We start from the raw sequence: 120,048 nt of genomic DNA on the forward strand, positions 1-120,048 counted from the left end.
ATTGTCATTGGATTGTGATCTGTCCAAGTACTTGTTTCAATATTTATTTCTTGAATATTAGTTAACAATTCTGTTGACATCCATATCATATCTATTCTGGACCATGATAAATGTCTATTTGAGTAGAAGGTGTATTGTTTAGTTTTAGCATTTCTTTCTCTCCATGTATCTTTTAAGTTTATTTCATCTACCATTTAAAAAAAAGATTTAGGGAGAGTCTTTCTGTTTTGCTTTATTGTTTTCTGTGCTGTGTAGTCCAGTTTATTGTCTACAATTCCATTAAAATCTCCCATCATAACTATATTAGCATAGTCAAGTTCAATTATTTTCATATGTAATTTTTTATAAAATTCTTGATTGTCATTCGGGGCATAAATTGCAATCAGGAGTGTTTTCACATTATTGTCCATTATTTCCACCATTAGTATTCTTCCATCGTCATCAGTATAAATCAATTTCGCTGGGATAATATCTTTAATATATAGAACAACTCCTCTTTTCTTGCATTGTGTCAAAGAAGTAAATATTTTCCCTAATTTTGGCTGTATCAACAATTGTTCATATTGCTTTTTGATATGTACTTCTTGTAGGCAGATTATGTCAAATTTTAATTTCTCTAATTTATGGAAGGTTTTCCTTCTTTTAACAGCTGAGTTAAGTCCATTTATATTAATTGTAATCAGTTTTTTCTCTTCCATGGTTATATTTTGTAGTTAGGTTTAGCAGCTCTCGTAGATCTTGGTTCATGTTATTCTTTGGCTTCCACCTTTCCACCTACTGCTCCTTCTTTTTCAGTCGTCATTTGGCAGTCCTCTTGGAATTCAATTAGTGAAATTTCTTTTTCTGCCTCTTCCTCTTTCCCTCCAAAAATTCTGTGTAAAATGATTCAGCTTTCTCAATTGAGTCAATTCTATGTCTCTGTTCTTGCCATGTGAACATTAAACCTTCTGGAATCAGCCATCTATAATTCACCTCTTTTTAAAGTAGCATTTTGGTCAGGAATCGGTATTCTCTTCTCATCTCTCTCACTCTTCTGGGTACTTGTTTCAAGACCACAATCTCCTTGTCTTTGTATTTCAATGTTTTCTCTCTTGCCACTTGCGATATTTGCGTTTTAATGGCTTTCTTTGTAAATCTGATGTGAACATCTCTTGGTAAGCTATTTCTCATCGCATATCTTGTGAAGACTCAATAAATCTCATCTATTCCATCCATCATCTTCTCTTCAGTTATTTCCAAAGCTTCAGCCAATATTTCTATCGTTATCCCAGCTAGGTTTTGTCCCTTCCTCTATGTTTTGAAATCTAAGATAAAATTCTGATCTGTCCATCTCCCATCTCAACATACCACTTTTATCTTGCTCAACCACAGTTAATCTGTTATCAATATCTCCAATCTTCTTATTCAAGCAATAGAAGCTATATATCATAAGCAAACGGCAAAGGTAATGATAGAGAGAGAACTGACAGACTCTATTGATATAAGAAAAGGAACAAGACAAGGGTGCCCACTATCACCTCTGTTGTTTGTGTTAACCTTGGAAGTGCTAAACAGAAATATTAGAGATGAAAAGAATATAAAAGGGATGAAAATTAAAAAGGAAGAATTTAAGTTGCAAGCATTTGCAGATGATCTGGTTTTCATTCTAGAAGACCCACTAGAAACAACATCAAAATTGATAGAAAAGATAGAGACATATGGAAAGGTGGCTGCTTTGAAAATAAATAAAGATAAGACAAAAATCTTGACAAAGAATATGCTATCAAGACAAAAGGAAGAACTGGCAGATTTATTGAAAATCCAGGTCATGAAGAAGATCAAGTAATTGGGGATACACTTGACAGCAAGATGCAGTACACTAAAAGAGAATAATTATATCAAACTTAAGCAGCAGATAGCGCTAGATTTGGCGAAATGGGAAAATTTACAACTGTCATTAATAGGGAGTATATCAACAATCAAGATGAATATATTACCCAGAATTTTATATTTGTTCCAAACAATTCCAATTAGGCTTGGAAAAGATTACTTTGAAGATTTAAATAAAATTGTGTTGAAATATATATGGCAAGGTAAGAAAGCAAGAATAAGGTTAAAACTTTTGCAAGATGCCAGAATAAGAGGAGGATTTGGTTTGCCTAATTGGGAGTTGTATTACCAAGCTACAAATTTGATGTGGGTTAAGGAATGGATAACATTAAGAAATACTAGATTGTTGACATTAGAAGGACATGATCTGTTGTTGGGGTTGCATGCTTTTCTATGGTATAAAGGAACTGAAACACAGGGGTATTTTAGAAGACATTATATACGGGCGTCTCTGTGGTTAAACTGGGAGAAGACTAAAAGGCAATGTTATTTGAAAATTCCAGTCTGGCTATCGACTATTGAAGCATTTTCTTGTCCTATAATATATAAAAAGGAACAAACAGTTAGATATGGTGAAATATTGAATGAAAAGGGTGAACTTAAATCTATACAAAAAATTAGAGGAACAAGGTATAAAGATGAATTGGTTTTCATATGCACAAATACATTCAAGGTATGATAAAGACTCTAAAACAGAAGGTTTTTATGATAAACTGACTGACTTAGATAAGATTTTGACAGGTACTGATGAAAAGGTGATTAAAAAATTGTATGGATATTTGTTAGAAATTAAACTAGAAGAAGAACAAGTTAAAGAAACTATGATTGCTTGGGGGAAGAATTTTGGATATGGGATTGATCTAGAGAAATGGCAAAAATTGTGGTCTCAAAATTATAAAATGACAATGTCAACAGCATATAAAGAAAATTTGTATAAAATGTTTTACAGGTGGCATTTTCCCCCAACAAGAATAGCAAGAATGTTCAAGAATAAATCTGAAAAATGTTGGAAATGTCATCAGACACCTGGCTCATATTACCATATGTGGTGGACATGTACGGATGCTAAAAAATATTGGACTAAAATCCACACATGGTTGGAAAAAAATGACAAAAAAGCATATAGATTTGAAACCAGAGATATTTCTATTGGGAATTTTACCTGAAATATGTAGTAAAGAACTGAAATACCTGATTGTAAATGTATTAACAGCGGCTAGGATTGTATTTGCTAAAAATTGGAAAAAATGAGAAAATACCATCACAGGAGGAAATCATTAAGAAAATATTGGAATGTGCTGAAATGAGTAGATTGACATTTGAAATCAGAGAACAAGATGATAAACAATTTTATAAAATTTGGGATCTAAAAACCATTCTATCAATGGTTAGACAATAAAACATAGTAATGAAATATGTAGATTCTTAGAAAATAATAAATATATAAAGATGTATTCTTTTCTTATTCTATCTACAAAATGATTCTAGGATAGATTTGAGATGATAATATGAACTGTCATAAAACAAATTAAGTAAAATATGATTATTTTGTAAAACATGAATGAATAAAAATATGGTCAAATGATTGATTAATAATGATATTAATCTATTTAATACTTGATTGAAAATACAAGAATATATACAATGTAATTGTAATTGAAGACTACAAAATGGAAGCACAATTTGTAAACCAACCAGCACACTGTATGTATATATATGGAAGATGGCTTGATGTTTTTATGTTTTGTTTGTTTATGTTTGTTTTAAAAACCAATAAAAATTAAAAAAAATAAAAGAAATAAAAGAAAAAAGATTAAAAAAATAAAAAGATAAAAAAATTTTTTAAAAAAGAGTCTCAGCCAGAGGCTTTGTTGAATTGCACAACATTTTTCCTGACAAAGTTGTCCAGATTGACTCATACCATGATACCATGTGGGAAAGTTCATAGCCGATGGCTGTGGTATTGTCTTTATTAATTATCTCTAGATTTCCTTTTGGCTTGTGACCTCCAATATGGTAAGATGAGATGAAAAAGAATTAAAATTGTAGCTGGGCAGAGTTATTGTTTGTCTATTGGGTTTTCTTTCCAGCTTGACTCAGGGTCCTTCTCGAACAACATGTAGAAGCTGTGGCCAGAAAGCCTTTGCTCAGTTAGCTAGTGTGCCAGTTGCAGCCCTACCTGTTGAGAGAACTTGCTATAGTGACTCCCGCCCTCATCACCACTTGCTTAGACTATTGCAATGCACTCTACATGGGCTGCCTTTAAAGTCCATCGACATAGCTGATTGAATGCAACCATCTATGTACCAATTGTGGTTCACTCAAGAAAGCCTGGTCCAAAATTCTTTAGGCCTTATACTATTTAATAATAGGCCACCATCTGCAATTTAAAGTACTGATGCTAACCTATCAAGGCCCACATGCCTTGGTCCCTAACACACAATTGTTAGCAATATTCCTTTTTGGCAGGTAATAGCAAATGGGTTTCTATTGGACATCCAGTAAACTTCCACCCTGATTGTCTTCTGGAACCTGCAAAACAGAATGCTTCTGGAGGCCATTTGGCCCTCGTTACAACCTTGGTTGGCTTATAGTTTGGTTTGTTAATTTTAATTTCATTCTGTTTTCATCCATTGTCTTTTATAGGTTTTCTGTGGTGAGGCTTCCTCATCCACCCAATTTTGCCTTTACAACAGCCATGACATGCCTGCTTAAGAACTACAAAATGGTTAGTGTATCTGGGGGATTCATTAGAAGCCACTGAAGGAGCAAAAATCAAGGCTAATGGTCAGCAACCACTAGTTAATGGGTGTCAAGAGTGATTCCATCTTTCACCTAGTTGCTTTTTCGCTCCAGCTTGACAACAATCAGGAGTGGGGGGTGATTGGAATGTCTGGGGTGGGAATGGAATGCCAAGATTCCATCTGCAGATTGTGAGACCCTGCTGCCACCCTCCAAGGCTATGCCATGCAGGTATTTGAACAATTCAGGCTGTTCTCATAACAAAAGGAGCATATTCAATTGGACAACACAATGAACTGAGGGGGATGGCCAAAGGGGAAACTCAAGGTTAACTATATGGGCCTTTGTGCAGGAAAATCAGAACTGGTTTCACTTTTTCTGTGCCAATATAGTGTATCTAATAAAGTTTTACTTTTGGGGGAAAACTAATGTTCCAGATTATTAGATTTAGATTCACTAGCTGAACAGCTGACATTAAACCAACTCTGCATCTACTGCAACCTATCTGGATTCCTCCAGGAGAGCTGCAATATCAAGATGTCGGCAGCTGACAAGAAGACAGATGGCAGGGTGAAGCTGGGAAAAGTCCCCCTCGGAGAGGCACTGACAGTGGCCCAAGCAGGGCCTGGGACCAGCTGATCGGCATGCACCCTAAGCAGCAGGTTGAGAAGTTGGAGCAGCCACCTGTGTATGGTGGAGGGGTGGCACCGGGAGCCCCTTGCCCTGGGCCAAGGAGGCAGTGGGCAAGTGGCGCGGGGAAGGCAGCAGACGCAGAGTACCCACTGGTTCATCCTGGAGTTATAGTGATCCAATTAAGCAAGTGGAAAGCCAGGAGAGCAGCTGAGCATTGACGGGAGCTGGAATGGGATCTGCCAAGCTGCTGGTTGCCCCTTTTCCCCCCTCTGCTACAGCCAATGGTGTCGAGCCTGGCTGGAGTTACAGGACGTGTGCCGCAAGGAACAGGGGCAGCCTCCATCCAGTGGGTCTGAGGCAAACCCCTCTGCCCCCCACCATGGCTACACTGTGGTCGGGCTGCCACCAGGCTATGTTCTGGTACAGCAGGACCAAAAGCCTTCCCTGCTGAAGGCAAAATTTGACAGCCAGCCTGAAAAGCTAGCCTGTTTCCTGACTCAAGTTGGAATTATTTCGAGTGGTATGAAGCAATGCACCCTGATGAGCCCTCCCATGTGAACACTGTCACATCAAGCCTGGAAACAGATGCTCTGGAGTGAGTTCTATCACTCCATGATCAGCCCCTCCCTCTGAGCTGATGAATTTGGGTACCCTGATGCAATAGATGTGGTACAGATTTGAGGACCCATGGAGATCCACCAAGCAGAGGCCAGGATCTACTCCATTCAGCAGGGGAAGTGGCCAGTTGTGGAGTACATTCAAAAGTTTTGCAGCTTGGTAGCCCACATGAGAGGATGGTCTGAGCCCCTACTGGTCAATCAGTTCCAGGATGGCCTGAACCAGGAGCTGCCTACCTTGAGGGATGCCTAACAACCTCCTGTGTGGTACCAGCTGGCCACTAATGTGGAATTAGACCTGATGGACTACCGGCAGCATGCTGCACATTGGAGTCACCACTGCTGGGTAATCAAGAAATACCCTGCAACCCTTGGGGGCAAGGGAGATGTTCTCCTGGTCCCAAAGTAGAAGCCCTGCTGAATCCTGGGAGTATGGTTACGATGTGGGAAGGGAGGCCACCAAGACTGCCCTGCTATGCATCGGCATCACGAACCCTGACCTGGCCGAAGCAAAGAAACCACCGGTAAAGCCAAAGGAAAAGATGCAGGTTGCATAGCAGGTCGTGGAAGTCTGTCCCCAATCCAGTAAGGGGGAGGAACTCCCCACTGGCTTGGCCTTCTGTGAGAGCGATAGTGAGGGGGAAGACAACCCAATGATAAGTGGCACCATCACCCCAATGACTCTCCGAGTGGACATCTGGTGCCCTTTTTGGAAGGAAAGGGCACCCTCGTGGCCCTATTAGACCTGGGGTGCACCCAGTGCCTGATCAGTTTGCCGATGCTGGAAAAGTTGGGGTTAAGACTCAGGAAACTAAGGCAGCCCATGGGATTTGAACAGCTAGATGGCTCCCTTACGGGGCGGGGTTTGTGCCAGCATCGTGATAAACAAGGTCTTACATAACACTTGTACAAAGGGGTGCTGGTGTAACTTGATGATATTTTTATTTCAATATTTTAATGGGTTTTGCTCCTATTCATGCCTCTTTTTAAAAATCAGCATAGCAACATGGCTGCACTACACTCACTGAGGAAAACTAGCCAGCAATTCTTGTCCTGATTTTATTTTAATTGGCTAATTTATAGGTAAACTGATTATATCATTTTAAATACTGTGAAATTTCCTTGAATCGGATCTTAATGTATCCCAGATTTTTTTAAAAGAACTTAATGTGGAAGAATTTTTCTATGTAAGCATTAGGTACTGTGATGATTATGTAAACAGATAGACACTTCTGCTTTGCCAAGTTGCATTTATGCTAGAAATAGCTCCATTCTTCTTACCATCCAATATCATATAGAAAACATCTGAAAAAGCCTCGCTTTCCTCCCTACATAGAACGTGTGGTCTATCTTCATCTACCACATTCCATTATCTGGTTGGGGTCAGGTTGCTTTGGCAAGCTGCAGACCAGCAAGTATAGAGGGCTAAAACTAGCTTGCTCAAGGAACCATAGAGGAATTCAAGCTCCCAGGTACTCACTCACTGGGTGGTGATATCCTTAGCAGACAACAAAAATGGAAAGTTCACTAAGATCCTGGTGGATTGCTGTACATGACAAGAATGCTTGGATCAGAAGTCTTGGTCTGTTCTGCTCACTCCCCACTCCCTCTTATGCTTCTGTGAAACTCCTCTAGGATTTTGCTGTAAGTGTGCAATAAGGCAAAATAGTTTCTGTAGCAAACAAGGCAAACGGATGATGCAATGCGGCCCATCTGCTATGCCTGGAAATAGCCATTTGCTAAACTAAATTTGAAAGCAAAGAGTTGAAACCGAAGACTCCAAGTTGGACAGTGAGCTAAATTTCTGCTACTTTTTTTCAATAATTCATTTAATATTCATTATTCTTTATCCATTGCACAATTGGGTCTTTTTTGTATGTAATGATTAATTTCAGTACTGGAGTTGTTTTCTGAAGTCCCCAATTCAGATTCCCCACCCCCACCTCAGTACATAAATACTCTGTTTTGAGAGAATCTCAAAAACATTTTTTGCAGATCAGGGTTGGGGAGGGACTAAGTATCTTGACTAAATATAAGCTAGGAAGCAACAGAAATCAGAATAAATATTGTGGAAATAAGATGGAAAAAATATATTCTCAAAAGACAATTATTTCTTTGTTTTTTGTGCCAATCTAATGCTACTTCTGTCTACAGAGCCTAAATATTAAAAAAGGATACATTTGTAAAGCCAACTTTACATCAAGGAAAAATGTTTTCTAACTTTGATTCCAATCTGTTTTCATACGATCAGTAATTGCAAGCAGAAAGGGCCTTTTCATTTGGAAGTAGACAGCATGGGACCATATATTTACAGTTAGTTGTGAGAATACACACACATATTCACAAACACACACATGCACATCGACATGCACAAATTAAAAAGATATGTGGCAGCTTCATCCAATAATGTTTTCAATTAGTGCAATTGACATAACATAAGGATAAATATTTTAAACAAGACCACTGCAAAAATAGATTTTGTTTGGAATTAGGTCTGAAATAAACTTTCGGCAAAAGGATTGCAATTTCCATAAGCTGAGTTTAGTTTGATTGGCTGGGGAAAGAATGTGATTTGCCTTGGTAGTATAGTTCTCAGCAAATCTTTCTATATAAGGATTCTTTCTTGAGACTTTACTTTCCAAGTCTTTTTGTTCAGTGGGAATTAAATTAAGGATGTCTGATATCAACCCTGACTAATCCATTTGGTTTACTCTTAATCTAATAAAGCTAGATGGCTAGGACACCCTTCCTTCTATCTTTAAGCAAGGGGAAACGGCTCCTCAGGCAGTAAATTTTGGTTGCCATTGGAGGATGATAAAATGAGGCATAGGAAATCTCATTTATAAAGTCTGTATCTGTATCCCTACCTATCATATGCATCTGAATGCTGAAAATAACCTGATATTGAATAAAAGCATTCAATTTTCCATCTCTGTCTTGAACCTGACTTTCAATTAAAAACCCCATGTTCAATTGTGTAGACTAGTTTTTTTCATACTTGGCAACATGAAGAGGTGCAGAGAAGAGCAACCAGGATGATTAGGGGACTGGAGACTAAAACCTATGAAGAACAGTTGCAGGAATTGGGCACGACTAGTCTAGTGAAGAGAAGAACCTGGGGAAACATGACAGAAATCTTCCAATATTTGAGGGGTTGCCACAGAGAGGAGGGGGTCAAGCTATTTTCCAAGGCACCTGAAAGCAAGACAAAGAATAATGGTTGGAAACTGATCAAGGAGAGATTCAACATAGAATTAAGGAGAAATTTTCTGACAGTGAGAACAATCAACCGATGGAACAGCTTGCCTTTGGAAGTTATGGGAGCTTCATCACTGGAGGCTTTCAAGAAGAGATTGGACTGCCATTTATCAGAAGTGGTGTAGGGTCTCCTGCTTGGGTGGCGGATTGGACTAGATGACCTACAAGATCCCTTCCAACTCTGTTAATCTGAACACAAAAGGTGTTCAGCTCTTAGAATTCACCATCCAGCAAAAAGGTTGAAATCCATAGCCAATTCTGGGAACTGAAGCGCACACATCTTCAAATTGCTAAGTTTGAAAACCACTGATCTAGATTAATATTTTCTTATTAACTTACTTCTTCAACATGCATTTGTGTTTGTGTATGGGCAAAACTTTGCATGATGAAGAGAAGTAGGAAGCTTGCAATTCCCATTTCATGATTGATTTTAATAAAGGTGCCTTATGCTAAATAAATAAAGAACTTTGGTAAAGGTAAAATAGAAAAGTATCCACTATTTTTTTTTGTGTGTGTAAATCAATATATTATTTTCTATGGGACCTCATTTGAAGATTCAGATATTGGTTGATTGATATTGCAGTTTTTTCTTTCTCATTCTTTCTCCACATAGTGGTGCTGCAGTCTGTAATTACAGTCCTACGGAAAGTGGGATATTGAAGGCAGTCCGGTGATCTGATGTTCTTCAGATTTTAATAAAAGCGAATCTTTAAACATTGCTGGTCTATTTGACCAATGATCATGGTATTTGGGAATTCTGGGAATCATAATTCATCAGATCTGGTGGATACTAGGCTTTGGAGGGCTTTTTCTGAAATTCTGTGAAAACGATAGAATTAGACCACTTTTGCAATGTTATTTTTTTTCAAACAATCATACAAAAAGAATTCTGCTGGATTATGTCCAAAGTGATCTTTTCAATTTGCAAGCCCTAGATTAGCATTTGGACTTCTGCTTCTCACCAACACTTGATGGGGAAAGGTAAGAAAAATATTTATGCTAGAAGCAGAATAGCAGAAGACACATTTTCCCAATAACAACAATTAATTCCTGACTGAGGACTGTAGAATTTGTAGGCAGAAATCATGTAGATTGTCACTCTGAATAACTGTAAATTTAACTTGGGAAAAAATGATTAAGCAGTTGTGGCTTAATTCTTTCTGAAAGGGCTCTGCTTTGCTGGATCTACAAACAAATATCTTGTCCTTAATATTCAAGTCCTGTCTGAGTTTGAGTCAAGTTTGAGCTTGCTATGCTGGTAGAAGAGAATCAGGGCTACCCTTATTGACTTTGGACTACCCGGGGTGCCGCATTTCCAAGGATGGGGTGGAGGTGAACCTGAGCAAGGTGGGAGAAATCCTGTAATGGGAAGCCTTAAACCAGAGCTTCCTGGGATTTGCAAATTTTTACTGACAGTTCATCCCCAGATAGCCCTGCCCATCACCAACTTGCTCAAGACAGGAGAGGGGGTGAAACCCAAAGCAAGCTGGCAACTAAATTGGTCCATCAAATGCCAAGCGGCTTTTGAAAAGCTGAAGCGGCTTTTTGCTGCTGAGCCCGTGTTGAGGCACCCAGACCAGATGAGCCTTTCATGACCCAGGCGGATGCCAGCAATGTGGCAGTAGGGGGGTGGTTTTACTCCAGAGGAACAAAAATGGAAAGTTGTAAAAAAATGGAAATGAAAGTTGTAATCATGTACCTACACATCACACAAGTTGTCTGATATTGAGAGGCAATGGGCCATTTGGGAGAAGGAGGCTTACGTGGTCCGATGGGCTCTTCTCACCTAGAGGCAGTTCTGTTCTGATCCAAACCTTGTTCCAAGTAAACAAACACCATACAGAGATAAAAGCAAAACCTTTTAATGCCTCTCTGCGAATTCCATTAATTCACGGTTAAAAGGCTATTAAAACTAATTGTCTCTGATAAGAATGAGGTTGTGCAAGGCTGCCAAAAGCACTAGATTAAGTTGCCAAGAAATATTCCAAACAAAAAGTCTTCAAACACAAACCAAGATAGTCCGAACTTCCACAAGGCTTGAAGTGCAAGAACTTCTTTGCTTCCTGCAGAGAATACCGGTCTCTCAGGCTGGCTTTTATCTCTTAAGGGAGGGGTCATTACCTTGCAGCCTTACTCTTGAGTCGTCTGTGCTGCTGCAGCTGCTCTTTCCTTCGAGCAGCCCTGCGTCCACACGCAGTGGGCACAGGCTCCTCGGCGTCCTCTGCATCACTGCTGCCAGACTCCACAATCTCCAAAGGCAGCACTCCACTCCCTGATGGTCCTGGCCCCATCCCTTCATCACACGCAGGCCCCTCGTCTGGCCCCATCCCTGCATCACGCGCAGTCCCCTCGCTCTCCGAGACCTCAGCCGTCCGCACCTGCTGCCGGCGAACCACAACAAATTCTTATCAGCAAACTTTTTATTGAGTTATAAGATAAAATAAGATACAAAATACAAAAGTAAATAGGAAAACAATGGGGGGAAGGGGGGGAAGAGAAGTGAGGAAGGGTTGGGAAAAAGAAAAAGAAGCGTTCTGATTCCCTCTGTTGCAGTAGAGCAGGGGTGTCAAACTCAATTTCATTGAGGGCCGCATCAGGGTTGCATTTGACCTCAGGGGGCCAGGGTAGGTGTGGCCAGGCTGAGCGTGGCCAGCTCAATGTCACTTGTGTTGGGAGTGCCTGTGGCAGCCCAAGTGCTCTGCCAGTGAAAACAGGCTCCCAAGCTGAGTTTTTGGCTGTGATGGTCTCCTGCAACCCTCTTCCAGTGAAAATGGAATCCGGGAAGGCCACCCATGGCCCTCCTGAGCTCCGTTTTTACTGACAGAGGCACTGCGGGCCAGTCCTTCGCTGTTTTCAGGGTAGCCCCACGGGCCAGATCTAAGCACCCCATGGGCCGGCCTTGAGTTTGACACTCCTGCAGTAGAATAAAGCATTAACATCAAACCACAACTTTTTGTTTTTTGTCTTTCATAATAATATAAACTAGCCATTTCTATAAGCATCTATCAATCGAATTGGTACAACCCAAAATCAAAGTGGAAAAGACCACTTCAAACATAAAATTCAGAAGCAGTCTCCATGTGGAAACAAAAGCACTAATATTTTTTTCTTTAATCAAAATAGTCAATTTTGCCATTTCAGCAAACTTGATCAACTTCTGCAGCCATTTATCCATAGTGGGAACTGAAGTGTCCTTCCACTTTTGTGCATATAAATAATCTTGCTGCTACCAATATATATAAAGTTCCAATTTTTTTCTCCAAGTCTTTTTTCATTAGACTTTCCAAAAGGCAAGTTTCTGGTTTCATCTTTATCTTCATTTTCAGAATTTTCTGTATTAAAATATGAATTCATGCTGCAAAAATGTTTTGCTTCATCACATGTCCACCATAGATGACAGAAAGTCCCTTCTTTACTTTTACACTCCCAACATTCATTTGACATACCTTTATACATCTTAGATAGCTTATGCTGGTATTAAATATCAGCAATGCATCATCGTATAAAATTTTTCTTCTAAATTATAATTTAGTGTATATTTTAAACCCTTTGTCCACATATTTTCCCATTGTTCAAGCATCACATTGTATCCAAAATTCCTTGCCACTGAATCATACAATGTTTACTTGTTCATTTTCCAAATTCAATTTCAATAACATTTTATGAATCTTAGCAATAATATTTTCATCATTTCCACACAATAAAATTTCCAATTCATTTTTAACAAAATCAAACCCATAACTGTTTTTATCCAATTTAAATCTTTCTTTCAGTTGCTGTAAGTAAACCACTTCTGAATCAAGTTCTTCTCTTGACTTTAGTATTGGGTCAATGGAGTTGAAAGATAAAATTTTGCCGTATGTCAACCAGTCTGGCTTTGCCACCTTTTCTTTTCTTAAAAAAAGTTTCCTGGGGAGATTAAAACCTATGAAGAACGGTTACAGGAACTGGGCTTGGCTAGTCTAGTGAAGAGAAGGACCAGGGAGACATGATAACAGTCTTCCAATATTTGAGGGGCTGCCACAGAGAGGAAGGGGTCAAGCTATTTTCCAAGGCACCCGAAAACAAGACAAGGAATAATGGAAGCTGATCAAGGAGACTCAACATAGAAATGTTGGGCGGGGGGTTGGACTAGATCAGTGGTCGCCAACCAGTGGGCCGTGGCCCACTGGTGGTCTGTGGCAAAATTTTGGTGGTCCGCAGAGAAATGGCAGAGAAATAGCCCCTGAAAGCAATTAATCTGGGCCACGTGGGAAAACAAGGCTGCTCCGCCCACATGGCCCACCTACCCAGTGACCCCCACCCTTCGGCCGAGCACAAACCTTACCTTGAGACTGAGTAGAGAGTCATGTGAGCTGGAACTGGAAGGTAAGGCCAACCGCGGGGAGGAAAATCCGTCCTGGGGTAGCCTGCTAATGTTGGTGGGAAAGTTGGTCCCATATTCCAGAGCTGTAGTAGTCATAGGACTGGCCCTTTGGTCACCCCGGAGCAGTTCCTCCATCAGGATGACTACAGCTTTGAAATTTGGGACTGGCCCATGGTGGCTGGAATGAGTTAATGGTTCTGTTGTGTGGGGGAGTGTGGCACAAGCGGGCTGAAGCGGCAGTGGCTGGAAGAAGCAGTACTCACATTTGCTCTCCCTTTGCCGTAGTATATTTGCAGCAGCTGGGGCACCAAGGCAGCCCCCTCGTGTCCTGCCGCGTCTGTAGTGCAGCAGAGAAAAGCAGCCAGAGTCAACCCTAGCTCCGCATATGCTAAATCAGCCTCCTGAAAACTGTTGTCTCAAAATTTCTCAAACTGTTGTCTCAAAATTTCCAGTGGAAAGAGCACATAAAAGAGGCATGGTTGACTTTCCTACCTTTCTGTAGTTGACTAGATTGTGCCAGTTTGATGAAAAGTGGATGTCTCAGTTCTCTTCTCCTTGAGATCCTCTGCTTTTTGCACCCTGGTGCCTCCACGTTTCGGTCTTAATGTAGCTGCCTAATGATTTCTGCTGCCATTGCCTGTAAGTCACATGGATGAGTTTACCTCCATTCTGGAGAACTGGTAGTGGAAATTTTGAGTAGTTCAGAGAACCGGCAAATACCACCTCTGACTGGAGATTTTACAGTATCCTTCCCCTGCCAGGCCCACCAAGCCACATCCACAGAACCGGTAGTAAAAAAAAATTGAATACCACCACTGCACATAACCCTGACATGTGAAACAGGTAAGAATTTCACAGGCTTTGCCATCATTTAAAATAAACCAAAAAGTAGAAAAAATAAAGTGGATAAAAATGAAATAAATGCAATAGTGTAAGGCATGGGACAAGGCAGTCAGTGCCCCTTCTCCTTTAGAAGGACATCATTCGCACAAATGATTTATTTATTTTGTTAGATCCTGCCTTTATTTATTTATTTATTTTATTTATTTATTTATTTGATTTGCCAATTGTTTACAAGATAATAAGTATAAATGTATACATAGTTGTGAATACATGAAATGGGTACATATAAGAAAAATAAAAGAATAAGAGAAACAATAGGACAGGGACGGTAGGCACGTTGGTGCGCTTATGCACGCCCCCTACTTTATAAGGAACTCAAAGTGGAGAACCTACCTAATATTCCTTCCTCCTCTTAGTTTCCCCACAACCAGGGGTGGGATTCTACTGGTTCGGACCAGTTCTATAGAACCAGTTGTTATGATTCTGCACAGTTTGCAGAACTGGCAAATCATGCCCCTAGCTGGCCCTGCCGCTCTCTGCCCGCCCCTCCCCTCCACGCCTAGTTAGTCCTTATCGCACATGCGTGACATTGCATATATGCCCGACATTGCTGACTGCATTCTCCCCTGCCCAGTCAAGGTATTTCTTTTTTTCCCCTCCTGACGATCAGCTGTTCCAATGATCAGCTGTGGCGGGACCCCCCTTGCTGTCTTACTGCTTCACCCAGGAGGCTTCCCCTGAGGCTCAGGAGACAAAAAGGGGCACGGGGGGAGCAGGGAGGTGTTGCATGGCCCCCCCAGGCTCCATTTTTTGCCTTCCTGGGCCCCAGGGAAGCCTTATGGGAGCTTCCCTGAGGCCCAGGAGGCAAAAAACAACAACGGGGGGGGGGGCACTGCAAAAAAAGAAGAAGCCACACCCAGCCAGTCACATGGCCATGCCCACCTAGCCACACCCACAGAACCAGTTGTTAAAAAAAATGAATCCCACCCCTGCCCACAACCACAATCTAAGGAGTGGTTTGGGCTGAGAGAGTGACTGGTCACTCAGCCATTTTTTCAAGCCTAAAATGAGACTAGAACTCAGAGTCTCTTGGTTTCTAGGCCAGCACCTTAATCACTACTTTGTTTAAAAAGGAGGAAGGAATGTCAAAATAACTTGTAAGAATTGCATGAAAAAACAGGGTTGGCGGAAACCAACTACAAACATCACAGGAAAAAAATTCAGAATAATCTCCCATAGAATGATGCAGAAAATGAGAGGTTTTGGCAAATTACAATCTGAGATGGACCTGTTAGTAGGAAAGGAGACCAGAATGAGCAGTAATACTTTGCAAGATGCATCAAACCTAAAGTCAAGATCTTTATTATTTATTTGCACAAGGTGAGAATTCTTTTTATTTGAAAACTACTTGCTCCGGTGAGGTAAGCAGACGGACGTGACAAGGAATGGCTGGGAGGGGAGCGGTAGGGGCTGGGCGTGATGAGTAGAAGTCAGGTGAGGCGAGGCGTCCTTCGACGTGAGTGTCGTCAAATTGGCCATATCCACCCAGTCACATCACTATCCAGCCAGTCATTAGGGCAGAGAACCAGTTGTTAAATTATTTGAATCCCACTACTGGTTTCATCCCACCAGTTTCTGTTATTCCAACTGTATCATATCTACCTTCATGTATTAACAGTTCAGGTTCACACTGTTTGTTCCCCAGACTTTGTGCATTTGTACATAGGCACTTGGGATCTTTATGTCTGACTCTGGGGGTGCTTCCTACATCTCCTATTTGATATTTGAATTTGTCTTCCTTCCCATCCCTCCCTATACTGTATTTGTGTTAAGCTTTCAATGGACTTTAAAAACTTCCAAGTCAAAAATGTCATGTTCTAGTCTTGACTCATCATCAAGCTCTCAGAGACCAAATAGTCCATTACCCAATAGGTTCAAGAAATCCTCACTTAACAACCACAATTAAGCTTAAATCCGACTCAGTGAGACTTAAGACCATTTTGTAATAGTTTTCACAGATATGACTATATTTATTTCTTTTAAATATATATTTATATTTGACTATTTTTACTTCTTTGTGATACTTTGAAAAATTATCAAACTATTATAAATTTTTGTGGCAGAGGCAAATTTGGAACTTGACCACTATACTCTAAAAACCCTATGAATAACTGAGATACATTAAAAAAAGCCAGTATTAGGAGAAATCTTGAAAAACTCAGCTAAAACACAAATTGAGCCAGTGCCCCTGGAGGCTACACGTTCTACAGATGCCATTTTTATAGTGTTTTTCCCCCCAGGCAGCCCCTTTTTGATGGTCATATCTCTGATGGTCCATAGAAGTGTTTCTCAGATTGCTATGGTATGTCAATCTTTTCAGGAATCACCCCCACACTTTATGAACATGATTGTATTATTAAGGCATAAATCCCGTGTCATTGCATGGAGAGGTCTGTGATGCTATAGTTAAATGAATCAAGATAGACCCTTACCTACCACCAAACATGATTGGAGTCAAGTTGAATGAAAAGCCAAGAGTGAGAGATTCTGAACTGCCATTTATTCTGTTTCCTCTCACTATAAATTGATCTGCTGGACAGAGTAGAGTATTGGAGAGTATTGGAGGTGTCTGCAAGCTTCATTGAGTCCAAACCCAACCTCACTGTATGTGACACAACTCTTTAGACCAAAGGTTTTAAAGTTGTGGTCTATGAATGTGGGTGGAGGGAGACATTGATAATTTTCCTGAAATGCAGCTTCTTAGCTTTCCTCTGTCACATACAATTGCAATTCAGTGGTATATACTTCAGCTCCATCACAAGATGGATGGATGGATGGGTGGATTCCAGAGGACCGGTAATGCTATACACAATTGCATTGTGCTCCTTCAAATCTGTTCTGGAATTCTTGAGACTCCTTTAGAGGTTCTGTAGCACCTCAGCACTCACAAAGGGATGGCTTCATGACAGACTTTGTGATGGGACCATGCATCCCCTCCAAATGGTTAAGTGATGAACAATAAAAACAAATACTAAATAGAAATATAGAAATAATAAACAGGGTACTGAAGTAGTTCCCCTGTCTGGGTGTTGGAGTCATGGAACATAAATTGATAATTGTTCTGCCTGTCAAGTAAGGAAGATGTGTACCTCTCAAACGTTGTCCATATATCCCTTTTTGTGGAAGGTTTGACAATCAGTTCCATTATAAATAATAAATTTCAGGTATACTGTATAACACACAATGGCCCAAGACTTCAATTCCTGGTAGAAGGGTTTAAACAATAGATCTATAGTAATGGCCTATGTACTTGATGAATCTCAATAAAGATGAAACTGGTCATACACAGCCTCCTGGTGGTCTCTTGGTGTGCAACCCGATGCATCCTCCCTGTCCTCTGTATTGTATCTTGTGCTCTCCCTCACACCCCATGCAACCTCCCTGATCTGCATGGCACCACTCATGCATTCCCTTACACCACTGCTCAACTTCCTTGGCTCTCGTCATGCCTCCTTCACACCCTTGCACATCCCTGTGAATTCTCCTTGAGCAACACACACTTCTGTGCATCGTTCCCAACCCACGAGGGGCTTCTCCCACATTCCCTTGCACCCTGTGCACTGCTCCTCATGATGGATTTTGGACAGATTTGGTAAATTAGCCCATTTGAGGTATACTGATTCAAAAAATTTGCCCTATGATGCATTTCACCTACTTGAAGACTAGTAATAATCAAGCTGACATGAAAGTTCTAGTATTAGATAGACTGAGTTGAGTGTAACTTTACTTGCATGTAGGTATCTATTGGTTTGCAATGCTTAACAGTTTATTTGGTGTTTTCTTTCTTTTTGATAATGCTTGAAAGCTTTCTTCTTTCAGAAGCTTTAAGATAGCCTTATCTCAGCTTTCATACCAGGAGGAGAAAGATTGTGTTAGGTAATAAGCCAGACTTCAAAAAAGCAAACAGTCCTCAATTTTGCTTATATGATATCATAGGGACTTCTGAAACCATAAGATGGATATGGATATCAACACTTAGCCTTTTTACCTAAGAATGATGCTCTGTTAAACTTAAAGATCATGCCTCAGCGTAAGGGGCTAAGCTGCATGCAGCATTACCCTGCAGCCTGTGCATTAAAGTCTCTGTGGAAGAGCATTCTTGGGAAGCAATATTTACCCCAGCAAAGTAGAGTGGGCGGGTGAAGATCAACTGGGCCTCCATACTCTTCCTCCCAGCCCAGCTGCCTTTCATTTCCTGAGAATGTTTTGCTTCCTTGTGTTCTCCCTCTGCCAATCGACTCCTGCCAATCACTCTTTCCTGTGGGCTGAACCCTCTGCATTCCAGGTGAGGGGCGTAATGAGGAGCAAATGGATAACCTTCTTGTCTTGTGGGATGTTCTCCCCTGGTATTTTAAACAAAGTACACCAGCCATAGTTTTGATGAAGGATGTAGAAATTGCAGCCTCGCCTATTCCCTCTTTCTTGTCAAACAATTGCCTTTCACACTCAGACTTTTCTCTTGGCAAAAGAATTCAAGCCGGCTGCAAATTCCTGCTGGAGAGAGAGTGTGAGTTGAAAACTTCTGTGCTCGCAGCAATTGGGGGGGGAGGCGGTATGAAGAAATATCTCATGCTTTGATATGTGAAATGTCTGGGGACAGAATAGATGGATGTAAAGTATTTCTTCCAACAATAAACAGTAAAAAAAAAAAAAACTTGCCTAGAGGGGAAGTACATTCTTTAGACCCTGTTACAGATTTTGCCCATGTAATTTTAAATATGGCAGCAATACTTAGCCAAGGTTGGAAAATTTCAAAATGCCAAGCCGAGTCAGGCCTGATTAATACATGGGTGAAAAACTACCAGGAAATCCTGCAGTTCAATACGAATCTGAGAAATAAAACTTTAAAAAGACCCAGAAAAAAGCAATAGACATGGACATATGATTATCAAAGAGATTGGGTTTTTTTTTAAGTTAAACGTTAAAAACTAGACATATAACAAATACGCATCCTTTCCAATAAACTATTTGTAAATTAAGTTTATAAATAAGTGTCCTGTGAGAAGTTTTATATTCAGATATGTTTTATTCTTTATGTTTCCACCTTCCCTTAAAATATAACCTGAATCCATAATGGTCTGAGAATCAGTGTCGCCAAGTTAATCAAATAAACAAACTTCTTCAAACCCCGAAATAAGTTACCCAGACCTAATCCACATATCAAAGGATAAGGTCTGCAAACACAAACAGAATTAATTTACATCTCCCAGTGGAACTGCATGTTCACCCTAGAATCCACGTGTAGACACTTTTCACACCCTGGACAAGCTCCCCCTATAAGAGTTTGCCACTGTATCTCATGTCTCTGCAGCCTATCTTGCTTTTAGAAATAAATATTTCTTCTTTCCTCACAGCTGTCTGGATCTTATTTTTATTTATTCTTGTGCAACCCTGGCTGGAGTTGAAACCCCAAATTATTCTTCTGAAAACTCTAAACTAACTTCTAGATCAGGGGTGTCCAACCTTGGCAACTTTAAGACTTGTGGACTTCAACTCCAGCTTTGCTGGCTGAGGAATTCTGGGAGTTGAAGTCCACAAGTCTTAAAGTTGCCAAGGTTGGACACCCCTGTTCTAGATAATTTTTACAGATTTCCATACTGGGAGAACTACTTGGTGAACAATGTAGGAGAACTAAAGTTGGTCTATAGTGGCAAATCTGAACCCCTGAAATCTAGGTAGCATGATTTCAGACTAAGAAATCTTTTTCAAAGCATTGTTTGTGCGCTCTCTCCTACTTCAGAAGTGTAGTGATATAGATTATACATAAGAACTGAGATTTAAGCCATGTATGTCTCCCATCTTTAAGAACCAAATCAGACATGAAATTGTTGCTTTTGGGAAACTAGACATTCCATTGTTTATTATTATACCTTAAAGACCAATATTTTGGATTTCATTTCTAAAAACAGCAGGCTGCTGCTTTCCCCAAAATCACTAGCTAAATTTAAAAGTGGGAACAACAACAAAGTAAATGAAACAAAATTACATTTGAAGATTAAGGAGTTTAAACCATAATCTCAGAAATTTTTGAGAAGAGATTTGAAGAAATAGAGGTAACATCCCATGTTTGTGCATAGAAGGAGATGTGGGAATAAGCGGCAGGGAAGGAGACTTGCAAGACTGGAGAAAACTTCCTGCTCAGGATAGCAGCACTGAAGAAGGCAAAGTCACGGACAGAGATAAAACATAAGCAGAGAAATGTGGTAGATTAATCCATTAAAATAAATGGGAAAGAGCAATCCATCTCTATTGGAAATACTTTCCCTAAAGAAGCCAAACATATTTCTTTAATGGTTCATCATATTTTGAAAGTGATCTTTTTAAATTTGTTATGATTCAAGTACCATAAAGGTTCTTAAGTTTCTTTGGTGCATGGCCATTAGATGTTCCTTTGATATTGTGGCATAGAACTCTCGCCTCGGTTCCAGGAGCAGAGAGACTTTGCAGAGAATCAAGAAGACTGTAGCCGCCAGGATCAACATCTTGAGAACACGGGGAAGACTGCTTGTGCCACATGGCATTGCTTAATCTACTGTGTTGTATAACCATGCTATCCTATTCTTGCTCCCAAGTCAGTTCTAAAGCAGAGGTGGATATATTGGCCAGAAGCTCAGACTTGGTAAAAGTACATTCTCCCTGGCGCACCAGGTTACTGCCAAAGTTTGACTTCTGGAATGTTTTCAAGCCTTGTTGTCGCTCCACACTTTCCAAATCTTTGTCTCTGGGCTCATCAACTGTAGAAGCCACCAATCAAATTCATTCCTGCTCCTATTGGATGCCATCTTGCCTTTGAATACCATAACAATCTCCCTGCCCAAAAATATAACTATGAATAAAAATCCTGATTGATTTTTTTCCCCAATAATCTTGTTCTTCTAGACAACCAGATTGTCTAGAATTATGTCCTAGTGTGACTTTCTAGTTATATACAACAGATACATGTTTTCTAGCCATCCCTAATGTGACCCTTTGGGTCATTGTTTCAGTTATTTGCTTACCTAACATGCACCTCTGCACTCCAACCACGCCGCACTCCTATGCAACATCCCCAACCTTTTTGAGATCTCTTGTGCATACCCTTGTAACACCCCCCCCACCCAGACTACTTGATGCCATTTGCACACGTCCATGTACCCCGTTGGAGATTCAGCAAGAGTCAGGAAAGGCTCATGAGTGTAAATGAGTGTGTGTGGGAGTTGCTGTACAAATCAGGACAGGCAAACGTGTATACAGTATGGGTTGGGAAGGGTACACAAGAGTGTGCAAAAAATGTACCAGAAAGGCCCTACAGGTCAGGGAAAGCACACAAGAGTGAGGCATGGGTTGGGAAGGATGTGCAGAGGTGTGTGAGAGGTGCTGCAGGGGTTGGGGAAAATGTGCAAGGGTGCACTGTGGGTCAGGAAGGGTGCACCGATGTTCACAAGAGGTGCCACGCTGGTTCAGGTGCTGTGCATTTTGAGAAGGGTGTATGGGAATGTGAAAGAAGTTTCACAGAGGTTGGGGAGAATGCACAAGAGTGTGGTGCCGGTCAGAAACTATGTACAGGAATTCAGCATGGATCAGGAAGGGTGCATAGGTTTCATGGGACTAAGTGAGAGGTGCTGCATGGGTCAAGGAGGACAAGCAGAGGTTTGATGCAGATCAGGAAGGTGACGTGTGTGGGTATGCAAAAAGGTGTTCTGCGGTTTGGGAAAGGTATGTGGGAGTGCACAAACAACCAGCGTGACATGAGCAGGGAAAGTTGCAGGGTGGGGAAGACTTGCTGAAGCAACTTCCAACATTCCCAGCTGGCTTCTCCATATTATAAGTCTACAGCATTCAAATACGCTTGTTCATGAAGGGAGGAAAGATGGGGAGTAGTAAAAAAAAGGCCCTTTTAACACAAGCTGCATGTAAAAAAGGGCCACAACTTCACAGTCACCATCTTGTCTTTGGACATCCCCTCTCCAGGACATGTTCCAGTACTGAAACCATTGATAGAAATTTGTACTTTTCTTATTCAAAATAAACAGTAGAACCTGTTCTAGAATGAAGGACAGAATGCACTCTAAGAAACATTGATCAAGTTTTGGGGGTTGAGTAGTGTTCCACCACCAAATCTCTCATGATTGAACATCAGGAATTAGCCAGAAGGCGGGGGGATGGGACAATTAGGAAAATCAGTTCATAAAATGAAGAACAGGAATAGTTTAGAAAGAGAAAATCAGATGAATTAAAAGGAGAGAGGGCTATGCTAATCTTCTCTGTATCATTCCGATTTTAATATATGTGCTGCCGGAGAGAGGGCTGAGAATTGCAAATGGTGGAAGGACATACAGTAACACTTTACTCCCATTTAATTTTATTATTTATTTTCTTTGATCATACAATTATTAGTAAGAAATATGTTTTGTTGTCAATGTTTTATTGTTAGTCATCCATATATTAAATATTTAGGAATTATAACCTGAAAGATTATAGCATAGAACATTTTGCAACTTTTGTACCAGAAGCAACTTTGGCATCAGTATGGAAGGCATTGCGTAGGCTTGTATTCCTGTCTCAAAAAATGATCCAGAATCTCTGTTGCCTCCTCATATTCAAAAGTGGCAATAAATGGTTGACATTTGATATGATTGTAGTATAAATTGAAGTATAAAAATAATTATTTATGCTTCGATTATTTATAATTAGTACATATACACAATACAGTATAATGTATAATTAGCAATACAAATTATAATTAAAGCTGTGTTTTTTTGTGGAACCAGAAAACTGCTTAATTTTGTGAAAGCATCTTTGCTTAGATCAAAAAAGGTAATGTCAACTTCTAACTTGTTTTGTAAAATCACTTTGTTTGGTTGGAGGATGTGGAACAAATATCTTAACCCCTATCCCTGGTTTATTTCCCATATTTTACTGCAGTCCTTGTTTTTAAACAAAGATCAAATAATTAAATTTGAAGGAATGAAATAAAAAAGATATAAATGAAGTTGGAGATTTATTCCATACCATATTGCTAAATGTATTCCATACTGCATTCCAATACTATATTGGAATAGATCTTTTGATCACCATTCAACATTTCATTGGTTCCAATTGAAATAAATTTAATGTTTGTGTAGTTGTTATTTAAGCAAAAGGAAATGAAAAATCAAAGAAAATTAAATAAAAGAAAATGAAAATGTTTTATACCTTCAGGTATATATACACACTGTATATATAGTGTACATTCAAGTCTATTGTCAAATCCATTATCCTTGGATCCTCAAAAAGATTGCAGTAGGAGATATGTGTAAAATATATTTATATTAATGGCTTGAAACTTACCTGGGGTACAGATCCGTGAATGTTTATTGATAATATTTATTAATACTCAGTGGATTTCTGTATGGTTTAATTTCCCTGACCAAATTGCTAGAAACCAAGGTAAAGGAAAACATTTTGAAATCAGTAGTTTGGTGTCAGTCCTCTTCCCTTAAATATAATAAAATAAAATCTAATCTTTCTAAAAATGTTTAAGTGATTGGGTGAAAATAACAGGTGTGGGGTTTTTTTGCAGGATAAAGAAAGTTTTAATATTCTTATTGTAGATGGATGAAGATGATGAACAATTGGAAATCAGCCAACTTCCCAGCACTCCAATGTGCAGCTTTGTTGTGTTAATAAAGAATTTGCCAGACTTTGTCCATAGAAGAAATCAATGGAAGCCTAATTGAGATATGTGATTTCTTTTTAATACATTGAATATAAAGAAAAAAAAATATTCTGAACTCTTTCCCACATTAAAGTTGAAAGGAGAGATTCCAAAGACTAATATTGTTTGCAATGGATACAGGCTTGTAAATTATAACTATTGAGAACTATTTAATTACAAATTTTTCTTTTCCCATGTTGTTTTTATTCAAACGTAATTGGATAAAAATGGTAACTGATCAAGTTAGTTTAAAAAACAGGATAATGAATTGATGTGATGTAAGGTTATGTTTCTCTATAATTGTTGTCAAATAATTAGCATTCTAGATATTGTGTTCTATAAACAAACAGTTAATTTCTAAACTATGAGCATCCAAGGGAAAGCATGTACTGATCAATTTAAATGATCAAATTTATAAAATATAGTACCTGGGAATTTCTAGGGGAAGAAATTGTATGGGACCATTAACTATGTCAATTCTGTTTCCCCATTCTAAATTTATATATCAAAAAGATGTCTCACTTGTCATTTTACTCTGAGGAATTTTCAAATACTCACAGTTTTGAGGTGATTGTTATAGCACCAAGTTTGAGGCCTGTTTCAGTCTAGATTGCTATTGATCATGCCCTTAACTTTACAAGGATTCAGCTGTGACAGAATTTGGCTGAAGTGGATTTAGTTCTACCAAGTTTCTGGAGGCACCTAGGAGGCTCTTCTCCTGATTGGCCAGCTCATTATATACTAAAAATTAAAAATACAAGCTTGTGATTATTAGTATTTTTCATATTGTAATGTAGAATAGCTGACTATCTATTGGGAGAGGTTTTCAGTAGTAGGACAATTCTGTTCTCAGTCAGTTCCCATGTAGCTGGGCCTACTCAGTGGAGCAGAGACAGGTTCCGCGTTGACCTTTCAATCATCAGGCTGTAATTATCTCTGCACCATTCCAAGTGAAAACAAGCCCAATTCTTCTTTGGATCTAAAGAATGCCCTGATTAAGTGGAGTATGGTCCAAAAATTCTCATGTCATAATATATCTATAAAATGTCACAAAACTGTAGGATATTAATTCCAGAGAACTAAGAATTGTTGTATGCTCAGTCAGCATTTTTTCTATTTCTCAAGTTTCATGTTCTCATTCCAAGCTTGGATTTTTAGAACAGTTCATGGAGACTGATCTCCCGCGGTGATGGGAAAGTAAAAAGCCTTTTTCTTTTCAGTTATTTTGGAGATTGACTGTACACACACCGCGCAGCTGATTTTCACATTTCATCCCACAAGAAATACAAATCAGACAAAATGATACATCTGCAAAGTTGTTGCTTCATCATCTTCCGACTCCACCTTCTTGAGCTGTATTGGCCAAGATGTCATATTCCATCAGGCCGAACATGTGATACGTGGGAGAGTAAAAGTGGAACCTGGCCAATCAAGAGAAGAGCCTGCTAGGTGCCTCCAGAAACCTGGCAGAGCTAAATCCGCTTCAGCCAAATTCCGTCACAGCTGAATCCTTGTAAAGTTAAGGGCATGATCAATAGCAATCTAGACTGAACCAGGCCTCAAGCCTCAAAACTGTAAGTATTGGAACTGCTGCCATTAACACGGGGAAGGGGAATGCAAAAGACAGAGAACTATTAGACAGAGCAGCCAATAGATGATAGTATGAGTAATGACAGTGGTAACATTTTCTTTAGTTCAATGTCTTGTGTTGCTGCTCCTGCACATTTCAAGTTGAAATAACAGCATGTGTCCATTACATCATGCAAACTGTTGCAGGTTTTTTTTTTTTTGGGGGGGGGATTAATCAAATGTAAACATGAGCAATCTAGCTGGAGAATTTTGCGATACAGTTGTGGTGGCACAGTGGTTAGAATGCAATACTGTAGACTAATTATGCTGACTGCCAGAGTTCAATTCACACTGGCTCAGGGTTGACTCAGCCTTCCATTTTTCCAAAGTTGGTAAAATGAGGATCCAGACTGTTGGGGGCAATATGCTGACTCTGTGAACTACTTAGAGAGGGCTGTAAAGCACTGTGAAGCAGTATACAAGTTTAAGTGCTAGTGCGAAGTGCTATTGCTATAACAAAAAGTAACCCTTTCTCCTTTCAGTTTTGATCCCTTCCCAATAATTAGCAATAATAACATACAATATTCTACTGGTATCTGAGAAAGTTCAATTATAGTTGCTATTAGTTCAATTTGTTTCTGTCTTTCAGTGTGAGTTTTAGATGATTAAATTCCCCCTTCTGCAAATGGTACAGTATGCTGTGAATTCAAATCTAAATGATCTCTACACTATTTTTTTTAGTAAAATAATGAAATTCAGAGTTTCATTTTAATATAGAGTTTCATTTTCATTTTACTATATCATGTAGCATGTTAAGTTATTGAGTAAAAAGTACCAGATTGCTGGTTTAGACTGGGGACAAAGTGGCACCAACTGAACAATGAACAAAGCAATTATCCTTGGCAGCTAAAATCTCTACTAGAATGGGTGACTAAATGACATAAGAAGCATCCCCTGCAAGGAGTAAGTGACTCATTCAGACACTCCAGCAGTCTTTCCTCAAGGTTCAGACCCAGCTGTGGAAAGGCCCCCCACTTCCCATTTAGGGTGATCAACATTCTTCATTACACATATAGAAAAAAAATCTGTTCCATGAAGCCCCATCATCTGGAAAGACAAGGAGGACCAATTCAGGTTTTCCACTTGGGCACTAAGTGTATTTCATCTGCTGCTGCAAGGAAGGGACCTCTATATAACACCATGCAGTAAAAGTGCAATGATCAAAATATTCTAGGTCTGTTTGATTGATTGATTGATTTCTATAGTCACCCGTCTCAGGAAATAATTCTGGGTGGTTCTTTTCTGAATTCTTTCACTATTGTGGAGCTTCTTCAATACTTCTTAAGCAAAAGACATCTAGATCAGCAGCTCATGGAAAGGAAGAAAAGCATTATCTGTATACTGATTTTCTTTATTTTTCAATTAGGCAGAAATAATATTGCAGACCAGTGCATTGTTTCCAGCTCCATTAGGCTGTCATATTCCATAATGTATCTGAGGGAATCTTTATACTTTACTCCTGAAAGTTGTCTTCCACAGCACAACACAGCAGAAATGATTATTTTAGAAATTCTACAGGATCCACTTACAACCAGAACGCTTTCAGTTCATTTTATTTAATAAAAAAAGAAAAACTCACAAAGCTTGTATGTATATCTTATATATATAAATATATACAGTATATATAAATCAAATGATTTCAGGCACTACTGTTGAGTGTGGCATGAAACAAAACAAGTAGCAAAGAAAGTATGTGGAGACTTAGTCCAATACAATAGGCTTAAGCATGCCTATCTTTGTATTAGATTAAGGCCTCTGATTTTTGCATTGGAAATTAACTTTCATTTATAGTACCTGCACATCTGGATTCTGCTCTTTGTTTTCTCCAAAATTTGTAGGTTTGTACCAGCTTTTCAATTCCACAGAGTAATATCTCAAATACATTCTCATCAGGATGAAGTGTTCTATGTGATTTGAAAATTTGTACATTCCTGCATTGGCAGAAATTGGTTCAAAATAACGTATTTTTATATTTAGTGATTCTTTGGAAACCAGCATAACAATATCAAAGAGGTTGTGGCAGAATAAACAGTAAGACACATTTATCTATAATCAAAATTGACTTCAAACAGCTAAGAGAAGGTGAGATTGTAGCCAACAGACGTAACAGTTTAGATGCTAAGGCATCTGGCATATGCTGGTGGTCACAACATCAGTTGGGATCCATTGTGCTTTGAATGGATCAGAGGATCAACAGCCATGAGGATCTTTGGCATAAGATTTCAGAGTATTTTAGAAGGTTTCAAATAAAAGGGATGAGGGGCAAACACAAAAGTCCAATGGGGGACACAGAAGAGTCAAGTGCAGGATCTTTGGCTTTGCAGTCATTCCTAGGATTAATTCAAGCCTTGTGTCCTTCACCGAAGAAGCTCCTAGAAGAGATTTCTTGGCACTTTGGCAATATTGTGGGGTTATTGGTATTTGTAACGTCATGTTGGAAACTGTTTTCCATTTATTTGGAACCTGCTTTTATCCTCAATGCAAAACTTTAGCTCAGGTTGGTGGACTTTCTAGGTCTGAACAAATGGCAAAGCAGGACAGTTGCCCCAGGCAGGGACTTTTCTTTGTAGATTTGGGCTGTTCTTACATGTTGCTGCCCTCTAATTTACAGTTGGCACCTGATTCCTCTGTAAACTATATTCCTTTGCCTTCAGTCTCAGATTGGCAATGCTGTTAGCCATATTCATGCCCTGAGCTGGGCTGGCATTGGTACAGGAAGCAGAATAAGAAGCCATGGCAGTACTGGGAAACAGAGGAAAAAAGAGGGGAAAAACAACAATACCACATCATATTTTGATTCTACAATTCATGTACATTCAGGTGACCTGCATAATGTCAAGTATCTAGAAAAACAGCTAGCTAGCCTGCCTAAGTCTTGCAATGCAGTTTGATTTTTAGCAGTTAAAGCTTTACATGGCCTCTGCAAATGAAGTGGCTAAGAAAAGTGGAAGGATAGAAGCTTGGAGTCAAACATTTACAGCCATATTATGCAACTGTATTCCACTAATCTTAATTTCCAAGGAGTACTCCTGAGCTTGGAGTGATGTGCCAGGACTATGGCTCAAAAAAAGGTGGGGCAATAAGAAAACCAAACTGATTTAAATTGAATGCATTAAAAACAAGTTAGCATTCTCTGTGTACATAATAATTGTGTCATGATCCTAAAATAATTACAACTTAGGAACAACATTTGTAACTGAACAAAATATCCTCTCATATATCAGACCTTCATATTATGTTTACTACTTGAACAACTGGAATAGGAACCATCCAAGATCTAAATCTAGATTGTGGAAGAGACTGGTAATTTGGTGCAGACATCCCTAATCTGGTGCCCTGCAGATAAATTGGAACTGTGCAGTTACACCAGTTGGGAATTCTGGGAATTGTAAATCTAGGCTGTCTGTACAGCACCAGATTGGAGAGATACTACTACTTTTAGGAAGAGGCTTTATTCATATTGTACACATACAAGATATTAATAGCCATATAATCCTTAAACAAGTAAATTCAGTTTATCAAGGTACTCTTGCCTAGCAAGTAAACACACATTTAGTTTGGAAGAACTGCTTCTACATCCCAGATCAGAGTATCAAAGAAACTGCCATTCTTATTATCACGATGCATATTCCAATGTGCAACGAGGGTATTAATATATATTTTAATTTACAGAGAATTCATTTTTATGGGCATACTTCCTAAGCATCTCAATGTTTACTACTTCTCTAAAAGCAGCTTTATGTATACTTCAGTGCATATGTCAGAATTTTTGATAAGCAGCATTACAAAGGAATATAAATGAATTATGCAAAGAATAAATGAAATTGCACATGTTTAGCCAGGGCACAAAATAAATGGGACTACCAACTAATAGCACTTTGATCTTTCTAGTCATGGGTCTTTTTCATATCTGTAGCTCTTATAATTTCATTCGGGCTTCGAAGTCTTATACATTTTTATCTACAGATTAGATTTATCACTGGAGGAAGAACCTGGGAATCAATCCTACAAAGTATAAATCCAAACTTTTATGGGGCTGCTAATCCTGTTACAATCAGGAATGCAGAACTCCCTTGGATCCCTCCATTCCAGAGTCTGGATCCACAACCAGGCAAAAGTATCTGAAGAAAAGGTCCTTCTGATTCATCAAAGTCTTGCTGACATGAGTACAGTAAAAGTAATGGTCAGTGTTTTAAAAACCTACAGAACTAAATTAAAAGTAGCCAAAAGAATATTCTGATTTTTTCTTCTGGGACATATTTGGGAGGTTTATTTTGGAAAATATTTCCAACTATCTTCAGTAGGCTACAATTTGCTTTCTGTCTCTACTCGGGTTGTGTGTTGTTGATGCACTGTAGGCTTGTCTATTTGTGAGTTCCCTGGAAATCTGTTTTGAGTTTGACAGCTTAATTTTAATCAGGCATCGACCAGTGGCATCTGTAATGAACACTTCTGAGAACTGGTGCACCAAGTTTGTTCCAGTGGTTCAGTACCCAATTCTTTGAAGAGAAGTGAACTAATCTCCCTTAGGTTTACCAAGTTCCTAAATAAACCCATTCATTTCCAAGAGTCTGATGCTGGAAATAATCCCAGTGGTTTAAACCCCATTACTGTTTGTTTGCCAGATCAGTCAGTCTTTGGGTTCTGCCTTGCCTTTCTCAGGCTTACTGGCAATCAAAATAAAATTAAAACTTTAAAAAAAAATGGCATACCAAGCAAAAACATGATCCACATTTATTTTTGTTTGTTTTACTTTGTTATACAGAGTTTGGCCAAGAGCATTTCCCATGAGTTTTGCGAAATACTGTTTGCTTTTGTTTTTTGTTTGTTTTTTCTTGTTTTCCCCCCCTTTGGAAAAAAAGACTTTCAAAGGATAATCCTTGAGGGTGGCAGGCAAAAGAGCTGCCAATGGTATAAGAGAAGAAAACAACAGTGATTAGGCCTGGGAACAATTCTTCCTTTGGGCACAGGAGCCAATTACTGTGAAAACATGACATTTTTTCATAATTTGTCAGTAATGAAAAGGGCAGCTTGCCAGGTGAGATGCAATGAATCAGTGTTGAGTCAAAATGACGAAGATGCACCAAAACATTTTTCAGAGATTAATGAAAAAGTGAAGAATAAGTGTCTGTGGTTTTGTTGTGGTTCGCCGGCAGCAGGTGTGCATGGCTGAGGTCTCTGAGAGCGAGGATTTGGATGAGGGGCCTACGTGTGATGCAGGGATGGGGCCAGGACTATCGGAGAGTGGGGTGCTGTCTTCAGAGCTTGTGGAGTCTGGCAGCAGTGATGCAGAGGACCCTGAGGAGCTTGTGCCCAGTGCGTGCGCGTGCAGGGCTGCTCGAAGGAAAGAGCAGCTGCAGCAGCATGGGCGAATCGGGAGTAAGGCTGCAAGGTGATGGCCCCTCCCATAAAGGGTAAAAGCCAGCTCTTAGGGGTTGGGTTCTTTGCAGGAGACAAAGGAGTTCTTTCAACTCCAAGTTCTTGTGGAAGTCCTGTCTATTCTGGTTTGTTTTCGGAGACTTTGGGTTTTGGATATTTCCCTGCAATTAATCTTGTGTTCTTGGCAGACTTTCACAACCTTGAAAGGGCTTGCTCTTATCTGCAACAATTCGTTTTAATGACTCTTTGCTGTGATTGAACAGAATTCACAGAGATGCATTAAAAAGATGAACAGAATTCACAGAGATGCATTTAAAAAGTTTATATATACTTTGGTGGCTTCTGGTTTGAGCTTCTTCAGCAACAGACCAAAATCTGCAATCGTGCGCAGTTCCGATCTGTGCTCGCCACTGGAGCGCCCCGAGCCGGCTGGTTTCAGGGCTAAGCCACCCCGTAGAGGTGGTGAAGAGGGGGGAGACTGCCAGCAGGGTTGGGGAGAGCCACATCTCTCCTCCCCAGCTGGCCATTACTCCCTTTCCCAAAGGTGGTTGCAACGGTGGTCAGAAATGGCCACCTCAAAGAAGAACTTGACCGGAAAAGAATGTGCAGGAGGAAGATAAGAAGAGAAAGTTTTGGCTGACCGGGTCGAACTGAAAAAGCAACAATATAAGGTACCCTGGAATTTGAATTATAAAGAACAACATTGTTCCCAAAGAAGACTTTGAAGCAGCGAATGAGAGAGGGAAGGGAAAGGATTTGGTTTTTTTTTTTCTTTTCTTCCCTATATTGACAACTAAGAGATTTAAGCAAGAAACCGGCAAAAATCCACTTTGACATTAACAGGTATTTAAGCTGAAAATAAAATGTCAAAGGGATAATAAAGATTTCTGGATTCTCAAAAACTTTTAAAAGAAGGAAAAAAACAAAAGGGTGGGATCTGGAAAAATGGAGGAGACCACCTGGAAGTGAAAGGAATTAACAGTGAAACTTTAAAAAGATTCCTAAAATATACATTTTAACTGAAACTTTGTAACAAGATAAGAGAACCCCGGGAAGAGCAAGTGGAAAAAAGAAGCAAGAAGAAACAGCTTTGGATTATTTGGATTACTTGGTGATTTTTGGATTTTTGGCTATCGGATCTAAGGGACTAAAATTAATTGGGTGGTTGTTTAAAAGTTTTTAAAATGATATCACTCTTGGAAGAACTGAGAATGGAACTTAAAAAATAGAAAGAAGATGCACAAGAAGGAAGGGGTTCTTTTGGCTTCATATTTCAATTTTTAGAAATGGAGATCCTGAACTATGAGAAACAACAAGAAATGCCTGTAGAACAAGAAGGGCGGGACAAAGAAGAAGCCATCTTCAATGACCAAGTATTTCTATGTGGGGAAAAGAAAGGAAAGGGGGGGAAGAGAGTGAAAAATTTAAGATTTGAAAAAACAACCCAAAAAAGAATAGTTTGAAAAGTAATTACAACATTAGGAAGAAACAGAAGAGAGGATTACAGAAGAGAGAATCAGAATTAGAGAGAGAAGGGATCAAAAAGGGAAGGGAGAAGAAGGGGGGGGAAGAGGGAAAGGAAAAGAAAGGACAGAAACAGGACATAGAGAAACAGGGAAAATGTACAAGGATTAAGGGTATAAGCCTATTTAGAAGACACAGAGATAATGGGTGAAAACTTAATTGAAAGGGGGATTCTGCAAGGATACATAAGATAGTATTGTTATATTAGAAATAGAAATGAACTTTGAAAATATGAAACAAGTGTGATTAAAATGATAGATAAAATACTCATTGTAATGTAATGGAATGTTTAATAAATAAATGAAATAAAGAGAATGAGAGAATGAAATTAGGAAAGGAGGGGAACATTTTAATCATTATAAATGTGTTATAAAAATTTAAGTGAAGAGGAATATGAAAGAAACATGAAAAAATTATGGAAATATTATTAGTGTTCCTAGAAGTATGATACCCTATTGAAAAGAAATGTTAAAGACGTCAAAGATTATAACTAACATTAATGATAGAGCTGAATTGGAATTGAATAAGTATTTTATTTATTATTGTGTGTGTGTGTGTGTGTGTGTGTATGTATGTATGTATGTATGTATATATATATATATATATATATATATATATATATATATATATATATATATATATATATATATATATATATATAATACAATGCGTGGGAAAATACCGAACAAAGCTGAATACCATATTAAGAAAACAAATATATACATATATACATATATACATATATACATATATACATACATACATATACATACATATATATATATATATATATATATATATATATATATATATATATATATATATATATATATATATATATATTCTTTAAGAACTTAGTGAGTATTTTAAGAATGTACCAAGCAGAATTCGACTGGAAGTTATGTGTTATATTGAATGTTATAATTGTAAAAGCATAAATTGAAGTTTAAATAAGAATTGAATGGATAAAAATTAAAAGATACAAAGGTGTCATACTCCAATTAGTAACTACAGGGAAACATTTTGCTTAATGAGAAAAGAAAATATGAAATTGAAACAGGACAGACAAAAGTATAAATATAATGACTAGAAAGATATTGAAACTTAGAAAAAGATATATATAATTGAATTTAGGAAGGAATGAGATAATTAAAAGTAAGATTGAGAAAACTAAGGAAAGGGAAAAATTATTGAGAAAATGTTAAAATAGTAATAAGATATGGAATAGAACACAAAGATGAATATGGAATTGAATTTGTGTCTGTATGGAGAAGTGATAACCCGGGAGCATGCTATTCTCAAAAAAAGAAATTTTACTTGTATTATGTTTTGTGAAAACCCAAATAAAAATTTTATATATATATAAAAGGTTTATATATACTTTGTGTTTATTTGATTTGAACAAGGCTTGTGTCAGAACAGGTTTTGAATATACTCTGCTGTCTCAGATTGGACAACAGTCAGCACATGAAGCATTGCTGTCAAATGGAACTGAGCAGTTCCAGCACCATTTGGCCATATTGGCTGAATAGCACTGCAGTATCATCATGTCCAGGGTTTGATCCTTAATTGCCAAATTAAATCATCATCTATGTACCATTTGGGAAAGGGGTGTTGCTACAATATTTTGCTTTATAAAGAGAATCTTAGTTCTGAATGTATTCTGTTGGTTATTTAAACCAAGTAAACAAGAGAATTCAAGTGAGTCTGGTGTGTGTCCCATTACTCAATCACTTTCTTTTCTTATCTTCCTTGTTTTTCCAAAAGAGGCTGCCAAACTCCATTAAATCCTCTTTGTTTTATTTTTCTCAGCACTACCCTATTTCTACTTTTCAATAGCTCCTCCCACTTATGCATGGTGTCCTGGCCAGAAAGAGTGTAAATTCTCAAAGTAGCCTATTTCAGATTATAATCTACAAGTTTTTGCTTCGAAACTATCTTCACAAACCAGCTTTTCCCAAAGAATCTTGCAAATGTTAGTTTGCTGAGGGTACTGCAAATTGCTCTCATTCAGCTCATAACTGACATAGGCTTCTACAGTCCTTATCTAGATTTCTCCTTATATGAACATTATCCTTATTTGGATATACATGCCTCAGGATACATATAATTTATTAGGCTTTGTCACCCACCTGGAAGGAATGACAGGTGGCTGCAGTGAACCAGAGGCAACCAACAGGGGTACAAGATATATAGTCACCTGTAAGGAGAGGCAGTTCCCCAGGAGAGATAGTCGCTGGCTCTTGGTGCTGGGCGAGGTACAATTGGTTGCTCCACTGCAGTAACATCACCTGAGTAAGACTTAAGGAGGGATGCATTTTTGTTGGCCAGCATTGCTCGCTCATTCCTGCGAAACTTTGCCCGTCTGTTCTGAAACCACACCTAGGAAGAGAAGCACACCAGAACCAGGTATCAGATACTGTGGCATGAAAATAGGCATCGCAATGTTCTTCACCAAAATCAAAAATAGATCCTTTACTGCTCCAGCCAGCACAGCATAAGAAGTTTCAATTCACATAGTAATTATTGTGGGTTTTTTTTGCCAGAAGGGGATGCTTTTGATTCAGTGAGGGTGTTAAAGTAGGATCTAAGGAACATAAGTTCAATACTCCACTTACTAAAAAGGAGATGGGCTAGCTAACCACATTTTCAGGTAAAGGAATGAATACACTCTATCATCATAAAAAGAGAACACTGCTAAGATATTGGGTCAAAAAACAACTATCATTTCAGTTTATTTAACCAGAGATTATGATCTTTAAGAAATATGTAACATATTTTTTTCATACACTCACAGGGCTTAATGTAATCATTACAATTTAATAAATATGCAATAAATATTAAATATTTATTTAATAAAATAAATAAGCTACTAAGCTATATAAACTATTCAATACATATGGCCCATTTATCTATAAAGCAGAGATAAGAATACTTTCACTCTCAAGTTAAGCAAGTGTGAAAGAAGGAAAGTGCTATCACGAAAATTTTCAATGACCTACTTAGAAAAAATCAAAGGGATCTAGTGAGGGGTTTTTTTTTTAGCTCCAAAATTATTATCCTCCTCCTTCTTCTCATTTTTGTGATCAGTTGTGATCAGGGTGCTGCTCTCTAGTGTAGAGTGCTTCACAACTGGATTCTGGCTGGAATGCCTTTTTCAAGAAAAACAACTTCTGTTTATTAGGGAAGTTAATAACTCCCATAAATTTTGGAAACTCTTCCACCCATTCAAGCAAGAAGCCAGACCTAAAACTTTGACTAGATGCTATTGGAAAGGGAGAGATGAAAGAAAAGGACTAGGTGAGCCACTGAGGAAAATCTTTCATATGAGGAAAATCTTTTGGATAAATAATAAAATCTAATTGATTCATATTCATATCAGTTTTTCAGGTTTTGGAAATGTTTTCATACTTAGTCACCACCTCTCCTACTGCATTTAAGAAGCTATTAAGCTACTGTATATAAGGTATTAAGAAGTTATTGTTTCTACTTCTTACAAAGTAAAATCTTTGAATAGTGAGATTGGCAACATATACATTTAATTAATAAATAAATCTGTGAGATAATAGGCAAGCTAGGAGCTGGTTTAGTCAATGGCAGCATTTAGTCAAAGGTAGATATTATACTTGGCAAGCAGGAATTACTGTAATGAGGAGAAAAGACTTGCCCTGCTGAGGAGATGCTCCCTAACTATCTTATCTATTAGATTGGTATAATTAACAGCAAAATGCTAGAAGTGGGTCAGGATGAATGCCATATCTGCTATTGTTCACAATCCATATCCCTTGCTCTTCAAAATAATGTTGAGGCTTCTAGCAATCACCTTAGTGAATGCAATGAGCATATGTTTCTAAACTTAAAAATAGATTGGGTATCCCTCTGAAAACTTCAGTAAGTCCACTGCTTTGAAATATTTTTTTTGGCAGTCTTTCTTGGCTTAGAACATGCCTATGCTGTAAATTTATTAGAAACATAAACATAAAATATTGACATCTCATTCCCACTAAATTTCTTCAGATTGTTAGAATATAGAAAGTTTGTAACTCCTTCTAGAATCTAATAGTTTTTCCCCTGTTGTAGTACTTTATAGATTAAAGTCAAATGCAGAAAGATATTCTACAAAAATATGAATAGTGCTAGTTCCTTGGGACAAACACTTTGGGCACATTCCAACCCAAACAAAACACAAAACTCTTTAGGTTTTACAGGAATTATTTACCATGGCTTGTTGAAATCACAGGAAACCTACAGTGATTATGTCCAGAACATTTATTCATAGACTCCCATACTGAACTGCTTTAATTGTTTTTGTTGAACATATATTTAATATTATAATAGGAAGCATCATCCAAGTACGGTATATGCTGGACGAGATTCATTGTTATCTGAATTTCTACCCACTTCCAACTAATATAAATTCACTACTCAGACAAATTACATTATAAACATCATAGCAATTTAAAAGTTTGTCATTTATTTCCCAGTGGTAATTATTAGTCTGATTTATCTCCAAAGCCATTGGTTAAACTTGATGTCTAATTTAATAACCAAAAGATGTTGCAATTTTATTTGATTAGATGAATGGCTCTAATGGAGCACCTTCTGTTCAAGGAGCAAATAATGTCTTGTTCAGCCAATAGTTAATTCCTAGTTAATCTTCCCAAATTTTGCAGTTTCTTTCATGTACAATTGTGAGATTAAGGAGACACTGGAGAAAATATTGGTCATTATATTTGCTAACTACCTAGGAACAAGATGCTTGTTTTTATCTTGTATCATTAATGTTTTCATTCCAGAATTGAGGTTGCAGTTATCTGTAGCTTTTCTTTTCTTTACTAAAGTGCCTGTTATTTACTTTTGTATGAATTTATTACCTTTGTTAATGTTGCCTAAAGTAGTGTAAGCCTGAGGCTCACATAAGCTTTTGGGAAGTTGGAAAGGCTGCATCTCAGGAACATCAGTATTATATTATACTGTACTGTCATGGCATCTCTGTAAGAGGTCTTCCTACCTTAGAAAAGAAAGGGTGTATTGCAGTAGCTGCAGAATTTTGCAGGGCACCTTTAGAATTAGCATTGATTGAGTCTGTACTAAAAGAGCGTATTGTGATTGAACCTTTATGGAGGAACAGTTAATGATACTCTCTCCCATAATCATTTCTAGTTTTTGAAGAAAATGTTAAGACAGAGGTCCCCAACCACTGGTCCATGGACCGGCACCGGTCTGTGGCACACCAGCAACTGGTCCGTGCAAACAAGCAAAGCTCTACCTGTGGGATGCAGGCAGCACATGAAACCATGCCCCCGTCAGTCCATGGAAAAACCTCTCACCATGGAACCGGTCCCTGGTGCCCAAAAGGTTGGGAACTGCTGTGTTAAGACAATGTTTTCCAGTACTTTTGCTCATATAATGATGAGGCTACAGAGTTGTGTGCATAACCTAGACCGGGGGAGGGGTGTCAAACTCACAGGCCAGATGCGTCACGCACTAGCCATTCACCCACCCCATTTTAGCGAAGGAGAAAACAGTTGCGACACATCACATGACAACAATGTGATGACATTTGATACCCCTGATCTAGACTGTTTTAGAAATTTTAAAATGGGAGATCTTAAGGTTGTAAGTTTATGACAGAAAAATAAATAGAAAGATCTGTAGTGAGGGAATAGTTTTAATTTGTCTAGAGCTGGTGCCCTAATCAAATACTTACCCACTTACAGGTAGTCCTCGACTTACAATCACAATTGAGCCCAAAATTTATGTTGCCAAGTTCACTTGGTTGTGAATTTTGTTAAGTGAATTTTATCCCATTTTACAACTTTTCTTGTCACAGCTGTTAAGTGAATTGCTTCAATTGTTAAGCAAGTGACACTGTTCTTAAGTGAATCTAGTTTCCCCATTGACTTTACTTCTCAGAAGGTCACAAAAGATGATCACATTACCTTGGGATACACATTACCTTGTCAAGCATCACAATTTTGATCATGTGACCATGGGAATACTGCAAAATGGTCATAAAGCACGGTTTTCAGTATTATTGTAACTTTGAGCGGTCGCTAAATGAACAGTTGTAAGTCAAAGACTACTTGTATTTCATCCTTGCTCCTTGAAAATTGCCAAAATGTGGAGCTCAGAGTAAGACATTTAAGTCAATAACTTGGTATACAATAAGACAAGCTACAGAAACATTGGTCTTCATCATTAAAGAACACAATTATTTAAACAAAACATTTTAGCTTAAAAATAATTAGTGAAATTATTTTTATATGTGAAACTGCCATAAATGTTCAAGTATTCATATTGTAACAACCTGCTAAAATAGTTAATACTTTTGGTGAATTTGAATGGATTTAATTTATTGGAGTGCCAAAAATGTGATCCAAATGCTACTCTTGTCCTTTATCAGACTAAACCAAATTTTGGAACAGTTGTTCCACTGGGGATGCAGGTATAAAGGACAGCTTCTTTCTCCCATCTTATGGCAGATAACTCCTGCAACTATTTATATCCACAATACAGTAGTTGATTATTATACACATTGTTATTTTTTGTTTGTTTGTTTCCATATACATTCTGATGCCCAATATCTGAAATAAAATACAGAGATGTGGAAATCAAAATACACTTTAAAAGAGCACAAATAGAAAGATGGATCCATTTTTTAAACAAAAACTTCTAAAGTGGGCTGGAAGAAAGGATAATGCGTCTACCTCTTTGTTTTTGTTTTTCTTTTTTTAAACAAATAATAATATGGAATGAGAAGAGTAAGTCATCTGGTCAGTTCTTTGGGGTACTGGATTCATTACCTGGACCCGAGCCTCGGTGAGGTTGACCCTGCGTGCAAGGTCTTCTCGTACAAAAGCATCTGGGTAATGTGTCCGCTCAAAGACTCTCTCCAGGGCCTGAAGCTGGCTGCTGTTGAAGGTAGTCCTGTTTCGCCTCTGCTTTCGTTTCTTCTTCTCTTCAGAATTCAGCTGATCACCTGACAAAGGAGACAGCCGAAATCTGTCATACAATATAGTGTTTCAAATTCATCTCCCTCTATTGACTGAGTGAAAAGGCAGTATTGTCTTCTTAAAGACTTTAAGGCTCAGACTATTCTTATCAAAATAACTCGGACAATTGAAATATCATACACCAGGACACAAAGAGAGTGCCATGCACTAGTAATATTAGTTATTCATTACATATATGGATGCATAGCCTAGAATCAGACTGTTTTGTGAGGTAAAGGAATATTAAGGATTAATATAGACATCTCCACAAATCTTTTCATAAAAGAAAATGAATAACCTGCTCTGCAAACGAGATCAAGACCAATAATATTTTAATAATTTTAAGCTTCTTTGTAACACTGGATATGATAAATACATGGTTTTTAAAATCTTTTTATAATCTACTCAACTAAAAAAATAAATTTTATCATAGTTATTTGTGAATCACATACATTTTTCCCAAACTATAAAATTTCCCTATTATTATCAAATTGCCCTCCATTTTTTACTCTTTTGATGTTAACTATTTCTTGCTTAGTTACAAAGAATATTATCACTTTTCCTCTCTTTCCTCTCATAAAATTCCTCTCGTATGATATCTTTTTCTTCCTTTTATAGAATCATTTTATTATATAGTATTTAATTATATAACAGTGCTCCAATAATTGAGGGGCTGACACAAAGATAAGGGGGTCAACCTATTTCCCAAAACACTAGAAGGCAAGAAAAGGAAAATGGATGGAAACTAATAAAGGAGAGAACTAACCAGGGGTGGGATTCTACCAGTTCGGGCCGGTTTGCAAGAACTGGATGTTAATCTTACATCCAGTTAGGCAAACCGGTAATTCTGAATACCAGCTGGCCCCACCCACCCCTCCCCTCCCAGGAGTCCCCATGAGGAAGCCCGTCTGGCAACCAGGTAAGTGTATGGTAGCCTCCTGGGAGCAAAAATGGGGCATGGGGGGAGGGGTTCCAGCACCACCCCCATCTCATTTTTGCTCTCAGGAGGCTCCAGGTAGGCTTGCTAGGCCAAAAACACCACACACACTCCAGACCCTGTTTTTGCTCCTAGGAGGCTCCAGGGAGGCTCCTTCTAAAACATAACAAAGGATGCATTTGTTCCCCCTGTGGAACAGAAAATGAGAAATGAAATTATAGATAAAAATAGTAGTAGATATTAAATTCAGCATTCAACCTATATGCTATTATGTCTTAAGGGATCCTGAATTGGAAGATCAGTATGATTTTAAGACTGGAGAAAGAAGCATCAGTGACCTACATTATGTTGATGACGTTACTCAGACAACCGAAAATGCAAAGGATCCGCAAGCTCCAGTGATAAAACGGAAGGTGCACAGTGAAATAGTGGGACTACACCAACTTAGAATTGACAGTGAAAACATTGAAGTGGTAGGTGCTTCTGCCATTTAGAAGTAGCCATCAGCCATAAAGGAACAAGTAGTCAAGGAAAATGCTGAAGACTAGCACTTAGTGGAGTAGCCATGAAGATCTTGGAAAAGATATTCAGATGCCATAACATGTCAGAATAGTGCCTGCAGTGATATGCCCTTTGACACTCCGTGAAAGCAAAAGTTGGACTTTGAAGAAGTAGGATTGAAAAAGTACTGACGCTTTTGAAAACTCCCAAGAATACAAGGACAGCCAAGATACAAATAAATGGATCATTGAACAAATTTACCCAGAGTTCTGTTTCAATCACTATTGAGCAGGCTAAAGTGATCATACTTGGGATACACTGACACTGGTTTGATGACATCTAATCAAGCACTTTTGGGACAAGCATGACCTGGATGACTGAGAAACTCCATAGACAGTTACTAGCTAAAATCTAGATTTATACATTTAGATTCTGATAATTAGTCACACCCAAATCTGAGCTTCTTTAGCAAAGAAGGAAAAAAAGGGTTATCTTGTTATCAGGAGAGGCTCAAGTATGTGCCTGTAGAGCCTTTCTGCAGAGCTTGTTTATCCAAGGCCACTGTCCTCCATAGAACAGACAGTTATGTGTTTGAGCTGTGTGGAACCTGAAAAACCAGAAAGTCCAGTTGCCTCTTGAAAAAGCACTTTTGGGACAAGCATGACCTGGATGACTGAGAAACTCCATAGACAGTTACTAGCTAAGGGAAAACAGCAATGACAGCATTACAATAATAACAGGGAAATGGAGGAAATCTTTAAAAAAAATGGGCCACAGCAGATGTCCAGATGGATGATGTGCTTGATAAGATTCATGGCATAATAAAACTTACATTTCTTCCACTAAGTGAATTTCCTTTTTAACTGCCCTTTTTATTGTGTTATTATCCAGCCCAGCTTTATCATTGCTCTGTCTAATAAAGCCATTGTAAAAAATTCTAATTATTAAACATGCATGCATAATTTTGCAATATGTTCGCTCCACAGCAAGAAAATACAATATGCTGGGAACACAGCGACCTCATAACCCTGAAGGCAATCTCTATAGTAAAGTAAGACATAAAATGGTCCCTTAAGTATCATTACAGGGTGGAAGCAAAGCACAGGAACACACAACATTAAACCTTCAGCTGGGAAAAAGAAAAAGAAAAAGAAAAAACCAACACCCATTTCAACAGCAATGTGAACCACTTCAGGTCAACCAAGATCTTAATTGTGCAGGCCACAATGAATAAAATGATTAATAGCAGAACAAAATAATCCAGTTGAGCTGCCAACTTTTTTTTCTGGCAAAAGCTACTGAGCTTTTGATAGCTACATGATGGCTAGAAAGTCAATGCCTAAACTCTTCTGTTTATTAAGAAATTGCAAGATATTGTATGAAAATTAGAACTAATACAAGTTTTTGTCTCCGATTAATGTGCTAGGGAGGGTATCCCTGTTTCAAAGAATCAATAATGGAGTCCTAAGAACCATTACATGTTTTTCTCTAGGAGCCTGCAGTGATTCCCACCACTTGATCTGCAACCTTTGTAATATCACATTTAATCTGGAATTTTGTATGTCATGTATGTATGTAACCATTCTATCCTTAGGGATTCATTGAAGTAATCATTGGGAGTATTTGCCAGAACTTAAAACTTAACACTGCTTTTGTACAGTATTTTTATGCTTGGGTTGTGGGGGGCATTGTTTACAGACATTTTGAATGCTCAAGTGAAAAGAAATATAAATTGAATAAAAAATAAATGTACATAAGAAAACTCTTTTCCCAATCCATGAAGGAAGAATGAAGTGGGCCTTATTATTGCCTACAGATTCTGGAAAGACTGATCCCAGGTGTAATCATAAATTAGCACAGGAAAAGGTTTACCTCAGCTGTAGATATTCATCGTATTTATGGAGATGCCTTCCCTTGCATCTATTTCATGTAGTTTTGAGAAATGTTAAATCCAATGAAGAATGAAGAAGCTTCAGTACTGGGAGAATGAGCCTTCTCTGGACAACAGTGAGCACTTTTTCATTTTACTTCCTTACTGAATAATCTGCACATAGGATAACAGATATAGAGTCTAGGAACAAAAACTAATAGCACAGAGCTTAATATAACTATGGCTGGATATAAGAATAAAAGAATCCAAGCTTTTTCTAAATCCAGTAGTCACAAGCCCAGAATCGCCTTATAAGGGAGATGGGTGGCGTAAAAAAAAACCCAATCAATAATTAAAACAATCTTGGAGGGCAGAGCTGGCGTCGCGACAATACGGCATGTGATCTTGGAGGTCTGAGATCACTGCCGATATCTTTGCTCCTGGACAGTCCAATCGGATCTAAACCATCCCGCAGAGACGGTGAAAGTGAAGAGTGCATCCTGTCGATCCCAGAGATACCGCAAAGTCCCTGGTAGATCCAGGAGAAGCTCTTTTTGCCAGCGGCAAAGAGGCAGCCATTAAAGCTGCTGAAGTTGGGACAGCTCCGAAACGAAAGAGAACAGAAAGAGAGAGTGTGCCGGTTTGGTGAGAACTTTTTCTTTATTCTAAGATTTGAAAGGACACCCTTAAGGAAAAGAAAGAATCTGTAGAAGTTTTGACAGAAGTGATTAAGTGGTGATTTTAAACAGGAATGTCACAGTAATATATTTTTTTTTCTCATTGCTGGATTTTTTACACACGATCTTATACTTTAAAACTGGACTGGTTTTTTCTCTTCTTTTATCTCTTCTTTTTCTCCTTTTTTATTTTATAATATTTTAGGCTAAAGACTCCCTTTTAGTTATTTTTTTTTAAATATCTTTTTCATTTTTTAATTAATTCTTATTATATTTTGCTTGGAAAAGGAGGGGGAAAGTGAAAGCAAAAGAAACTTTGTAACACTGCCAACTAGAGGCTTGGAAATATTCTATTTCTCTCAGACAAAGCTGAGAAAGAACTGAGACTTCTTTTCAAGGACATTGCTATTTGATAAGATAAATGGAAGAGCATGGGGGAGTATTATTGCAGGTGCTCTTCTGGGTTTCTATCAACAGCTGGAGTCTGGTGTTGAAGCTTATAGGAAAAGAAAGGGTGATAAGTCTCTGGAGAAGAGAGTTATAAGAAGAGCCTTGGATAATTAAACAAAGTGCAGTGTGCTCTTTTGATTTTTTCTAAGCTGCGCTACCCCTCCTCATTAGTTTACTTTTTGTAATAGCTATTTGGATTTTTAGCTCTTTGGAACTTGTCTTTGTTTTTTGTCTTGTCTTTGGAAGTTAAATTTTTACACTTGCTTTTTATTTTAAAGGAAAAGCTTTAGTATTAATGATTCCCTTCCTTTTCCCTTCCTTTTCTTTTTAAGGGAGTAGCCTTTTCTCTCTCTCTCCCTTCCTGGTATTTTTGTCTTTCCATCTACCTTCCATATTGGTTTTTTGTTGTTGTTTATCTTTCTGGCCTTTTTTTTTTCTTATTCATCCTTCTATATTTGAGACCTCTTAATTGGATTGAGGTGTTGAAGAACCTGAAGAATTTTTCCTTTCTTTTTTTAGCTTTTTATTCTTCACTTTTCTGCCTTTTTTAGGATTTTACAACTTTTTCTTTTTTGTGTGTGTTTATGGTCTTTTCCTTCATTTTTGAATTTTTACTGTTATCTAACCAATCGATTGGATTAAGGTATACAAGAACCTGAAGAATTTTTCTTCTTTTTTTATTACTATTACTATTTGGCTTATTTTTTCCTACTATTTTTATTTGGAACTGCAATTGGTTATTTCACAATTGGATTAAGGTCTGGAAGAACCTGAAGATTTTGAATTGCTCGAAATGAGTAGGAAATTAACAGCTCCTGGTCCCTCAACTTCTACTTCTTCCTCTCCACCATTGGGAGGACAACGTTCAATAAAGACAATGTTAAGGCAAGAAAAGAACAAGAAAAAGTGACCCTGCAGATGATTATGCAAGGAATTCAAAATATTCAAACAAGATCAGAGAATATTGAAAAGAGAATAGAGAACATCAAACAAAGAACAGGGAAAACCGATGAAAAAGTGGAGAACATCCAACAAATGATGATGAAGTATGATGAGAGACTCCAAAAAATTGAGGAAGAAGATAAACAAAGAGACAAGAAGATTGGAGACATTGATAACAGATTAACTGTGGTTGAACAAGATAAAAGTGGTATGATAAGATGGGAGATGGACAGATCAGAATTTTATCTTAGATTCCAAAACATAGAAGAAGAAAAAAGGACAAAATCTAGCTGAGATAATGATAGAAATATTGGCTGAAGCTTTGGAAATAACTGAAGAGAAGATGATGGATGGAATAGATGAGGTTAATCGAGTCTTCACAAGATATGCAATGAGAAATAGCTTACCAAGAGATGTTCACATCAGATTTACAAAGAAAGCCATTAAAACGCAAATATTGCAAGTGGCAAGAGAGAAAACAAGAGAGAAGAATTTTATAAAAAATTACATATGAAAATAATTGAACTTGACTATGCTAATATAGTTATGATGGGAGATTTTAATGGAATTGTAGACAATAAACTGGACTACACAACACAGAAAACAATAAAGCAAAACAGAAAGACTCTCCCTAAATCTTTTTTTAAATTGGTAGATGAAATAAACTTAAAAGATACATGGAGAGAAAGAAATGCTAAAACTAAACAATACACCTTCTACTCAAATAGACATTTATCATGGTCCAGAATAGATATGATATGGATGTCAACAGAATTGTTAACTAATATTCAAGAAATAAATATTGAAACAAGTACTTGGGCAGATCACAATCCAATGACAATTAAATGGAAAGGACAAAGAAGAAGATCCAGATGGACGTTAAATAATACTATTTTAAAGGAAAAAGACTTCACACAGTGGATGGAGAAAGAACTGGCTTTCTTCTTTAGAGAAAACAAAAAAGAAGACACATCAATCCAGAACGTATGGGATACAATGAAGGCATGTGCCAGAGGCTTGATAATAGACTATACAAGGAAAAGAAATACTATGAAAAGATTAGCCTCTAAGGCATTAGAGGATGAGTATAAAGGGCTTGAAAAGGAGCTACAGAAAATGCCACAGAAAAAGGACATTAAGTTAAAAATGCATATAACCAAACATAAAATGGGTCTAATAGAAAAAGAATTAGCACAGAAAATTAGAGGTGCTAAACAGAACTACTTTGAAGATGCAAATAAACCAGGTAGATGGTTAGCATATAAATTGAGAAAGGAGAAAGAATCAAGGAAAATATTGCAATTAATAGATGATCAAGGCCAAGTTTGCTATGGTAGTAAAGAGAAGAAGGAAATCATTTGAGACTTCTATGGGAAACTATACACACAAGAGAATATTGATGAGGAAAGAGTCAAACAGTACCTACAGAATGCTAAGTTACCCCAGATATCTAAAGAGATTGAAACAATGTTAGAAAGCAATATAACGATGATGGAGTTAACTGAAGCACTCAAGAAGCAAAATAATGGAAAGGCACCAGGCCCAGATGGACTTCCGGCAAAATTTTACAAAACATTACAAGAATCGTTGAATCTTCCATTGCTAGAAGTTATGAATGAAGTTATGTTAAAGAAGAGGATACCTAAATCATGGTCAGAAGCTTATATTACACTTGTTCCAAAAGAGGAGGCCGATCCATTACAAATCAAGAACTATAGACCTTTTTCCCTACTAAACGCAGATTATAAATTTTTTGCTTCAATATTGGCAGAAAGACTTAAAAAATACTTATATAATTTTATCCATCCTGATCAAAATGGATTTCTGCCAAAGAGACAAATTAAAGACAATATGAGAGTAATCTTGGACACTTTGGAATACTACGAGGCACATCCTGAAAAACAAATGGCTCTGATATTTCTAGATGCACAGAAGGCATTTGATAATGTGAATTGGCGGTTCATGTTATTACTGCTGGAACAGATGAGCTTTGCTAGAAAATTTATTCAAGCAATAGAAGCTATATATCATAAGCAAACGGCAATGGTAATGATAGAGGGAGATCTGACAGACTCTATTGATATAAGAAAAGGAACAAGACAAGGGTGCCCACTATCACCTCTGTTGTTTGTGTTAACTTTGGAAGTGCTAAATATAAATATTAGAGATGAAAAGAATGTAAAAGTGATGAAAATTAAAAAGGAAGAATTCAAGTTGCAAGCATTTGCAGATGATCTGGTTTTTATCTTAGAAGACCCTTTAGAAACAGCATCAAAATTGATAGAAAAGATAGAGACATATGGAAAGGTGGCTGGTTTGAAAATAAATAAAGATAAGACAAAGATCTTGACAAAGAATATGCTATCAAGACAAAAGGAAGAACTGGAAGACCTATTGAAAATTCAGGTCATGAATAAGATCAAGTACTTGGGGATATACTTGACAGCAAGATGCAGTACACTAAAAGAGAATAATTATATCAAACTTAAACAGCAGATAGCGCTAGATTTGGCGAAATGGGAAAATTTACAACTGTCATCAATAGGGAGAATATCAACAATCAAGATGAATATATTACCCAGAATTTTATATTTGTTTCAAACAATTCCAATTAGGCTTGGAAAAGACTACTTTGAAGATTTGAATAAAATTGTGTTGAAATATGTATGGCAAGGTAAGAAAGCGAGAATAAAGTTAAAACTTTTGCAAGATGCTAGAATAAGAGGAGGGTTTGGTTTGCCTAATTGGGAGTTGTATTACCAAGCTACAAATTTGATGTGGGTTACATTAGAAATACTTGACATTAGAAGGACATGTCTGTTGTTGGGGTGGCATGCTTTTTATGGTATAAAGGAACTGGGAGAAGACTAAAAGACAATGTTTAAACTGAAGAAGATTAAAAGACAATGTTTTGAAAATTCCAGTCTGGCTATCGACTATTGAAGCTTTTTCTTATCCTATAATATACAAAAAGGAACAAACAGTTAGATATGGTGAAATATTGAATGAAAAGGGTGAACTTAAATCTATACAAAAACTAGAGGAACAAGGTATAAAGATGAATTGGTTTTCATATGCGCAAATACATTCAAGGTATGATAAAGATTCTAAAACAAGGTTTCTACGATAAACTGACTGACTTAGATAAGATTTTGACAGGTACTGATGAAAAGGTGATTAAAAAATTGTATGGATATTTATTAGAAATTAAACTAGAAGAAGAACAAGTTAAAGAAACTATGATTGCTTGGGGGAAGAATTTTGGATATGGGATTGATCTAGAGAAATGGCAAAAATTGTGGTCTCAAAATTATAAAATGACAATGTCAACAGCATATAAAGAAAATTTGTATAAGATGTTTTACAGGTGGCATTTTCCCCCGACAAGAATAGCAAGAATGTTCAAGAATAAATCTGAAAAATGTTGGAAATATCATCAGACATCTGGCTCATATTACCATATGTGGTGGACTTGTGCTGACGCTAGAAAATACTGGACTAAAATCCACACGTGGTTGGAAAAAATGACAAAAAAACATATAGATTTGAAACCAGAGATATTTTTATTGGGAATTTTACCTGAAATATATAGTAAAGACTTGAAATACCTGATTGTAAATGTATTAACAGCAGCTAGGATTGTATTTGCTAAAAACTGGAAAAATGAGAAAACACCATCACAGGAGGAAATCATTAAGAAAATATTGGAATGTGCTGAAATGAGCAGATTGACATTTAAAATTAGAGAACAAGATAATAAACAATTTTATAAAATTGGGGGTCTATTCTATCAATGCTTAGACAATAAAATATAGTAAAGAAATATGTAGACTTTTAGAAAATACTAAATATATAAAGATCTATTCTTTTCTTATTATATCTACAAAATGATTCTAGGATAGATTTGGGATGATAATATGAACTGTCATAAAATAAATTAAGTAAAATATGATTATTTCGTAAAGCATGAATGAATAAAAGTATAGTCAAATGATTGATTAATAATGATATTAATGTATTTAATATTTGATTGAAAATATGACATTATATACAATGTAATTGTAATTGAAGACTACGAAATGGAAGCACAAAACAATTTGTAAACCAACCGGCACACTGTATGTATATATATGGAAGATGGCTTGATGTTTTTATGTTTTGTTTGTTTATGTTTGTTTTAAAAACCAATAAAAATAAAAAAATAAAAAATAAAAAAAATAATTAAAACAATCTTGCTTATTGAAATACTAGTCTTGAACCAATGTAGATTTAACTCTTCTCAGCAAACACAACATTGTATACAATATTTTAGGTAGATCGTATTCACATCAAATATTAAGGCATAGATTGCTTAACTATGTGATTTATCACAACCAGCTGGTTTTACACCTCTTGGAAAACATTGAACAATACTTTACAAATCACAATAGTTATTGTTACACATAAAACAGAGAAAGTCACTGAGATTTCATCCAGTTGCTATTTCCCAGGAAGAAGCCCTTTCAAACACAAGGTATTTCTTGACTTTCAGCTCCCCAGTCCGTAAGAACTAAGTACAATGATGTTCAAGAAAAAGAATTTTAAAATGTAAACAACCTACCAAAAGCAGTGATACATGAGGAGACCTTGGTGCTCTCTGAGCTTGGTTGTTTTCTTGCAGACATTTCATTACCAAACTAAGTAACATCATCAGTGTTAGTCGGGAGTGGTGTTTATTCTCATTTTATATTTTAGTCGCTAGCCCTGTCAGTGTTGGTGGGAGTGGCCTTGGTGGTTCTTGGTTGGACTGTTTGGCAGTTCCTTGATTGCAGTATTGTTTACTTCTTGATTGTAGGTCAAATAAACCAACAGAAAACAGCCCAACCAAAGAACCACCAAGACCACTCCCACCAATACTAATAGAGCAAGCCACTAGAATACAAATTGAGAGCAAATCCCACTCCCTACCAATACTGATATTACCGAGAGCTGTGATGGCGCAGTAATTAGAATACAGTATTGCAGACTAACTCTGCCCACAGCCAGAAGTTTGATCCTGACCAGCTCAAGGTTGACTCAGTCTTCCATCCTTTTGAGGTCAGTAAAATGTGGACCCAGATTGTTGGAGGTAATATGCTGATGTTGTAAACACTTAAAAGAGTTCTATAAAGCACTATGAAGTGGTATATAAGTCTAAATGCTAATGCATTGTAAATCGTCATCAGTATGCTGCGTGCAGAGAAGCAGCTTTTCAAAAAGCCCTCTTTTCCTGCTTTTTTAACTGCAGCTGTGCCTCGCATGGCAGCTGAAGTTGAAAAAAATCAGGAAATAAAGGTCAGGTAACAGCCCAGGTGGGCAGGTGGGCAAAAACATCAGCAGACATAGAACCGGTTGGTGGACAGAACTGGTAGAAACCCACGCCTGCTAGCACATACAGTATGTTGCTACAGCCAAACTAAATCATAGATTGCATCTTAAATGGATTTTCAAAAGAACCAAATCTTAAAATAATCAACAGTTTAAATTAAGGACAAACATATCTGGTGTTCTGTTAAAAATAAACAGCATTTATATGGAAGAAAAAACAATTAGTTGGCTGGGCAAACTATTGAAGGAGATGTTTCACAAAGCCTGTTGGCAAAGGCAAAGCATCCTTCCTTCAGTGTTTCTCACTTTGGCAGCTTTAAGCTTTGTGGACTTCAACTCCCAGAATTCGCCAACCAGCATCCTGCTTTGAAAATTCTGGGATAGAAGTGTGAACGTTATAAGTTGCCAAGGTTGAAAAACACTGTCCAAGTGTTAAAGCAGCTGCATCCTCCAGAAAATTTAGCAGTTTTTTCTAGTTTCTCCCAGATTGCAGGCATATCAGGTATGTGCATTAACACTTCCACTAGAACTGCTGGTGAATTGAAGCAGATGTGCATGCACACACATGTAGAGACCAATGCTGGAACAAGGAGTAGAGTAGAGTAGAGTAGAGTAGAGTAGAGTAGAGTAGAATAGAATAGAATAGAATAGAATAGAATAGAATAGAATAGAATAGAATAGAATAGAATAGAATAGAATAGTTTATTGGTCAAGTGTGATTGGACACACAAGGAATTTGTTTCCGGTGCGTAAACTCTCAGTTTTCATAAAAGATATAAGTGATGAATCATGATCATATCATCATAAATACATGAATCATGCATGAATCATAAGATACAACACTTAGTGATAGTCATAGGATACTAAATAAGCAATCAAAATCATACAAAATCAGAATCATATAAGATAGATCCTATTATCACAATCTACTGAAATAACTTGTAAATTCAGTTATTCACAATAAATTATATATTCTGGAATCCTGCAAAAATATACAAAAGAAGCTACAAAAGGTTTTCAAATTATTCTATCATTAAGCAACATATCAGAAAGCCTGTTTCTTTGCCATAATAGAAACAGTCCCAAAAAACCTGGTCAATTGTTTCTTCCATTCCATAAACATCACACCTTGGACTTCTTCATATTCTGAGGAGAATTTACCATAACAAGTATTAGGAAAAAAACTAATCTGTTTCACCCACCCAAGTCAGTCAAAGCCCTAAAATCAGTTTACTATATTCTAACTCTGATTGCCTCTGCCATTCTTCTCTTATCTTCTATGCATTTGATCTCCGAAGGAATATCACATCAGCCTGACATAAACACTCCTTAGCTACATAATATAATTTCCCATTCTCTGAAGTATCTACATAGGCTGCAACCCAACTGAGATGATTTGAAAAATCCAGTATTCATAGTTCCACCCTGACAATCAGATCACATTACTGCTCTTCCAATTCCTAATTTGCTCCATAGCTAACCACACTATCATTAGCTAACTTGATGTCATTAAAAGATAGCTGAATAAACATTCTTATAAAGCTGCCACTTTCTCAAGTAATATTTCCCTTGTACCATCAGTTTAAACTGAGTAGTAATAATGACTCTGGTTGGATATATCTTCAGTGCTCTCAGTTTTAAATTATTTAGGCCAAAGACATGTTTTCCTATCCTTCATATAATCATATCTACCATCATTTAGAGGTTTCTAGATTTGTGCAGGAAAGAAAACTCCTTCCTATAAGAAGCCTGCATATCAAACTTAAGTGCACCATGAATATTTTTTCCTTCCATGGAAATTATTCACAGTAGCACCTATTCCAGAGACATTAAATTCCCAGCAGTCTGTGCATACATTTTCTGACTATGCCTCAATCTATGCTTTAAGTAAAATTAGCCTCAAAAATAGAAGCCATTTCCTTCTTATTCTCTCCACAACATTGCAAGGGATGGTCACACACCTGCCTTAGAGCCTTTGATTCAGTAACATGCTCCATTATAGGTTAAAAATGTTCAACAGAAGAAGCAATGAAATGTCTTTATCAGTCTCCTAAGGTTCAGAGGAGGATTATGCCTCATCTGTATATAATCCTGATAGGATATGATTATATCCTATCCTGTATATAATCATATACAGGATAGGAAGCTTCCAAGTCAGTTTTGAATCCAAATGCACACTCAGAAATTTAAAACTCAATGCGGACAACAGTTTTAATTTTTTGTTCTTTTAATGAAGAGTCAGTTTTAATCCTCTGCGCATTGATAAATTGGTCTTCGGTGCTCATTTTTCCAGTAGTGAGTTATGACTAGAGTTCAAACTATGCTCTACAGACTTGAATTTACAATGTTTTCTCAATTAAGAAATTGTAACAGCATCATATTATTTTATTCCAAAAACTCTGATAGATTTAATTTATAAACTAAAACCAATTTTCTATCTGTCTTTTTAATATCAAATGGCACAGGCATCAGAAAATCTTTACCAATCAAACATTTTCCAAATTTCAGTTTTAGTTTTAGTTCAAATGATGTGATAGTCTCTCTACTCCAAGCAATGAGCTTTTCTTTTGCCCTGGAGAGGGGATGAAGGCATGTCCTGAAGGCATGAAAACTTTGTCTCCACTGCATTTTCTTGCCATGAACTGAGCCCGTAAACCTCTTGTGTGGCGTAAGAGCTGGGCATGAAAAACCCCAAGTTCTCTCTAAAACCCATTTAACTTCCTGGAGATACCAATTGAATGGGCTCTTCCTATAGTGGGTGGGCAGTAACCATAAATCAAAAAACAATCAAAGAGTGATCAGACCATAACAACATCAGAGCACCTTTAGATCAAGTCATAAAATGGCCTAAGACAAAAGCCAGGTGAACCATGTGACTCCCAATGTGTGCTGGTTTGTGAGTGATGTGGATCAGGCCCATGGTTACCATGGTGACCATGAACTCCTAGATCACACTGTACTTTATACCACACAATGACAGGCTAAAATCTCTCAGACTTGGAAATTTTGGAGAGTCAATAGAGGTAGTCCTCGACTTACAACCACAATTGAGCCCAAAATTTCTGTTGCTAAGTGAGACATTTGTTAAGTGAGTTTTGCCTCATTTTATGACTTTTCTTGTCAATGTTGCTAAATGAATCAATGCACTTGTTAAATTAGTAACACGGTTGTTATATGAATCTTCCTTCACCATTAACTTTGCTTGTCAAAAGGTCAAAAAAGGGGATTGCTGACATTGCAACCCTAGGACCCTGCAACCATCATAAATATGAACCACTTGCCAAGGATCCGGATGTAAAAAGTGTAAAAAATGGTTATAGGTAATTTTTTTCAGTGATGTTATAACTTCAAACGGTCACTAAGCAAACTGTTGTAAGCCAAGGACTCCCTGTATAGAGGGTAAAGTAAATGACCACAATGGAGACTATGCAAAATCTGTTGCCAGAAAAATAAGGAATCAAACATATTTTAAGACTGCAGCATACAGATATTATTATTCAGAAGTGTTCAAGCAGACACCTTCCTAATTATATCAACTATTAAGAAGGAGGTGGGATAAAACACAGTCATATTTGTAAGATCAGTTATCATAGCCAATCTTAATAAGTCTTAGTCTTCCTGCATATGACCAGATCAAGAAATATTATTTCTTGATCTGGACATTTTATTTATTTTATTTGGTTTGTCAATTGCTTACAAGATAATAGGTATAAGTAAAAACATAGTTATGAATACATGGATACATATAAGAAAAATAAAAGAAACAATAGGACAGGGATGGTAGGCACGATTGGTGTGCTTATGCACGCCCCCTACAGACCTCTTAGGAAAGGGGTGAGGTCAATAGTAGACAGTCTAAGATTAAAGTTTTTGGGGTTTGGGGAAAAAACCACAGTCAGGTAGAGTATTCCAGACATTGACCACTCTGTTGCTGAAGTCATATTTCCTGCAATCAAGTTTGGTGCAATTAACCTTGAGTTTGTATCTATTGTTTGCTCTTGTATTGTTATGGTTGAAGCTGAAGTATTCATTGACAGGAAGGACATTGCAATGTATGATTTTATATACTATACTTAAATCGGACCGAAGGCGGCATAGTTCTAGGTTTTCTAGGCCTAGAATTTCGAGTCTCGTGGCATAAGGTATTCTGCAATGAGTAGAGGAATGGAGAACTCTTCTTGTGAAATATTTCTGGATTTTCTCAACTGTGTTAATATCAGATACGTGATGTGGGTTCCAGACTGATGAGCTGTATTCGAGTATTGGTCTAGCAAATGTTTTGTATGGTCTAGTTAGTAGTGTGATATTACCAGAGAAAAAGCTATGTAAGATTAGGTTAACAACTCTTAATGCCTTTTTGGCTATGTAGTTACAGTGGGCTCTAGCACTTAGATCATTAGAGATGAGTACTCCAAGATCCTTGACAGAGTTTAGATCATCAACAAGGTCTTGACTATTCAGCCTGTATTTTATTTTCTGATATATGTATATGTATATGTATATGTATGTGTATGTGTGTGTGTGTGTGTGTGTGTGTGTGTGTGTGTGTGTGTATATATATATATATATATATATATATATATATATATATATATATATATATATATATATATATATATATATATATATATATATATATATATATATTATATACCGTGTTTCATATAATAAGGCTGGTCTTAATTTTTGAGCCCAAAAATGGCTAGGCCATCTTTTTGACTTAATTCCCCCTTGCATCTTTGGGTGGGTGGCACATTGATGTTGACGTCTTTTTGAAGGGTAGCAGTATTGTCTGTGGTGTTGAATAGCTTTACATCGTCAGTGAAGAGAACACAGTTGCTCTTAATATGATCACAGAGGTCATTTATGTAGAGTATGAAGAGAGTTGGTCCTAGAACACTGCCTTGGGGGACACCACTGTTGACACGTACAGAATTTGATAGGACGCTCCCAATTTTGAGCATTTGTTGTCTGTTTGACAGAAATGCTTCTATCTAGTTATGCAGGTGTCCAGAGATACCATAAGATTTTAGTTTTAGGAGTAGTTTGTCGTGTACCACTGAATCAAAGGCTTTACAGAAGTCTATGTAGATTGCGTCTATTGCTTTGCCCTGATCGAGTTGTGTAGTCCACATGTTTTTGCAGAATGAGAGTTGCAGATTACAAGATAGTTTTTTTCTGAAACCAAATTGTTTATTAGAGAGTAGGTTGTTTGTCTCTAAGTGGAGGATAATGGATTGGTTAATAATTGATTCCATGACTTTACAGGTGACGCAGGATAAAGAGATTGGCCTGTAATTTTCAACTAGGCTGGGGTCTCCCTTTTTGAAGATGGGGATGACCGTGGCTTGTGACCATAGTTTTGGCAAGGAGCTGGTCCTGAAAGATTTTTCAAAGATTATGCTTAGAGGTTCGGCTACGGCAGTGGATAGCTTTTTATGAAGTAGGTACATATTCCATCCGGTCCAAAAGATAGTGATGGTTTTAGATTGCGTAGTGCTTTTTCAACAATGTCTTCTGTAAAATCGATATGTATTAGATCATTGTAGTTGTCTGTGGTTCGACTAGGAAATACTGGGCATGATCCATTGCTGTTTACAAATACTGAGCCAAATAATTTGTTAAAGAGGTTGGCTTTAATGGTGTCATCATTGCAATCTTTACCATTAGGTCCTTTCAGGGGTGGGATGGACCTTGAGTCTTTTAGTTTGTTGTTTGCAAAATTGTAGAAAACGCGGGTGGAATTGGTGCGTAGAAGGTTTTCCTCTTGTTTAATGTGATAATTGGTGCATTCAGTCTTTATTTGGTGGCATAAATTTTTGTATTGGCTTTTGAAGTTGGCAACGTGACCAGATTTGTTTTTCCGCCAAAGTGATCTTTTTTTGGATTGAAGTTTCCTTATTGTTATGGGTAATCTGTTTTTTCTGTTTTTTGGAATTGTTATTGGTACATATAGTTTGATGACTCTTTTGACCAGTAAAAATATGTTGTAATGGTCTTCAACAGTATTGCATCCAGTGAATAGAAATTGCCAATCAAGAGATGAGAGATTGTTGTCTATAAGATCATAGTTGCCTTTTTTGAAGTTATAATTGGGGATCACATCGTTGCGTTGATTTTTGTGTGGATGTATGTTGAGACAAAAATCAATCATGCTGTGGTCACTGTTGGAAAAGGGTTCTTTAATTTGTATTCCGTAAATTGAATTCAAACTATTGCAGAAGATGAGATCGAGGCAGTTAAGTTTAGTATTGTTGGTTACTAGTTGTTCCAGTCCCAGGTTTGTTACAGCATTGTAGAAGGTTACATGTATGGGTTCAGTTTTACATTCGTTTAGGGTCCAGTTAATGTGAGGTAGATTGAAGTCACCAAGAAAGATAAAAGTGTGTGGGCAGGATGTTGCCCATGTTAGTAGTGAATTTAGCTTGTTTACATGTTCAATGTCATAATCAGGGGCTCTGTAACATAGTAAGATTTGAAATGTGATATTTAAGGACAGTTCACAGATGATGGTCTCTTCTAGGAAAACAGCCCCACCCTTTGTCAAGTAGGGCTATTAAAATAGCTGGAGCCAGCTTATTTTTCACAACAAAGGAAGGAGAAAATTACAGGCATGAGATACAGAGAAAAAACCCTACAGACTAGCTAGGATCCTTTCCCATAGAAATCAAATAGATGGCAAGCTATAAAAAACTTGTGAAAAGCAAACCAAAAGGCATAGCAGGAAGGAACCATGATAGCAAACAAGCAACTACAAAGGATCAGGACCATAAAACCAAGATCCCAATCTCAAAGAGACAGGAATTCAACACACACAAATCAAAGATTTCACTTCCAAATCAAAGGACCTGAAAAAGTATAAGAAAGGGGTTTTCTTACCCACTTATTAGATTAATCCTAGGAACACTGTGAGATTTCTTATCTGCCTTCCTGTTAATAAACTGATTCTGACTTCCAAGCAGCTGAACAAATCATTTTGCATTTCTTCCAGCCGGGAAACTTGAATCCAAAAAAGGAAAGAACTTTGCCTATTCCTTAAAGGGCAAGGCTTCTTTTTTCCTTTCCTCACAGTGCACAATGGCACATCAGGCTGGAAAGTTGCTGTGCAGCAAGAAGGCTGGTAAAGCAACAACACACCTAAATGTTCCATATAGTCCAACTTTAGCCATCGGGTCTTTCTGGCAGTGCACAGAAGCTCTGAAAAGCATTAGGTTTTCCCAGGTGACAACTACCACCTGGCTCCCTGCTCTGAGACTACAGCTACCTGAAACCCAGAAAGGTGTATCTCAGAGAGCAAAACACAAACCCCCTTAGTGATCCATATGATGATAAGTGCATGCAAGAGGGATAAGTTCACAAGTCTTTGTCTACTTGGTCCCAGATCTCTGCTGAAGAGAGTTCTTATTATTTAGTTCTAGGATGGTCATTGTACCTGAAATTTTATTTCTCTGTGTTATAAAAGAAACATTATCAGAAAAATGCCCATTAAGTATACTTCCCAATCAGCTTTATAAGTTAGCAAACATTCCCTCTTTAATGAAGATTCCATCTGTCTATTTTTCCAAACCACAAGCAAGAATGGCTGGCCACAGATCAGATTCTTTGCCTGCTCTCACTATTTAAGTGCTCAGGAGGAACAATGATGCTATAATTCACTGGCATGGATTGGGTGTTACAGGCTAATGAAAGAAACAAATACAAGCTATAGTCAAAAGGTCAAGCCACCAAAGGCAAAACTCTGATTACTCTAAGGTAGAGAAACAAATCTTATTTGCTGAAATGAAACAGATTCCCAAGATAATACCTTGATGTGATAGGAACTTTAAGCACATTTTTATTTAAAAGGCCAAGCCCTGAACCACTAATGTGCTTTATGGGTCCCCCTGGCAAAATCTGTCTTGACATGGACTCAAAAAATGAAGCATGAGATCCAACAACAACAGAACCTGAGACTGCTTATTGCGTTCCAGGCTCCATTGGTCTTTCAGTGCAGACAAGCAAGTCAAGGCATTCCTTGAATAAAGACTCTTTCATCTTGTATAATGTGGTGAATCTCTTTTGATTCTCTGAAATTAGCAGTTCTGAGGGTGTGTGTGTGTGTGTGTGGTTACATTCTTTGAAACTTGTAAAATAGTTGTGATGGCTCCCTGTGTCTCACATGAGCTGTTGAGGATTTGTTTTGTTTTGTGGTCACCAGGAAAGAGGAAAGAGATTTGAGGATACTTTGGCTGGTCTCAAAATGATTTCCTAAAATATGCAAAGTAAAATTATGAACCTAGTGATGCTAGTTACTGACTTCAACAACGTTAAGAACTTACTTTAAATTTGTTTTGGAAAAACAACCACCACAGGCTCATTCTACTTCGTTAATTGCAGAATGGTATCACATTTAAAGGAATAGTAATTTATGAATTTCACATCACATAAATGAAAGAAGAGGTGAGTTCAAAGACAAGTGACTATGAATGTTCAATTAGTCAAATAGTTTGGGAAAGAAAAATTACATGATGAAAAAATGGGAGAAATTATAGGTAGCCCTTGTTTTGTTTTATAGATCTATGAAGATTGTAAGTATAAGTGTAATTAATAAAGTAATTTTTTGATTGCCATCATAACTGAAAATGCTTGCTAAATGTGATAGTTACTAAATCTGCACTAGTTGTACTACAGAAGTCTTAACCATCAACTAATAGTTAAAGCTAAGCCAAAACTGAACAAAAAGGGCCTCCACGGATGCTGCCACAAACCAGGAATTGATGAAAGGAGACATACAGGTAATCTTTGATTGCCAAATCAATGTTTATACTTCACCCTACAAACACACCTGGTCTTTCTGGTAGTACTGGAGGTGGCTGACAAGGAAAATTATCAATATGTAATACAGTCAAAGTTTATTTATTATATTTATATCCTGACACAATCAAACAACTCTTGGTGGCTTTCCACGATTGAAATAAACTATTGCTGATAATTTCTTAAAACAAAGCGCATGACCTCATATTATCATCTCTGAAAACCAGTGGAATTCCTTGGAAGTAAGCAAGTGGAAGCTTTCTAAAACACTTGCTCTGTGTAGTCCCACAGGAATGGCAGTTTTAACCCACCATGAAACAGTGAATGGATTTCATATTTAATTCCTACACTATTGAGTCTCACATCTCTTAACCTTTTAATCCAATGAATAGCCATAGCGTATTGTTCCTGGTTGCTTGCCAAAATCTAATGACTATCTTGAGATTCTAAATCTCAAGGATGAGTAATATAACCCCATGTATATTTCCCAAAAATTAACTGCTGTTTAAAACAAAGTTTCCAACAAAAAGACAGATGAGATCATTGTTGTTTAAAAAAATAACTTCATTTCTTTTATTAGACATATGAATGCATTATATTAAATAAGGCTCTCTGTAGAGCCATTCATATTAGTAGTGCTGAGAATATTTTGGGCTTGGTTTATGCAGTTCTGCATGTCATTTTTATCATGGATACAATCCAGCTAAAGAGAAGCATATGTTTGAACTGCAGTAATTTAATGATGGACAATAAATTTGTTTGAAATCAGTGATACTCAGTCTTTGATTAATTATGTCTAGTATTATTGGATATGATTGTGTATTGCTACTTTGCCGCACCATTATAGAAGACAGAGATTTTAGAAACCAGAATTGATCTATAACATGACAAATATGTGGTGGATAAATTAATTTATATAAATGATAGTCTTCTAATGTATCCATGGGATATTTTTCCATCACACTGCATATTAACTGTTCTAGGTTCTTTCAGAAGGAAGATGACTAAATGATTTCTTCCATCCTGAGCTTTGTCACAATGCCTATATGATTGAAAAGTCATCTTATAAGTAATGATATTGGCACAAGTTATTGTATGCAGATACTGTATTAGGAGATCAGAAGATTAATTGGTTACTCTTTGCTTAAAAGTAAACAATTCCTGAACAATTCCTATCCATGAAGCTGAGGCTGATGGGAAAATGTGTCCAAAAGGGCTGAGTGGTATAGTACTAGATTTTTAACCTTCCTTCTGTTCAAGGCAGTGGGAGAGGAGCATTTCTGAATTTGTGAGACATTGTAGAGAGAGGGCATAGACGTTTATACTCATGAAGATCCTGCACCTCACTTATAAAATCCAAGGATATTTTTAAAATGTTTCCAGACATGGAGGACTTCTGCATGTGATTTTTCCACTGTCTTCTGGGTGGCAAGCATTCTTATAAATCACACATTTTGGAAAAGACTAAATGTAATTTTGCTGCCAAGTTACACTCACAGGATTTATTGGGTTGCTACACTGTGAAGTTCCATTTTCATTTTGCAGCACACAACTGGCAACTTGTTATATAGAAATCAGGCTATGTGAGCTTTGCTTGTCAATAACAATACATACATTCTGGACACAAAGCTCCCATGACACTTGGCAAGCCATTGCTAATACATTTGCTGGACCTTTTCTTTAATCTATGGTAGTTAGTAATTTCTTATTTGACCCTTGGTTCAAGCACTTTTGTACAGTACTCTACAAATTTCCTTAGTTACCAGATTTGGGCTGCAATGATCTCTATGACCACAAGAGGGCACAAAAAAGCTAGTTTTCTGTATCTCTTTGCTGCCATCTAAGTTTTGGAGCCTTAATCTGATACTGAACTTTTCATATTCTTTAATACTTTTGAATGCACACCCTGAATTATGTAACTTATATATCTCCCAGGATACATTTGGACTTACAAGCATTAGACAAAGAGTGAGCAACTAAAGAGTGATGCCTGTAGGCCAAGGAATATAACCTGACAAGCTAAAAGCAGAAATGACTGGAATGGAAGCTATAGTTGAAAAGTTGCTTGTGTTTTTGGAGGCACTTTTCCCTACTTTTCATGTCAATAGACTCTTGGGTTTGTCCCCTTATCTTAATATTTTCTTCCTTTCCCTAAAAACTAAAACTTGAACTACTGATTAGATCCAGTGATCTGACATCCTTAGTCCTCTTTAGAAAAGATATTCTAAAGTAGCCCAGGGTTGAACTGTGGGATCTTTGATACTCTCTGAGCTTGGTTGTTTTCTTGCAGATATTTCATTCCCAAACTAGGTAACATCATCAATGCTAGCTAGTAGGGTTTGCTCTTATTTTATTTTCTGACAGCTTGCCTTGTCAGTGTTGGTGGGAGTGGTCTTGATTGTTCCTTGATTGGACTGTTTACTATTAGCTTTTTTGGCAGTTCCTTGATTGGGGTATTGTTTGCTCTGTGACTGTTGGTCTAATGTTAATCTTGGTGTTAACCTTTGTTCATCTCTAGGCTCCTTTACCCACACAACATGAAGTTACCCCAGTCTCTTTTGCTTTCCTGTCTCTAGGATAAGAACCATCTCTGTCCTTTTCATTTTCTCATCTGCTCCAAATCATAGGCAGCAAATGACAATGTCAGTGGGAACACAGCTGGACTGTGAAATTCACAGCAAGATATTTGGAACATTCCTCACCTGGGCAGTGAAAAAGTAATTAAAACCTAACTTCTGTTCTCCACCTTGTGCTCTGGTGAAAGAGAAGAAACATGGTGTCCTTGGATCCCAAGTACCTGAGAAGACTCATAAAGTATTTCCGACATGCTTAAGGAAGCATTTGCAATAAATCCTGACTGGCTGAGACCAGATATTCCAAAAACACAGATATTCCTTATTTGAAAGGGAAAAATATCTAGCCTTCTATCCACTTTTACAGAAGAATTAAGAATGATCAAGTCTGAGGAAAGAGTAGATTCTCCACTGTTAAAAGAACAAGATTATGAAATATTTATGGGACTAATATGGTAGCAAATACTGTGGCAGTAAGCCAAAATAGCCATGGCACTTAAATGTTAAAAGTAAATTAATTTTCCAGTCTGCAGCAAAATATTGCTTAATGGCGAAGGATAACAAAAAAGAAAAACTGTTTTATATTTTGTATCAAGTAAGGCCAGGAAGGGGTATTTCTTGGAGGGATGATCAAAGAATAGCAGAAGTGTACATGAAAAGTCGATATTCCCAACAGGGTCACCCAAGGTATGAAGATCATCTGACCTGGGTGAATAAAGCAAGCAGGTTTTTATTTTGGGTGGTAGCAATATAGATATATGCTGGAGGCAGAAGATCACTTCATTGATCGTTTCATATCGCATAGCAGAAGGCAATGGTAACCCCATCCTATATTTTACTAAGAAATCCAAATGGATAAACAATGTAAAGTTATGGATGATATTGTGCTAAATATCCCTCAATATGCTCTATTGAGGAAGAGAAGAGAAGCTAGAAGGGACCTTGGAGGTCTTCTAGTCCAGCCCCCTGCTCAAGCAGGAGAACCTATACTATTTCAGATAAGTGACTGTCTCTTCTTAAAAACCTCCAGTGATGGAGTGCCCACGATTTCTACAGGCAAGCTGTTCCACTGGTTAATTGTCCACACTATTAGAAAGTTCCTCCTTAATTCCAGGTTGCTTCTCTCTTTGATTAGTTTCCAATCATTGTTCCCCCCCCCCCTGCCCTCTGGTGTTTTGGACAATAATTTGATCCCCTCTTTCTTTGTGGCAGCCCCTCAAATACTGGAATACTGTCCCTAATTTTTCTTTTAGACTAGCCAAACCCAAATCCTGCAGTTGTTCTAATATGTTTTAGTCTCTAGGCCTTTGAACATTTTAGCTGTTCTTCTCTGAACTTTTTCCAAAGTCTCAACATTTTTTTGTAGTATGGTGACCAAAATTGGTTGCAGTATTGCAGGTGTGGTCTTACTAGGGTTTTATAAAGCGGTGTTAGTACTTCATGTGATCTTGCCTCCATTTATACAACCCAGAATTGTTTAGATTAGTTTCCTTTATTGTCATTGCACCTTGTATAACGAAATTAAATACATCTTCAGTGTACATTATGATTATGAAGATAAACACAAACACATACATCCTTCACATTCTATACATTGAATTGAAAACCCCTGATATTGCATTAATATTGCAGTATACAGTAGAATTCAACAGAGTTACTGCCCTGGGATAGAAGCTGTTTTTCAGCCTATTTGTCCTTGTACTGTCTGCCAGAGGGTAATAAAAGGGGTGCCCAGGATGAGATAGATCCCTGAGAATGTTTTGAACTTTCTTAAGGCAACGGGAGCTATAAAGCTCTTCCAAAGAGGGGAGAAGGCAACCAATGATCTATTAGCTTTTTTGGCAGTGGCTGCACATTGCTGACTCATATTCAAATGATCATCCACTTGGACTTCGAAGTCCAAGTTACTGTTTTTGAGCCAGGTCTCACCTAATCTGTACTTATACACAGGGGTGGGATTCAAATTTTTTAACAACTGGTTCTGTGAGCGTGGCTTAGTTGGTGGGCATGGCTTGGTGGTCATGTGACTGGGTGGATGTGGCTTGGTGGCCATGTTGTTGGCTGGGTGTGGCCAATTCAATATCACTCATATAGAGGCACACATCTCCTCGCCTGGCCTCTTATGACTGTGGGGATTGACAGAGAGGCAGTTTCTGTAAGTAACATCAGAATGTTTCCTTCCTGCCTTCCTTACAGGATTAGGTCAGTAATTTCTTCTAACAACCGGTTCTCCGAAGGTGCAAACTGGTAGAATCCCACCCTGCTTATATAGTACCTTTGATTTTTCCTGCCTAAATATAAAACTTTGCTTTTCTCCACATTAAAATTCATTTTGTTGGATAGGGCCCATTGTTCAAGTTTGTCAAGTCTTTTTGGATCCTGAGCTTGTCTTCTGGGGTGTTGGCTATTCCTGCCAGTTTAGTGTCATCTGCAAATTTGATGAGTTCCCCTTCTATTCCCTCATCTAAGTCATTTATGAAGATATTGAAGAGTACTGGGCCTAAGACAGAGCCTTGTGGTATGCCACTGCTTACTTCTGTCCCTGTGGATGTAGTACCATTAAGGACTACTCATTGAGTACGCTTTGTTGCCAACTACAACTCCATCTGGTGATGATGCTGTCTATTCCACATTTTTCTAGTTTTCCAAAAAGTAGGCCATGGTCTACTTTGTCAAATGTTTTACTGAAATCAAAGTATACCTCGGTATGTCCACAGCATTTCGTTTGTCTACTAATTTAGTGACTTTATTAAAGAATGAAATAAGATTGTTTTGGCATGATCTGTTTTTAACAAACCCGGGCTAGCTGCTAGTTATAACTTTATTTGCTTCTAATTGTTTGCAGATCTGTTTTTTATTATCTTTTCCAGGATCTTCCCAGGTATAGATGTTAGACTGATTGGTCTGTAGTTTCCTGGATCTGTTTTATTTTTCTTTCTTGAAGATGGGTGTTCCAATCCTCAGGTACTTCCACAGAGCTCCAGGATTATTGAAAGATACGGTACAATGGTTCTGAGATAACATCTGCCAGCTCATTCAAAACTCTGGGATGTAATCTGTCAAGTCCTGGTGATTTATATTCATCAAGGTCAGATAGGTGTTATCTTACCATTTTTCTTGCTTATTTTAATTTTTATTTCTAGTTTGTTTTTACAGTAATTTTTTGATACATTGGGCTATAATTTCTTATAAAGACTGATATAAAGAATGAGTTAAGCAGCTCTGCTTTCTCCCACTGCCTGTTACTTGCCGTCTTCTCTCTTTAGTGGACCTACTGTTTCCTTGACTTTTTCTTGTTATTAATATGTTGAAACTTTTTTATTATCTTTGAGTTTTGTTGCAAGTTTTTGTTCATTCTGAGTCTTTGCTTTCCTTACTTCATCTTTGCATATTCTGATTATCTGCTGATAATCAGCCTTAGTTAAGTGGCCCTCTTTCCATTTTTTGTACTTGTCCTTTTTGTCTTTCAATTTGTTAGAGAGATCTTTGTGCAGCAATGCTGGTTTCTGCTTGAATTTCTTGTTTTTCTTTTTCAGTGGTATTGTGCTGGACGGGGCTTTTATGATAGTATTTTTCAGAGTTTCTCATGCTTCTTCAATTGTTTTCCCCTTTAGGGTTTTCATCCATGGAATCTTTCCTAGGCTCTCTCTGAGTTTGTTAAAATCAGCTCTTTTAAAGTTTAAGACACTGGTTGGATTATTTTCTATTACTTGTGTTTGAATTCCAGTATGACACGGTCACTTTCACCCAAGGTTCTGGCAACTTCAACTCCCTCTATCCCTTCTTCTCTATTAGTAAGAATTGGGTCCAGTGCGGCTTTACTTCTAGTTCCCTCTTCTACCTTTCTTTTCGAGGTGTCTCCATGTTTTCTTGAAGGGAGAGGTTGTGGATCTGCATATTTTTCATCTAGGGGAGAAATCAATTGTTGAGTTTTAATGGGGCTGCTTCTGGTTGGGTTAGATTGGGCAGTAGGAATTTGTTAGATTTATGCTGCTTCTTTCTTTGATTATTGTGTTTCCTTCTATGTGTGACATATTTCCACTTGTCTTCCTCCAAGGGTTTATCAGCAAGGTCAAATCCTCTGGGAGTTATTTGTTCATTATTTGGTTCAATTTGAGTATAGTTTTCTTGTGTAGTTTGGAGTTTGGCTCAGAGCTGCCACTAGATCCCTTACTTTTTTCTCTAGTAGTTCATATAGCTTACATTTAATCCATGTGTAACTTGTGTGTTCTTTGGGCATAAATACATGCATGGAGCATATATTGCAGTCGCCTGTTCCATGGGTTTGTTTCTTTTTGCTGGTTCTTTTAAGGGTAAAAAAATGTTTCTTTTTTTCTGTCCTTTTTTCTGCCTTTTTGTACTCATTTTTCTACCTTGGTATTTATTTAACTTGCTTACTGTTTTGTTAGTTAGTTTTATTTATCCTTTTCTTCCCTACATTTTTTTAAGTTTTTGAGCTCCAGCTCCTACCTTATTATGTAAGATTTTCCTTATTTATTTGATTGATCTTTATTAACCCTGTTCTTCCTTGATTTCTAATGTTCCACTGTTGTCCGTATTATTTGCCTATTTATTTATCTTTTTTTGTCCTGTATTTATTTTTATTCTCTACTGGAGTCTTCCCTCCCTGCCTATTTGGACCTCTGGCTTAATTTTTTGCTTTTACTTCCATCGTTCACTGCTCCGGCCTCTTGTCATTTCCTTTACCAGCTCCATTCTGTCCTTCCGTGCTTGGGTCTCTACTCCGGTCAGCTCAGCTCTGCCATCTGGTCTGCTCTGCTCAGCTCACCACTCGGCTTTAGAGATCAGAGCTCTCTAACTTGATGCTGCTATGCTGCCCATCTCTGCTACTATGATCTCCCCTCCACCGATTCTGCTGCTGTGTTTCTTCCACCCCCCACGCCCCACACTGATTATGCCACCACTAATTGAAATACCAAGACTGGAAAGAGTAAGGGAAAAAATGTATGTTCTAGGAAATTATATGTACTAGAAAAGAGAAATGAAGCAGGAGAGCAAGTTTTGTCTAGTGATTAAGGTACCAGGTAAAAGATGGGAAGTCCTGAGTTGAAGCCCCACTTTAGCATGAAAGCCATGCTGGGTGACTTTGGGTCAATTACTCTCTCTCTCTCTTTCTCTCTCTCTCTGCCCAATCTACTTCACAGGATTTTGGTGGGGTAAATAGGAAAAAGTGTGTTAGAAATGTTCACCATCTTGGGTTATTTGTCAAAATAAGAATAGTGGGATGCAAATAAATAAATCACTTTGAAGTCCTGAACTTAATTGAAAGGAAACTAGAGAAACCCTGGAATGAAATCAAAGAAATGGTTAAGGATTAATGTGAAAAGAGACTGCTAAAAACTAAGGGACAGAAGGATCTAGTTTAGAGGTCAAAACAATGGAAATTGCCAAGAAGAGAAATGAAGACAATGCCAAGAAAGACAAAGGATTAGATGACACAAGAAGCAGCATTACAAGATCTGTAAAGACAACGAAGATGAAAGCAGACATGGAAAAATAAGGAAAACCTTCCAAGATTTTCAAACTCATAAAGAAATTCCAACCTCCAATTGTTATGTTAAAGGGTGCCAGTGGACTGCCTATAACTGATTCAAAGAAAATCAAACAAAGATGGAAGGAGTACACTGAAATTTTGTACAATAGAGATGTCAACATCCAAGTTTCCTTAAAATATAATTTCTTTATTATAGGAACCTTTAATTTTAGAAGACAAAATTAGACCTGCAACCTAGTTGTTATTAAGTGGAAGGCTATAGAATAAGAATTCCTATATATGTCAGATTACACTTTCTGAACTGGAATCTGTGGTGCTGCTTATTTAAATTATTATTGCTGTAATAATTTATAATTGCTAAATTATTCATCACAAGTCATCCAGATGTTCCGACTGGATTTAGCATTTTTATTCACCTATCGCAGTGGTGGCAAACCTATGGCACACACACAGCCATTTCTGTCGGTGGTGGGATTCTACCAGTTTCCCTACCGGTTCAGTGATTGCACACTTCGCGCATGCACACACGCAACTTTCCAAACACCAGCTGAGACTCTGCCATGCCAATCAGCTGAGAGGATAAAGAACAAAAAAGCACGGGGGCAGATGGGAGGGCCGATCCTGCATTTTTCTCTTCTTTCTCCTCTTTCTCCTCTCAGCTGATTGTTGGAGCTCTTTTTACTACCGGTTCAGCTGAACCGGTAGCATTTCACCACTGCTCTCTGTGGGCACGCACCCCAGCTCAGCTCCACCATGCATGCGTGCACCCCTTCCACTGGCCAGCTGGCCTTTGGGTCTCTGTCATGCATGTGCGGGAGGCACCTGGAATGACAGGGACATGCATGTGGGGCACCTTGTATTTGGGGCATATGTGCATGCGTGCCCACTTTGGGCACTCAGTCCCCAAAAGATTCACCATCATTGACCTATTGAGTCTTCCCCAAGAGCCTAGGCTAGGCAGAGGTGGATGTTTGATGGTGTTACAGATATCATTGCACAACATAGTGCAATTCCACCTAAAATAAAGATGGGAAACCCCTGGATTCACTCAGTCTCAAGAAAGTTAGATCTGATTTTGTTCTCCCCTATCCAGACCCTTCAGCTTCTAGACACCAAGACAGAACTTCAACAGCATCAGCTGGTAGGTTCACAGTGGAGATGCGGAGATCCTGTGAAGAGAGAAAAAGCAAACCCTGAAAAATCCGATATAGAAATAGCATTGGATCAGATCTCTCTTATCCACTTCCCCCATCAATGCTGATTGCAACACCACTATCTTGATCCTGCCATAGATCAACAACAGCCCAGCCAATGTCATCTACATATTGTATTCAAGTCTGAAACTTGACTGAAAAGGATCCAAATAATTAACTTCATCCAGAACCCTTTGGAGCTGCAGTTGACCATCCTCTCAGCAAGGGAAGATTGGAGACAGGTAAGAAATTAGAAAAGCTACTGCTTCTTTCAGCACAGGTGAGACTACTCCATCTATCAAAGAAGAATTGACCACTGCTTGGAACTAGCCACCTCCCTCTTCTTAGAAAGCCTTAACCAACCAGAAGAGCATGGACTCACTCACAGCTTCAAGGACCTTGCCTATTTTTTCAGGGCCAACAAGATCAAATTGTGCCCAATCTATTGGATGCGCACAAAGGAACTCCAAGTATTATTTGATGGATGCCATGAAAAATATTTACTGTGGCTTTACTGATTTTCCAAACCCAGTTCTCCGCAACAATAGCACTGCCAGACAGCAATCTGCAGACACAGTAACAGTTATTCCACTTTGCCTGTTCTTATTACCATGATGTAATCCTTAACAAAAAGTTTTTACCGTCTCCAGTCACATTTACTCTTTGTTTTCCTCTAGCATTGCACTAAATGGTTCTTCTGCCATTTCACCTCAAAGAACACTTCTGCAAATCCAATGGCCCTCCAAAATCCATGAACAGAAAGAAACCACGCAGGAACAATCTAGTCTAAGGATTTTGTCACCCCCTCATTTCAACTAAGGCCTCAACCAAATTCAGCACTAGATCCTCAGGAATTTTATCAGGTACCTCTGAAATCCAATCCCATTGCCTAATAAAGACCAGATAAATATGGTAGGTCCTGCTTCCCAGAAGTAGAGAATGCATAAGGAAAACTCCAAAGCCATCAAAGAGTGAATGTTCTATGACAAGGCAGAAACAGAAACATCCCCAAACTTTAAATCATATCACACCTGCTCTAACAAAAGCCAAATCCACTGGGTGTCATGTTCTCAATGACTTGGGATAGGTCCATAGTGCCTATGATAGCTTGAACTCCCAAGCTAGTCCCCCAAGACCATAAGTCTAGGAAACTCCAAATAGATTTATGAATCAAGTAGCTTAGACAGAGATAATGCCCTGCAACCCAGAGATCACTACAGAATCAACTATCTAATTTGTTCCCTAGAGCTCAATTTCACAAATACGGTCTCACATCTGGTCATCTGCAGGGGTAGCAAGTCTGACAGCCACAATAATCTCCTGAATAACAATATTCTCTTCTACTGAGATCAGAGCTGACGCCACACTTAAAAAAGGGAGGGGCAAACATGTCTGAAAAAATAAAATATTATTCCTATGTCCTCCAATTTGCAATGACTCAAACCAGATTGGCCTTCTCTTCCAAGCTAAATTCTTGAATGAAGGGGAACTTTATTACAAAATATTATGCAGCATGAACCTAAGACTAGGACTTAGGATACCAAGAATCCAATGGCAAGGCTTGAAGTAGTGCTAGTACAGGATTACTGAAAATACATTCCCCGGGGCAGCACACCCTCTGATATGCAGGATGTGGAGGTACCCAAAAATGGGCACAAAAATACAATAAGTTTGTTATTTCTATGTCTCTCATTATGCCAAGATCTCACTTGGTAAAGTCTTTGAGTGACTTACAGTAACTAAGCTTAAGGCAGTACAAAACAACAATCATAAATTTTCAATAAGATTAGAAAAGTGTGGGGCAGCGTCCCATTAAAGAAATCCTCGGGTCACTGGGAAATCAGAAGGGTTGGAAACTTCTCAAAATAAGGTATTGGAAGTACAATCGCATATCCCTTCAATGGAGGGGGGAAAAATGAGACAGCTTAGGGAACTATTTTGAATGTTAAGGAGTTTTTGACTACTCTAAGGACGTAAGAAATGGAAAACAAATATAATCACCAAGAGGCATATCAGCTAGTAGCCACAATCTGCGTGAAGAAAGTCACGTTGGCTAAAACATGGAAATGCTTGCTGAAGAAGTTAAAAGCACCGAAAGAGGTTTGGGGGGGGGATTGCTTCCCTCTATTTAGAGTAGCTGGTGAATTGTAATGAAATCAACTCCTCATCTCTTATTTTTTGTTTTCTTGCTAAAGCAGAGTTTTTTTTCATATATTCCTATCCTTCAAAAGTGGGGGAGAGAGTACTGTGGTAATACACTGGTCAATTTGATATTAATAGTGGATATATAGATTGTCCCAAAGGTGCTTTTTCAAGAGGCAACTGGACTTTCTGGTGTTTTTTTTTAAGATATTTCACTTCTCATCCAAGCAGCTTCTTCAGCTCCGTTGCATATTGAAAAAGTCCAGTCGCCTCTTGAAAAATCACCTTTGGGACAACCATGACCTGGATGATGGAGAATCTCCATATGCATCTATGCAATAGGTTGTCCAGGATTTGAAGCGTTTAAAAAGAGCGCATTGGCATGAGTTGGCATGGGCTTATTAAGAACTAATCATGCCAAACCAATCTGATCTTTTTCTTTTTTTAAAACAAAAATATTAATTTTATTGATCATGGGAATTCAGTGGTCATAGTATTTTTATTTTAGCAAAGAGTTTTATGAACTTTTACAGGGAATTCTAAATGTGAAGATTGCAAAAGATAGAGTCAAATGTGTTATCTTAGAAATAATTGAACTTAATTAATATATGTCAGTAGCTCAGGGTCAAGCTGAAAGGTGGGTTCATGTATCATATGGTTAGAAAATAGGATTTTTAAATTGTGAGAGAAATTATAGCAAATACTTAGAGAACAGTGTCAATATTCAAGAGACTTGGGACAAGCTGAAACAATAGGCTAATGTAACTAACAAGGTACATTTTGAAGGAACAAATACAAAATATTTTACTGGGTTAGAAAAAAAACAAAGAGGTGTGTGTAGGATGGAGATAGGGGAGACCATATTAGGTAGGAGTATATGTGAGAAGAATTTTGGATCATAAGCTGAACATAAGCCAACAATATGATTAAGTTACAAAATCAAAGCAACAGCAATAAAAGCAAATTAAAAATATGAGATCCAGTTGTATTTTAGGAAAGATGTTGACATTGTTATGTGTTTCTCTGGAGAAGATCAATCAGCATGATAAGAAATAATGAGGCACTGGAGAAGAGAGAACTGTAGGGAGATATGAAAGTTATCTTCAAGTATCTGAAGGGCTGTCCTAGAAGATGAGGTAGGCTTGCATTATATCAGGAGGAAGGAAGAAAAATACAAGGAAGCCAGTTTTGATTAGTTATCAGGAAATCAGTCAATTTCAACACTGGAACAAATGGCTTCAGAGGTGGAAGAGACAGCCTCTTCTTTGTTGGAAATATAGAAACTGAGGCTGAGTGGCCATATGCTAAGGATTGCTGTACTTGTGGGATCCTGCACTGGACAGTTGAGTTCAACTAGATGATCACCAAGGCCCCTTCCAAGTCTTACATTTTATGGTTCTATATTTTGCTTAGCTGCTGTGAAGAAGCTATCAGTTTCAGTATTCTGACATATATCAGAGTAGAAAAATAAATGTTCCACATATTTGAAGATGAGTTTCAGGCAGCCCTTTTAATAGGTTTGTAAAACACAGCTCATTAAATATTTGCTGGGGAAATGAAAATAGGAAAGATTTTTTCCACAGAGAAGAGAATGTCCATGAAAAGCCCTTTTTCACCAAACTTGGCAGGCAGCTTGGAGATATCTATTTTCCTCACCAAATGTGTTCTGTCACTCAGCTGGGAAGTAATGATATGCTGACAATTGCACCACAAACATATTCTGTATTTTATTTGGCCTGAGGGATTATTCTTGAGCACCAAGTCCTTGAAACTAGCATTGGTTAAATGAGATTTGCTGCCTTTCCAAAGCTTTGTGCATTGTTGGCAGCAAATTTGCCTTTAACTTCAGAAATCATACTCAGAGCATAATGTATTTGGCTGCAAGCTAGTGATTTAGGGTGGAAAATGGAACATCTTGTGGTTCATCTCTTCTCTGGAGGGATTTTAATTGACTATGGCTTCTACAAACAATTCCCTTCTGATTGCTCAAACCAGAGGAATTCTGAAGATACTCAATGCTGTGAGTTATTTGAATTAGTACATTAGTTTCACACGCAGTTATTTGTCATTCTCACATGACAGCTGTGTAGCTTGAGAATAAATGTTAAGATACTAACAACTAACCATTTGTAAAGTACTTAGATGTTGAAAAAAACTTCACATCTATACACTCAGCCCTTCTAAGTCTGTCAATATTATTTTATCCAATTATAGCAACTGAGATTCAGAAATTCTTTATTAATTTTATCAACTCAAGGTGGCAAAGATTTCTAAAACTCCTTCCTCCTATTTTCCCCACAACAATAACCCTGTGAGGTGAGTTGGGTTGAAGGAGGCCCAAGGTCACACAGCTAGCTTTCATGCCTAAAGCTGGACTAGAACTCACAGTCTCCTTGTCTGAGACCTTAACCACTAGACCAAATGGTTCTTTACTGGAAGATATAGGATAAATTAACAAATGATATGAGCTTTACCTCTAGCCACTAGGAACCTCTGGCCATAAAACACTAGTACCTGTTTCAGGGAGATCAGTTAAGACAGAAACTAGGGCCACCATATCTGGGTGACAAAAAGCTTGATGACCTAGATGGCAGCAAAGAGATCTCTTTGCTTTCATCAAATGGTTGTTCACATTTCTGCAATCCAGATATGTTTATCTTAAATAGAAACCAATAATCCAATCTTTTTCAAACAGCTGTCCTCTAAATAAGGATTACACTGTCATCCTTCAGCCAGATTGATCATTGGCTGAAGGATGACAAGAAAGTGCAATCCAGCACATCTGGAAAGCATACTGTGGGACAGAAGCAAAGTTCTAGTGACTCCAGTGAAGCCTTGAGACAGGCTTCAGAAAATTTGGAAAATACAGTTCCCTAACACCACAGAAGCAGTCTCATATAGATATTGAAGGAGCAAGATTCCGTCTGAAAGTCTCTCACCGTTTTCTGGCTTGATAAATTGTTGAATGCTACAAGTTTGAATCAGCATGGTTTATTTATATTGAAACATTCCTGATCAACCTGTTCTATTATACATAAACTGTTTTGGAAAAATCAAATACATTGAAAACCCACATGCTGTTAGATGACAATCACATACCTGATTCACAGACTGTGGCTTTAAATATAGTTGAATAAAGTGGGATTTATTTCAGTAAGCAGTCATAGAATTTGCACTGCTAGGAACAGTATAGAAAAATATAATAAGAAAATCTCATTGAAGGTGGTGGAATTTACTTCATTGTGAGCATGCAAAAACTGTGTTGTCTTACTCATTCATAAAGGTAACATGATTATATTTCCCCTTTTTGGAGATCCAAATCCAACAGTACTATCTCTTCAATACCTCACGACCTACTGGTGACAAGCAATATGACGGACAGGTAAAAGTTTATTCTATGTATCCCAACTTTGTGTATCATGTTGTCTACCTTTTTTCATGAAATTGCTAATCTGAAGTCGCTTCTTTCTGCCTTTCTTTGCTAACCTAGCAACACCCAAGCCACGCACTCCTTAAGTCTCCTCTTGACTATTCCTACAGTGTCTTTCCTGTGAACAACCCTCCTTTATCTTGTAGGTATTAAATCTGGGTCACTAATCACGGCTCAGGTCAGAGTTCCATTCTCAAACACACACAAAGGGAGTCCTCAACTTACAACAGTTCATGAATGACCGTTCAAAGTTCTAACAGCACTGTAAAAAGTAATTTTGACATTTACGACTGTTGCAGCATCTTCATGGTCACATGATCAACATTCAGATATTTGGCAACTGACTCATAGTTATGATGGTTACAGTGCCTCAGGATCATGCGATCATCTTTTGCTAACTTCTGACAAGTAATTCAATCAGCAAGCTGAATTAATTTAATAACTGAGTTACTAATTTAACAACTGCAATGATTGATTTAACAACTGTGGCAAGAAAGGTCGTAAAATGGGGCAAAGTTCACTTAAGAACTGTCTCACTTGGCAACAGAAATGTTTGGTTCAATTTTGGTCGTAAGCTGAGAACTACTTGTACAGAAACTTTCAAACCCCAACACCCCTTCAAATCCGAGTGACAGAAAAAGTGAAAAAAAAAATCATTTTTACCAATAGATGCAGCAGATGAGGACAAAAGAAGAAGAAGAAGCAAGTCAATAACGTGTATACAAAGGCTGCACGAAACGTGTATGAACATCACATGTACTCAAACCCCCATTCAAGGAAAGGAAAGCAGTTGGTGCCTGCCTTTCATTCAGAAGTGGGAGGAGTAAAAAAAATTTTGGAAATCCACCAATCTGAAACCAAGAGAAGTAGGGCCTGGGCACTCCTGCTTTTCGGGTGGTAATAAAGTCACTTATTCAAATTCAGAAGGCCTCTGGAGATATGGAGACATGACCAGATGATAATGATTGGTTGCTGATAATTTAGTTGATTGTCTTTTTATCTGAACCTTTAAAGCACTACAAGTATAAAAATGTACACAAGCTCTACACCAATCCAAATAACTTGGGTTGCTTTGGGTTAATTTTATGGGTTTTGTCTGCCTTAATAAATGACCTCAATGAAATAAGATACTCAGGAAGTTCTATGTGCAACTCCATCTTCCTGAGCATTGAAGAAAGGTGAATACTGTGCTGGGGGGGAGAGAGGGGGGAGAGAGGAAGCTTCGTTAAGTCATTAAATGCTGGCATCAAACTTTTGGAACAAACGAGAGAGGAATGCAATCAAATAATGGTCAGTTTGTAGTCAAAGATTTTAGGGACCATCTCAACAGCAAACTATTTTATGCAATATTGGCTTTATACCTGTTTTCCTTGATCACCCCCAAAAAAGATTGCTAGACTTACAAGGCACTGGAAATGGGAAGCTGGGAGCCCAAGGATCGTACAGATTTAATTGGGTGGAAACAAACTCTGAATTTTGTAAAGCTGTCTTTTACAAAATAGGTGGCCATATACACTATATCGGATGGATGGGATAGATAGACAAACTCCATCCCACACAAAAATGCACATCTATGGAATTCTGTCTTCACAATTTCAGCATTTATTTCCCTGAAAACAGGGAAATTTCACCCCTTGATAAGCATCCACTGCTCATAAAAAACAATTCTGTTAAATAGCCACATTTTCTTGTTTCCACGGTAATTAGTGTCCAGACCACTTTTGCTTGGAGTGGAATCTGACTATATTGTGCAGCTTTTCATATGGTTCAAGCAGAGGTAGAGCTCTTTTTTGAAGCCTTTGTATAGGCCCAAACCAAATGCATACTCTAAAAAATCTTCAGCACTTGCAAATAGATGTACAGCATAACTGGCTGGGAAATTCTGGAGTTGAAATCCACCAATCTTAAAGTTGCCAAGGTAAGAAACACTGTTTCACTGTATCTCAATTTTTTATTTTAAGAAGAAAACCTGCCTTGAACTCTCTGATAAATTAAAGCCAAATAAAACCTATTATTGGAGTGGCAGGCTATAATTCTTTATGACAAGGAAAGAAGCCAGATAAAGCAAATCCATTTCAATTTCTTGAGATTAAAAAAAATGAACAGTTCATTATCTGAACTTCTGATCCCTACTTCAAAGAATGTTGAATAATGGGAACAATTCCAGATGCTGAGATAAGGGTTGAAAGTTAGATATCTTGGAATAGATATCATCTGCACCTCTATAACTGTCTGGTTTGGTTCTGCAACCCAACAGGACAGACCCAGACTTCAGAGGATAATTAGGACTGCAGAAAAAACAATTACTGCCAACCTGCCTTCCATTGAGGACCTGTATACTGCACGAGTCAAAAAGAGGCCTGTGAAAATATTTACAGACCCCTCACATCCCAGACATAAACCGTTTCAACTCCTTCCCTCAAAATGACACTATAGAACACTAGAACAACTAGACGCAAGAACAGTTTTTTTCCCCGAACACCATCACTCTGCTAAACAAATAATTCCCTCAACACTGTCCAACTATTTACAAAGTCTGCACTACTATTATTATTAATCTTCTCCTCTCTCCTTATCACCCATCCCCTCCCCCTTGTGATTGTATGACTGTAACTTTGTCACTTGTATCCTTATGATTTATATGGACTGTTTCCTAATGTGATTTGATTGCTTATTGTACCCTATGACTATTATTAAGTGTTGTACCTGATGATTCTTGACTCTTGATGAATGTATCTTTTCTTTTATGTATATTGAGAGCTTTTGCACCAAGACAAATTCCTTGTGTATCCAATCACACTAGGCCAGTAAAAAAAAATTCTAAGTCTCCAATTTTTACATATATTTTTTCCCGTCACACACAGACCCACATACATTTTGGGACAATAATGCAGATATATGTTGAAACTGTCTGAACATACCCTTCCTTGTGAAGCATGAATATTTGCTCACTTATGGCTCATAGGTACAAAAACTTCAGAATGTGATAATAGTACAACTACTTCCTTCATCTGGATTGTTAAATATGTGATGTTTTCCATTGAATTCATTAACACTTAGTTGTGAGATTCAAGGAATCAGATAAGAGTAAGACAAAATGCAATCAAGTGAGATTATTTTTAAACATTAAGAACTAAAATGCTCAACCATCTTTTTCATTGCTGATCAAATTGTTGAAACCTGGAAACAGATTTCTTGCTGTCTGTAGAATTGCATAGAATTCTACTTTGTATCTTTATTTCTTAACAAGACAAAATACATTGAAAAAATAGGAAGAGACTATTTGCTCAAAAAGCCTGGAAAATCTTTGATAACAGACTCGTGAAGACTCCAGCCAAAATGACTGCCACCTATGACCCTAGCTACTTTCACTTCCATAGCACTATTTCTTTAAATTATCCTAGAAAGAGTTCTCTGTTATTGATAAAGGTAGTCCCCAGTTAAGGACAGTAATTAGGACCAGAATTTTCATTGCTAAATGAAGTGGTGGTAAAGACATCACATCACCACTTTGCTTAGTGACAGCAGTCCCAGCACTCATTGCCACTGTTAAGCAAGGACTGTGAGTTGTTAAATGAGTCCCAGATGGCTTGCAAGCAGGCCAGAAGGCAGAACTGGGGGTGGCTGCTACCAGGTGGGGGAAGGTGCAACCAAAGCAACTTGTGGCTTCCCTGCTGGCTCTCCCATTGACTTTGCTGGTGAGAAGCTGGCAAATGGCGATCATGTAACCATCAGGCACTTCAATTGTCCAAATCATGATCACATGACTGTGGAGGTGCAAGCAGCAGCCTAGAACTTTGAGGACCAATTATAAGTATCACTCAGTTCACACTGTTGTAACTTCAAGCAGTTCCTGAACAAGTGATCATTGAATGAGGATTTCCTGTCATAGAAGGACAGGCAGGAGAAAATCAGTGCTGTCTGTTTCTGTAAAGGAAAACAATCCCTAATTGGTTAGGGATTTGTTGGAAAGAGCTTTTTCTATTTTTCCTGGGCTAGCATTCAAAGCTTCATAGAACACAGACATGTCTTTGGTTTGTATAATTTCAAAGATCTGTCAAGAACTCCAACTTATACAAATATTCTGGTTGTTTTGTTAAGTTCTACCACCTCTGTTTTTCTGCAAAGATCCAACTCTGTTCCATTAGACCTAGTTTGCAGTACTGAGCTCTTATTTCTGTTGTCTTTTCAGAACATGTCAGTCTAGAGATAAAGTTTCCCCAGCCCACTTTTCTTTCATTCAAAGTCTCTGATGCTGCTTTTGCGCACTTTTTGTCCTCATGCTCATCTTGAATCAAGTCTGCGAGAGTTCAATTTAATTGGCAGGTAAGTTTCAGAAACAGAGAGTGATTAAAGCATCAGGCTAAAAACCAGAAGACCATGAATTCAAATCCCTCCAGTCCTTAGGCACAAAACTAGCTGGGTGAACTTGGACCAGTCACTTTCACCCAGCCTTAGGAAGCAGGAAAAGGCAAATCACTTCCAAGTTCTTGCCAAGAAAACTGCAAGGAGTTGTCCAGATAGTCACCAGGAGTTCAGACTGACTCAAATGCACAACAGCATATGTTTCTGAAAGACAAGGATGGAAAACAAGGTATCACACTGAACCCTTATAGAAGGTTTATGTCATTCTAACAGGTTCTTACCATATTAAGCAACTTTCTATTGAGAAGAGAAAAATCCTGTCTATATCTTTTTTTTAAAAGGACTATCCTTTTGTATGAATTCATTTTAACCGAATAGCACATATTTCTAAGTAAAATTAGAATTTAAAGTTCAGAATCAAATATTATACTTAAATAAGATTTAATGTATATTAATACTTCCTAAAAACATACTGAAAACATACTCTTCTTCCTAAAGAATCATACTGAAGTTAAAAAAAACATGAATTCATGTTCAATCAAACTGAGTTAAAATCTGTCTTTTTATGTAAAAAAGAAAACACTAGGAGTAATAAAAGTGACCTTTTGTGCCAAAGTATGGTGAAATATGAAACAGTTCCTGTTGTTTTGTGAGTTCTTAGACTCCAGGCTGAAATAAATGCAATAATAAACACATATCTGAGTTCATTTAAATTAATCAAGACATTGCAATTTGTAAATCTTGGTTTTGTAGCTTAGCATATTGTATGAACTAAACTAATTGCAATTTATTCAATAAACCATTGCTAAGCAATGATTCAGGTGAAATGTGAGTATCAGTGTTGATGTTGATAGTCCTTGTAATCAACTAAATGCTGTCCTGTACAGTATTAACTACTTTTCTCTTATGAAAATGTTTTGGAATGTAATCTTTCAGGAAATGATATTGCCTTCTATTTTACATTCATAGATAAACAGTGAAAAAGAAATGCTTAATTTGACAGTTGCTTCTCGTAAGTCTGTAGAGTTCTATAGTGCAGCAGGAATCTAAACAGTATAACCAGATCACAGACATATTCTATGTAACTGCAAACAATTTTCTTTTAATTACTACAAATTACTAATCAAAATATATAGTTGTTGGAAAACAGAAAATTGGAATGGTAGTAATTTTTAAACCAGTTTTAAAATGGTAACTGAAATCTGATGGACTATGCAACAACTGAGACAACTGAACAGCTGGTTTGATCAAGGCAGGTGACAGACCAAGCGAGGAAAGCAACCTGGAGGGAAATTTTGGATAAGTAAAAAGAGGCAGATGAATAGAAACAGATCTGAGCCACATAACCTAATCTACTGGAAGATTATCCAGCGCTGGTAATAAGCGGTAGTAAACTCTTTAAATTTACCATTTCAAATTGCTCCTTGTAGCAGGCAGGGGCAACTGTCCTAGTTTTATCCAAGAGGAAAAGAAAGGTTTTTGCAATATCATCTGAACTGGAAACCACACCTCCATAATGGTTCAGCAGGGTCCTGATGTGTTTAATCAATTCTACACACTGAATTCTTCTAAATGCAACAGGTTCTGCTCAGCCATTAACCTGTATGGCCTTAATTCTGCATGAGGAAGTCATGAGGTTGTGGGTAATAGAAGCCACTTCATCTAGATTGGCAGAAGTACTTTCCACCTGGCACAAATTTGAAGGCTAGATTGCTGAAATACCAAAAGATGTATTAACTATGACTGTCTCCACCTGTCCTTTATCATGACACAATCATTTCTGACAACAGCAATCTTTCCCTTCTTGGTTTGCTACTCTGACATTCTGATCCGCTCTTTAGCGTACGCCCAGCTTGCAAATCAGACATCCAACAATCAGATCCTGCTGTAGGAATTAGAGTAGGATAGAGTGGAGTCTGATGAAATTCTGCTCCTTCTGGGCTTCTCTGGGCAGCTTTGCATGCCCTACTTCCCACATAACATTAGAGCACTCACATATAGCAATTACACAATTTGGACAACAACAAAAAATAAATATCACTAGCTGCAGTTCTTGGGCAAGAGATGAAGGCATGGTTGTGAGATCAACATGAAAATGGATGCTTCCAGAGAAAAAATGTTAAATGCAAAGAAGAGGTATATGCCCTCCAGCTCATGAAGCACTTGAGTGTAACAGCTTTAAATCATCATTAGATCTACTGGTTTTAAAGTAGCATTTCCCCTTCCTAAATAGATATTGTCCTACCATTACTTCAAGGAGTGAAGTTTGTAACCGCATGGTACCTAAATCAAACAAATTAAGTTAAATATTAAAATTTGAATGCTTTGTCCTCAATTATTTTGTCAGCAAGGTCAGCTCATCTGTTGCAATTAGAAAAGTGTTTAGTGAGGTCTCCTCTGTTCACTGCACAACCTCCACCACAACCATTTCTTTCCCAGCCTTTGCCCTCCCCACTAGCATATTATTTCCTCAATTCCTTTCATGGTTACCTGCCCCTGCTACCTCCAGGTTTCAGACAAAGCAAAAAGAAGAAGACAGCAGATCTCCTATATTTCATTTTGCAGAGGAGAGGCTTTGCTCTTGTCTGCATAATGGTATTCTGAAATGCACTGTTTGCAAAAAATAATAATTAGGAATTAGAACTGGGGTTTTGTGGCTTGTCTGTTTGCCTCATCTAGACATGTTATTTAAATCTGGGACATATCAGAATGAAGGTGCAGACAAACCAACCTAGTGAACCCAGCCCAACAGAACCCTGATGTCTCACCTCTCCCATTTCTACTGCAGGGCCCTAACTGGCAGACATTTTCTGTACTGCTTGATCATCTGCTAAAAGAGAACTCCAATCAAACAGGGAAACACACACACACACACACACACCTCCCTCCCTTTGCCTGTATCAAGAGCCACTTTTTCCAGTCAGGGCAACATCCTTCATCAGTGTCTTGGAACAGATACAAGAGAAGCAATGGGAACAGCCAAGTTGATGCTAGTGTTATTTTAAATTAGCTTGATGCTGATGAACAGGGCTAGAAGGGAAAGGCCTTATCAGACTGAGCTGTAAATTGGGAAGATTGAATGGGGGAGACATAAAGAAATTAGACTTTTTGCTGCCAATGCATTTTCTTGTTATACACTATCCAAACCTGCCTATTTGTGGATCTGAGTGCTGCTACTCAGTTCCTGCCTTAAGCGCCGCCCCCCACCCCGTGCCAATTCCTTCGTTGTCTCTCTCTCTCTCTCTCTCTCTCTCTCTCTCTCTCTCTCTCTCTCTCTCTCTCTCTTGCCTTGATATTCTACTGTAATCCATCATGACATCATGCAGCCCTGGAGTCTCCAAGGCGCCTTACTTCATGCCACATTGCAGCTTCTGCTGAGTCCAAAAGGGAAAGAAAAATATCCCATGCTGGGAAAACAGTCTTGAGGTTTTGCTGGAGAGAGTGCTTGGAGGCAAACGTTTGTACAATTTGCTTGCTGAGGGGGAATCAGATCACAGGCCTCAGTGCAAACATGGAAAACCACAGAGATCAGGAAGCTGCTCTGTCACCACTCCCTGAGATATGGCCTCTCACTCTAGCATATCTCTAGAATAACCTCACCTTTTCTGCCCAGTGCTAAGTAAACAGTCTAGGTGCCAGGGCTGGAGGCCAAAAGGGCATGACTTACCATCCCTACACAGGAAAAAGCAAACCTTCATCCAAGAATTTACTAAAGGATTAGCTGTGAAAAGGGCAGAAAGTTAAGGGCAACTCAGGTGGACTGACCATGTAAGCTTCAGACTGTTCAGGACCAAAACCGATGAAAGTCCTGTCAGCCAAATAAGTGGTTTTAATAACTGCAATTCTGCTTCTGACGTTTGCATGCAATTCTGCAAAAGGACTCATAAACAAAAGTCCAAGAGTTATTATGACAATGGTGTGCTTTTACACTAAGTCAGGTGTGATTATAGAGGCATAATATTAATACAGGTATAGTTGCCAAGTATCTGAGTGTTGATCACATGATCATGGTGGATGCTGGAAAGGGCATAACTGAAAAACGGCCAATGTCACTTTTTACAGTGACATAACTTTGAACGGTCAGTAAATGAACTGCTGTAAGTTGAGGGTTACCTATACCTCAGGACTGTCCCCCTACAGTGCTGCCTTTGAATAGTGCTCCTTTTGAGCGACTTTCGATACTACTGAACATTGCAGCAAAAATGTGGTCTGCTGGAACAGGCAATCCTTAGTAATTCCAGTTCTTGGAATTCTAGTTCCAATACTTAGAAATTCCTCCTTAACATAACACTTAAACAGACCCAGGAATCATCTGTTCTCATGTGGTTCTGCTGTTCTTTTGTGATCAACTGATTCAAATATCAAAGATCTGTCTGCTACTTCCATTATGCTGAAAGGACTCTCATGGGAGATCAACCATATCTCCCCCCATCCTGTCATTCTGCTTCTCCTTCAGAAGCATGGTTTTATTCCAGGAAGAATTCAAATTATTTTTGACAGACATTTGCAAACTGTTTTCCCATGTCTCATGTGCCTTTTAAATTGTTTAAAAAATGAATTGGGAGCCATTTCCATTTAAAAATAATTTTATATGTTTATAAATAATTCTGAATAAGTATTCTTAGAATTTCTGGTTGACCATTTTCTTGTTTTGGCTTATTTCTGGCAGTTAAGCAATCATAATTCATAACAGGTGGAGCTCTCTCTCCATTTCTTGGGTGGTACTATTATCACCGCTTGGTGAATATAACACCTCCTCCAGCGGGGAGAAGATAAGAAAGACTTTCTAAAAGAAACAAATCGAGAAAGGGCTTCTCTCAGATTTCCTGGGGGGGAGGGGGGAGGGAGGGAGGGAGGGAGGGAGGAAGGAAGGAAGGAAGGAAGGAAGGAAGGAAGATGGAAGGAAGGACAGGTCCCTTGATTTTCATGATGCTTTTCATGTAAGCAAGACAAAGAAAGCCAGATTCAACTATGCCCTGAAGAATTTACAATATCCATATGTTTATGTGGTAAAGATAAATATCAGCCCAAACAGTTCTGCCCATGTTCAGCTTAGCTTCTGCTCAGAAAATTCATGGAAAAAGTTACCTCTGAAAAAGAAGTGAAATATTTTAACAAGTGACACTCCAGGACACTGGATTCTTGAAAGATTGTTACAAACTCTAAGCCCTTTTCAAATCTTAAATAACTGAGGAAAAATAAATGTTGCTTTAGGTACTTTGAACATCTGTCTCTAACCTGCATTGCAATTTGGGGAAAGGAAAAGGCTTGATTTGTTCATGGAGTAATGGTTAGTTTTGCTTTTAAAATGGACTCTTCCCTTGGGCTACCATCGTGGTTTCATACTTCATTAAATTATGCCATCTAGAATGAACACTTAGTGCAAATAAAAAAGTTGATACTCATGAAAGACAATCTGTCATGATATGCTAATTCATGTGTTGACAGATATTTATTATGCACTTTTATATTAGCGATATAGCAAATATTCATTGCAACATAAATAGCTTTTTTTAAAAGCATACAGGACATAAGCATACAGCAGGCTGGGAACGGCTTAAAAGACTGCCAGGGTGTTTGGTTTATTTGTTTTTCATATGAGGGATGAATGGAAAATACTTCTAATATAACAGGGATATATTTGTATTATGAATGAGAATTTCTCAACAATTAAAAGTGCAAGAAAGCCTACAGTTTTGTTTTTAATAAAACAAAAACTTCCTTCATACCAAAGATTATGACTAAAGATGACTTCTTTGAGATTATACACACCAGTGGCATTACAATATAGTCAAGAATATTTCCATTGCTACAGAGACATGTTTTAAGCATATGAGATGGGACTGAAGCAAAACAGAAAATCAGAAAGAGGTGTTGCTTTTGCTATCCTGACATTACTGACTTGCTAGAATTTATATTCCTGTTTGCCAAGAACGTCCCTCAACTCTTTTGTCTCTTGATATGTTTATTTAACCTTTCATTTTTAAAAGAAGGTATCACTGTAGAATAAATTCCAGATTTCAGCTCCTGCATCTTATTTATATTTTGCTCACAGGCTAATAAGAGTTATAGCATCATAACCCCAATCTGTTAGATGGGATTCAGGATAAGCTGCATTACAGGAAGATGTAAAGTAGCATTTGCTTCAGTGGGACAAAGAGATAGTTGGCTTCTTCTCTCCCAGGACTGTCCTTTATTAGAACTTATTAGAACAGAATACCCCTGAGCAAAGATCCAGGAAATTCAGGGCACCATCTCAGCTGGGAAAATCTGCATTTGATTTCTCTGTCCCAATCCTATCTCCCCAATAGCTATTTCACCTGGCCTTTCTGTAACTGAAATGTCCCAATGCCTGCTTTTAATTTTATTCTCCTTCCCTTTTTCTTTAGGTTGTTTTTAGACTAAAAATCTAACAGCAGGCTGTGTGTCCTTTTTTTAAAAAAAATCATTACACAATGCCTAGAAAGCAGTTGGTGTTTTTAATAATATTGGTCAAGAATCAAATATACTGATAAGTCCAATATAATTAAAAAATACAAAGTACAATAAAAAAAAATTAATGAATGGGATTTCTGCAGAGAGTGAAAAATTGACCATCTTTCGAACAGGAAAGAGTTTGCTGATATTGCCAGGTTCAAATCCAGCATTTAAAAATTTCTGATATTAAAACAGAGAGAGGGGAGTTAAATTTTCCTCCTGGCTTGATCCAGCAGCCCTGGAAAAGTCACACGAGCCAAGGGAAAGCAAATCTGAATGGAATAAAGAACCAGGCAAAAACTTTAATGAGAGAGTTGATCAATGGAACTACTATGCTGCTCTTTCCTGTTGACTATTTCAAAAGTGAAATGTTTCTAGCTCAAAATGCCCAGCATATCAACCTCCTGGGGGGGGGGGGAGTACCAAAATGTAGTGCAGAGGTGATGAATGCCCAGAGAGAAAATAAACAACTCAGTCCTCTAAGAGCAAGATATAAACTTGGTGTTTTTAAAAAAAGAAAATCTGGCTAATAAAAATGCATCCTCTGCTCATAATTGTAATTTTCTGAACACTGTTAAACCATGAAATGCTAATATTGTATTAAATATTCTATTTCTGGGATGTGAACTTAGTTTTCAAGAGGTACCTTTTGCAAAAAGAAAACATTTAGGAGAAGATCAAGCAGCCTTTTCATTACCATTGGAATGTTGCTGATGTATTCACAGGCTTTAAAATAGCATTCTTAAAAAATTCAGCTGATGCTTCAGGTTGGGTTCTGACAAAATGCTTACTGTTTTGAATGAGTTTCTTTCAAACAATCAGCATGTTAGTGATCTCAAATATTATGAATTTTTCTTTATAATATCCTGAAAGTATTTTCTGATTTAGTTCACAAAAGAGATGCATTACTTCACATCCTTTAAGATCTACCACAGCAAGGATCAACTTCTTTATGTTAGGCCTCTTATCAACTTCATCAGCTGAGTCTAATAATTTCAGAAAATATGTCTCCGGCTGCTAAGTCCTCTGTCTAACTTAACTAGCTGTGTTTTGTCAAAGTGCTCATATGTGATTTTTGACACAACTAGATCCTCCACAACCTTCTCATCCCCCTATCTCCTGCTTTCTTATCTGACAAGTCAGTTGTTAAATAAAGATTCTTTCGGTATTTCTAATATGTCAGCTTTTTGATTTGGGGGAAAAATTATACTACGTAAGAGTTTGCTAATGGTAATTATTATACTTTCATTCATAAACAGAAAGAATAATAGAGAGTTTAAGATACTTTCTTATAATTGCACGCATGGAAACAAGCCCATTTCAAAACACTGAAATAGGCTGCGTGTGATGCATTGGGACATCCCTGATTCAAGTCTTTATCCCTAAGGCATAAGAAAAACTCTTCTATCACTATCTCTCATGGTTCACACTGCACAGGAGGGATAATATTCCAAACTGTAATATTTAAGAAGCACTAAGTAAATACTACAACAGAAATATAAAGACATCTCAATGGAAAAAATGTTGTAGAGTTTAAAAATTACTGGCGGTTGATGGGAGAAGGTACAGGAGAAATGGAAATGCATTATATTACCACATCTACCAATTTCAGAGCTCTTCACTTGTAGGAAAATCACAGGGAATGAAAATGTTGGCATGGCCAGTGGAGAAAGAGAGTGGATATTAAGTTCCTTCACAGCAATGCACGATTGCACGACCGACCAAATATTTAGGAATGTTACATTATTCAGACAAATGAACGGCTCTGAAGTTTTGCTGATTTTAATGGCAGCTAACACTCTTTCAAATGTTTCAGTACATCTGGATTTTGGGCTGTGCAAATTTCAACAGAATGTATAATCTATTTTCATTGTAAAGGTGCATCCATAATGACAGTCAGGCACATATTATCATTATGGGTTCATTTTGATAACATGAAACAGATTTATAGCATAACAATATTACAGAATCAAAAATTATAATAGGCCCTAACATATATAAGTCATCATACCAGGTCAAGAGTAGCCAGCCAGACCGACCCTTGGAATTTCTGCTGCTCAAGAAAGAGTGAAATTAGTTATGCAAGATATGCCTATTGAACACTTATGAACGGTTACAGGAACTGGGCTTGGCTAATCTAGTAAAGAGAAGGACCAGGGGAGACATGATAGAGGTCTTCCAATACTTGAGGGGCCACCACAGGGAGGAAGGGGTCAAGCTATTTTCTAAAGTGCCTGTAGGCCAGACAAGGAGCAATGGATGGAAACTGAACAAGGAGAGATTTAACCTGGAAACAAGGAGAAACTTTCGGACAGTGAGAACAATCAACCAATGGAATAGCTTGCCCTCGGAAGTTGTGGGAGCGCAATCACTTGAGACTTTCAAGAAGAGGTTGGACTGCCATTTGTCAGAAATGCTGTAGGGTCTCCCGCTTGGGCAGGGTGTTGGGCTAGATAACCTACAAGGTCCCTTCCAACTGTTAAATCTGTTATCTGACTCTGGAAATGGAGCTATAACTGATAGTTGTCAATCATTCCAATTCCAGGTCCATGATAGTAAGCTAGGAACCCAAATAATCTGCTTCCTCCTTTGTGAGGAAGGCTGGTTTGACCATGTGAAGAAGATGAGTGTGTGTGCATCTTATTATGATCTCATAATTGAAGTTAATGGGATTTTAATTGTTTGACTTTGAGTGGATCCACCCAAACTTTACTTAATAAAAGCCAGAGGACAGCAAATAAAAAGTTCATAGAATGTCCAACAGTCAAGTTCAATCAGAAAGGTGTAGTTATAAAGCAAGTTAATGATAACTAGACTATGTTGTGCATTTGATATGTTTTAGGAAGACAAAGAAAACAAAGTATTTAGCATCACCAAGAATCGTCACATTTTATACTACATAAAACTATCTATCACACACTGTGTGATAGAGGCGTCATTTCAGTGTAGTTAAAATATTAGAAATCAGAGGAAGTAAATAGATTTAACGTGGGTGATTTTCAGGTGACGGAGCATCTTTCAAGACATACTATATATGACAATATTAATTCTTAATGGAAATAGGATACAGGCAACATTCTGATTAATTTTCTTGGGAAGGAAACTTTTTGCTTGCACACAGTCATGTTTTTTAAAATCTTTCTCGGGAGTGGTTTTCAGTCATAAAATTCTATAGACATAAGATTACAGTTTCACACTTACTATCAGGATTCTAGTGAAGATGTTCTTGCTACCATAAGTTTTCAGATACTTAACATTTGAAACTGTTTTCTCCAAGATCTCTAGGGAGTCAAAAACTTAAATTCCATCAAAACTGCAGGACAAAAAGAGACCCAAACCCAAATGAAATCAAATCTGAAAAATAAGTAGCTTCTAGACAGTGGAGCTAAGTTTTGTTGGCATATTTTATCCCGAACCACGAATTTTTTTAGACCAGCTTCTCCAATCTCCTGTTTAGGCTGGAGCATAGGAAATTCTATAATCCAATATCGTATGTCCCAAGAAAATGCGGCTTGAGCATTATGGACATTGAAATCTCGCCCCTGGAGAACACAATGTTGGAGGAAACCTATCCCAAGTGTTGGGAGCTTGCGGGGAGGTAGGGGTAAATGCCTGACTTGAGGCAACCCTACTGTTTGTGCTGTGGTTCCTTGAGTGTTTTTCGTGTGTTGAAAGACCAATAATATTCCGAAAACCCAACCGTATAATAATAAGACGTCTCTCCATACTCTGCTCTTTAATCGTGCTCACCAGCTCGATTGATAAACGTTGAAATCCAACGAAGCGGGGATTCCAACGAAGGATTTCAAGGCGGCGGCCTATGCACGTGCCTTGCTTTATCTTTTCTTTGCAAAAGTTGTTGGTGGGGGTGCCTCGGGCTACAAAACGGAACCACGGGTCCTCCCGACCGATCTGGTCCCTGTTTTCTCACTGACCCTCCGAACACGCCAGCCTTATTTGGAATTGTTCTGCTGCGGACTTTTCCAATCTTTGCCAACTTGGCTGAGAGTTAGGGGAGTTGCCCGACGTACGAAAAAGCTGCTCTACCAAAATCCTGAAGCCTGCCTGATTTTGCTGCGCTGTCCCAGCCAACCGCTATTAGAAGCAAATAGGGCTCCAGCGAAAACAACGGAGTCCCTACCGATAGTGGATTTCGCCTGGCCTCTAAATGTGAGCCTCTTGATCGGGCTCTCTTCTATAAAGCAACGGATCTCTGTGGAGGGCAATGGGGTAAATTTAAAGGACCACTTAACTCTTCCCTCTCACTCGAAGACAACGCTCTTATACCTCAACTCTCCCCTCCCCCAACCTTGGGAATTCTACTGCAGCGTAGAACTGGAGGGGGGGTGCAGCTTTTTGACTCTGTGGTGCTCAGGGGATCCAGCCAGTCTGGTCGCCCGTTTGCTTTCACCCGTTTGCCTTCACGTGAAGGCCCTCATTTCTGAAACCCGAAATGGCTGGATTTAAGCTTCGAGGCTGCAGTCAGAAACATTTTTACCTGAGATTTCCTCCGACATAAATGGTAGTGGTAGCGGTGGTGGCGGCGGCGGCTTATGTGGAAATAAGTTATTTGCCGGCTAAGCTCTCTTGCATGCTCTCTTGTGGTTAATCAGCCCCAGAACTGGCTGAAAAGACAACTAAGGCTTTTTAATTGTCTTTTCTTAGTTGTCTTTTACAGGGTTTCTGCTAGGTTGCAAAATAGGGAAACTACGCCACAGTAGAGCTCAATCTTTATTCTGTGCTGGGCCGATCTCTAGACTAGAGAGCACCTTGGCTACTGCAAAGTGGAACCCCGGGGCTCTGAATGCCGAATCTTATTAAAGAAATCAATCAAATTTCCCCAGCAGCTCTTGCAAAATGTATTGTTGGGGCTGATATCCTTACTTCGAAGGATTTTAACTTCATCTCCAACACCCCCGATATATCTGTGGAAACTTGTTGGGCCGTGGGCCGCGACATATAAGGCAGCAGATCCCGTGCCTAAGATTAAGACACCTCTTACTTGCAGAAGTAACAAGAAAACTTAGTAGTAGTAGAAATCAAGAATATAAACATATTAATTCCAATTGCCCCCTTTTGTTTCCGATACGTTTCACGTCCCTCTAGGCTAGGATCGCGCAGTGGAAACTACTTTTACCTTCGCCCACACGTTAAAATACACTTCGATGAAACCAACGGCTTGTTCTGACCTACAAATGTCACTGAAGTGATGTAACCCATGAGCTGACTACCTGGTGGTCCAACGTAGGGCGGACATAGCCGCCCTAGTTTCGGGGTATTAAAGAAGACCCCAATTCACACAACAGACTGCTGGGAGGCTTCCATATCGTTGAGGTTTTTTCCTCACTTGCAGCTGCACCGAGGTAGCCGGACACCTCAACGTATCAGGCGATTTTCACAATCCTTTAGCTCCTGGGCTTCCGAGGCACCACTTCACCCACAACCACTCGACTCGGCAGTACAGCCATGGCGAGCAATTAGCTTATAGTTCGCTGCATAAGGCGCCTGCATTCAAGGAGGCTGAACAAAGCAAATGCGAATTAATCACGGACAAAGGTATCGCGGGAACCCTAAATTTCAAGGAGTTTCCTTTTCACCCTTACCTCTTGCTGGGCGGATTCCTTCGGGTTAGGAGGGATATTTAGAAGAAACGGCGGACGAAGGAAGGAAGGCGGGACGGCCGAGGGTCTCCGCAGCCAATTTTCCGGCGCATTCTGGGGCAAGACTCGGTCTTTTCCTAAACGGCCGGCCAGAACACTAGCCACTGAACTCCGCTTCTCTTTCAAGCATGATGGGGGGATTCCGCGGGGCCCCTTACTACGACCTCATCAGATCCGTAATTGCTAAAGAACTCCGACTACGCCCGAGAAAGCGGGGTGGGGGGGGGGGGACAGAGAAGCCAACGTTCCCTGAAGGCGGCCTTCCCCGCCGGTGCTTTAAGACAAGGGGGACGGGACGGGACGAGTCCGGGGGCTCCTGCCCTCTTGAGCTAAGGGGAGCTTCTTCCGATATGTTCAGGACGAGACGACCAAGATAGCCCTGCCTCGGTCAATGCACCTGGCTGGGGATCGGCAGCACTTTGAAGTAAAGTTCTTGAGTGCCGCGAACTGAAAAGAAAGCGCAGCAACTCCCTTTTGGGTCAAATGAGACGTCAATGGTAAAAACGCGGCTCGGCCTTTAAAGCGGTTGATAAACTACCGTTGCGGGCCTTGAAACCAGTTTCCGTTGCAAATTAAGTGGAAAAAGGGGGAAATTATTGGATTTAGGGGAACCACGAGGTGGACTGCTAGTAATCTGTGTGTGGATGTTTAAAACGTATGTGCTCTCTTTCTATGCGCGTACTATAGAGCAGAGATAAACGCCAAGTATTTGTTATACGGGACTGGTGTGGCATGTCTGCCTCCCTGCCCTTTTTCCTGTGAAAGTACTGCGGCATAGTTTGAACGAATATTTTGGAGTGCTTCAAAGCGATTAAACAATTAATTTCTCTAAACTCTACCACCATTTACCTCAGAAAATCGATTCCGCTGATGAGAGAATGTGGATATAAATCGATTCATTTGGAAAGAGTTCAGCTCAGCTGTTTAGTAGTGGAAGTACTTAAAATCCCTATGTGGAAAAAACATCACTGGAATCAATGCAGAGTACCCATTTTCCCTAGACCAGATTGGGTAGCAGCCAAAGCACTTCTTAAGTTTTTTAAAAGGAAAATCGCACAAATAAAATGTCCTGCAAAAGAGGTTGGGGAAGTTATTCATTCTTAACCCTCTTTACTTAGCCCAACACACTGAAACTGCTTTTAAATCGCAATCAGTGGAAGTGCTTAGTTTAAGGCTGGATTTTAGTCAAGGTCATTGCTTTTTCACCGGTTAATAGATGAATAAATCGGATCTAAACAGCTCACTCAAAAACAAATTCACACTAAAAAAGGAAGAACCTCTTCGATCAGTGGAAACATCCAAAGTCGAATAACAATTGCTAATAACCAAGTCGGGAGCGGATATTTTAGAATGGTGGGGGAGACATCAGGTAAATGGGCACTCTGCCCCCCAATTCCAGATGTTTTTTTCTGACTCAATCGCTATCAACTGGATCAATTTCAGTGGGTAACCAAGACTATTTCCTAAAGGGCAAGCGTTCTGTTTTTTATTTGGACCACAGCCGGTGTTCTCCAGCAAAGTTTTCGTTTATGCAGACATCTACTAAAGCTGAATGTTGAAGGGCTTCTTAATGAACAGGCAGGAAAGTGGTTCTGAAGTAAGATGATGAACAGCACGGGACTTTCTGCAACGGTTATTGCAATCCTCCATCTGCACGGGTATGCTGATTCCTCCTGGAAAACTCAAATTTATGTTGATCTTGACAACTTTGGGTTTGTTTTGTTTTTATCTGAATAACTACCATGGGTACTAAAGTCGTCCCCCCCCCCAAATCTCACTGACATTGTGTATGCAAGGATAAGAAAACTTTGCAGTAATAGGCACAATAGGAAAAGCAAATCAGTCTCCTTCAGGATCTGAAACCCACAACTACATTTTTTGATTGGCAGAATCGAGAATGCCAGGGCAGGTGTACTTTGGAGATAAGCAAAATCCACCAGGTCCTATAAGATCCTTTCGATTCAGATATATATTCATCACACAGATAATCAACATAAACATTTTTTAAAATCCAGTCAGAGGTGCCAAAAACATCAGCTGCACATGTATATTTACGGGTGATAACTGGGTCAGACATGCTCTAATTAAAATGTAATTAAGTGAAATTCAAAGACACCGACTCCTTGTTCAGTGGTGCATTTTCTTTTTAAAAAAAGAGCTTGGATCCTTTTACCTAGAGAGTTGTTTGGTTGTTAATTGTCAAGTTGGTCAGATTAGCTTCAGACCTGCTATTCACAAGCTGATGTTTCTCACTACTAGTAGGTGAGAAAGCCATGCAGTTTAGTTAGAGAGTCTAAGCCTGGTACTCCTTCCTTAATCCCCCCCCCCCAGGAAGATGCTCTGCAGCTGGCTCAGAATCCGCAAGACTAAGTTAGGTAACTTTTCTTGGGCTTTGCCTCTGGGGAGTCCCGCTGCGACCCCAAGGGAAGACTCAGCTGCGCGATTCATCAAGAGCTAAATAATTCCTCCTCCTCTGATCAGGATGAATAGAGAACTACAGAGAGAACTGCGCCTTCAACCCAGTCTTATAAAATTCTCTCTGCGAGATAGGAAAGGTGAGGGAAGCTGGGAGGAAAAGAAAAGGATGAAGAATTCAAAATCCAGATGCGGTCGGGTCATTTTCATTCTTTCAGGTTCTCTGATTTAGTTCTTCGAGTCACAGTAGTCACAGTATCTTTGGGAAACTATCTTTTGTTTAAAAAATAAGTGATGGAATATCAACAAATGCATCCATTTATTCAACTCAGACTCCCCTCCCTCCAAATCAATTCCACCCCTGAAGGACGCTCAAATCCGCCCTCCCATCATTTTCTTCAGCGAGGCCTCTCCCCAATCTCTTTCCTTAAAAACGGGTAAGCTCCCCAACCTCTCAGCTTGGGCAAAGGGGAAGGGCTCGAATAAAGAGCTTCCTTTCATCCAGAGGAGGAGGCACCGTGCCCCCACCCCCAGGAAGGATGAGGGTCTTTCCAGAACACAGCAGTTCACCAATAAGCATGCCCGTTTTTGTTCGTTTGTTCCCCTCTGCCTACGGTGTAGCCTGGCTCATAGCCCTGTCCATGATCTTTTCTTGGGTGCCTTTTCCACCCCTGGATCTTCACCGCCACCATCTCTCAGAGGACAAAGAAGAGGCTTCTTGCTGGAAAGAAGCTTTACTCAGGGGCAGATTTTTTTCAAGGAACGTTGCGTCAAGATCGGGGAAACCCTGCCTTATATGGGGACACAATATCTGGCTTAGTCGATTGCCGGTAGTTGGTGAGCGCTGCTAACTGTCTGCTGGTGCAAAAATTCACGAGGTGGCAGAAAGTTAACAAGACATTTGAACTGAGTTCCCCTACACCGAAACCTTAGCAGGGCACAAATCCTGCAGAAGACCCACTTCACACGTTTCTTAATGGCAGTGCAAATAGGTAACTTTTTATCTTCCTAAGTCCACCCAACGGTCTTACACGTAGCCGTAAAACCATTGTGCCCCATTCCGCTGGGTCTCCTAATCCCACCGGGACATCCTTTTGTGATAATTCCCGGGGAAAAGCCTTACACCGGACCACTGGCTATAGGCCTCCTAGGGACCGCGACTTTTTCCCGAATCTGCCGGCTTTGTCGAGCAACTAGGGCGGCATAACGGGAATGTGCCACCTCCTCTACCTTGCCCGACTCGACGATTCTCCTTTTTCACCGAAATGAATGTACAGTAAAAGAAGTTGCTGGGAGTCCTGCTTTTTAGATTCTAACCCAAACCCCTTCGAGAATGGATCCTAAGCCTAAACCCTGCCGCTCAAATAACATTTCAAAGCGCAGACGGATCAGATTTAAGTCACCCAAGTAGCATCCCCCTATAAACTATAAAGTAAACGGGGGGGGCGGGGGGGTATTTTGTGCAGCGAGCTTAGATGGCGTTGAAACATTTCTCTGCAGCCGGACTGATTTGTCCTCCAAACTCTACTCTCTCATCCCCAATCGGTTATTTGAAAAAAGCATTTCCTTTCAGATGATACTTCTCACTTTTTTAAAAAAGTAATATCACTAAGAGAACCGCGGACTTCACTTCCCGGGCTGCCCTTTAACTCTGGAGAGTACCCGAAGTTATTCCTGGCAGAGTCTTTTTTTTTTAACGGCACACTGACAGATGGCCACTCATTTCTGACTCCCAATGTATTTATTTCCAAGAAAATCCCCCTATTTTAGGCGGGATTTCTTCCTTAAAACTCCTGAGACCGACCTGGTTCAAAGCGGCCGGCTCTGATCGGCCTAATGGCCAGGGCAACAGGCCAGGAGAGTCAGAGGTGAGCCGACTACATCGAGAGGGGAGAGGCACTCTCTGGGAACAAGCCGGCGGGCAGCTTTTGGAGGCAGCCACTCCCAAGGTTTGAGAAACCTGCGCGTCGCACATGCAACCGCTCCGAAGCCGAGACAAATCGATGCCGTTTCCTCCCTAGCGATTTGATAACGTTTCCTAACCACGGTCGCCGCGAGAATGAAGCCCGGTGTTGTTAGTGCAGCAACTCAGCGATGGTTGAATAAAAGGCTAAAACTGCTTCCATTGCTTCTCGTCAAGAAATGGCAAAAGATTTTGAAAGGGTTCAGTGAGAAGCATGGGGGTGGGGGGGTAGAGTGGAAGAAAGGCAAATTGAGGGGAGCAAGGAAGGACCTGCGAGACAAGCCCCTCAAAGCTCTGCTTGACGGCTCGAGCTGATGTCTGGAAAAGGTCTCCCGCTCCGGCTGGGTCTGCGATTTGCAGCAGAAGGGCGCGGATGGGTGGGAAGCAGCTTCTCTTGGCGGATCAGGAGTGTTTCCAAAAAGAGGTTTTCCGAGAACTGAGCGGCCATCTGTCAGCCTTGGGCCTACCACACCCCAGCCGAGGGTCGCTGAGGCAGCAGAGCCTTCGGCGCCGCTCACGCTGCACGTTTCAAGGGCGGACTTGAGGGCCCTCTCGCCAGAGCCGCTCACTTTTTGCCCTCCTTCCCTTCCCAGCTCGGCCACCGATCCCGGCCCGGGGAGAGTGGTTGTCTTTCTTCAGAAACTTTTCGGAGGGGCACTTCGACTCAGCCAGCTATTTCGGGCGAGCGCGCGGAATCGCGGACTCGCCCGGGAAAGAGGCCGCGCGCCTGGAAGCTTTGCGGACTGATCACCAAATGCTGCGCATGCTTACTTGGAAGTAAGTCTCTGGTGCCCGCCAATAATCCCCCCTCCCCCCCACAAACGAGGACCATTAAAACTTCGACTGTGGGGCGCGACCGGGTGGGTCCGCTGGAAGCTTCCTCTACCCTTGCTATCCCTGAGCTGAAGGTGGTTTGCATTCCCTACGTCCGTTTTTCTTGGATTTTACGCGGCCTCTCACGGGGCTAGAGCAGGGGTCTCCAACCTTGGCAAGTTTAAGCCTGGAGGACTTCAACTCCCAGAATTCCCCAGCCAGCTTTGCTGGCTGGGGAATTCTGGGAGTTGAAGTCCTCCAGGCTTAAACTTGCCAAGGTTGGAGACCCCTGGGCTAGAGGACCCTTTACAACCCGAGAAAAAAAGCCTCTCTCTCTCTCTCTCTCTCTGTTGGCTCCTCGTTGTCGTTTCACGCCTCGCCACAAAATGTGAAAAAAGTGGGGACGTAAATTTGCGCTTCCGGTTAGGCGAAGTCAGAATGGAGTAATTATTATTAAACCGGTCTGGATTCGTGAACGAAAGGAAATAAGGGAAACTACGTTCATGAGAATGAGTCCTAATAATAGGAGATATTTGTTCCTGCTGACCGGCAGGGACCGCGATACCCAAGCTCTGGAATGGGCAGATTTTCCCCTTCAAACGCATCGTTTTAAAAACAGAGCAGCATCGTTTCCGCAAGCGGGTGTCGACTTTAATCCTCTGTTTCTCCGTCTATCTCGCCCGGAAAACGCCGTGTCACGCGTGGGTGTACACGTGCGTGTCTTAAGAAGTCGGGTTCCTGGATCTATGCTTAAGCTGTCAGGCGAGCATTTGTTCCGCAGGCACCCGAAAGGGAGGGCAAAAGAACAATCTGCCGAAACGCGCGGCCGGCTGGGAGCCGCGGCTCAGACACTTACCGTCCGGCTGCTGAGTGTCACTGCCGCTGGTCAGTCCCGGCGACTCCAGGAGACTCCGGCCGCTTTCCCCGACGCTCTCGTCTGTCTGAGCCGCCACCAAATCGCCGGCTTCCTCCAGGTCCAACAGGTGGCTGACCGAGAAGTTCTTCTTAGCCTGCAGGCTGTCGAGGTTGCCGGGGCTCTCCAGGCGCGTGGCTAGGACGGCCGGCTGTCTCTCCAGGACGTGCCCGTAGCTGGAAGTCATGGCTTTGCCTCCCCCGGCCGAGTAGGAGGAGGGCAGCCAAGGCAGAAGAGGACGGACTGAGTCTCGGACGAAAGCCCGCCAGACACTGTTGCGTTCAGGCTCCAGGTGGGGAAGCCGCGCGGAGCGGCCCAAAGCTGGCAGTCTCAGCCGCGTCCTCGGCCTCCTCAGTCCCAGCAAAACTCGCCTGAAGCGTGAACCCCGTCGCCCGCCTGCGTCTCCCTAGCCGGCCGCGCTCCTTGGATAGCCGGCCGAGCAACTGAGGCGGGAGGTGTTGCCGGGGCTTTCCCGCCGACTTAGCGGCGCAGCGGAGCTCCTCGCCCGCGAGCTGAGGGCAGAGGGCTGCTGGGGGAAGTGCGCTATCTCCGCGCAGCTTAGCGCTGGGCTTCCCGACCAAGCGACCCTCTTGCCGCTTGTAACGGCGCAGCCTGGCAAGCCGGCGGGTGGGGGAGCTCCAGGGGCCTCGGGAGGGCAGAGCCAGACTTAACGGGAGCCTCTAATTACGTGGCAAAGGCTTTGTGCTGTTTCTGACGTTTCACAGACCTCCTTCCTTCCCCCGCCCCCGCCGCCTCCCCCTTCCATTCCGGCCTCGGCGAACCCACCCTCGCATTTAGGGATCCACTCCCCTCCCTCGCTAGCCGGAACCCTGCGCGCGCGTGGCCATTTCCCCGCAAAGAGCCAAGTATTCCTCCCCCCACCCCCACCGCCGCCGCCGCCGCAAGAGTCGAAAGCTGGGAAGCCCAAGCGGACGCCGGAGATGACTCCCAAGCCAGGCTGCTTATTTGCTTTGCTAATTAACGGCTGAGGAGGATTAGTTGAAGGTCCTGCCGGAGAATCTCATTTGCATGGCGGGCGGGCGGGCGGCAGGCTCTTCAGGAAACCATCCCGGGAGTGGCTAATCACCTCCGCTTCTCTTCTATTTTCCCTTCTTGCCCCCAAGTGTTGCTTCGGGCCGCTAAAACAAATGAGAGGAAAATAGAGCAGCGCGTACGGGTGTTTTGTTTTTTGACCTAACCGATGGGGTAAATACAATACAGGGTTACCCTACCTAGTCCATTACGTACTGGAGTGCGTCCCGACATGAATGGCTCAGTGAGAAGCTCTTGTTTTCGGCCTTTTGCTCAGCTGCCTTTTAGAATGGACCTCAGACTGGCCCTTGGCTCACACATTTTGATTTGGTCTCTCCACAGCCCCCGCCTTAAAATAGCCCTGTATACAGCAAATGGCAGCACCCTGCTGATCTGTACTAACCTTGAGAAAGATACTATAGGTAAGAATGCCCTGATTGGAGCTTCGATGGGAGACCACTAGGAAATCTCAGGGTTCTAAGAAAAAAGGAAGAAGGGACAACAAATTGCCAAGAAAGCTACACAGAAATCACACTAGGCTCAAGTCTTTACCTTTATGTTGTCACTTTGTTTGCCATATTAAAATTTGTTTCCCTCTTTTAAACCAAGACAGTTTCAAGATTAGTAACATCTATAATGCAACCAGTACTCTGGAGGTAAGCTCAGATAACCAACTGTGGTTCTGACCAACAGAGGTGACTCTGGGGTATGTTGGCAGCATGTGGGCCCGCTTCCTCCCCTCTGATCACTTGTCTGTGGGCAGCTCCCACTGCAACTCTTTCTCGGCAGCCTTTGTCCTTTCCCCTAGCCCTTGGTTTCCGGAGTTGCTTTCATATCAGTTTCCTATTGCCTCCCTGTTTTTAATGCCAACTTTTCTTCTGGTTTCTCACCAAGCAGGAAAGGAAAAGGCAGGAAAAAAAAGGTGGTCTATTTTATTTACAAAAAGAAGATGCTATTTTGACAACTTTGCATTTGCAAAGTTGTGAAACTGGTGAGAGCCAACAGCCTTGCTTTTCCTCTCTGCAACATCCTGAGTGTAATGAAGGATATTTAAATGGGGATGTGTTGATTATTTTCATATTTCCTATAACTATCAGTTTTAATATTTTTCCCGTATGAAGAGATCTGGTTGCCCCTTGACTAGTTAATGTCACTCTCTCCCTAGAGGACCTAGTGCACCAATTATGACAGGGCCTATCTCCTCTCTTGTGTTTCTGTCCTGGTGTCTTCCTGTAATGTATGGTCTCTGGATTCTCTGGCCAAATTAGAGTCTCGTTGGCACTGCATACTTAAGTACTTTTCAAAGATACCACTTTATGATTTGAAGTCATCTTCCTATGTGTTTAATTTCCTATTATATTTGACTTGTGACATGGCCAAGTAGAGTGCGTCTCTTCCTGCTGGCTAGTAAGACAGACCAGAGCAATAGAAAACCAATAAATTTGTATTAAACTATGGTGGCTCTGCAAATCTGAACCGAACCATGAGTGGCAGGAAGTCACAACAGAAGTGGGTTAGGGATTTGCCCTTTTGTGAGGGTATTGTTTTGTGTTGATACAAAGGAAGAGGTGTCAACAGCATCAATTTACCCAAAGCTTAACTCCTATCACTTTCAGTAAAAGAGACTCATCCATTAAAATCAGTGGTGATAAAAACAAGCTGAATTTTTGTTAGATCATATCAGTAAACCATGTAAAATATTTTCCTCTGCAGGGCATTTCTTTCTCTTTGTCCTAGATATAAATGTTGAAATGCATTATGCATTACAAAGGCCTGTTCTATTGCAGGAGAAACTCTCCAGGTGCCCACAACAGAACAGGAACACCCATCGTCTTCTCCAGCAGTCGTCACTAAGAAATGTCTTAGCTTTTATTACTGCAGGAGTCACGTGCCCATCATCAGTAGCAGGGGGAGCTTCATCTCCAACCTCTCATCTAAGCCATTTTAAACATTTAAATGTGTGGCACTTCCTAGAGTTTCTGAGGCACTCAGAGTACAATTTGCTTCACTCCTTTTCAGGACTAGGTCTGTCTTGCTATTTAGGGATGTGGTGCTTTTGTGAAGGAAATCCCCAAACTAGTCATAGATAGATTTGGGGGACAATCTATACCTTTGGACAACAACAATGAGGAACTCAGGAAAACCAGATCAACCGCAGCTACCACCCCACAAAATACACCTGTCCAAATCTAAAGGCCAGGGGAACAGGGAACAATTTGCAGGTGAAGACAGGATCCCCCACATTTCTCCAGGCTACCCTTCTGAAGGAAAACTGTCGGGGGGAAAAAGAAGGCTGTTTCATTATTGTTGCAACACCCCTAATTGGAAATCCCCTGCCCATAGGTTTGCTTTGAGGGTATTGGGAAAGGCCTAGCTATTTATGGTGGTCCTTTTATTGATTTATTTATTTTTTAAAGAAGCATTTTAAAGAGTTTCTGACCCAACTGCCAGAAGAGCCTGGAATGCTGGGGTGTACTTTTGATTACTGGGAGGACTGTGGGGGAATTGGACTGCTCTATTTCAGGTATCCAATGCTTAAAAGATTTCTCTTACTTTGCCTGAACCCAGAATCAGCTCCCACGTTCAAGCTCAAAAGAGGCATTCTAGAACAAAGGTGTTCCATTTTGAGCATAAGGCTGTGAGAATCATATGCAAATATGTTGATAGAACTGAAGGAGTAGCAGTATTAGGAATATTTTAAAGTGAGACAAAATCCAGTCCCTTCATTTTCGGCCAAGGAATAAGCTAACAGATAACAGAAGAAAATGCAGATTATTAATTTGTGTTCATGCCTAACATGTGTTTTCACACAAACGGAAGATACAGCCCACAACCCATTAATTATTGCATCATATAGTTTTTGTGTGCCTGTCCGTATATTAAATTAATGGCTGATTTGCCTGAAGTTGCTCTCTTGCCTAGTCAATTTTTACCTAGCAAGAAACTAGGCCTTGCATAGCAGGTCTACCAGCAACAAAAGAGCTGCAACCATTTCTGATTCTGCGGTGGATGGTTTTGTATAGCATGTGTTTCCACCAACAAAAGATCTTCATCACACCTAGTAATGCAACATTATAATTGCAGAGAGTTCTCATTTGATCTCCCATCTCATCAAACTAAATGCTTTTTTTATAAAGACAATTTCTTAAATAGGGAGCCCCAAAACAATGTGGACTTGTCCCAAACTGAGATTTTTTATTGTTAAAAATGCAGGTAAAACATGGACCTTCTTTCAGCGGGTTTGAGTGCTCGCTGCATGGGGAGAGTAACAGGACAGAGGGGGGGGGTGAGTGTGCTGTAAAGGTCAACCAATGGCAGGGAAAGAGAAGGGCCCCTGTGGTTCAGTGATAGGAGCCAGCCTGGGCTCAGAGCTGCCACAGGCAGGCCAAGATTTCCAACCCCCAACCCGATTTGGGAAAAGAACATCTGATGCCATCAAAGGCTGTGCAGATTGAAACCAGATGTGTTTCCCCTGGTTCTTGCCATGCATTTAATTAAGGAGCTCTGGGTGGGGAGGAGGCTGCTTTATCCTGTCTTCTCTCTCATTCAGGCTGTGTTGGATGCTGCCAGGCTTTTACCAAATTAGGGACAAAATTTCTCCAGTGCTTCTTTCCACACTCAGAGCAGAGATACAGGCATCCATCCTGAAGGCAGGGTCTCCTTAAACACCAGAAAATTCTCCCAGATAACCTTGGATACGAAGCTCACCCCCTTCTCTTCTATGTATGTCCTCGTACAATGAATGTAAAGGAAATAGTAAAAATAAATTTGGGCATATGCAAAACATCTGATACTCATTGGGCATCTACAATTGGCCCCTGGCCTATAAATAAACCCCATGATGTCTTCCCAGGACAAATGGAAGGACTGTTGGTACTGCAGGGACTCAATCTAATCCAGCATCCTCCTGTCTGCAGCAGTCGCTAGCCAAATAGCCACTTTTCTTATGGACCACTAACTGCTGCTGGGATTTTTGCAAAGAATGCTGATCTGAGTGAAATATAGACTGACTCGACCAATATTTTTTTTTTTTAAGTGGGAGCACTTAAATACAATGGGGATAGCATCTCGGCAGGATCCAAGTATGCACCCTTACACATAATGTAACCCAGTAATATTAACCTTGTTGTTTTGCCATTTCCAGGATTAGACTGTGTCCATGCCTATGTGACACTTACAAGATGTCCCTTCCTTTATGTAACTCTGGAGTACAGGGATGAGTCTCCACTGAATTTTCTTCTCAGGGTATCCTGGTCTTTTTTCCTCTACTATTTTTATTCACTGAAGACAATATCCAGTATATGGCAATGGAAATCCAAATTATTAAGCTAAGTCTTAGGATAATGTTTTAACAGACACAGTATCAGCCTCAATTAAACATTAAATGAAAATGTTAATTTCAAATAGTATATCACATTTTGGATAGTTCCTCTTTGATAGGTGCATAATCTGAAGGTCCTTCTGGATCCACAACTGTTGGAAGAGCAAATGGCTGTCATGGGTTGGAGGGCCTCTGCACATCTTTGAACCGTGTGTGAGTTGTGCCCATTTCTGAATCAGGAGGCTCTATGGTCAGTCATTCATGCCTTGGTCACCTCCCATATGTATTACTGTAATGCACTTTATGACGAGTTGCCCTTGAAGATTACTTGGAAGCTTCAGTTGGTGCAACTACAATGGCATGGGCAGTTATATATGTCCCTAAATCTGTGTATGTTACACCTCTGTTCTGTGAGCTTCATTGGTTTATTTATTAAAGATAAAGGTAAAAATGTTCTGTCCAGTCATGTCTGACTCTAGGAGGAGGTGCTCATCTCTGTTTCTTAGCCAAGGGAGGCAGTAAAGGTCAACCATGGCAGCATGACTACAGTATATGCCAAGATGCACAGAACAATGTTAGGGCTTATTAACTTAATTTAAGTATTTATGTTATTAAATTTACATGCTACCTGTCTTGCTATAAATCTTCAAACCCTGAACAAAATCAGCATTGGGATGTATTGTAATTGTCAGGGACTGAAATATAGGGAGCCAAAGACCCAGGAGGCCACAAGCTTCTCATAGTGCTGGCACCCTTTGGCTACATCAACCATATGGGCTATTTTAACCACGAAATAAGTGAAATCATCTCCTTAAAAAGCAGGAGGAAGGCCTACTGCCTTATGTCTCATGAGAAGGCAGAAACGGGCAAGGAGATACCAACAGAACAGCACCCAGAACCTTTGAAGAAGGAATAAAAATGCTAGATAAGGTAACTCTACAGGGCAATACCAGAGTCAGGCATTTCTGTCTTCCTTGGATTCGTTAATTGCTGCTAGATAAAGAATCTTTAGGTTTCTGCTGCCATCATTTATGCTGATAGCAATGCAAAAATAGTTTCAACCTGACTTCGTCCTATACTTCTCTTTTATGCAGCAGGTATACTTTTATGAGATGATGCCCTTTCAGAAATCAGCATGGCACTGCATGATTGCCACCCCCCCACCCAATCATTTATACTCCAAGATATCTCAAAGTAGCCAGAAGTCTTCTCTCTGACATCCTGGATTTTCTGAATGAGAAGTTGGTGTGTACTCATGCACAAATGTTTGAAATGGCATATTATGAAATCCAATAAAGAATTTCATGTATTTGTTCATGAGTCTGAACTCTCTTGTAAATTCTTTTTGCTGGGTGAGTTCTTCTTCCTGCTACTTATGTTAGCCACCAGCCCATATCGTTCCATTCAGTGTTATCCTTTCTACTTCTTCTCAGAGCCCCAGATACCTTGCTACAGATGGTGGAAGCATGGCAGTATGCTGTGACTTCCCCTTCAGTGTCTTTAAAGAAAAATCCAAGCCCTTCTCTTTCTCCATTCCATGCTCTCCCCTCAAGGTTTTCTCAGAGCCAAATGAAATGTCACATGCAGGCATACAATGTTACACAATTTCCATGAGAAAAACTGTTTTTAGAAGGGCAATTAGGAGTGGGAAAGCAGCATTTAATTCCACTCCTGTCTGCTGTTATTCTACTCCAAATTGCTTCCCAAGTGGCTTTTCCTGTCATGAGTTTTGTCAGGAAAAAATTATTCATTCAGAAATCTGGTTTCAGAAAAATCCTGCTTCGCTCTGAGCCAAAAGTTACCATATATCTAATTCTTCAATTCCAATTCTACAGTAGAGTTCCCCTTCCCAAGTTTAAGACTTACCAGTCTCCTGATAAGGAGGGATTTTATATATGAAGGGACAAAAGTTTCTGAAAATGTTTGTTTTGGCTAACTTGTAGGATGCAAGGCAGTCTCTCAATGCAGTTATTGAGAGCTGGCACATAGTAAGGCTGGCTTCACACTTCATGCTGTATCATTGTTTTAAAGTACTTTGTAAGCCATCTGTTTTTGCCTTAAGTCTACAAGTCTATAAGAAATAAATCATTATGGGTTGTTCAACAACCATGATTGTATTTGAAGCATTTTATATCAGAAGCATCATAGACCAATAGTTTGGTCAATTGAAAGAAGAAAATAAAATTCAGATAATTAGTATGTGATATTACTTGCCTCACAAAGATGAAAATTACTCTTTAGTACTCTTTAAAATATAGCTAAAGAAGATACTATATTGATGTCCAATAGATTCCTCCTCCCTCCTTCCTTCCTTTCTTTCCCCATAAGGCACGCAGTCTATATTTTTGAAAAGCAACCAGAACACAACACAGTGAGAGATCTTGCAGGGTGTGTCAAAAATTAAACCTCTAGAAGCATCTTCAAGAAACCTGTATGCTCATCATGCTCCCACTTTGGGATACTTGCTCTTCCCTCTTGTCTAATCCATGTGAATCCTGGTGAACATTTCATCTCATTAGCACTAGTTATTTGATGTCCCTCTAAGGAATTTGGGGCCTTTTAAAGCTTGGCTGCTGGGTGAGAGTGAGAAGGTGATATAGCTGATGATTATGAGATGATGGTGATGATGACAATGATAACGGTCATTGGTGACTGTGGTCCTCTTCTATATAACTGCCTGTTATAATTTGCTGGGTTTTCCACTCTGTTTTTTCCACCCATGCAGCTTTTTGAGAATTCAAACTGGAGTGTGCTATTAAAGCTGCTGAGTCCTTCTCCTGCTTGGTCCAAAAATATAAAATAAACCATCCCTGAGAGATGGCTACCTATCCTCTGAATGAATGTATCCAATAAGGAGGACTATAGTCTATTAAAGTGTTGGAACAAGACAAACTAGGTTACAGTCTACTTTCAGCCCCAGAAACTCCTAGGGTCATTAGGGAGCCAACCCACCTCACAGGATTATTGCAGTTGGAAAAAAAATAGAGGAATGACTACAGTGTATGCCACCTTGACGTTTTAAACAGAATGGCAGATTTAAAAAGGCATAATGTAAATCATAAAACAAAACAAAAACAAAACTAAATACAGATAGTCCTCGACTTACAATCACAATTGACCCCCAAATTTCTGTTGCTAAGTGAAACATTAGTTAAGTGAATTTTGCCCCGTTTTACAACCTTTCTTGCCACAATTGTTAAGTGAATTACTGCAATTCTTAAGTTAGTAACACAATTGTTAAATGAATCTGGCTTTCCAATTGATTTTGCTTGTCAGAAGGTTGTAAAATGTGATCATATGACACTGCAACCATCCTAAATATGAGTCAGTTGCCAAATGTCTGAATTTTGATCATGTGAGCATGGGGATGCTGGTGGTTGTGAGTGTGAAAAATGATCATAAGTCACTGTTTTCAGCGCCATTGTAACTTTGAACGGTCACTAAATGAACTCTTGTAAGTTGAGGACTTCCTGTAAACCTATTACCCATATGTTCCCCGATTGGCCTTAAGAAAAAACAATCTGTGAACAGTTGGAACACTCTCTGAAACGTTTTCCATAACTAGTATTTCACTTGCTCAAAATTGCTTCATATGCGTACTATTTCTGCAAAACTGAATTAAGAGCTATAGTCTTACTTAAATTACTTACCTGCATTATGTTTTTTTAACTCGCTATAGGCTTCTTCATTTTGCCCCTTTTCAAAGGATTTTTGGAAGCCTATGATAAGTTTCCACAGTCCATTCAACTTTTTTTAAAAATCCCAAACATCTTGATGTCATCTAGAAATGCTACAAGCAGTTGAAAATTAGGCTTTAGAACTCCAACTACCTCAGGCAACTTTAGGGTGAGCAGACCATCAGAGTCCAATCAAGTCTACAAGAGGGCAGCAATTTGAAACCAAAGTTTATTCTACTTCTCCAAAACATTAAGAACGCATGTTTGAGTTCATGTCTCATGCAGTCAAGTCAGTTTAGTGTTCAGCATTCACTACATCTTGTTACAAGACTGATTGAGAATATGAATGTAGTTAACCAAAGTAATTCATATAATACTTTCAGAAGAAGTATTTGGTGCATGTAGAGCTGTTCCAAAAAAGTTTTGGACTCAAACTAAAAACCACTCTTTCTCTAACACTTGAAGGTTTTCTCTCTCGCCTCCTGGTTAAAATCAAAGAACATTGGACAGGTCAGTGAACACAGTCAAACTTTGGAGACAATGTGGTGCACATTTTTAGAGCAAAATGGCTGCCACGAGTGGCTTTTCCTCCCCAAAGCAGCTTTTACATTAGACCTGGCTAGACCCTGAACAGTGATTTGCAGAAGACAAATTGTGCTGATCGGCCCTGAAAGAGCATTCCAAGATAACACGTTGTACTAAAACATGGTTGATTTTAACCATAATCTATTAAATAGCTCGTAATAAATGGGTTTGCGCATGCTGTAATGCTAAATAGGAGCCATATGGCTTATAAACCATAGAGCGGCTGGGTTCCCATCACAGGCTAGGCAAAACAAAATCACAAAGTACATCAAGATGATGCCTGAGTCGAGTAAGAGAACGAGGAAGAAAAACTTCCAAGAGGTCCTTCAGTGGAGCTGTTCTTCATGGGTTCCTCTGTGCCTGGAAACTGAACAGACTCAAAACTCTGCATAGAGAAAGCACAGAGTTTGGATAAGCTAGTCATTTAAACAACTTTTATGACCAGCCTGTGTAACGAAAGCCCTCCGGGGTCATCTTGAAACTTTAATCAGTGCCAGGGGTCATTGGATAGCACTTCTAGACAGGAGACAGGGGCAGTCAAGAGGGAGAATATGTAAACAAATAAGTGCACATTAGTTCCCCCCCCCTCTTCTTTTCAAGGACTTTTTCTTTATCCCGCTCTTTAAAATGGAAGGGGAAATCAGAGTTATGAGTTAGAAATATTAAAAAAGGCATCCCTGCCTACAGGAAATAAAAGATATCCTGCAAAGTTTTCAAAAAGAAAAGAAAGGCGTAGGAAAAGGAAAATCAAATCCATTGTCTGTTCCCTTCCCCAGGGTCTCCCTCCCCACTTTGCAGCCTGAGATGAAAGTTGCCCTTCTGGCTGCACTCAGGATGGATATCAGATATCACTAAACCTGAAGGAAGAAACCTCTCTTCCCCCTTCAGCCACTCTCCTTTATGGGCGCGATGGTGCGCGCATGCACGTGCACACACACACACACACACACACACACACACACACACTTAAAAATACACCCAATAATCAGAGCACAGGCAGACAAATTGGCACCAGTGAACTCCCCCCTCAACCTTCCATTTCTCTTTTTGAAAAAGGAAACTTCAGCATTCAGTCACAATTCACAAATATTTGGGGATTATGTTGCATGAGGAAAAAACAAGGAAGGGTAATTCTTAAAAGCTTAGACTTCACCTCATGGAAACTGAATTTATATGTTTCCATAAATCTTCCTAGTAAGTACCCATTAAAGTACCATTTAATTTAATTAAAATCTCATTGACTTCTAAACTTGTATTTAATCTGTAAAAGGCACTGTCATTTGACTCCTCTTTACCCATTTGAAAACATTTCATTGCTGTTATGTCTTTAAAATATAATAAATGAAAATGTTTGGAATATTGCTAAAGAATTTTCTGCTTAGGCTTTGAATTTGGAAAGTGTTGCATTCACAAATAAAATCACTATAAACACATGGACAAAACTACCAGGAGTGAAGATAAAGGCCAATCCAGTATTTAGCTGAACTAAAAAATGTCTATGTTTTTAAACAGTTTTCCCTTCCGCTCTCTTCAGCTTCTATTTTGTTTATTTTTATGGACATGGAAACAGATATGAGTTATTTTAGAAAATAATAAGTAGAGAAGTATCTTAAATTTTAACAATAAGTCTGGTCCATGTTCTCCTGGAACATATGAGGAAAAACTTCCAGGATTAGGTTGCACAGCTAATAACAAAATATCAGCACTCAAATTGACAAAATCATTCAACATTATAATTGTTGGGAGGAAAAAATAATTTCATGAATATGGAAAATGCTGAGCAAGTCTTTTATATTACTGCCTCCTTGTATTCCTATTTGGGAAGTGGGAAGGGCTGGTTCTCATGAAGTCTTAGGCTGCAATGTTCATGCTTCTGCTCATAGCAAGATCTTAGACTTAATAGTCAAATGTCACTCCCTTGAGATGGCCACTGATGCAAATTCAGTAATGATACAAACATATTTCTTTTTTTCATCCCCCCAGAGCAAACATTCTGAGCATGTATGGATCTGCATCTTAAACTCTTAAATTATAACAATATCCTAATTATACAAGCGCTATGGGCTTTGATTCTGCTAGGTGGATGGATGCTACATACATCTACTTAGGAATACAGGGCATTATTTAGTACACATCACTACATATACTTTTAATAACTAATATTTTTATAACATGCACATTATAAACATCCCTGCTTCAACAACAAAAAGATAAGGAATGTAGAATCCTGCTCCTATCTGCCTGCTGCTTTCTAAGTGATCATTTCAGCAACCTTACCTCCAGACCAACTCTAAGATTCAGGTACCCTTTCTTTGGATATCTTTCCTAGGTTTCTTATAGCAACAAAGCTCCAATCCATTACAGTGGTTAATTATGTGCCTATGAATAATCAAGTGTGACAGAAGAAAGAAAGTTGTGCAGAACTGTAAGAATTTTCAGCAACTCAGTTATTCCTTGATAAGCTATATCGTACTATGCTGTGGAAGCTCTTTTTTGGAATAAGCATCATTTCCTTTAGGAAAGAATTACAGTATTTAAACTACAACAAAAACGAGGAGCATCTGTAGCACTAGCCAGCCATCAACTTGACCCCTGAGTACAGTATGAATTTGAATGAATGCTGTGATGAGAGTCATCCTTAATAGATGATGGCATGCTCTTGGTGAATTATGTATGCCCATAAGGCAGTTTGTAGCTATGGTCTTCATTTGCTAATAATTGGGTTTAATTTCCCTCCTCTTTGATCCTAGCTTTGTAGTTCAATTCTAGCTTCCTCCCACTTTAAAATTACCCCATGGTAAGTTAAGAATTTCTGGAGAAGCTCTTAAAATATGTGGTTGAAAGGGGTAAATTTACACTACGTAACAATTTTAAAGATTATTTTATAAAATAATGTATCATTGATACATAACACCAAAAATTATTCAGAATATATAAATATGCCCCAAATCTATGCTGAAAATGTGGACAATATGAGGGGTCATTTCATCCTAGTACAGTTATTTAAAAAGCCAGAAAGTTTTGGGTTCAAATATATATCGAATTTTAAACATTAACATTCAACTGAAACCAGAATTTTTCTTGCTGGGATTTATGGATAGACAAATTTAAAAAGAGCTATGCAACAATGCTTTTTGTATGAAAACTGCTGGGTGACCATTATGTATGCAAACTTGAAAGGACTCTGAAATACTCCAATGGAGAAATGGGTCGTGAAAATGGACTTAGAAATAAATTACAATATAATATTGAGAAAGAGTAAAATAAAAATGAATTTATACTCTCTAATAAGCAAATTGGATCTTTTCTCTTTCTTCTCTTCTCTCCCCCCTCCTCTCATCTTTTCTTTCTTATCTATTCACCATTTTTCCTTACTTTCTTTCTTACTTTTTTAACTATTGCTTTTCTTTTGTTAAAAAATCTTTAATTTTATTTTAATCTATAATTTAAAAAAATTCTAGTGATGGTATTTTGGCTGGACTCCCATTTAGTATGGAGAATGTTTTATAAAGAAGGTGGCAATATGGCAGCTGTAGCTGTCTGCTGCTTTCAGATACCAACTGTGCTACAACATATAATGTTGCTGGGTTGTGCATAGTACTGCTTAAAATTCATTGGAAATTCATTGGAAGATGACCTATGCCATAAATTACTTAATGACCTTACTAGAGTGTCCTGTAATTTGATAGTGGGAAGGTTCAAATTAGAGAACAAGATTCATCTTTAATTATGCCACAACATCTTTACAAGAGAACACACAATGTGTATTCTAAATATCTGCAGGATGGAGATCATACCCCAAAGAGTAGCAATCAGTTTGCTGATATGATCAGAGCTAAAGGAGACTTGGAGGACATCCAGATGCATCCAACTAGCATTCCCATCTAGCTTCAGCAGCAGTTCAAAGAAAAGGTGACCATTGTTTGATTTGTAGGTAATTAAGTGAATATCTCCATCTAGATCAATACAAATCTATAGACCCAGCCTTTCCTTTCAAGTTGGAAAATAGATTCTGTGGTAAGACAGGGGTGGAGCATTTGATTGTATCGTAGACTGGGGTATAGGGATATCTTCTCTTTTAAAATGCTATTTTAAATTTTGTTCCACTTTCTATCTTGAACTGAATCCAAATAAATTGCATGATTAAAATTCAAATTGAGTGCTTATATATGAAAATGCGCAAATAAAATTGGATCTTACATCTAAGATATGTTCAAAAATAGGTATCTTTGAACGGTCTATACATTACTGTAAGAGAAGCAGACATATTCTTGTCTATATAAGACTTGGATTGGAAGGCTGTATCACATGTAGCAACTTAGAAAAAGGATATATAACTTATCTGTAATGGTCTGCAAAATGCTGATAAATAAATAGAACTGAGAGTTCAGTTGAGAATAAGGTCATCATCTTAAATATTCTCTCATTTCTTCATTTCCCCCCCCCCCCCATTTCCCTTATATGTAACTTTCTTTTTCTCCACTATTATCTTCCTTTGCCCTTGGATAGTAATTCAGAGCTCTATCTTTTTTATTCCTCATATTCCAGTTCTGTCAATAAATCCCCTTCCTTATCTCTCTATTTCTATGCCTCAAATTAATTTTTATGCTGTATTTTAATGGCATAAAGTTAAAATAATAAACATATCTAAAAGAGCACAAAGTGTACAGCTCTTGCAATAATTACAAATTTAACTTTGTAGAGAAGAAAACAGTTGGATGTACCTAAGAACATTTAACCTCATTTTTTGCCTTTAAAAAAAAGTATTTTGGTGTTTATCTAAAGTTTCAGAGAATGGATTTCATGCATTACAATATAAAATATCACAGTTATCTAAACCTTTCAGAGGAAAAGCTGGTATGATTAATATGTTAATAAATTTGCACAACTGCTATACTGTTTAAGATTTCTCTTCCCTTTGTGCATAAGTTAAAAATGTTTATTGGCAGGTTATCTTTAAATAAGTCAGAGTCTCTAAAAATGTTGAAAAGGAGACTTTTTTTTTGTTCTGTTGACATTTATAATGTAGGTTTCATTGTTATTTGACAGAAATGATTTTTCTCCCCATTTTTTATGTTTTCTGAAAGACACTATTAACTGAGAAGTATAATAATATTTCATCCAATGATATAAAGGGATACATGAGCACCAATGAAGTTTGAGGTGGCAAAAGAAAAATGAACCTTAAAGTAGCCATAGCAACTCAGGGCATAAGAGCAGAACAGCAAGAGGAACAAGAGAGAGGGAGAGAGGGAGAAAGAAAGAGAGGGAGGGAGGGAGGGAGGGAGGGAAGGAGGGAGGGAGAGAGAGAGAGAGAGAGAGTAATTTGGAGACAAAGTTCCACCACTGCTCGCCAGACTGCGTCCTAAGGAAACAGCACAGGCAAACCCTTTGTAAAATAGCTGTAAGCTGTGGAAGCATCCTTGTTTAACTTGCATGACCAGACATCTGAATGAATTCTATCTCCATCCTGTTTCTGATTATAGATTACGAAGAAACAATTTGGCTTATGGAGAAGCGTTTAGTGGAAATGCCATAAACAGAGAAAGAAATGTGATCTGTATTTAAATCAAAGTTCAATGAGCCTAATGTTCTCAACTTCATGTAGAGGACTTGTTATAATACTGTAACTGTGTAAATGTACATAAACATTAACTGATCTTTCTTCTACCTGTGTTTTGTTATTTGTATTCATTCTTTTAAATTGTTTTTGTTGTGGTGGAATGGTGGAAATTCACTGGCAAGAAAAATTAAGTTTAATGTGTATAAAATAAACTTTTTAAAAAAATTCTAGCCTAGCAACTAAGGAAAGATATTAAAATGAGCTGCAGTCCCAAATTCCCAAACTAACACAAACTCATACATAAACATATTAACTACCCTGGATTTGCTGGCAAATCCAGAAAAAATACTGAATCTCATAAATGCTAATGGAGCTGCAAAGAAACCACTGTCCAGTAGCTTCATCCTATGATATTATTATTACATTTAGAGACATAATTTTACATCTGTATAGGATCTTTGCCATCCATTTTTGCTTAACTGAGATAGGGAGCAGATGTGGGGAGGAGCACCTGATACCAAGCTTTTTAATAATGCAGTGGGATGAAATCATGAAAACCCGCCTCCTGTGCCACTGCTATCCCATTTGGAGCATCTTCTTAAGGTTCTTCATAGGTGCCTTCCACTTGCATTGTCTTTAGAGCCTTTATTCATCCTAATGAAGAAGATCCAACCATACCTTTCACTCAGGAAACTTTTCAATAATGCTGCTACTGTCCTCAGCCCTTCAAGCCTCAGCTTTAATGAAAATGTAACCCATCTTTAAAACCAGTGTCACTAAACCATATGGATAAGTTGAAGTCATATATTTAGATATGCTTAGTTTATAAAAATATAAAGAAAGGGCAAGGTCTGATATTGTCTTTTTCATGCCAGGCATCAAGGTTTTCATAAGAGGTTTAAGATAATCAAAAACAGGTATCTCTTCACTTCATTAACCACATATTTTTACCACATATTACGTATATAATTAACTGCTAATTTTTGTATTTTCAGAAGACAGCTAAAAAAATTCACTTTGTTGTGAACACAATAACCTATACAAAGAACAATCTTAGTTTGCAAAAAAAAAAAAAAAAAAATTCCGTCAACATTTGAACAAAAATTACTTGTATACAGAATTTACCGTAAGGTACCATTTATATCCCTTGCTGAAAAGCTTTTCTCTCCATTTTTACTTGAAGAAGATTATAATCTGAAAGTTTGCATTTCATATTTTGATTTTTATTACCCTCACTTATTACAAAATGTTATTGTATTGGCCCAATTCAGCAATGGACTGGAGATCTTAGTAATTATTTATTACACATCTTAACCCCAGGTACCTGCCTGGATGATTCCTTCTAATTTCCACTTTCAGAAATCTTATGAATGCTGCTTTACTCCACTTGTATCCACTGCATAAACTTGGTGACTGAGAGAAGATTCAAACTTTTAGTTCAACTCCAGCTGTATGCTAGACAGAATCTGTTATAAATACTGATACATTTTAGAACCATTTTGGGGAGTCAGGTTGATCTTACACCGTTAGTGGTAGAAAGAATTCTTAGAATATTGGGATCTCCCATATTTAACAATCATTTGCAAAATAATGAAAAGGAAAAAAATGTGTGTGAGAGAATGTGTTTATTATAAATTAAATTCATTAAGAGTCTCCAGTCTGTCCATCAATGACAACGAGGAATCTTCGGGTGGGCCAAATTCATATTTAAAGGGATTACAATATTGTAAAAAGAGTAACATGGTCATCTTTCTTGCAAATTGGCACATATTTTTATCCTGGCTTAAAATAAACTATTCCTTGCTACAAGTAAAATATTTTCTATATAATATCTTTTTCATAGACTATTTTAATAACATACCAGACTCAAAACAGCACTCCCCAAAAAAATCAGTGGCATTGATTCTCTCCCACCAATTTCCCTACAAATTAATCAACCTAACTTGTAATAGACTACACTACCTTCAGAATGAATAAAAGTTGCAGCCTCATTAAAAATACCCCCAGTTTGTCACAGGAAATCATCCTTGCCTTCTTATTCCTTATGTTTTGATGTTTTGAGATAACATTTAGATTTACTGTTTCTCCAAAATCATAATATTTAGCAAATGAGGCTTTTCTGAATGACATTACATTGAAATGGGTGGGCACTGTGCTGTCTGATTCTTGCCAGATCTAAGGAAGGAGATGCACAACAGACCTGGCAGGGACAAGAGAGGAAGAAAAAAGAGAAAGTGAATACTTCCCACCTCATCACATAACTCTCATTAAACCTGATCCAAGAGGCTGTGCTTTTCCCCAAATTCATCTACCTCCTCATGTGAACTCCATCCCTGGCAAGGTCCAGTTATCAGCCCTACCAGGGATAAGGGGCTCTATGCAAAATGCTCTGGGCACTTCATGGTGTATCTTTCAATTTTTGTTTTTCCTTCCCCGCCCCCTCCCTCTCCCTCCCCCTCCCTCTCCCTCTCTCTCTCTCCTCTCCCTCCCCCTCCCCCTCCTCTCTCTCTCTCTCACTCTCTCCCCCCTCCCCTTTATGAAAAAAGTAGCACTGTCTAGTAACTTTTAAAAGACTTTGGAGGTAATGCAGAGCAAAGTTGTAATTACTTTTGGCATCCTTTTACTATATATATTTTTATGTTGAAGAGAATGGGGAAGGGCAGAGAAGCTGTTTTACTATCAAGGAGAAAAAAGTACAGAATTAGAGCTTTTCAGATTATTAATTTTGAGAACAATGCAAATAGTATCAGTAAAGAAAATGAAATTTCTCACACAAAGTTTTAATTTTCAACATTTATATTTACATTTTATTTGATTTGTCAATGGCTTACAAGATACAGGTATAAGAATAAATATTGTTTTGAATACATGAGATAGATACTTATAAGAAAAATAAAAAAAAACAATAGGACAGGGACAGTAGGCACGATTGGTGCGCTTATGCACGCCCCCTACAGGCCTCTTAGGAAGGAGGTGAGGTCAATAGTAGACAGTCTAAGGTTAAAGTTTTGGGGGTTTGGCGAAGAAACCACAGAGTCAGGTAGAGTATTCCAAACACTGACCACTCTGTTGCTGAAGTCGTATTTTCTGCAATCAAGTTTGGTGCAGTTAACCTTGAGTTTGTATCTATTGTGTGCTCTTGTATTGTTATGATTGAAGCTGAAGTATTCATTTGCAGATAGGACATTGCAATGTATGATTTTATATACTATATTTAGATCGGACTGGAGGCAGTGTAGTTCTAGGTTTTCTAGGCCTAGAATTTCAAGTCTGGTGGCATAAGGTATTCTGCAATGAGTAGAGGAGCGGAGAACTCTTCTTGTGAAATATTTCTGGACTTTTTCAATTGTGTTAATATCAGATACATGATATGGGTTCCAGACTGATGAGCTGTATTCAAATATAGGTCTAGCAAATGTTTTGTATGCTCTAGTTAGTAGTGTGATATTACCAAAGAAGAAGCTACGTAGGATTAGATTAATAACTCTTAATGCCTTTTTGGCTATGTAATTACAGTGGGCTCTAGCACTTAGATCATTAGAGATGAGTACTCCAAGGTCCTTGACAAAGTTTGGATCCTCAACAAGGTCTTTACTATTTAGCTTGTATTTTGTTTTCTGATTTTTTCTGCCAATGTGCAAGACAGGGCATTTATTTGTTGAGATTTGAAGTTGCCATTTGATTGACCATTCTGATACATGGTCAAAGTCTTTTTGAAGGGTAGCAGTATTGTCTGTGGTGTTGAATATCTTTACATCATCAGTGAAGAGAACGCAGTTGCTCTTAATATGGTCACAGAGATCATTTATGTAGAGGATTAAGAGAGTTGGTCCTAGAATACTGCCTTGGGGGACACCACTGTTGACAGGTACAGAATTTGATAGGACGCTCCCAATTTTGACCATTAGTTGTCTGTTTGACAGGAATGCTTCTATCCAGTTATGCAGTTGTCCAGAGATACCATTAAATTTTAGTTTTAGTAGTAGTTTGTTGTGTACCACTGAATCAAAGGCTTTACAGAAGTCTATGTAGATTGCGTCTATTGCTTTGTCCTGATCGAGTTGTGTAGTCCATATGTTTCTGCAGTGTAAGAGTTGCAGATTGCAGGATAGTTTTTTCCTGAAACCAAATTGTTTATTAGAGAGTAGGTTGTTTGTCTCTAAGTGGAGGATAATGGATTGGTTAATAATTGATTCCATGACTTTACAGGTGACGCAGCATAAGGAGATTGGTCTGTAATTTTCAACTAGGCTTGGGTCTCCCTTTTTGAAGATGGGGATGACCGTGGCTTGTGACCATAGTTTTAGCAAGGAGCTGGTCCTGAAAGATTTTTCAAAGATTATGCTTAGAGGTTCGGCTATGGCAGTGGATAGCTTTTTTAAGAAGTAGGCACATATTCCGTCTGGTCCAATAGATAGAGATGGTTTTAGATTGTGCGGTGCTTTTTCAAAAATGTCTTCTGTAAAATCGATATGTATTAGATCATTGTAGTTGTCTATGGTTCGACTAGGAAGTACTAGGCTTGATCCATTGCTGTTTACAAATACTGAGCCAAAGAATGTGTTAAAGAGGTTGGCTTTGATGTTGTTGTAGTTGCAGTCTTTGCCATTAGGTCCTTTCAGGGGTGGGATACTACTATAGAAAATATAGTAAAGTGAGAAAAAGAGTGGTTGGGCATGATAGATTCATTATTGCTTCCTAGCTTGTCAGGCTCCCATATATCCAATGTTCAATGTCCTATATCAAACAAAAAAAATCAGAATATTGGGGTGGGATGACAATTGTACAAGTATTGTCTTGAAACTGAACTAGAAAACCTGATAAACAAACCTAACTTTCAGCCCTCTTTCCAATTTGTTTCTAAAGCACCTTGCTTATTACAGATTTGAGATTGACCAGGTACATCAAGAGATGGCATCATAAATAGGAGGGTACATTCATCATTCTGAAAACTGGAAGTTGCATCTTCCAGCATCCTCCACTACTCCTTTGACTATGGACAAAAAGAAGATGCAACATGGTCCAAGCTGTGCACCATGTGGTTGCTTTTGAAGAGGAGACTGCACTACCCTTGCTAAAGCCTTTCACAAATTGCACATTAATTACTTGAAAGAATTTAGAATTGGTCATCTTTAAAGTGACCAGGCTGAAAATAACAGATGAGTACTTTTAATCCTTATTATAGAAAAATGAAGATGTACCTTTAAGAATTTAAAGTAAACAGCAAAAGGCCATACAATGTTTTGGCTATAGAAATTTTTAAAAAGATTAAAAGTTCAAAAAAAATGTTGGGAAATTGGATTTTGAATATTAAGACTTTAATTTTTAAAAATAAAATGTTTTTTTTTCTTTCATGGGAAAGCAAAACGTTTCAATATTGGAAGAATAATAAGACAAGCTACTTATAATGGCATTTAGAGACATTTTTGAGGAACTGCATCAGGATTTTGAATCAGTAACGTCAGCTGTGTTGTGTCTGGGAACAGTCTGTTCCCCAAAGATGTTGCAGAAAAAGATAAGTAACAAAGTCTATCTGAGAACAAGATGAACATGAATTTGTCATTAGACATTTAAGAAATGGATGAGGCTTTAAAAGTTAAGAAGGAAATAAAAATGACAATCCCAGAAAGCAATTAGAATATCTTATTTTTGCTGGACATACAAAGCAGGATGTTTAAAGTTTTGAATAAATTCAAAACAAGGATCAACAATCATCTGAATGGATTTAAGAGCAAGATTGTTTCATATAAAAATAAAGAACACAAAGTTATTTTATTTGATCAGGGTTAAAATGTGACATGTCATTATTTAGGGGGAGGCTGGCTGTTGTCTTAACTGGAAAAATGTGTATTGGATTTACTTAGAGTTAACATGATGTTTAAGATTTTTTCTTGCACCCCTTTTCTTTCCTTTCCTTTTTTGGGGGTCTATATTGTCTTTTAGTATTTTAATTAAAACTATCAATTAAATTATTTTTAAAAAATAACATTAACTTTCCTGCCTTTATATTATCAGTGTCAGCTGGTGCTCCATTCAAAATCCAAGAAAGAAATACTTAGACTCTTTTAATTAGAGAAAAGATGTCTTTTACTGGAAATGAAATGGTAGCAACAAGAGGATTCTGAATCTGAGGAAATAGGCGCGTAAATCACATATACAAAGTGATGGAAATGTTTCCCACCCCCAATAGTTCAAATGGTTCTTCCAATTAAAAGTTGTGAATATCTTCATGTGGACATCTTCAGGTGGTGATGAAGTTTCTGTCCGTTGACCTTGGCATACTTTGATAAAGGTTTGCAGCTGCACAGAGAAAAGAAAGCTAAGCAAGAAATAGAAACCTAAGCAAGAATGTACTCTCCCCCCCTCCTCAGTTTATACAATGCTAGTTTTTACCACCTCCAGCTCGCTTCCCATACTTGTCCCCCCTCCTCCTCCCGTTACGTATGGCAGCCGAAAGATGCAAAGCAGAAGTAGAAGATCTTGAGAGCTGACAATCAGATTCAAGTCATTGCTATTCTAGTTTACAGAGGTTCCAGTCATAACTGGCAAAGTGATGGTTCCCCTCTCCAATTTACTACCTTTCAGCATATTCCTTGTCAGTCACCAGGGCACTGCAGTCAGAAAGGGATGGCTGTCATTTGAGGATTCTCTGACCAGTTTGAAATAACATGAAATAAAGAAACTTTCTTCCTTTGATTATGAGATATGTGTCCCATTTTTCATATAGAAGTTCACAAAATGGATCTTTAGTGCTCCCTCTTATTTCTCCCCACAGCAACAACTCTGTAAGATGGGTGGACTGAGAAAGAATGGATTGCAGTCCATAAAAGTTTTTGTGATAGTATAGTGAGTTGGGTGGGTCATTGTTAAGTAGGGTTGACTCTATCTAAGGCCTAAGGGGACACAAAAATTAAAGAGCCTTCTGAAAACACAATAAAAAAGTGAAAGTGAAAAAAGTGAAAGCGAAAGTGTGAGCCAGTGTGCCTGCTCAAGGGTTTAATAAAATTTTGCAGAATTGTTGCCATATCACAAGCAATGGGTGTGATGTAATTAAAATTACTTATTGTATAAATAGGATAAAAATGTCTGAGATAAAATGTCCAGGCTGAAAATTGTGATACAAGAGGGTACCCTTTTGAAATTCCTAACAAAAGCCACAGGCGATGCCAGGATATGACTTTGCCTAGTTTAGACATGCCGGCCACATGATCACGGAGATGTCTTCAGACAACGCTGGCTCTTTGGCTTTGTAATGGAGATTAGCACCGCCCCTTAGAGTCGGAAACGACTAGCACGTGTATGTGTGAGGGGAACCTTTACTTAGGGCATTAAAACGAGAGAAATTTGCCTTTCTCTGTAACATACTACTAGAGTCTTAATTGGTCATACCCATGGGCTGCTTTGCCTTCAAAATAAACACTTTCTTTCAACGGAAAGGATTTGTTTCTAAAGCACTCTGTTCCAAATTTTTATTTATTAGACTTGTTTGCCACCCATCTCACCTAGAGATAACTCTGGGAGGCTTAACAAACATTAAAATTAATTAGGGCTCCTAGATCCAGGCTGCAAAAGTAAGATAATCACTAAATGGCAACATAGTGTTAGATTTTTTTGCATCACGTATGGGTGGGTATATAAATTAAATATATAAAAATAACTTTTCTACCATGTAGGTGTTATTTGAATCTTGTAGTCTCCATCCGATATAAATTAATATAATTAGAGCTACATCAGATTTAATGAGGAAGGCTTAGCAAAGACATTATTGCTCATTTATTTTTGTGCTTATATTTATTCCCTTTTCTTCTATGGGTGCCATAATCAAGTAAATCCTGAATATATCTACTCTGATTCTGCTTAGGTATTGGTCTGGACACTTTGGAACTTCCAGAAGATAAATGGCTGAATCTGCCTATCAGTAAGGTATTGGAATAGATTGGCCTTTTTTATGGATGCTAGTTGAATACAGAGGACAGTGTAGTGGTGTCCACAAGGTATGGTCAAAAAGTTAAGGTGGTGGACACAATGGTCTGATTTTTTTTTAATGGTCCTAGTACGACCTCAGAGTGACTCTCTTTGGCACTGCCACTTTTTTCTGAGTCATAAGAACATTCAACTACTTTTCATAGTTTACCATAGTACAAATAAAAGAAACAAGTTTGTCAAAAGTGATGTGCTTTCAAATAATCTTTCTTGTCCTCAAAAGTATTATCTGCCTTCGCCCTAAAAAGCTTGCCTTGTTTAATTTCTCTGATGACACTACAGCATATAAGTAAGCTTGACCTATCAAATATTCATCTAATA

General features: G+C 38.7%; 1 protein-coding gene across 2 annotated transcripts; it reads right to left on the reverse strand.

The window, feature by feature from the left end:
* Nucleotides 1-27,228: 27,228 nt before the first annotated feature.
* Nucleotides 27,229-97,271, reverse strand: PRRX1 (paired related homeobox 1). Of its 2 annotated transcripts, none has more exons than XR_015748735.1 (4): nucleotides 96,510-97,160; nucleotides 39,403-39,578; nucleotides 34,729-34,978; nucleotides 27,229-28,435 (listed from the first exon to the last, which is right to left on the reverse strand). XR_015748735.1 is itself a non-coding variant. In XM_026682194.2 (4 exons), exons 1-4 carry the CDS (start codon nucleotides 96,751-96,753, stop codon nucleotides 28,294-28,296), a joined length of 744 nt encoding a protein of 247 aa, XP_026537979.1. In that variant the 5' UTR covers nucleotides 96,754-97,271; the 3' UTR covers nucleotides 27,229-28,293. The 2 variants fall into 2 exon arrangements, 1 of the variants encoding a protein (XP_026537979.1); XM_026682194.2 differs by having other exon boundaries at nucleotides 34,797-34,978; nucleotides 96,510-97,271.
* Between the last annotated feature and the right edge of the window lie 22,777 nt (nucleotides 97,272-120,048).

Source organism: Notechis scutatus, chromosome 3, assembly GCF_049901735.1.
Source record: "Notechis scutatus isolate UNSWTSFEM ecotype Mainland chromosome 3, rNotScu1.2, whole genome shotgun sequence".
Taxonomy (NCBI): Eukaryota; Metazoa; Chordata; class Lepidosauria; order Squamata; family Elapidae; genus Notechis; species Notechis scutatus.

Coding starts and splice junctions, on each gene's coding strand:
- PRRX1 (XM_026682194.2), bottom strand. CDS start 96,753: ATGACTTCCAGCTACGGGCACGTCCTGGAGAGACAGCCGGCCGTCCTA. Junction 39,579..96,509: donor TGACACTCAGCAGCCGGACG/GTAAGTGTCTGA, acceptor CTCCTTTGTCAG/GTGATCAGCTGAATTCTGAA. Junction 34,979..39,402: donor TCACCGAGGCTCGGGTCCAG/GTAATGAATCCA, acceptor TTCTCTTCCTAG/GTGTGGTTTCAGAACAGACG.